The sequence below is a fragment of the Hibiscus syriacus genome, unplaced genomic scaffold (genome assembly GCF_006381635.1).
Source record: "Hibiscus syriacus cultivar Baekdansim isolate YM2019G1 unplaced genomic scaffold, ASM638163v2 tig00001478_pilon, whole genome shotgun sequence".
NCBI lineage: Eukaryota > Viridiplantae > Streptophyta > Magnoliopsida > Malvales > Malvaceae > Hibiscus > Hibiscus syriacus.
The window spans coordinates 1,771,568-1,915,746 of record NW_024061874.1 but is presented as its reverse complement, the minus strand read 5'-3'; the positions used below and the strand labels follow the sequence as shown (position 1 = coordinate 1,915,746).

Below are 144,179 nucleotides of genomic sequence, written 5' to 3'. Positions count from 1 at the left end.
TAGCAGTAAGGTTAGCAGAAATAATCACCGGTAAAGTCTCATCGCTACCTAAGTAAACATATTTAAGATGCCCTGGCAAAGTCTTAAGCTCTAGATTGGGTGCATGCAATAATGAAAGCTTAGGAGAAATGAATTCATCAAAATTCAGAGGTTCAAAATTCATACCTGATCTAACTTGTACTAAGCTAGATTGCTCCTCCAAAATTGGAAAGTCGTCGGACTCCACTAAGCTTTCATCATCCACCCAATATTCATTTTCTACTAGCTGAATGAAGTTGTTCTGGCAAAGATGTTCAGTCTCTTCTTCAATCACTGAGTTCAATTCAGAAATGCCTTGGCATTCTTCAGTGTCATCAACATATTTGAGCGTTCTAAAAACATTGACAGTCACACAGTGATCAGCCACTCTCATGGTGAGTTCACCTTTTTCACAGTCTATCAAGATACGTCCAGTGGCTAGGAAAGGTCTTCCCAGAATGATTGGTGCCTTGGCATCAACTTCGCAGTCAAAAATTAAGAAGTTGACTGGAAACACAAACTTGTCCACCCTTACTATGACATCCTCGACTCTCCCTTCAGGTTTAACATGGGATTTGTCGGCAAGTTATAAAATAACTGAGGTGGGTCTTGCATCTCCTCTGCCAAGCTTCAAGAATATCGATTTCGGCATTAAGTTTACACTTGAACCAAGATCACATAAAGCCTTTCCAACGAAATTAGCTCCAATTGAACAAGGAATAATGAAGCTTCCCAGATCATTTCTCTTTAGTGGCAACTTACTCAATGAAGAACAAAATTATGTTGCCGTGGCAACAGTCTCTACTTTCCTCTTCTTGGTACAAATGTCCTTCAGAAATTTGGCATACATCGGCATCTGTTCAACAGCTTCCAAGAGAGGTATATTGATATGGAGCTGATCAAGAATGTCTACGAACTTCTTGAACTGAACTTCATCATTGTGCTTCTTCAATCTTTGCGGGAAGGGTGGGGGAGGTCTAGCTTCCTTAGCTGTAGGAATAGAATTTTCTTTTGCCTTGGCATCAGAATCTGGTACCTTGGTAGAATCCTCCTCCTTGTCCTTCTCAGAAACTCTATCATCTTGTAATTCAGCTTCAGTAGTGGGATTAAAATCATCATGCTGTGGCCCGCTATCATTGACTTGTCGATTGATTTGTGTTCCACTCCTAAGAGTTAACACATTGTAATGCTCTTTTCCAGGCCCTTTAATGACTTCAGTATCACTTGGAAAACGTCATTGTTGACACTCTTGTAATGTCGTAGTAATCTGACCAACTTGACCTTCCAAAGCTCTCAGAGCTGAGCTATGTCTTTGAAGTAAGGCGCCTTGACTATGAAGTAAAGCTCCTTGATTCTTAATTGAAGTAGAATGGTCTTGCAGCATTGTCTTCGTAGTAGATATGAATTCTTGAATTGTAGCTTCTAAGGAACTTATGCTCGCTGAAGATGAAGCTCCTTTGTTAGCATTATGCCATGGCATAGCATTTTGGTAACTTTGAGGCTCATTGTGATTCTGTTGCCTAGTAGGTTGATTAGCATTGTGGGCTCCTTGATTTCCCCATGAGAAATTGGGATGTTGACGCCATCCAGCATTATAAGTGTTTGAGTAAGGATTGTTGCTGCCTCGATTGTAATTACCAACAAAGTTGATGGACTCCTAGTTGGTTGGGCATTCGCTCTCGTGATGATTGCCTTGGCATAACAGACATGCCAGATTAGTTGTTTTCACTTCCTTCATATCAGTGGAACATTGTAAGTTCTTCAACATATTAGTAATAGCGGAGAGTTGAGCGGACACCGAATCTTTGGCTTTTAACTCGAATGCTCCAGGTGCTCTCCTCCCACTCCCAAGTCTTGAGGAAGGAAATTGATAATCATTGTTAGCAATTCTGTCCAAGATAGAAAACGCCTCCGTAGGTGATTTGTCCAGCAATGTCCCATTTGCCGAGGCATCCAGTAACATCCTCGTGGGTGCATTGACTCCATTATAGAACATGACTACTTGAGTCCAATCATAAAAACCATGATTTGAACACTTTCGAATTAAAACTCTTGTAACGATCCCAACACTCATACATGGATTCATCGTCGCCCTGGCGAAAAGATGATATTTTATTCCTTAGCTGCGTATTCATGTTTGGTGGGTTGTACCTCAATAAGAAACTCTTGCAAAGATCGGCCCATGATTCCATCTAACCGACTGGTACACCACTCAACCAAGCTCTTGCCCGGGCACGCAATGAATACGGAAAAAGCTTTAATTTCAGAAAATCCTCATGCACTCCTTCTTGGCGGAAAGAATCACAAACTTCCAGAAAATTGCGAATGTGCTGTCTGGCATCTTCAGTTGGCATACCCCCAAACTGATCAATGGAATTCAACATGTTGAACATGACTGGTTTCAGCTCGAAATGTGTAGCTTGAATTTCGGGTGCCACAATCCCAAGATTCAGATCATCCAGCATCGGATTTAAATGATCTCGAATAACACGAGGCCTGATAGCAGGTTCAGCATTGTTTAATGCCGCGGCATTCTGATTTCCGTCATCTTGACCAATGCCTTGGTTTCCAATCTGATACATATTTCCTTGAGCACGTCTTCTTCTTCTAAAGAGTCTTTCAATCTCAGGTTCTATTGGTTCCAAAGGCTCTTCAGAATTTCTTCTAGGCATACACTAAATAAACCTGAAAAATAAAACAAAAATATCAAGTAAACTATACAAAAAATAAAAATGCAAAACAAAATAAAATGCTCTGGCAAAACTAAATAACTTCAGGCTGCCAATCCCCGGCAACGGCGCCAAAAACTTGTTCGCGTGTTGTGAGTACTATAAAATATACGCAAATAATGTGCAAGTATACACAATCACTCAAGTAATATAATGATGAGTGAGTATTGTCTCCATAGGGATTTGGTGAAATTACGAAAGTCTAACCAAAGCAATGCACTAAATTATCTAAGTATAGTTAGTCTTGATATATACAAATGTCATGGCAATGGATATGTGTATGCTGGTGGATGCGGATTGATGGTGTGATGGTGTAGCAAATGGAAATGCAGTGGCAATGATGGATGTTTAATGTTGAGTATGGTGAAATGTTGAGGCAATGAGAAATGGTAAAGACAATAAATAAAAATAAATAAATAAAATAAGAAGAAAATAATCCTCACGTGACAAGCTTCCAATGAAATGAATGGTAAGGATTGGTCTAAGGTTGCTAAACTTATTTCTCAAGTATATTTAAGCTATCTTGTCTTTACTTACTCGACAGGGCTTTCCTAAGGTGTTCAAAAGAACCTAACAGAATAGGATGCCAACGCATCTACTCTCACTCAACGATGTTGGACAGCCTACCTTATTGATAAAGACACCCTTTTTAGTCGTTGAAATCCTATCCTAGTCTCTTCCGAGATCTAAGGGATTAAGTTATAATATTCCTAAGCGGTTCAAAGCCCCTTGAAAATACCATAACCCATTGCTTATGAGGATCTTATCTTGCGTTTCTTCCGAATACTTACAAGTATTTTTAGCTTAGGATTCTTCCGAATACCTAACCTTCATCTAAGAGATGGACATTTCCATGCCTCTTACAAGCCTATATGGTGAAGCATTCATAAGCAAAGCAAATAAAGAACCCAAAATAAAATTAAATATACCCTACAAAATAAAGTTTAAACAATCGTTCAACCAACCACCACCAAATAAGTTAGTTCATGGTGGGGTTCGAAATATCCAAACACAAAGTCATGAAAATATTCGTTCTAACAACCCATAAATTAATAGAAAAATAACAGCAAAAAGAGAAGTGAGAAGAAGCCTTCGACGCGCCACCGGAGGTCTCTTCTCGGCCACCACGAACCACCTAGCTCGCTAGCTCCTTCCGGTGCCTAGCTTGCCACTCCTTGGAGCTTTATCAATGGAGGAATATCCCAAGGAAGAAGAAAGGAAAAGAGAAAATAAAAATGTGATTTTTTTCTGCTCTATGCGTGTGCTCTCTGTCCCCCCTCTTTTTTTTCTCTCCCATGAGGTGTCATATATAATAAAAATATCTAGGGGTAATGATGAGGTTGTTGGGTGAAAAATACCCCTCATACCCCTAGAATCACATGTTGTGCATGAACCTTATCCTCCAAGTGGCAGTGATCCTTTGGCAGCTCTGGCAGGCGGTTACAGCAGTCTTTCACGTGCAGAGACAGCTGTCCAGTGCCAGCTGTCCTTATGCAGAAATATCTTTTTGTCTTTTTCTGCACCAGAAATGCCAAGGCATTTCAATATGCTTTAGCAACGTGTGATGCCGAGGCATTACTTCCCAAAGAATCCTTTTCCTTGCTATTCCCTGCACACCATAGACAAACTGCACCTTTCCCTCAAACAGCACCATTAAGAAATAAAATAGCACAACCACCACAAATGCAACTATATGCAACCACATGATCCTAAAATGACTAAAATGAGCTTTTAAACAAACAATAACTTAAGTGAAAAAGGCTTTAAAAGTAGCCTTTTTAGGAAGTTAACAGTATCCTGATCTTATTTAGTCAATATGTCTTCTGGATATACGACCGTCTGTCTTTTATCTTTCCAACGGTTCTTGAATCGCATCAATCCGATATCAAGAACTCAAACTATGGCTATTTTACTGAAGACGGTGCATGCAGAAAATCCTATACGGGATTAATACGGGATTTTGTAAATATTACGAATTTTCAATATTTTTATTGATTATTTGTAATATAACTTAATATAGGATGATGCATTATCTTTTAGGATTAGATTTATTATTTTATTAGGAATTAAGGTTGGGTTAAAAATATTATCTTTAGTTATTATTATTTTATTAGGAATTAGAGTTAAGATATGTTTAGTTTATTATTATTTTATTCATTAGTTATTTATGACCTTTAGAACTCAACCCCTATATAAAGGAGGCTTCATTAAACTTTGTAATTCAATATTTCTTTGATTAATAATATAAAGAGAGTTCGTTTTTGCAAGTGTTGATTATCTTGTGCCTTCAAAGCTTCTTCTCCTTGAGTTCTTTCAAGTTCTTGTGAGGGAGATTAATCTTCACACTCCAATTTGCCTTTTCATCGCGACTAGGAGGGTTGGTTAGAGTCATATTACCGTGTTTGCCTTTTCATTGCGACTAGGAGGGCTCGATAGGACATTATCCATCGATTTTCCACATATCCAGCCACGCCATCAATCATCTTTACCGTTCACCTTTATAAGGGAGATCTTTTGATTTCTTGGTTATCTTATTTTATTTGCAATTCCTTTATCTTTTCTCTATCTTGTTTTAATCTTGTTTCTTACCTTGTTTCCAGCACCTAAAAGAAACTCTAAGAACCCTACTTGCTACCTCCACCTTCCCTTATTCGTTCCCCATTGTTCTTCATTGAGTCTAGAGCTTTCTAGGTTTGATTCTACAACAAGAGCAACGTTCATCAATCCGCCACCGCTTCCCTATCACATACCTGATTGTTTTTTCAGGAGCTTTTCTAAACTCTTCAATACCATCAAAAAAGTTTTTTGATATCTGAATATGTGATTTTTACCTAACCACCGACGATGTCCCATGTAAGAGAATTTGTTTCCATTATACAACCACTTTGAACATGTCTGCGCAATACAACAAGGATAAGCATAACGACCTTTCGTACTCCAACCAGATAGATTTGCATAAGCAGGGAAATTATAAATAGTCCACAATAAAGTTGCACGTAAATTAAAGTTCTCATTCTTCAACACATCATATGTTTTGACACCCACTGTAACATCCACAATACCGGGTTAGTGACTAAATTGAAAAGTTTCAGAATTGGTTGACTAAAGTAGAAGAATGAAATAATTCAATGATTATTGGAAATATATGATGAAGGTTATTTAGTAATTATTAAAGGAAATAAAGGGTAAAATGGTCATTCGACCAGAAAGATTTTTATCTTTCTTTTAAGGTTATAAAAACGTGGAAAGAGTGAGAAGAAAAGAAAGATCTGGAGCTTGGGTTATCTCCTTCCTCCTCTCTTCCCGTAAGCTCCATGGCAAAGGTAAGTTTAATTTCAGTTGGTTAATTCTTGAGTTTTAAGCTTAGTTTTGATTCTTGGGGTGCTAAGAAAGATTATTTAGAGATTAAAGTAGGTTGAAACTTCAAAATGGATGAGTCATGAAGGATTAAATGTGAAGAGTTTTTAAGTGAATTAGTGAAATAGAAGAAGTTAATAGATTTTGAAGTTGAATTTGACTTGTCATATGGAAGAGTAAGAACTTATAAGTGTTAGAATTAATTTTGGATAACATGGAAAAATTGGTATGATTCTTGAATGCTATGTGAAAGAGTGAATTTTTAAGTTGAAGAGATATTAAATGAAAATTTATTGGTTTAAGTATGTGTATGAAAGTTAGGAATATTAAAGGGAGTGAAGTATGAAGTGTTGAACTGAAAATGAAGTGATTTTTGAGCTCAAAATGTGATTTCTGGGCAAGGGGAATCGGTACCCATTCAAGGGGAATCGATACCCCCCCAAACGAACCAGAATTTACAGAATGTCAAGGGGGAACCGATTCCCCCCAAAAGGAAAATTATAAATATTGGTTTAATAATTTCGTTTAAGTTGCTAGTATCAAATTACAAGGTGTAGGTATCTAATAATTGTCTTAAAATGTATAATTATGTATATTCAGAGCCTAAACGAGTTCCGGAATCATTGACAAGTAAGATCGATAAAAAGGGAAAATAAGAGATTGGAATGGACTAGTGAGGCCAGGTGAGTGCATATTAGTATTATATGATGTTAAATGGAAATAATACTTGCGACAAGTCTATTTTCCATAGTAAAATGCATGAATTCATAAATAGAAGTATATATGTGTATGATTTATATGTGTTGACATGTTATTGTATATATGTATTATATGGTTGATGTGAATATGTGATATGTTATGATGATATAAACCATATGATATGATAATAAATTATATGAATATAAAAGATAAGTTATGTGATAAGATCTTTGATATATACATATATATAAATGAAATATTACTACGTGAATACATGTTATGAGATAATTTAAGTAATAATATGAGAATATGGTAAAAGTGAGTTTATGAGAAAGGATATGAACTAAGTAAGCAAAAGTTACATAAATAATATATTAACTAGGAGACTTGAACTTCAGTGATACTATGAGCATATAAGATAAGATAGAGGAGAAAGATTCATATGCTTAAATAAAATTATGATACATTAGTTGTATAATAGAAGCTATGGAGTGATATGAAATGATTATAGGAGTTGTACGGAATTGAATTAAGTAAATAGAATAAATTGTATATAAAAGAAATAATAGAAGTAATATATTCAGGTTTATAAGTATAATGTAGGTTAGGTAATGTAAGTGCATACTAAGAAATACATAATAAGGTAGATGATAAGATGTAAATTATATTATGAATTAGTGATCTAGGAATGAGATATAAATATGCAATAAAACTTATGTGTTATATGATAAATATGAACATATGAGAATAAGAGATTAGATAAGTGACTTGGTGATAGAAGCTATATGACCATGGATTAGGTAAATATGAATAATTTAAGTGATATGTAACTATGAGTATTTGAGTATGTATCCATGTGAGTTGATTCATGAGGTTATATGAAATATTATACTATATGACTATGTGAATATATGAAAAAGAATATAGGTACATGCAAGTTATATCGAAAGGAGTTGTGTAACCATGCCTGATATGTATTACATGTATGGGAATATAAGAGAATAAAACATAAACTATATGAAAAGATATGATTCATGTGATGTGAACCATGTGAACATATGAGAAAGTGTATAAGTTATATGTATTACATGATATATGTGATTTTACAAGAAATGACATGAGCTATGTGATTACATGATTATAAGAGATCAGACATGTGATAAAAGATAATTAATATGCATGTGTGAATATGAAATGATATAAATGACAATGCCCATGTTGTGTGTCATGAGAGCTAGGGGTATAGTTGGCATGCCAAGAGTCGAGGGTCTACGCGGTCCTTCGGGATATATATATATTCTTTGGAACATGTGTGAAGTCTTGTGAGACACATACTTGATCCCTAGTATATGTATATGATTCTTAAGGAATGATATGTGGTCCTTATGGACATTATTATATGGCACTACGGTGCAATTCTATGCGGCACTACGGTGCAATTCTACGTGGCACTTCGGTGCAATTCTACGTGGCACTTCAGTGCATTTATATGAGATGTGGTGACAGCATTAGTGCACAACCTCCATAGACTCACATATCTATAGTTCTCACATATGTACATGGGCAAATCAAGAGATATAAACAAATATATGTTAGTGATATGATAAATGTTATAGAAATGATATGATATTGTGTGTGTATAGTGTTTGATTGAAAAGGTTAAGCATAAAAGTATGTGATTACATGATAAACTGTTAATGATGAGTTATGTGTATGTATGTATTTACTGTAATTAATCTGATATGATTTTACATGATATGAGGAAATCATGTAATTTGGTATAGCATGATAGAACAGAACATGCATGTATTGATATATGTTATAAAGTGCATTATAAGTTTTTATGCCTTACTAAGTCATAGACTTAGCGTGTGATTGTTTCACACGTAGGTTACAGAAGCTAGAAAAGAAACGAAGAAGAGTAAGACAGGTCAGCACCTCCCTTACAAAATTTCAGATCAGAAAATAGAGAATTTAAATATTTTTGGTTATTTTGAGTATAGTTGGCATGTACTAATTGGTTGAATTAGTTATGCTCTGATTGATTTTGGGTATTGTGGTCAATTTATATAACTAAACCGCTTTTACTTTAATGAAAGATTTAAATTTTCTTTGAATTTTATCAAGAGTCAAAGTTTGAAAAGTCAATGTGACACCTCAGACTCGTATCCGGGTCGGGTACGGGTTGGGGGTGTTACACCCACCCATAATTGTTTCAACTCTTCAATAAGAGGCTGCAAATTGTTTTCAATATCATTTATGGGACCTTTCTCACCAGGGATTATCATTGATAATATAAAGGTTGATTGTTTCATGCAAATCCACTGAGGCAAATTATAGGGAACAAGCATAACAGGCCAAGTACTATACGATGTACTCATGATTTTAAAAGGATTAAACCCATCAGATGCAAGATCGAGCCTGACATTTCTGGGATCTCTTGCAAAACTTGGAAATTTTTGGTCAAATGACTTCCAAGCTAAGCAATCTGCAGGATGCCTTAACAATCAATCATCAGTTCACCCATCATGATGCCACCTGATAGACTCTGCAGTCTTTGAAGACATAAATAGTCTTTGTAGCCTAGGTATTAGAGGAAAATATCATAGAATTTTTACTAGCTTCTTTCTTGATTGTGCTTCAACTCTGTCCTTACTCATATTTTCTACGTCCCCATTCATCCACTGAGATTTTTCGCATACATGACAAGACTCCTGATTTTTTAGATCACCCCAATACAATATACAATCATTCGGACAACTATGAATTTTCTCATAACCAAGACCCAAATCTCTTACCATTCTCTTTATATCTTTGCAAAAGAAAACATGTCTCTCAAAAACTCTAATAACAGTGTAAAAAAGTTACTGGTCCACCCTCCCAAGCATTTTATGTGGAAAAGACGAATTCCAAAGGAGAGTTTTGAATATTTTGATCCCTCATAAAGTTGTTCATTCATTTCATTAAGCAACTTATAAAACTTTGCCGCTTCTCCATTTGGCTCTTCATCATATCCATTTCTTCCCATATCAGTTAAATCATTACCACAAAAATCACAATCATCTTCTCTAACAGGTTGGTGATGACTGTGCATATTAAATTCATCTTACAACATACCCTACATGTCATCTTATGTAGCAGATCTATGATGAGAATTAGAAGGATAAGCAGAATTACTCACAGAATAAGATCTACGAGCTGTACACCCTCCATGGAATATCCAGTTTTATAGCCCCAAACAAAGCCAAAAACAATTAGATGCTCGTAGATAATTTCACGAATGTGCCAATTAATGTTAGCACACTTCTTACACATGCAAAGAATCCTATTCTCCTGGCTTGCATTTTCAAAAGCTAAATTTAGAAAAGTTTTTACTCCATTTCGATAGCTATCAGTTACCCTTGAAAAATCCATTCAACTCTTATCCATTTCATATTTATGAAATATCCATTTCAAATGTAAGTAACTAAAAGATACATTTTTCGAGTCTATCATAGTAGCAGCAGCAAATAGTTAAAATTTTAACAATTGTTAGGTCTTCTGTTAACATAGCTACTATTAGATTAAAATTATATCTTTAGAACTAAAGAAAATAAATATTTATGTTATTTTATTATATTCCTTCATATCATTATCAAATGGTGTATGTCAACCAAACAAACATTGTACTTCAGTTATACCTAAAGAAGTATAATTTCACAACCAAAAGACTTGATGATAAATAAAAATGAAGAAAAATACTTAGACAAATTTCTATTGCATTTTTCAATATCCATGTAAAGAGTTAGAAGTCATGATTAAGAATACTTAGACATTTGAGCAGAAGCTAAACAAATACTGTCTAAGGTACAAAGAAAGAGGAGGACGAGAAGAACAAGACCAAATTCTCACTTTCTGAATTTGTATATATCTTATAGTATATAAAATGAAAATGAGAATTGAAATGGAAAGCCTGCAAATGAAATGAAATGGCCTAATCAACAAGGTATCTTCTTGCTTCGATGTGCAAATGTGAATTGTGTTGGGTTTTGTCTGATTTTAAAGTTTACATACACCTTCTTCAACTTCATCTACTATTTATTTTAATTTTATATTATTCCTTCTTTCTTAAAGAAACTTACACTGTAGATGACTCGATCTTAATAGTAAAGTTTGATAACCTATAAAATATGTCTTAAAGATGCAATGATTAAAGTCATGGGAGAGGTTTACTTATTGAGTGACGAGGCCTTCGAAATTGATGTTCCTAAAGTTATACAACCATTATTGCATTATTAGAAGAGTTCTAACAAGTCTTTGATGAACCTAAAGTGTTGCCTCCTAAGAGAACTCATGATAATGCTTCAAATAATTCAAGTAGTCAATAATTGAATACTCTAAAAACATATACTCATACACTTGAAGCAATAGGTACCATAACGGCAGCAAAAATGGATCTCTTTAGATTTATGGTCTTTTTCATTTTTCCCTTTGAACGGAATATAGATGGTTTAAAGGTAAAAACTGTAAACAAATGGAAAAATGATAGCATATGAGAGTAATCACCATTTGTTAGTTTATTTGAGAGTAATGGAGAGTGAAGTAATTGAATTTAAGTCATTATCATTGCAACTTAAAGATAGTTATTTTGATAAAGGGGTAAAATGGAAATCATCAAGCAAAATAATGTCCTCTAAAATCCTTCAGACTGGAGGGGATTAGAAAATGAAGTTCATGGGGATGGTTCACCTTCAAACCATCCCCCAATATCGCACATTACTTCTTTCATAAAAAACGCACACAAATGCACATCTAAAAAGGATAGAGTTACCACTAACTCTCTTCGTTATAGTCGGCTGAATGATCGCCACCCAAAAAATGGAAACAATGATCGGTTCATAAAACTCAGCTAATATTCAACATGTTGAACGTCATATTAAATATCAATATAAGGAATACCTTCCTACCAGCAGCATGCCATGATTGAAAACCAATTAAAGGTCTCCTGTGAATGATATCCAACATATTTGAAAAAGAACAAAAAAAAAAGAAAATGGCCATAAACAAGAAAATTAAGGATTCAAGAAATAACTCGCGTAGATCTGATTATGCCCAAAAGTTGAGTCACTACAAAGCTTTTGTTTCTGCTAGGTTGGATCCTAAACAAGTAACAACGTTTTGCTGCTCTTTCACAATTGACATAGAACACGAAAATGAGTTCAAAGAACGTTGAAGGAGAGCCCCGACAACCGGTTTCTATTATCGTTCGCAAACGCCGATGAGCTGCTTAAGATCCAAAACTAACATTCTTTTCCACCGCTTCTATGGTTGTGATAGATTCAATGGTAGATTTGGGCTTCAGCGAGGAACGACTGCAACAGAGCAACATTCAATGGTAGATTCAATGGCAGTATTAGGGATCGAGCAGGAGAAACGGGGAATATATTTATCCTTTCGCGATGTTTACCAGAAAAAATGCCACTAATGGACATAATTTTGCGACGTTTTTATAACAAACGCCACTATAGATGAACCCTATTACGACATTTTTTATAAAAACGATGCTAACATACTACTATGTTGCGGCATTTATTGGAAAATGCCACTATAGATGAACACTATTGCGGCGTTTGTATAAAAACGCCGAAACGTATTAATTTATTGTGGCGTTTGTTGAAAAAAGCCACTATAAATTAACCCTACTACGGCATTTTTATGAAAACACTATTATATTACTTCTCCATTGCGGCATTTGTTTAGAAAATACCACTATAGATTAACCTTATTGCAGCGTTTGTATAAAAATATTGCTAAAGTTACCATTTTGTGGCGTTTAGTATGTAACGCCGCTATATGTTTAAAGTTAGTGGCGTTTACCCTCAAAATGCCGCTAAAAATGTCGTTGTATAACAGTTTTGTTGTAGTGTTTGGTGGAAAAAGCTCATATTTTTGTCACCATATCAAATCCACTTGTTTCTAGCACGTTGGAGCCAAAGTAACTCCTCCTGCCTGAGCGTTTCTTCTAATTCAGTTATCAAGTCCTTCTGAAGATTAATTAAGAATTTTGAATACTTGTTTCTCAAAGCTTTATCAATACCTTTTAGCCTCACAAGAATTCTCTTTTTCCCAGCGCCTATAAATCCAAAGGTCTTTTGGTTCCAATCTACAACTTTATGCTTGAAATTTTCCATATTGGCCGCTGTGTTCTCATTTCTTTTTCCATGTTTCTCTAAGAAAATCTTTAAAGTTTGGGTGGTCAAGCCAGGCAGCCAGCATATGAAATGGTCTCTCTTTATTACGAATAACACCCCATTATTTTGGATAAGAATAACACCCCATTATTTTGGATAAGAATAAAGCCAGTCGAGTCTCTGCCACAAGTTACCTCTCCTCCAGGAGAAGTTTTGCCCCTGGTGAAGTATGACGCTCAAGCTATTATCAAAGATGAAATCTCTAAACATCTTGTTGCCATCATTATTCGTACCACAACCCCCAAGTTTATCTTCCATTTTGAGATAGCAGTTGAAGTCGCCCCTAATAATCCAGGCTTTGTCATTACCCAGGTTAATACTTGATAATTAGTTCCTTAGGTGTTTCCTTTGGTGATATCCACACTAGCGTAAATAGTCGTTATAAAATTATAATCATTTGAATTTCGATCTTTAAATCTACCATGATTATATAGGTTAGAGACTTGGATAATTTTCATTTCTATAGAGTTTTCGCAAAGCACCCAGATATCTCTATTAAACCCCTGAGCCTCTATACGAAATGAATTGATGAACCCCAGTGATTTTGTAACTTTATCAGCTTTAATCCCACTTAATCTTGTCTCAAACAAGGCAACGATTTTCGGCTTATGATTTCTCATCAACTCCTTAAAGTGCCTCCGAAATGACGGACTCACAACTCCATGTGCATTCCAAAATAAGATATTAGCCATAGAAAAAACTATTTTTGGGTTATACTTACCTCTGTACCATTCTGAATTTCCACATCAACTAAGTTTTTGAGGGTCCTAGTTATGTGGTATTCAATGTTGTCTTCTTTTTGTAGACCTGGGTTGCCCTCAATGCTCCAGTTCTCCATTTTTTGTTGCCCTCTTCTTGTAGGGATAATCCTTATATCCAGTCATTTCATAACGGGGTGTTAGGTATTTTATGGTTCCCTGGTTTTTTAACTTTCAGAGCCTCCTTTTCCCTAGCTTACATTAAGATGGATTCTTCTGGTTGTCTCCTTTTTTATTCTCTCTCTGATGGATAAAACCATATGATTTCCTTCCTTTATACTAGGATCATGTTTAATGTTTAGTGATGAAGGCTCGCTACTTGGCTATCACTTGGTATTACTTAGGTGCTTAGGTTTCACGAGATGTCCCTTCAAGATTTGGTTCATCTATCTGAATAGGCTTTTCCACCAAGCTTGACTCTGCTCCCATGTTATTGGTAATTATGGTTACGCTATCGTATGAAAACCCTTGATCCAAAAGATTATATGCTTGTTTCCCTTTGTTCTTCAGACCAATATATTTCCCTCTAGTCTTTGATTTATTCCCCATGATAGTCCATGTGCATTCCAAAATAAGATATTAGCCATAGAAAAAACTATTTTGGGATTATACTTACCTCTGTACCATCCTGAATTTCCACATCAACTAAGCTTTCGAGGGTCCTAGTTTTGTGATATTCAATGTTATCTTCTTTTTGTAGACCTGGGTTACCCTCAATGTTCCAGTTCTCCACTTTTTGTTGCCCTCTTCTTGTAGGGATAATCCTTATATCCAGTCATTTAATAATGGGGTGTCATGTATTTTATGGTTCCTTGTTTTTTAACTTTCAGAGCCTCATTTTCCCTAGCTTACATTAAGATGGATTCGTCTGGTTGTCTCCTTTTTTATTCTCTCTCTGATGGATAAAGCCATATGGTTTCCTTCCTGTATACTAGGATCATGTTTAGTGATGAAGGCTCATTCCTTGGATATCACTTGGTATTTCTTAGGTGCTTAGGTTTCATGAGATTTCCCTTCAAGATTTGGTCCATCTATCTGAATAGGATTTTCCACCCAGCTTGACTCTTCTCCCATGTTATTGGTAATTTTGGTTACGCTATCGTATGAAAACCGTTGATCCAAAGGATTATACGCTTGCTTCATTTTGTTCTTCAGACCAATATGTTTCTCTCTAGTCTTTGATCTATTCCCCATGATAGTCCCATTGTTCATTGTATTTCTTATCTTTAGAAAATCTTTGTTGTAATCCTTGATGCTTGAATATTACTACCATATTCTACCTCCAAGTTTTGTAGAGCAACAAATTTGGATTCATTCATCCCCAAATCTTCTTTTCTTGAGGTATTTCTGTTTTGTTGTCTCAGCTTTCTTGATCTCTGTGAAGAAACCATCCATGCTCCAAAGAACTCCTCATCACTTTTTAGTTTGTTTCATGGGTCCAACAGTTATTGTCATTGTAAGAGTTGAGTATCTTTTCCTTCTTGAATTTCCTCACATCTGTCCTTGTTGTGTCTGTATTTACCGCAATTAAAACAAATCAATTGAAGACCATCATATTCAACCTTTTGGACAAAGCCATTGATACCTAAGAATGGGATAAGGTTTTTTTTAGGTTAACTACGACAGCTACACGGGCAAATCTACCTCATCTTCCATCATTAGTATTGTATTCGATTCTCAAAAATCTTCCTATCTCAAAAATCTTCCTATTAGCTTCGGTATTGTTTTTATCAGTATTTTCAATTAATATCAATATTAAAGTCCCGAGAAGTCGGATCCAAGCTATAACTTTTGACGGATAGTTCTCTATCGTTGTGAGTTCTCTACTCCACGGTTGCGATGAGATAGATTCCAAATATCATCCAAGGCCCCTCGGTGAGCACCTTTTCGTGTTCTTCTTCTCTTTAAAATTTGACAAGAAAATAGTCATTATCAAGATCAATTATATTAAAATTACCATCTGGTTTCCACAGTTCGTAAATCTTGTTAGAAGAGACTCTAAACCCAACCTTTTTCCCAAGAAGTCGAACAAGGATTGTGAGTTACATATTTTGGTCAATTGTATCATATACCCTCTCGGAAAAAAAAGCCTTTTGGTTAAGGGCCACTTCTGTCGATAATGACATCACCATCTTGGAGTTTAATTTCTTCCTCAAAATATTTGAATGGTTCTTTGCTGCCTCCACCAACTCTGCTGGCCACAATTGTTGCATAGGACGATCTTTCTCCATCTTTTCGAATGATAGTATTTTCCTCTGATGTTTCCATCAGCCTTCTGTTAGCGTCCTGCATGCATGCATCATAAGCATACAAGCTCTTTTCTTGCATTGCCATGTTTTCTCGGTTACCACCATCGTCCTCATTCTTATTTTTAACTTTCTTTGTTCCCCTTTGTTACACCAATACATTCGGGGATCCTGCGCTTTCCTTGGAAGGTTAGAGGTGAGGTACCTCCCCTAACGGTTGATCCATGCAGTAGGAAAAACTCAAGGTTTTTTTCTTACTTTCTTAGAGAAACACGAAAGTCCATTTTGATCAATTTTTGATACAGTGAACTTTACTTAGTTTCCTTTCTTACTATTAGTATTATTTTATATAATATTATTAATCTAATTATCATTTACTATTCAGTTGATACTATTGTCACGCCCTCAGAACCTTCAAGCCCAAACTGTCACAGTATCAGAGTTAAATTCTGACGGGACGTGCAGCTTTAGACGTTTCTTGACACTTCTGGGTCTTCTCTGCGACTAAGTAAGCCTTACTCAAGCCTAGTGAGCATGCAAACTCACAAAGTTTGGAACCAATCCCTCAAGGTTTCTAGGATGAGGAAACTTTAACACCAACGTGACTATTTCAAGCAACCAAGGTTGGACTATGGTGTGGAAGTGCAAACACAAGTGTGGCTACCCCAAGCCACCATGAGAGGAAACAAGCAACAAGAGAATAAACAACAAAGAATACAATAACTAGAATAAATGCCTCAAAGCTTTATTACTCTCCGAAGAGAATGAATGGAATGAGATGTTACAAATGATGAGGGGAGGCTCTCTATTTATACTTGAGCTCCCTCTAAATCAATGGCCTAGATCTATTTACATTGATGGTTAAGATGATCCCTACTAATTATAAATCCTTGTATCTAAGGAAACTCCATCAATCAAATCCCTATTTAAGGGAAGACACCCAAACCACCATTCCATCACATCAATTAGTCTGATTCTTTCCTTTGATGGTTGATCACACTTGATATGGTAAGATTCCCCCATAATCTCTTCTAATTTGTTGTCTCTTGTCGTATTTACGCTACCTATGTGGACACAATCTGATAATGTACCACTTTCCTTGTTTGCACGGCCAGTGTGAACGGGCTAGATTTGCCTCTACTTAGACTCCCTTATCCTTTTGGCGAAGGCTTGGAATTATCCCTTAAACCTTTGGCCTCTCCACATGGATGGTTAGGTTTCTCCATACCTATACTCAACAAAGATGACAAATCATACTCAGAAAACTAGAATTGTGTTCAAGATGTACCTCTATTTATGTTGCATTACTCTAAAATGTGTCAACCCTTCTTTCTCTAAAATGTCTGACACTCCATGCATCGATCCTTCCTTTATGAAGTTCGGTGCTCCCTTATTACCCTGACTCTTCTTCCTTGAAGTCTTTTTCCTCTTATTGCGCTAGCACTTCTTACTCGAAGTCCTTCGCTCTTTTCCCACCTTGTACATCGGTGGTCCCACGGTTATCTTGTCCCTCCTTAGCTTAGCTTCCTTCGACCCTTCTCCATTTATGGTCTTTGAATCCCTGCTCTTCTCCGCTTGAACATGCACGATGAGCTCTCCAGCCTCCTTGGACAAGCTATCCCTTTCTGCACTTGGCTACCAATAGTCTTGGCAGAAATAAACCTTATCTTACCAAGTCTTGCAGGTTCATTATCTGTGGCCTAGTTCTTCCCCCTGGACTGCTTGGATCGATTTGGGCACCTCAACACCTTGTAAAGCCCCTTAAACTGGTAGCACTTTAACTCCTCCCTCTGTGCACCACATCTTACTACTCGCTCTCCAGACTCGTCTATCCCTTTGACGATGACAGCTAGTTGATTCTTCTTGGGACATCCCCTTATTACATGGGGTCCATCATAGAAGTAACACTTGATCTCCTTTTTTTAGCCTTCTTCTCCATCACAGACTCAACCTTGTCAATCCCCCTTGATGGCTTCTCTTGGCTAAGAACAGTCGATGGCCCACCTTGGCTATTCGAAGAGCTTTCTCCACCATCTTTGTGCTGCACCTTTCTCTGGTCTCCCCCACCATTTTTGCACCTCGGTGTGGGTTTGGATGACTCTATGTTGGTTGGCTTGCCACCCACAAGCTCTATAGCTATGGCCTCAGAAAGTCTCTAGGCATTACCTTGCTCCACCGCTAGCTTTGCCCCTAGTCTAAGTCCTTTCAATAAGGTCTTGAGTGCACCTCATTCATTCATTGCACCCTTGCATATGAGCAGCCCACCTTTGAGCTCATCCATCTAATTTCTCAAAGACATCACCTTGGCTTCATGGGCATTACTCCCTCAAACCATCTCTAACTCGTTGAGAACTCAGTGTGTCTTATCCTTGAACCTGTCTTCCATGGACTCCAATTTATCAAGGCAGAACTCCATAACACCTTGGGTTTCCTTGGCCTCTTCCTCGGCTTTTCAAGTCTTATGACCCGTTTCTCCAACCAAGTTAAGATTTCTATCCTGTTGTCTAACATATCCATCACATGATCAAAAATTTCTCCACTGAACTTGTCGAGTAGCTTATGCACCTCTTTCTGGGTCTGACTATCTATGTCCTCTAACCTGGTAACCCTTTCCTCTACAAAAGCTATCGACTCCATTAAAGTTACACTCTTCATTATGCCATCTCGAACTCCTTTTTTACAAACTAGCGCAATCACCCCTGACTAGCTCTGTAATACCCCAAACATCGGGTCATTAACTAAAATATAAGGATTTAAAATTTAGCGATTAATTTTTATAGATTGAAAAGTTTAAGGACTAATTTGGAAATTTTTGTCTAGGACTTATTATTAAAGATTGAAGAATGAAAGGTCATATTGGTCTTTTTACATGAAATGAATTTAAAATTTATTTCTAAACCCATTTAGGCATGTGAGGAAATAGAAAAGGGAAAGAAACATTTGGAACTCTTGGTTATTTTCTCTTCTTCTTCCTTTTGCCCGTGAACCTCCATTTCCAAGGTGAGTTACTTTCAAGATGGCTATTTCTTAAATTTTTAAGTTTTTTTAGTCCTTGAGTGATGTAAAAGCTTAAGGAAAGCTTAAAGATGATTAGAAACTAAGAGATTGAGAAATTATGGTGAATTAGGAAAAGGGGTTTTTAAGGAAATTTATGAAATATGGTTAGTAATTGGATTTTAAATACATATTTGACTTGTCAAAGGTCTAATTAAGGTGTTTGAAGTCTTATAAATGATTGAAAACATGTTTGAATATTTGGGGTGATTTTTAGTTTTAAGTGTTCTTTGGAGAAATTCGGATATTATAAGGGGATTAATGGATGTAAGTTAGTTGGGATAAGTGATAATGAGTTTGATGGCATGATTGGATATAAGAGTAAGAGATTTAGGTGAAATTTGGGTAAAATTTGAAGTGAAATAAGTAAAATTTGGGTAAGGGTATCAGTACTAGAAGAACAATATCGATACTATAACGTTAAATTGAAGGAAAAAGTATGAATACGATGAACAATATCGATATTGATTGAAGTAGTATCGATACTGATGTGGAGGTATCGATACCATGAGTAAGGTATCGATATTATTATTAAAGATGGATTCCGGAATGCAAAAAAGGTAACAGTACTGATGTAGGTATTTTTTAATCGTTAATCGAGATTCTGTATTTATCTTGAATACATTGATGTGTAGATTTGGATCGAAATCTTACTTAACGAAGCGATGTAATACGAGATTGAACGAAAGGAAAATTATTTTCGTTTAGGACTTACGTGAGGCAAATGTGAGTGCAATTTATTATTTTACATTAGATATGAGGATGACTTGCGATAAGTCAACCTCGAAGGTTTTCGATCGAAAACTGTTTTATTTATTTTATTTATTTTATGAATTATTTTTATGATGCTTTATATAAAGTGTATTTTCAAAGTATTGTTTTGATTTTATTGGTATATGAAAATGTTATATGTGAATATGTTTTATATGAAAATGTTCTAAGTTAAAATGTTCTACGTGAAAATACCTTATTTGAATGTACTCTATGCGAATAAAACACACTTTGAATAATGAAATGAAAAATAATTATATGGTTATAGCCCAAAGTATATTTATGAGAATTAGATGTATAGTTGGAATGCCAAGAGTCGAGGGTTCTACGCGGTCCTTCGGGACATTTCTACGTGGTTATTCGGGACAAATTCTAAGCGGCCCTTCGGGATATATCTATGTGGCACTTCGGTGCATATTTTACGTGGCAATTCGGTGCAAATTATATAAATAGTGGTGTCTACATTAGTGCATAACCTCAATGTACTAAGATATCTTCAGTTCTCAATAATATGCGTTAAACAAGTTGATATGAACTGAACAGTATATAAGATTATAAGTATGTGTATAAAATGTATATTGGTTTCTATAGGAACAATTTTTCAGTGAAATGTATAAGCAAGTGTTTTTAAATGTTTAATTACACTCATTATTGCCTCACTAAGCCAATGACTTAGTGTGTGAGTATTTCACACGTAGGTTTGAAGAGATCAGAGAAGTAAAATTAGGAAGGGACAACATACATTTGAAGAAGATCATATCAAAACTATTTGAATGTAGATTTCTTGTTATTTTGTAATTTTGTTGGCATGTATGATAAAAGATTAAATCGAAATGCTCTGATCAGTTTTGTAAATATACTATTTTAAGTTTATGAATATATATATCAAGTATTTATTTTTATTGTGAGTTATGAGTTTTTGATATTTACTTTTTGTATGAGGGTTTCACCACTAAAATCAAAATAAAAGTTTAAATTTTTCACGGACTTTTAAAGAGTCAAAGTTTTGAAAAGTCAATGTGATATCTCAGATTTGTATCCGGGTCTGGTACGGGTTTAGGTGTTACATTTATTGGTATCAGAGCTATGGTTTAACTGATTTTAAGTTCAAAACGAAGCAAATTGTGATTTAAAAGGTGTACATGCCAACGAAAGGTTAAATTTTTCAAATATGATCGGGTAAATTGTGTGTTGTCTTGGCTAATAGAGTAGGTGATTGTATCTTAATAGATGTCAGACTACGAGGGCTCTAGAAGTGTAGTTAATTCACCTTCCCCAGCTAGGCAGAGTGAAGAAGAAGCACCTCTGGAGTGTTTGTGTAAGATAATGGAGTCTTTTTCAGGACGTTGGATGCGATTCTGACGATTTTCCATCTGTCTGCTCCCTCAGTTCCTAGGATGAATATGGAAAAGGAGCTTAGGAGCTTAATAGCCTAAGAGCACCAGAATTTAGAGGAGAAGTTGAGGAAGGTCTCGTTGGTGAGAATCTTTAGTTAAACGAAGTTAAGATTATGTTGGAGGGTCTCTATTATTCTGAAATGGAGTAGTCTCATTACTACGAGGACAAGCGCGAATATGGTGGACTAATATGACGATGAGAGCTACTAGGGACCAGGTGACATGGTCGTTGTTTTTAGAAGAGTTCAAGAACAAGTATATCTGTGATCAGTTCATCCACCAAATGAAACAAGAATTCATAAATTTGAAGCAAGGAAATCGCACTGTGTATGAGTGCAAGTTTAATAATTTCAGCAGATTTGCAACTAAATTGGTCCCGACGGAAAAAGACTCAAGTGATTGGTTCGTAGAGGGTTTGTGCCCCAGACTAAAGGAGTTGCTATTAGCGTTGAACCTTTCTATATTTCAAGATGTGGTAAACCGTGCTAAAGCCTTAGAGCGAGCTCAGAATGAAAGATATAAGGAGCAGAAGATCCAGTGGAATAAGAGAGCGGGTGCCTCGTCGAGTGCATCGTAATCGAAAAAAAGCTGAAGTTCAGGTTTTCGACCTCAATATAGATATGAATCAGATGCATCCTTAGGTAGAGGATCAAATCCGGTGAAAGTTAAGTAGACCAAATCTACTGAATCAGGAGCTGGAAAGCCAAGTCAATGTCAGCATAGTGGAAAACATCATAGTGGCATTTTTCGAATTGTCTCCGGAGCATGATTCAGATGTGGGGACACGGGACATTTTATCCAAGATTGCCCATTGATAACCAGAGAGCCTGCACAGTTTGAGAGATTTGCTACTGTACCTCAAAGAGTTAAAGGATGAGGCATAGGAAGAAATCAATCTGAGTCGACCACTCAACCTGAAATTTTTTCAATTACTCGGGTCTATAATCTTAAGACTAATGAAGATCACAATGATCTGGAGATCATTGCAGGTACTTTTCAGTTAGTTGACAAAACTGTTTTAGTTTTGATTGACCCGTAATCAACTTATTCTTATATTAGTAGTAAATTGGTGAGAGATTTGAAAATTCAATTAGAATATATAAGTAATGAAGTGATTGTGACTAACCCTTTAGGGTATAGTGCTCGGGTGAATCAAATTTGTTGAGGGTGTTCTATAAGGATTCAGGGAATTGAATTCTCTGCTAATGTAATGGAATTACCCTTTGATGAGTTTAAGATTATTTTGGGAATGGATTGGTTGTATCATTACCATGCCAATGTTGACTGTCGATTGAATAAGGTAGTGTTGAGAAGTTCTGATGGAATGAAAGTAATTGTGGTCACTGAGAGAATTAATCCATTAACTAATGTGATATCGGTAATTTCGGCTAAGAAGTTATTGTTACAAGAATGTCAAGCTTTCATTGCCAATGTGAACGATACTCGAGCCAAGGAGAGGAGATTGGAAGACATTCCGACAGTCCGAGAGTTTCTAGAACTATTTCCAGAGGAATTAATGGGATTACCTCCAGATAGAGAGGTGGAGTTTCAAATTGAGGTTATGTCGGGAACAACACCCAATTCGATGACTCTTTATCGAATGGCTCCAAAGGAACTGAGTGAGTTAAAGGCTCAGTTGCAAGAGCTATTTGATAAAGAATTCATCAGATCCAGTGTATCACCTTGGGGTGCTCCAGTGCTATTTGTAAAGAAGAAAGATGGTTTGATGTGTCTCTGTATTGATTATCGATAACTCAACAAGGTGACAATAAAGAATAAGTATCCTCTTCCCAGAATTGACGATTTGTTCGATCAACTCAAAGGAGCTTCGGTGTTCTCCAAGATTGATTTATGCTCTGGCTACCACCAGCTGAAGATACAAGAAAAGGATATTCCAAAAATGGTTTTTAAGACTAGGTATGGCCATTATGAATTCATAGTTATGTCGTTTGGATTAACCAATGCACCTGCAGTGTTTATGGATCTCATAAATAGGGTTTTTCAACCCTATCTCAATCAGTTCATGGTCATCTTCATTGATGACATCTTGGTTTATTCCAAGACAAATGAGGATCATAATGCCCATCTTCGAGTGATTCTTCAAACACTTCGAGATAAAAAGCTTTATGTTAAGTTGTCTAAGTGTGAATTTTGGTTACATGAAGTAGCATTTCTTGGACATGTGGTATCTGTAGAGGGGATTCGGGTAGATCCTCAGAAGATTAAAGCTATAGTAGATTGGGAAGCTCCAAGAAATATTTCTGAAGTGTAGAGTTTCTTGGGTTTGGCTGGAAATTATCGAAGGTTCGTAAAGGAATTTTCGATGATTTCCTCCCCTTTGACAAAGTTATTAAGGAAAGATGTGTCATTCATTTAGACGGACAAATGTCAATAGAGTTTTGAATCCTTAAAGAATGTGCTAACGGAAGCTCCAAAACTAGTACAACCAGAATCGAGCAAGGACTATACAATTTATAGTGATGCTTCCCATGATGGTCTAGGATGTGTCTTAATACAAGATGGAAAAATAGTACCCTATGCTTTGAGACAACTTAAGCCACATGAGAAGAATTATCTGACACACGATCTTGAGTTAGCAGCAGTGGTGTTTGCATTGAAGATTTGGCGCCACTATTTATATGGTGAATGATGTTATATTTACACAGATCATAAAAGTTTAAAGTACTTGCTGACTCAAAAAGAGCTAAACCTTAGACAAAGGAGATGGATTGAGCTACTTAAAGACTACGATGCAATCATAGACTATTACCCTGGGAAGATTAATGTGGAAGCTGATGCACTTAGCCGAAAGACTTTTATAGCTCTACGTATGTTATATGGCCGGCTTTCATTAAAGCACAATGGTTATTTGATGGTTGAATTAAAGTTAAAACCGCTATTGTTGGAGCGAATAAAATAGTCACAAAGGAGGGATGATAAGTGTTTAGTAAGAATATAACAAGTGCGAAAAGTTGGAATCAAGGACTTTGAAGTAAAGTCAAATGGATACTTATACTATAGAGACCGATTTTGTGTTCCAAATGATGAAGAATTGAAAAGAGCTATTACAGAGTTTGTTGCAAAGTGTTTAACTTGCCAACAAATGAAAGCTGAACACCAAGTGCCTTCGGGACTTTTGTAACCGATATTTATTCCTCAATGATAATGGCAAAGAGTTACGATGGATTTCGTAATGGGTTTATCTTTGACACTCAATAAAAAGGATTTAATCTGAGTAATTATCGACAGATTAACAAAGACCACACATTTCATTAATGTTTGAACTGATTTTTCAATGGATAAGTATGCGGAACTATACATCAAGGAAATAGTTCAACTAAATGGAGTGCCAGTTTAAATAGTATCTGATAGGGATCCAAGGTTCACTTCGACATTTTGAAAGTCTTTACATGGAGCTTTGGGTACCTGATTAAACTTTAGCACGACTTTTCCCACAAACCAATGGTCAATCAGAGCGGACAATTCAGGTTATGGAAGATATGTTAAGAACATATGTTATTGATTTCCATTGATCGTGGGAGAAGTATATGCCGCTCACAGAGTTTCCTTATAACAATAGTTATCAATCGAGTATCAAGATGTCACCCTGCGAAGCTTTATATGGAAGGAAGTGTCGAAAACCATTAAATTGGTTTAAATTAAAAGATAGAGACTTAGTGAAGCTAGATATGATCAAATAAGTCGAAGAAAAGTGAAGATTATTCAATATAATCTTAAGATAGCTCCTGATCGACAGAAGTCCTATGCGGATTTGAAGATAAAAGAAATAGAATACCAAGTAGGTGATAAAGTGCTTCTCAAAGTCTCGCATTGGAAGAAGATTATCCGTTTCGAACGCAAAGGAAAGCTCATTCCTAGATTCATTAGACCTTATGAGATCTTAAAAGGAGTTGGACTAGTGGCATATCAGTTAGCATTGCTACCAGAAATAGAGAAGATTCACAATGTTTTTCATGTGTCGATGCTCAGGAGATATCGATCGGATCCTTCGCACATCATAGCATCGGAAGAAATAGAAGCTCAATCAGACCTAACCTATGAGGAAGAACCAGTGCAGATTTTAGCACATGAAGTCAAACAACTAAGGAACAGGACGATTCCATTAGTTAAAGTTCTCTGGAGAAATCACAAACTGGAAGAGGCGACATGGAAACGTGAAGAGGATATGAGAAGACAGTTTCCTCATCTATTTGTTCAGTGAAAATTCGAGGACGAATTTTCTTAAGGGGGAGAATTGTAATATCCCAAACATCGGCTTAGTAACTAAAATGTAAGGATTTAAAATTTAGCGATTAATTTTGATATATTGAAAAGTTCAAGGACTAATTTGGAAATTTTTCTCCAGGACTTATTATTAAAGATTGAAGAATGGAAGGGCATATTGGTCTTTTTTTAGGAAATGAATTTAAAATTCATTTCTAAACCCATTTAAGCATGTGAGGAAATAGAAAAGGGAAATAAAAGTCTGTAACTCTTGGTTATTTTCTCATTTTTAAGTTGGTTTTTAGTCCTTGAGTGATATAAAAGCTTAAAGAAAGCTTAAAGACGGTTAAAAGTTAAGAGATTGAGAAATTATGGTGAATTAGGAAAAAGGGGTTTTTAAGGGAATTTATGAAATATGGTTAGAAATTGGATTCTAAATGCATATTTGACTTGTCAAATGTCTAATTAAGGTATTTTAAGTCATAGAAATGATTCAAAACATGTTTGAATATATGGGGTGATTTTTAGTTTTAAGTGTTCTTTAGAGAAATTTGGATGTTATAAGGGGATTAATGTATAAAAGTTAGTTGGGACAAGTGATAGTAAGTTTGATGGCATGATTGGAGATAAGAGTAAGAGATTTAGGTGAAATTTAGGCAAAATTCAAAGTGAAATAAGTAAAATTTGGGTAAAGGTATCGGTACTAGAAGAACAGTACCGATACTGTAAGGTTAAATTAGAGGAAAGAGTATCTAGTGTGAAGGTATCGATACCATAAGTAAGTTATCAATGTTGTTATTAAAGATGGATTCTAGAATGCCAAAAAGGTATTGGTACAGATGTTGGTATCGATACCATATAAGAGAAGTATCGATACTGTAAGAGGAGTACTGATACTATTTAGTCTGAAATTTAAATTGGATGGTATATTTTGCTTATGTAAATGCGAATTTGTTAATCATTAATCGAAATTCGGTATTTATCTTGACTACGTTGATGTGTAGATTTGGATCGAAAGCTTACTTAACGAAGCGATATAGTACGAGATTGAACGAAAGGATAAGGATTTTCATTTAGGACTTATTTGAGGCAAAGGTGAGTGCAATTTATTGTTTTACATTAGATATGAGGACTGTTTGCGATAAGTCAACCTCGAAGGTTTTTGATCGAAAACTTTTTTATTTTATGAATTATTTTTATGATGTTTTATATAAAGTGTATTTTCAAAGTATTTTTTTGATTTTATTTGTATATGAAAATGTTATATGTGAATATGTTTTATATGAAAATGTTCTATGTGAAAATGTGCTAAATGAAAATGTTCTACGTGAAAATACCCTATGTAAATGTACTCAATGTGAATAAAACACACTTTGAATAATGAAATGAAAAATAATTATATGGTTAAATCCCAAAGTATATGCATGAGAATTAGAGGTATAGTTAGCATGCCAAGAGTCGAGGGTGCTACGCGGTACTTCGGGACATTTATATGTGGTCCTTCGGGACATATCTCTATGGTCCTTCGGGACATATTCTACGTGGCACTTCGGTGAAAATTATATGAGCAGTGGTGACTGCATTAGTGCACAACCTCAATGTACTCAGATACCTTGAATTCTCAATAATATGTGTTGGGCTCTTTAAACAAATTGATATGAACTGAACAGTATATAAGATTATAAGTATGTGTATGAAATGTATATTGGTTTCTATAGGAACTGCTTTTCAGTGAAATGTATAAGAAAGTGTTTTTAAATGTTTTATTACACTCATTATTGCCTCACTAGGTCAATGACTTAGTGTGTGAGTGTTTCACACGTAGGTTTGAAGAGATCAAAGAAGTAAAATTAGGAAGGGACAACATACATTTGAAGAAGATCATATCAAAACTATTTGAATGTAGGTTTCTTGTTATTTTGTAATTATGTTGGCATGTATGATAAAAGTTTAAATCGAAATGCTCTTATCAGTTTTGTAAATATACTATTTTAAGTTTATGAATATATATATAAATTATTTATTTTTATTGTGAGTTATGAGTTTTTGATATTTTCTTTTTGTTTGAGGGTTTCACCACTGAAATCAAAATGTTTGTAATTTCTTAATATAGTTAGTATTAAATATAATTAATAGTATGAATATATATTACAATATTAAGATATGCTTAAATAAAATTAATTTGGGTTTTAAATAAATGTGGTGGACAGTCGTATCTATTTTATGAAACAAAACATAAATGTCTATCACTGCTTGAACTGGTTTTGAATTGGTAACCAACAATATTATATTACAATTTTTCTTTGAATAATTATTTTATAATAATTGTGCAAGTTACGAAACTTGAGATGTTTGAATGAAACAAAAATTTACTTAGTTCAATTAAAGAAATGTTTTGAATTTCTGATGTGATATTTGTAACTCGTATTGGTTCGCGTATACGGGATATGGGTGTTACATAAAAAAACTAAAAGAAACTAAAAAAACAACAACATAAAAAAACATAAATAAAATTTATTCTAAAAGAAAACATGTAAAACACTTTAGGGATTAAATCAAAACCATAAAAAATAAAATCTGGGTAAGGGTATCGGTACTAGAAGAACAGTACTGATACTATAAGGTTAAATTAGAGGAAAGAGTATGAATACGATGAACAATATCGATACTGATTGAAGTAGTATCAATACTAGTGTGAAGGTCTCGATACCATGAGTAAGGTATCGATACTGTTATTAAAGATGGATTCTAGAATGCCAAAAAGGTATTGGTACTGATGTAGGTATCGATACCATATAAGAGAAGTATCGATACTGTAAGATGAGTACTGATACTATTTAGTCTGAAATTTAAATTGGATGGTTTATTTTGCGTACGTAAATGTGAAATTATTGATCATTAATCGAGATTCGGTATTTATCTTGAATATGTTGATGTGTAGATTTGGATCGAAAGCTTACTTAACGAAGCAATATAGTACGATATTGAATGAAAGGAAGGTTTCCGTTTAGGACTTATTTGAGGCAAAGGTGAGTGCAATTTATTGTTTTACATTAGATATGAGGACGGTTTGCGATAAGTCAACCTCAAAGGTTTTCGATCGAAAACTTTTTATTTTATGAATTATTTTTATGATGTTTTATATAAAGTGTATTTTCAAAGTATTGTTTTGATTTTATTGGTATATGAAAATGTTATATGTGAATATGTTTTATATGAAAATGTTCTATGTGAAAATGTGCTAAGTGAAAATGTTCTACGTGAAAATACCCTATGTGAATGTATTCAATGTGAATAAAACACACTTTGAATAATGAAATGAAAAATAATTATATGGTTAAATCTCAAAGTATATGCATGAGAATTAGAGGTATAGTTGGCATGCCAAGAGTCGAGGGTTCTACGTGGTACTTCAGGACATTTCTATGTGGTCCTTCGGGACATATCTCTGTGGTCCTTCGGGACATATTCTACGTGGCACTTCGGTGCAAATTATATGAGCAGTGGTGACTGCATTAGTGCACAACCTCAATGTACTCAGATACCTTGAATTCTCAATAATATGTGTTGGGCTCTTTAAACAAATTGATATGAACTGAATAATATATAAGATTATAAGTATGTGTATGAAATGTATATTGGTTTCTATAGGAATTGTTTTTCAGTGAAATGTATAAGAAAGTGTTTTTAAATATTTTATTACACTCATTATTGCCTCACTAAGTCAATGACATAGTGTGTGAGTGTTTTCACACGTAGGTTTGAAGAGATCAGAGAAGTAAAATTAGGAAGAGACAACATACATTTGAAGAAGATCATATCAAAACTATTTGAATATAGGTTTCTTGTTATTTTGTAATTTTGTTGGCATGTGTGATAAAAGTTTAAATCGAAATGCTCTTATCAGTTTTGTAAATATACTATTTTAAGTTTGTGAATATATATATCAATTATTTATTTTTATTGTGAGTTATGAGTTTTTGATATTTTCTTTTTGTTTGAGGGTTTCACCACTGAAATCAAAATGTTTTTAATTTCTTAATATAGTTAGTATTAAATATAATTAATAGTATGAATATATATTACAATATTAAGATATGCTTAAATAAAATTAATTTGGGTTTTAAATTAAACGTGGTGGACAGTCGTATCTAATTTATGAAAAAAAATAGAAATGTCTATCACTGCTTGAACTGGTTTTGAATTGGTAACCAAGAATATTATATTACGATTTTTCTTTGAATAATTATTTTATAATAATTGTGCAAGTTATGAAACTTGAGATGTTTGAATGAAACAAAAATTTACTCAGTTCAATTAAAGAAATGTTTTGAATTTCTGATGTGATATTTGTAACTCGTATTGGTTCGCGTATACGGGTTATGGATGTTACATAAAAAACTAAAAGAAACTAAAAAACAACAACATAAAAAACATAAATAAAATTTATTCTAAAAGAAAACTTGTAAAACACTTTAGGGATTAAATCGAAACCACAAAAAATTACGGGGAGTTAACGAGATATTTAACGTTAATATTTCACTTTAAATACAAACTTAAGCATTTAACAAACAACAGGACTAAAATAAAACAAATCTCGAACTAATGGGTAAAATCTATAATTAACTCGTAAATATATAAATGATGTAAAAAGACTAAAATTAGGTCCTGTTTAAATTAACCGAGCAAATCTGAAATTAAACCATATGTTATAACTATGGAATAATGGCCAAAATATAAATATGGAAACATTTGACTATTAAAAACAATATTTTACGATACATTTAGTGACTATGACGAAAGATTACAAAGATAGAGTGACCAAAATCGTAGTTTACCCAAAGGTTAAGAAAAATTGGAGAGGGAAGGGGATTAAACGATCGTTTTTCTCCCTTTAAATACCCTATTATAAACCCAACTAACCTAATATTCTCCCCATTCCTTTCGGCTGCTCCCCTCCTTTTACCTTTTCCTATTTTCTCTCACTTGTATCTACGCGGTCGAGAGATTAAAAATCTCTCTCCGACCACCGCCTAATCGGCGCCAGTGAAGGTCTTGTTAGCTAGTTATTTATTGAATTTAAGTTTGGTTTATGTTCTTTGGGCAATACTTAAGCTTAAGGAAAGCTTAAGTTGTCTTAAAATCAAAAGATGAAGGAGTTAGGAAGGATTAAAGATAAGAGGGGGATAAGTGAAATTTTGGAAGAGAGTTAATAAATAAAGTTTGAGACTAGAATTGACTTGTCATCAACTTAATTAAGAAGTATAAAGTGTTAGAATTGAAATTATAACATGTTGGAAATTTGGTAGGATACTTAAATTCAAGATATAGGAAGAGATTTTGAAGATAAATATTGTTAGATGAATATAAATTGGTTTGAGTATGTGTACTTAAGTTAAAACTATAAAAGGGAATACGACATGAAGGATTTAAGCTAATATGGGTTAATTTTCGGGCTTCAAAGGTAAAATCTAGGCTATGAGTATCGAAATTATTTCGTCCAGTATCGATACTTCAAGAGTAAAAGAGTGATATTTGGTATAGGGGTATCGATACTAGTTGAACAGTATCGATACCATAAGCCTGAATTTAATAAGACATACATGAAGTATCGATACCTAAAGGATGGTATCGATACGAGGGGTACCGATACCATAAGGTCAGTATTGGCACTATTTTTGAAACAAAGATTCCAGAATACAAATTGGGTATCGATACCCAAGCTCGGTATCGATACCACAGCTAGGGAAGTATCGATACCCTACAGGGGTACCGATACTACTCCAAATAGAAAATGGAATTATGCCTTTCTTTTAGTTTAGAAAATTAAGGATCGAATCATGATTGTTGATATGTATATAAATGTATGATTCTGTAGATATCGAGCATAAGCAAGTTCTGGAACAATCGAAGAATTAGAAATGGTCGAGAGAGATAAAGTTCTAGAATTGATTCGAATCAAGTGAGGCTAAGGTGAGTGCATACCATAGTAAGTATAGATATTGTTTTATGGAAATAAGACTTTTGATAAGTCTATTTCCTATATTTGATTTCATGATTTCATATTCATGTACATGCATATGTTATGATTATAATGAGTATGTGTATAACTCATACATGCTTTAATATGATATAATATGTGATGTATGCGACCATAAGAGAACAAATCCAAGTTATGTATAATAAGACAAGTGATCATATGTGTGCATGTGAAGTAAGTGATGTGTTTATATGAGAGATGTTAGAAGAGATATAAAAATGTGAAATGTATCCATATTTAAGCCCATGATATATGATATGAGAGCTGTAGGTATAATTAGCATGCCAAGAGTCGAGGGTTTTATGTGGTCCTTCATGATATATATGTAATCCTTTGGAACATATATGCGGTTCTTCAGAACACATATTTGGTCCTTTGGAATATATATGTGATCCTTAAGGAGTGGTCCTTCTGGACAATTATGTGGTCCTTAGGAACATATATGTGTGGTCTTTCGGGACAAGTTTTAGTGCCCCTAGTGGGAATTTACATGAGCTATGGTGACAGCATATGTGCACATCCTCAGTGTACTCAAGTACCTCATATTCTCAGTAATGTACATGGGCATCCCAAAAGATAAACTGAATTAAAAACCTCATAAGATGATATGTTTCATTTGTGCATTTCGTGATTTTTGCATGATATAGTTGAGGAAATATATGTAAATGGTAATGTTATTATGGAATTTATAGAATTACATGTTTCATGAATTCATTGTTGTATGTTATATTATGCCTCACTAAGTCTGTGACTCAGCGTGTAAGTGGTTTACACGTAGGTACTAAGAAACAGGAAGACAAAAGTTAAAGTTTAGGAAGGTAGCATCTCCTTTGAAGCGATCAGATCAGAACTGATTTAAAACAGTATGTCATTTTGTTGTAATAATTATGTTGGCATGTAATTACAGTTTAAATCATATATGCTAGCGATTTTGTAATTATTTTGATGGTATTTATGTAAATTAATGCACTGTTGATTCAATAAAAGTTTTAAATTTTATGAGATTTTGTAAAAGTAAACGTTTTGAAAAGTCAATGTGACACCTCATATTCGAATCTGGGTCGGATATTGGGGGTGTTACAAATATTGAATTATAAACGTAACACAACTTACACTCCCCCGCTGGGGAGTAAATATTATAAAGGCCCAGCTTGGATATGATTTGACAAAAGTAATCCTTGGAAGTGCCTTGGTTAAGACATCAGCTAGATGATTTTTCAAGATACATAACTTAGTTTCATTGTTCCGCCATTCACTTGTGTTTGTCGATCTCCACATGTTTTTGTTATGTCGTGATATACTAGATTCCTAACAATACTTACCACTTACTTACTGTCACTCTGAAGTTCAAAGTAGTTGCTATCACACATTTATAGTTCAGTTAAGAGCCTTTGTATCCAAACACCTTTATAGATCCCGAGTGTCATCTCCCGATATTCTGCTTCTACACTACTCCTGAAAACTTCTATCAATTAATTCTCTAGCCCAACTTGAATCTAACAAAATATTTATTGTTCTATCTTCATGTTTTTTGAAAATAAACCCATGTCTCGGTATCATCTTTAAATACCTCAAAATTTGATTTACAACCTCCAAATGTTCTTCTCTATGATCATTAATGTATTGGCTCACAATACAAACGAAGAATGTTATGTATGGCCTAGTTAGGGATAGATAGATGAGTTTACCAACTAACCTTTGATAATGCTATATGTTTATCGGATTCCCATCTTTCTTTAACTTCAGATTCACTTCCATGGGAATTTCCGATGGCTTGAAACCAGTCATCCCAGTCTTACATGGTAAGTCTAGAATGTACTTTCTTTAGTTTATGACAATCCCTTCTTTGGATCTCGCCACTTCCATGCCTAGAAAATATTTTAAGGCCCGTAAATCTTTAGTTTCGAATTCTTTTGCTAGTAAAGCTTTCAATTTCTCGATTCTATTAAGTCATCACCTGTGATGATGATATCATCAACGTAGACAATCAAGTTTGTTTTTTACTTGTCTGGAGCAATCTTTACAAATAAAATGTGATCAGATTGACATTGTTTATAACTATCTGTCATGATAAAGAACCAAAAAGGAGGCCATGAGAAGAGTTTACCACTGGTAGAAATTGAGAAGAAGAGATTGAAGAAGACAAGCAAGAATTGAAGAAGATGAAACTTGAAGATCAATGATGGATCGAGCTAAAATAATCGACCATGGATGAAGAACTAAGGATGAAAAGAGATTATGAAATTAAGGAGAAGACGACAAAGTAGCACCAAGAAAACGAGGGAATTTGGGAGAAAATTTTCGACCAAGAAGAGAGAAAAATGAGAGAAAATACAAAGTGTTTGGATGAATGAAATGAAAGATTAAAGTTAGTTTAAACTATTTGTTTAAAAGAAATTAATACGAATAAAATGAGAGATACGATATATTTATATGATTTTTACTTGTTGGACTTGAAATATGCATTTTTGGTTTATTTTTGTTCATGTTTATATCCCCGAAGATTTTTTTTGATAGAATGCGACTAACAAAATTTAACCGTGAGATCTGGAAGTTTAAGAGGTTACAATCAACATAAAAAAATACATACGAACAAGTGCCAAGCTAAGCCTTGACATTTTTTTTGAGTCGTTACCCATTTTGGGCATTTGCGTCATCATTCCCCGTGGATTTTGAACAAATAATGTGATATTTACCATGAGAAGCTTTCTATAAAGAGAATTGAATTTCATTAATACTGAGGCAGAGTAATCATCCCATATTATCCAAAAACCATTTTCTTTGAATGTCATTTAAGCAAAATTTGTAGCACTCAGCTGGTGCTCATTCGCTTCAACATCTCACTCCCAAAATAAGCTGTTGTTGCTGCCGCCAAAAGTTGGTCTCGTGGGACTAGATACCTGTTGTGAAGACCAGGTGGAACCCACTTCCTTTGCATTCACTTCAACTGCATTGCTTTCGCTTACTGGTGAATAAGGTTTAGTCACTTTCTTCTTCACCAGTTCCTGATTCATTCAAACAAGATTTCATTACCAAAAAACCTTAAATCTTAACAGGGATGACCCAAGGCCATGCTTAGATATACTCCCACCTATGTTGTACCCATTTAAAGTTTTCAACATCTATGTCTATATTATATTATGTTTCAAACTCTGAAAGCATTACTTGAAAATAGAAAAACAATGTCACATTATGAAAAATACAGTGTGACGGCCTATGGTCTATATAATCCTGATAGATAAATAAAATCATCTTGAAACCAACCTTTGAAGAGTTCTGTCCATATGTAATCATTGCTCTTTCGATTGAAGAGTAAACTTGAAGAGCCTGATCAGTATCTCGGGTGCACTTTATGATACGAACTTGTTCTTTTGCATCTGTTGGTCCAGTCTTTAGATAGAGTATGAGTTGTGAAGGTGGAGCTTTGAAGTGGTCTTTCTTTCCCTGAGTCAACTCCATTGTTGCCAGATCATCCCACGGTACATCCCACAATACTGAACACGGATCCCTCATCGGGTTGAATTTCCTCTGAGTTATACTAGAGTTTTGCTGAAAAAGACAAGATAGAGTGTTATCCGTTAGTTTGATCTACAAAGAAACAATAACAATAAAAAGGCACCAGACAACCACAAAATATTTCCAACGTTATTCAACCTACTTGCAACAATATCACTCTTCGATGAGTAACTATAGTAATTTTTCCCTTTGGTAGCATGAAATGATCTTCATATGCATCTGATAATGCAAATTTTCCCCGTACTTTGAATAGATCAACCTGGCCCAAGAAAGAAGTTGACTGCGCCAATTGCAATATTACCTTCAAGATGAACCAGCAAGTTAAAAGAGTTGTACTCAACATAAGCAGGTTAAGTACAAAACTGCAACAGAAAATGTGTGGCCAACATAGACTAGAAAATGGGTCCTTTTCCACTTAATGTACTTAGAGCCAACCATTCCCCTCAGATGAGGATACAAAAACTAAAGTACCTGTCCTCGTGCTTTATACTCATCATATGGTTCAAGCAAATTATCACCACCAACTACACGAGGCAACCTCCTGCGGAGGAGTTGGTCATCTGAAGCTATAGCAGATGCTATCTTCATTCTCATAGCATTTGCACCTTCAGTAGTTTTTGACAAAAGATCCAGAACCCCACTCACAGGCTGTGCAGCTACACCTATTATGCCTTTTCCAACACCCTGAACGAAGCCTTCAACGCCCGCAGATTTTGCACCTTCAATAGGCTTTGTTAATATTCCAGTAACTCCTCTAAACAGGCCTTTTGCTAGTGCTCCACCCCCTTCTCTGATGACACCACCTAAGTCATCTACACCCTTGCTCTCCTGCCAGAAAAAATCAAATTGAAAAGAAAAAGTGAATATTCCTGGATGGTTAGCTCATAAGTCATACCTGCACAGAACCAGACAAGTATTACCCAAGAAGTGGCCCATCTGATAAGTATCGACTTTAATGCACAGTAGTATAACATGTATGCAACAGCACTACAGCAGCATGGGTAGGAAGAGGAAAAAAAAACAGATTTAACACTTAGCCGATTAGATGATCATATTGCTTTAGGGAGAAATCTACAAGAGGGTGTTACCCCATTCAGAATTCACTTGTTCGCCTTGAATCAAAGCATATTAGCAAGATATAGTATAATCTCTTTTGACAGTTATTATACAGGTTGTGCGCATCTTTCAGGGTTAAGGGTTATTACACACACCTTCATGTAGATCAAGCACCAAAGAAGCAAACAAGGAACATAATAACTTTATACAGTTATTTGCAGACACATGATAAACATAAACGAGCAAGAGAATATTCTGCAAATAATTACAGCAGAACAGACAAAGAGTACAAGCTTGAAAAATGAATGCTTAGTAATCCAAATTTGGGTTTGTGACATACCTGTCTCTGTCGGCCTTCAATGAATTTCTTATCCATTGATAAAGCAGCCACTCCTTTACTCATATGACCAAGAGCACTACTTGCATTGCCCAATACATCAAGGCCTGAGAGCAACTGAAGTGGTTGACCAAGAAGATCCTTTTTGATGTTTGCAATTGCATTACTAATCATAGTACTCTGCCTCATGCACACATTCTCATGAAATCTTTGATTTATCTTGACCTGTTTATTCAACAGTTGGTATCACAATGAGCATAACCAACCATGAATAGCTCATGAAAATTTAGAAAATCTTGAGACATGCATGGCTCAAAGAGTTGCCAGATACTTCATCCATAGAATGGTACTTAACTAACTGGAACACATTTATTAATAGTCACAGTTCAGTCTTACACAGCCAAACACTTGCATTTACCAAAACAAGTTCCATCAACCTATTAACTGCAACTTCGAGATAAGCATTTGGAGGTCATGATACAGCATGTAATTTTTTAGCTTCCATATACCAACATAAGTGGCTTTTCAGAACCATCCAGAGAATTGAAGGTCAAACTATTGAAAGATCTACAAATGAGGAAAAATAAGAAGGGGATTAAATGTAAAACTTACAGTCATATTCTCTGTGTTCCCTAGTGCAGTCATTAGGGATTCCCAGAAACCAAGTACTCCCCTAGGCCGTTGACTAGGCGACATAGTCATTGACACTTTTAGTCGAACTTCTGAGATGTTGAGAACCCTGCATTTCCAGTAAAATACAGGTGATAAGTACCAAGCAATCAAATTCCGAGAAAAGCACATTATTTAATATATAAATTGTAGAAAACTTCACATACCCAATTTGAATGATTGGATCAACTGACACGGCTGTAGCTTGTGTATCCTTTAATCTACCAAAATTGACTTGCTGTATCATCTCATGTATGCGCCATATTATAGGTTCATGAATGTTTATAAAAAATGCAGAATTATCAGGCCCCTGGTCATAAGCCAATCAAAATTAATGACTATAGAAGTGACTGATATGGGAAAAAGATAATAAACTCTGCTCATGATGTTGAGATTTACCATGTTCACATCGAAACCGATATATGGATAGACACATAGATCCAGTGATCCATTTGTCTGCAGAGTCACAGAAATTTTCATGACATAATCAGTCTCCTGCCCAATTTTCTGTGGCCTGAAGAGAACTGGTGTTGGAGTTAATGGCAATTGGTTATCCATTTGAATACCTCTCATTCTTAATTTGAACCTGAAATATCCACACAACAATCACAAATAATTAGACAACAAAGGTATGGAGACTGATTATATCATGAACTAAGTTTTTGACTAAAAAATTCAGAGCCTTCTTTGAGGTGCGAAAGGACAAAAAAAGGTATGGAACCCCCCTATTATCATTTAATATACAAGAGCGAGTTTAGAACTTTTTACACTCTACTTGCAAATACAAAGAATTTATGCATAAGAAAGACAACTGTATAACATATACACAAGTTTACTTGCAATAAGCAAACATATATCAACTGAACTTAACAAGGAAAATCCATAATGAGTTGATACATACAATTTATAACTTGAAATATAACTCCCAACAAAAGCAGGGCATCATTAAATAAATGGTACACGCTAATCGAATGAATAAAACTAAGGTTAAATTTTTACATATGACATGCATGAATGGCTCAAACAAAACATTTACAGTTATTTATTTATTTATTTTCTGGGAGCAATTTTTTGTGGGGCAAGAAAATTTTTATAGTGTCAACATAAATCTTGCTGTATTGTGGCATTGCAGAACCTATTAAAGCAGACATACCTGCTACAACCAGATCCCAAGCCAGTTGAATATGCCAAATGAAGATTTTGCACTGACAGGTATAATAACTCCTCAGGTGTATGATCAACAATGGACACACCAAGCTCAGCAAGCTCGAAAATGAAATGGAACTCACATTCTGATGTAGAATGCAGTTCATGAGACCCCTTTCTAGAGAAATCTGATAACGAGGCCGGAATCCTTCGGTCAGTGATTGCTGAAGGCTCACTTTCAGGCATCCAATCACTGATCTTAACAACATTTATTTTTTCTTCTTTTAGGATGGTAACCCGTAAAGCTCTAGCAGTGCCTGTAACATCAACTGGCAGATGGTCGGAAATCTCATCAATGTTGTAATTTTTTGAACTTGATGGGTCAGTCCCGTCTGCAAGGATTTCCAACAAATGCTGTCGACCAAGATCTTCCCATAAGAAAGAAACAGCAGTGTTGGGAAGAAGAAAGTGCCATGAATCACTGGTACCATCCACTTGCCGGCAGCGAATTGGTAAAAAGATGGAACGGTTTTCAACCCTGTTCCCAGACAATAATATTAGAAATGAACATAAGAAAAACACAAAAGAGAATTGGAGAAAGAGGATTATGTGTGTTGAACACAAAAAATCTGACCCGAGCTCTGATCCAACCCCATTTGACTCTAATAGTCAAGACCTAAACTTGAACAAAATATGTTAGAGGTGAATGTACCTAAATAATCCAGAACTTCAATTGACCTTAACTTTTATTCTTTTCTCTTTTTAAACAAGAACTTAAGAAGTAATATACGTAAAGTGGGTTATTCCACATTTATTTAGTCTTGGGTTGCTTGTGATCTTATATTCAAGTTGATCATCTTCACTTATTGTTAATTGGTTTTAAGTTGAATATTTAACAAGATATCAGAGCCAAAGTGTTCCGTTCTTACTACCTATTACCTCATGTGAGGTCATCCACATGTATGGCATTGTTAAACTACATGTGACGGGGGTGTTAAATAGTGTTATCCCACATCTATTAACTCTTGAGATTTCTATTAACCCATCTGTGGTTCACGTGTAGCCCTAAGACTACACATAAGGGGAAGTGCTAAGGTGGTGTGATGCCACCAGTGACCAGCCACATCTGTAAAGTAATAGGGTTCTTGTGGTCGTATATTAAAGTTTGGCACACCTGTTGATTCTAGGTTGAGATGCTTAACATAATTATCTTAAAAGGTTTACAACACAAAACTAGGCAATGTGTCAAAAATGACCATAAATCAAGATGACAATACCATAAACAAATCTCAAAATGACTTAACTTGAACTACAACCAACCAGAACCCAACTCGACCACAAAATTGTCACCCTTGTATGCTTGGAAAACAAGAAGTAAATGAAAGAGAAGAAAAGGAAAAACAATCCCCCCTAGTCCATCAACTATTCAGTAAGTATTCAAGAAGTTTTAAATGTATATATAGCATATGTGTATCATGTAACCTGTAAGGACTTGATGAGGAATTAGGGCGAAAGATAACTTCGTATCGTGAGCTTTTTGTTCCACTTCTAACTTCAACCTTAAAAAATAACTGATCCCTGCCATTGTCCTTTTTCAAAGAGATACGCATCAAACCTTCACTGGAGACACTAAAAGGTGTGCTCCAGTTGTATCCATCGACACGCAACTGGAAAAAAAAAAGGTCTTCCATTTAGTTAGATAATAATAACAAATATATGCAGGAATATACTGAAACATTGGTATGACTGATTTACACCAACCTTCAATAACTCAAGCTTAGAACTCCACCATTGAAAGGGTTTTGGAGAATCAGTGGGATGGATCCATTCCACAGTATGACAATCACACTGCTGCAGGCAAAGGCTTAAACCAATCCTGTTGACAAACAGCATGTATGGCTGAATATGAATGACCTGAACATAAGCCATTTTTAGTAGTTATTCAACAAAGAAAATATCTATAAATAAATATTGATAAACTATTTTCCAAGCTGTTTCAAAACCTAAATCATTATAACATCTTTTATACACTGATTCAATACTAGTAGTACCAAAAATTTATTCTGATCAGTTGTCAAATATATTCTGATTTGTCAGTTTGTGTTCAGTTAGTTATTCAGAGCTTGTAATGATTAATTATGAATTTATGATATATTTGGATAGTAATAGCTAATATAGTTGTAAGTTGTAACTTCAGGAGGGAAACAGCGTAGATCAGGCCAACTAATGATGTCTTACAAAACATATATTACTAAGATGATCAACAGTTAAGAACACAGTTTGAACCAGATTTGTCATGTCAGAAATTGCCAACACAAGGACAAATCAGCAATACATAAGGAAAGAACTGTTTCTGAGATCAAGGTTGCAATGATCTTAATGCATACTGGCAGTTATATCTATGCCAGAAGAGGGAAAATTAAAGTATAGCCTATGAAATTTCAACTAAGCGTGAAACAAAGTGAAGGTCAAAGTTTATTTTTTATTTTTTGATAGAAGTTGGAAGTCTCATTAAAAACTCCCTTCGTATTCGTTCACATACTAAGAAGTATGTTAACGAACATTGGAAGGAAGAAAAGAGTACCTCAAAGTTTATTAATAATAATACCCAATACAAAAGATAACACGGAATAACCTCCTATGGTGATATTCACCATTACAACAAACACCTTAAGCTCATAAAACCTCATCCAAAGTCACAATCGAATCACCTTATTTCTAAATACACCTCCAGCAATAGAATTAAAACAACGCAACAGAACATAATACAAAAGGGACGCAACACCTGCAACCATATAAACTAAATCAAAACACAATTAGAGAGACGAGATCTAATGAGATTCGTCTACTTCAGGAGTCCAAGAGTTTTGCTTGAAAGAAGGCTCTATCTCATGCACCATGATCTTGAAGGTCAAAGTTTATAAGAATCGTTACATTTTCCACAAGAAGAAACACTATTACTGGAGTAATTGGTAGAGAGAGAGAAGAAGAAGAATAAGCCCAATGATGAAAACAATGTGTAAGAAACAACAGAACAAAACTACGAGGCTTATTACCAGATGATGGAACCACAATAAAACATCTTTTATCAACAATCTTTTAAAGAATAGTTTTCTACCTTCGTTCTGTCTGAAGTCATGTTCACTAGAGCTGAAAGCTTATAGTACGACTCATCTGAACTGTTGCTTGAAAGAAGGCTCTATCTCATGCACCATGATCTTGAAGGTCAAAGTTTATAAGAATCGTTACATTTTCCACAAGAAGAACACTATTATGGAGTAATTGGTAGAGAGAGAGAAGAAGAAGAATAAGCCCAATGATGAAAACAATGTGTAAAAAACAACAGAACAAAACTACGAGGCTTATTACCAGATGATGGAACCACAATAAAACATCTTTTATCAACAATCTTTTAAAGAATAGTTTTCTACCTTCGTTCTGTCTGAAGTCATGTTCACTAGAGCTGAAAGCTTATAGTACGACTCATCTGAACTGAATGCTTTTACAGCAACACGTTCCTGGAATAGAAGTTACATGTCAGTTAGCAACCAAATGTCTGAAACACCACCAAACAGTAAATCAGAAGCATTTTACCTCTCCACCAAACATTATACCACAAAAGAGAAAATGGAAACAAGTCATATGTATGCACTTGGCCTACCTCCTTTTCAAGCTCAAGAAGAGAAATGCCAGGACTGTAAATTTCAGAATCATGAATAGCCACAGAAATGCCAACCCGTTGGGACACACATGTATCCTTTTGTGATGGAAACAGCATAACACCACTACGACCAGCCGAGTCTTGTGGGGAAAGCATACTAGCTACTGGACTGGTTGTCCTCGATAGCTTCAAGAACTTGGATGTTTCTCTTCAGACCAGAGTTTCTCCTTTCCATTGAGTGAGAAGTGGTCCGCAAAACCGTTCTTGCAGATTTAACTGCTCTAGAGAGTGAGCGTGAATCAGTGTCTGCAGTATCTGAACCTTCAATTTCTACCACTTGATAAGCTAGAGGCAGAGATGAATCATTGATGATCCAATATGGAACAAAAAACCTTAATGTTTTTGGTGCAGCATTGGTTCCCCCCATATCACTTTCAATACTCACACGCAATCTCCTGTAAAACCATGTGATAAGATCATGGAATGCATAAGCCAGAGTTTTGGTTTTTTTTTAAACACAAAAAAAACCCTTAAAAGAATGACAATCTAGTACCAATTATCCCTTTATTGTGAAAGTCTCATCAAAGTTACTTTTCTCAGCAAATAAATTCGAGCATATATGATCAAGAATCATGTACTATTTCCTTTCATGAATCCTATGCATCATTTCTGTTAAAAGATATAGAGAACAGTTTAATCAACTTTGCACTATTCACTAGGTTTCTGTACACTTTGAACTAACCATTATCAAGGAGCCACATGAGAGAAAAAATGTATAGTTTCTTTCCATTTCTTTTCTAAGTAACAAACGCAGAAAAAAAAACAATTTGTGCAGTATCCTCCCATACTGACAAATCAATAAGAGATGAAGGAAAAGTTTTAGATGTGGCCACCCATGAAGAGGGGAAAAAAAAGGGGAGGGGAAGAAGCCACAACCTTTTACTTCGCTGGTGGAACATCCAGAAAGATGAAATGTGAGCACCAGAAGAAAGATCCAGAACAAGAACTGGGTCCTGCAAGTATTAGTGCATTCACCACAAAGCTTTAATTGGCTCATAGATGAGGGGAATAAATACACTATCAGATTAAAGTAAAACTCGTTACCTTTTCCAAAATCCAACCACCCTGTACACGAAATGTAAGATATACAGGTCTTCGAATGTCCACTGAATATATATGAGCACTACTGCGTGAAAATATCATACCGTGATCTCGCTCAATATAGTTCCCTTCTTTTTCTTTTTCCCATACTGTGAATGCAGCAGGACAGGACAGTCGATTTTCCAACTTCAAAGGAGAATTAACAGATATCTTCCAATCATAAACAGGTTGATTGAGCTCTGTCTGAAGGACCGATGCATCTGCACCTACACTGAGCCATATTTGTCTACTAACTACAGTAGGAGAACAACAAAGAAGTACATCCTTCTTCTCAAGTAGACTTAAGTTAAGAGCAAAATTGGCCATTTTACTTCCATGCGGAAAAGAGTTTTGTCTATATAGTGAACTCTGATCTAAGAAAGGCTGGTCCTTCTCACCAACAAAACTAGAATTGACAGCAGCAAAAATGGCACGGCCCCATGTGTATGTGGGCTGTGGATAATCAACATAAGGACGAATACGTAAACACTGATCAGATCCTTTAGATGTACTTCCCCATGGTAAAACAGTAGAAGACCCCGGGCTTATGATAAAGAAGTCACTCTTTGTGCAACTTTTTCCTTGCTCAGCAATTTGTTGTCTTTTTCGGATCCAACGCCTCCTGCGCACACCATGACCAGATTTAACATGCGACTTTGAAGAAGTTAGGGGCCATCTCAGACTTTGATAATCAGGACCATAAGCCCAGCCATCTTCATCAAAAAACGGGATTATAATCAGGACCATAAGCCCAGCCATCTTCATCAACAAAACGGGATTTATCGAGAGTCCATGTTGATATCCATTGCCAACCATTGGGGAGAGGAGGTTCAAAAAAGTCCTTCAAGATAAAGGTGAGATGAGAATATACATAATGTCAAAGCAGAATGGATAGGGATAGAAGGGACAATACAATTTGGAAGTTATGCAAGAAATAAATCCCAAGAATATGGAAACTATTAGTACACAGAATTACTAACCTTCGATGAATATGAGAAGTCTTTGGTGCTCCAGTGCGGATGATCATTGCCTTGAAAACTAGACCATTTACTACCCCAACCAGCATTTGGTTGATAGCGCTGATTCTCAAAGATTTCTTCTACCACTATGGTATGACTGATTGATCCTGAATCCTGAATCTTTGATTCATGACAAACTGAAACATCCAAATTAACATCAGAATCATTTACAACTGTTGCAAGACCCCTGAAAATAGCATGCTTCCTTCCATTTTTCATCATAACTTCCATTGCAATAAATTCTCTTTGTAATGATTTGGGAACTACCGACAATGAAAGCAATGAACGAATGCTCTCCCATGAACCGTCTTTCCCTAACCTAATCCAGAAACCAACATCCTTATGAGAAGCATCCTTGCTTTCTGCATCTCTTTGAAAATTTGCAGTTGTGCTCCTCTCGCTGAAGATACCTTCTTTAAAGTACTTGCACCACGTCCAACAGGTAAAGAAAGTGCACCAACAACTTCACCTGCTTTATTAAATTACAAGATGAAGAGACTACAGCGAACATGTAAATATTCAAGTTTGAGGAAGGAGAATGACCGAATATTTTGTATATAAAAATAAAATAATAAAACAACAATATAATAACCGTCAGAGATTAGTTTCCTTAATTGAATGATTTGTAAATATTTTATTTAATTAGGATTTGTAAATATAATAATTGTTCTTGTTGGATAGTATTTTTTGATCTTTTTTCCTCTTGAGAGAGTATGGTCGATACGAATGATTCAAGCAGTACTGAAACTGCTTAAGAAGACACCATGAATGAAAAGAGTCACTCCAATTTGATGAGTGACTTACAAAACATACAAGCCTCCTATAGGTTGAATGGTAAGAATTACCTTAAGTGGTTCCAATTGGTTCGAACTTTCCTCAAAGGAAGGGGTAAACTCAGTCATCTTCTTGGAACTGATCCTCAGGAAGGAGATCCCAAATTTGAAGCTTGGGATGAAAAAGATTCCTTAGTCATGACTTGGTTGTGGAATTCAATGGTGCCCGAAATCAGTGACACTTGCATGTTCCTCAGTACAGTCAAAGAGATATGGGAGGTTGTAAAACAAACCTAATCAAAAGTTAGAGATGCTGCCCAGATTTATGAAATCAGGAACAAGATTTCGGCCACCAAACAAGGAAGCAAATCCATTACAGAATATTCTAACCTACTGTAGAATCTCTGGCAGGAAATGGATCACTACCAATGCATTCAGATGAAATGCAATGAGGATGCAGCAACTCTAAAGAGGTTTGTCGAAAAATATAGAATTTATGATTTTCTTGCTGGACTGAATATAGAATTTGATGCAGTGAGAGTCCAAATTTTGGGGAAGGAAGATCTGCCCTCATTAAATGAAGTTTTTACTACCATTCGTGCTAAAGAAGGAAGAAGAGGAGTGATGGTGGTCGAAAACAACCAAGTTGAGAGCTCATCCTTGGTTACCAGAACTGTCTCTGAGAGGTCAACATGTTTGGAAAATATTGAAGATAGACCTGAAAAAACAAGGACAGTAAACAATACTTATTGCTAAAAGCCTCGTCACACCAAAGAGAAATGTTGGAGGCTACATGGGAAGCCTCCTTCAACGAATAGAAATTTCACGGAAAAAGAAGGCTCAACAAGGGGACAAAACAGAGCTTTTGCAACCAGACAAGTGGCTAAACAGTCAGATGAACAATCTGTTGAGTTCAACCGAGAAGAAGTAGAAAAGTTGAAAAATCTTCTGGAAGAGAAACCCTCCTCTACAGGTATATCCTCTTCCTCTTCTTAGAATTCTAATGCCTCCACCCACATATCTACCCTAAAGTCCTGGGTAATAGACTCAGGAGCCACTAATCATATGACCAATTCTTCTCTAAATTTCATCACCTATACACTCTGTCCTAGCAACAAGAAAATTACAGTTGCAAATGGTACTATGGTAACAGTTGCTGGCCAAGAAGATATTGCCATTAGTAAAACTCTTCTACTTAAAAATGTTCTACATGTGCCAAAGTTGTTTACTAGCCTTATCTCTATACCAAAACTTGTTAAAGATACTAACTGCAGTGTTCGGTTTCATCCAACACAATGTATTTTTTAGGAGCAAGAAACAAAGAGAACGATTGGGTGTGCTAGGGAAATAAAAGGCCTATACTACCTTGAGGTCCTTGGTGGATCAACTAGTGTTTTGAATACTCAGCCTTTTTCTTTTTTATCTAATTCTACAGCCAATAAAGACCAGATATGGCTACGTTATTTTCGCCTTGGTCACCCACCTTTTAGACTTCTAAAAACTATGTTTCCTTCTTTATGTAAAACCATAAATATTGATGAATTTCATTGTGAAGTTTGTGAACTTGCAAAGCATAAACGTTCCTCTTTTCTAGCAAGTAATAAAAGAACCAGTCATCCCTTCAATCTTATTCATAGTGATGTGGGGGGCCCTCTGCCACTCCAAACATAATTGGGGCTAGGTGGTTTGTATCTTTTATAGACGATTGCAACAGAGTTACTTGGATTTATCTTCTGAAACAAAAGTCAGATGATACCTCTACCTTTAAAACTTTTTACACTATGATTAAGACTCAGTTTGGGGCTGAAATTAATAAAGTCAGATCTGACAATGCTAGAGATTACTTTAATCAATTCCTATCTCTTTAATTCTTAGACAAATGTATTATACATGAGTCATCTTGTGTAAATACTCTACAACAAAATGGGGTAGAAGAAAGAAAGAATGGACACCTCCTTGCTATAACTAGAGCCCTTTTGTTTCAAACCAATGTCCCTAAAAAATATTGGGGGGTAGCTGCATTGATTGCTACTTCTCCGATAAACAAAATATCCTCTAAAATCCTTTAATCAAAAATTCCTCTTCAAATCATTGTCAAATTCTTTCCCAACTTCAGTCCATCTCTTCATCTACAACCAAGAGAATTCAGGTGTGTTGCTTTTGTTCACATCCACTCTCAAAACCGAGGTAAACTTGACCCAAGGGCTTTGAAATGCATATTCATTGGTTATTCCTCCTCTCAAAAAGGCTACAAGTGTTATCACCCACCAACCAGAAAATTTTATACTTCTATTGATGTTACTTTTTTTGAAAAGGATAATTATTTTATTGTTCCTTATCTTCAGGGGGGGATATCTTTTAGGGAAGATAAGGAAGCAGAAGCATACCTTTTTTTACAGTCCCTTCTTGATCAGCCTCTTATTACTCCTCCTACGGCAGAAATACATTCTGGTCAGCCATCTTCCCCTATTCCTACTTCATCTTCTCCTCAAACTCCTCAACCAGTCATTAACATATCACAACCCAATATTCAAGATACTACTTGTCCCCTAAGGACCTATTCAAGGAGGAAGACACCTATACAGATTCAATCATTCCCTTCTCCTGCTCCTACTCATATTCCTATACAGCTTGAGGTACATCCTGAAACTTCTTTTGAACATAATGATAAATGACAATGTCATATTTGCTTCTGAACATAATGACACTGCTTCTGATTTTGAATTTCCCATTGCCATTAGAAAAGGAAAAAGAACTTGCACCACTAAACATCCCTCCTATTTGTTTATGAGTTACAAAACCTTTCACCCATCCACAGAGCATTCCTTACTAGCCTGAATGATATCACTATTCCTAAAACAGCATTGGAGGCATTAGAAAATGAGAACTGGAAAAAGGCTATGAAAGAAAAAATCGAGGCACTAGAAAAAAAACTTGGGACTTAGTAAAGCTGCCAGAAGGAAAGAAAACAGTGGGATGCAAGTGAGTCATTACTGTAAAATACAAGTCAGATGGCTCTTTGGAAAGGTACAAAGCAAGATTGGTGGCAAATGGGCACTCTCAAACCTATGGGATTAACTATCTTGAAACATTTGCACTCGTTGCAAACATGAACACAATGAGAGTCCTACTTTCTTTATCAGCTATCCAGGTATGGAATCTGCAAAAGTGTACATGGATATTCCACCTGGATTTGCTTTGACTACTAGACAGAATGTTTGCAGATTAAGGAAAGCCCTATATGAACTAAAACAGTCCCCAAGAGCTTGGTTTGGGAGATTTACCAAAGTAATGTTGGGACAAGGCTTCAAACAGAGCCAAGGTGATCATACTTTGTTTGTGAAACACTCTTCTTCAGGGGGAGTAACTATACTATTGGTGTATATAGATGATATTATTGTTACAGTTAATGATTCAGAAAGAATTTATAACTTAAAGTGCCTTGTAAAAGAGTTTGAAGTGAAAGAACTTGAAAGGTTAAATTACTTTCTTGGTATTGAGGTGGCACACTCACAACAAGGGGTTTTTATATCTCAACAGAAGTATACTTCGGATTTGTTGAAGGAAACTGGAAAACTAGGATGTAAACCAACAACAACACCCATAGAAATCAATCACAAGCTTGGAGACTCAAAGGAGGGTGATATGGAAGAAATTCATTTCAGAGACTGGTGGGAAGACTCATCTATTTGTCACACACCAGACCAAACTTAGCATATGCTTTTGGGGTTGTGTGTTGATTCATCATGCACAACCCTAAGGAATCACACCTAAGGGTTGTAGTTCAAATCTTACAGTACTTGAAGGGCACACCAGGCAAAGGAATTATGTTCAAAAGAGAGGAGAAATTGACTCTAGAAGCATACAGAGATGCAGACTATGCAGGATCAATAGTTGATAGAAGATCAACCTCAGGCTACTGCACCTTTCATGGAGGACAGAATGTGGTGACTAGATCCAGTGCAGAAGTTGAGTTTCGAGCCATGGAACTGGGAATTTGTGAATTATTATGGCTGAAAATTATTTTAGAAGACTTAAAAGTGAAATGGGATAGACCAATGAAGCTATATTGTGATAACAAGTCTGCAATCAACATAGCTCGTAATCCAGTTCAACATGACAGAACAAAACATGTTGAAGTGGATAGACATTTCATAAAAGAGAAACTTGACAGTGGTTTAATCTGTACTCCCTATGTAACCACTGGAAATCAAGTTGCAGACATACTTACCAAGGGACTACCTGGTAAAGACTTTCAGAAGTTAACAGGCAAGCTGAGGATGGAAGACATCCATGCCCCAGCTAGGGAGGAGTGTCAGAGATTAGTTTCTTTAACTGAAGGATTTGTAAATATTTTATTTGATTAGGATCCCTTACTCTAAGAGTTTGTATTCTGTTACTAGAAGTTGTTTATTACCTAGTTTAGAAGTTACCTAAGATAGGCCCTAGGTTTGTGTATTTATTTGTAAGTTTTTTCACTGTCGAATAATAAGAAAAATAGTCTTTTCGACAATAACTCTAGAAGAATATTAGTCACTTAGAAAGATTTCGAGACAAAACTAAATTTGAAAATAACATATTAATACATAGAAGAAAACAAACAAAGAGTAGAAACAAGTGAGCCACACTGTAATGAATAGAAAAACAAAATCATACAAATTAATATGCCTACGTAAATAGTGTTCTTGTTACCAAAAGATGCATGAAATTAAAAGCAACGAACATCAACTCATAAAAATATTAGATGCACACAGATTTAGCATCTTAAGCAACAAAAAACAGGTGGAAAAAACCCTTTAAAATATCTAGTTTTTTTTACGTGAATTCCCACTTTAAATCAAGTGGATGCACCAATAAAACATACCTTTGCCAGCTTTTGCTGAAAGATTTGTTACCTCCACCTCCAATTTAGCAACTCCCTGTGACAGTAGATGCAGAAATACCTTAGCAATTGGGAAATTAACAGATACTGCTTACTCGCCCTTGCATTACAGAACAACTTCACAGATTTAACTTAATTGTGTTTATTATAATATGATATTTTATTATAATGGAATATTGTACTACACTTAATTAACTTGCACCTTAATTCCAGAGAAATAAGAATAGATTAACAATTTTTACTGATCCACAAAGAAAACCATGCCTCCTTTTAACAGTAAAGAAGTAAAAACTAAAGATATAGAAGAATAAAATTGAAAAAAAAAAAATTGTTGAATACACAACAGACCCTATGAGGAACATCAAATATGAATATTTCATTCCACTTAGCAAAGCCTTTGTTTTGGTTCTCGATGTCTGAAACTAAGGGCTTCACACATTTTGTCCGTGCACTCTGAGGGAATAACTTTTGCTGATCTGTTGCTTGACTATCAATGACAAGCCGCAAAGCACAAAAGAAGTTATGGCTATTACCATCATTGATTAAAGTTAAATCCTGCCAAATAATACCAAGTCATATTTCTGTTTGGAAGATATTAGAATGCAAAGAATAAAAGAAGGGAACATATGTAGCAAAAGCTTCAATCGTAATAGAACCTTAGCAAAAAGAATCTTCACAGCAACAGAATAGCGCGGTTCCCTAGATTCCTCTGCAACATTTAACCTGTCCGAGAACCTTGGAGGTGGAACCCAAACCGAAGCAGTGTCACCATGATGAAGTTGATCAACCACATTTGAATCTTGCTCAATCTTTTTCAGGAACAGATCATCCCCAAGCTTATTCTCTACTGTCAAAGTTTGTAAGTCCTCTTCATCCAGGGCAGAAAAGGCTAGATCTTCATGTCCAGAATGAGCACAAGCCTCCTGAGAAAGAAACTAGTCAGATGTTTGAAAGAACATACAGAAGTATAGAAATCAGCTCAGCATCTTCTTAACCAAAATCTAGGTGCAAATTCCAGTTGACCTCAATCAGTTTGTTTGTTTTTTGTTCAAGCTCTAACTGTCGTCTCCATGAAAGAATGGTCCCCACTAAAGTTTCAAGATTTGCTGCACTGATATTTATATTCACAATATTGGTGGCAGCAATCCGCATCCACTTCCCAAGTCTTGATGTCACATTGGTATCATATGTTTCAAACCTTGAAAAAGAAACGATTAATAATAACTACACTGGACATCAGACTCATTAAAAGCTTGTGCACTTTTCCCGCTCTCTTTTCTCAGTAGGACAATAATAACTAAAATGAGGTAGAAACTAACTTGAATATGCCATCAAATGGCTCCACCAAGGGCTCCCATGCTTCCAGCTGCGTATTAAAGGTTGAAGCAGCAATAGATGCAATGAGAACTGCATTCATAGCCTCCAGTCGGCCTTGTGTTGCCAACTTGATATTAGCAATAGCAATGTCAAACAACGGTGTCATCTGAAAAGGTACAAATTTATCATAAACAGAAGGCAATATCTTTTTTTAATGTAAAAATAGCAGAGGGAATTCATTAGAAAGGCAATCACAACAAAGATTACGACACAGAAGGCAATATCATGTCAAGAGGACCAGGTCATTATTTTAGAGAACATACCATTCCATGTAGGTTGTCTAAAACAGTTAGAGAGAAGTATTTTAGTTTAATCTCAGCAGTAACATTTTCCCGTGTCATTGGCTTCACAAAATCACCAATAGTGTAAGCCAACTGTGTTGGCTTCTTTGTATCAGAGCAAGCAAGAAAAGTACAAGCCTGCAGAGAAACAGGAAGCGAAAAATATATTATTTTCCTTTTTCCTTCCAATAAAAACTCAGACAACAGAGAACCATAGACTAAGATTCCATCAGATCATACTTTTTAATCGACATTGTTTCATATTTAAAAAAATGATCGTATCTTAGAGAACTAAAACCAAATGTAATAATCATGGACCGAGTTTATTGAGCATTCTATTAACCTGATTTTCAACTTTCCAAATGCTCCAGCACTGGTGTGCCTTTGAGCTTGAAGATCTTAAAATTGGCACTTCAAGGATGTTGGCAGGGTTAACAAGATCCATCCTTGGGCAACGCAAAGAATCCACACACGGGGTTTCATCTGTTCTGGAAACAACACACCCCAAAGAAGCATAACCGGGGGGAGCAATTGGGTACCAGAAGAAAACTTCATCAAGATTTTTCCCTCTAATTTGGGCTATTTTTACAAATTTCACTGGCTTTGAAGAGATTTCTGGATCATCAGACTTAAAAATGATACTCTGAGCAGGTGGTTCTAAGCTGGAAAGGGAAAAATACAATACAGAATGTTAACAGAAAATCATAAAAAGATCAAACGATACCTAAGAGTTTGAAAGAAAAAAACATTCCAAGACAAAAAGAACCAACCCTTCAACAATGCAATCACCCACTATGGCATAACCACAATGCGAAACAGGCCGCCAAATTGATAGCGGCCTACGAAGTTCATTGCCTATGTCCCACCACATTCTCTCAAAGTGAGGGGTTGACACGTAACAACTACTTGCTTTTGAAATTGACCTGAGAATGTTCCAACCAGATGAACTAGCACTCTGGTCACATGTTTGCTGACTAGCATGATTATTACCCACAGCTAACCCAGGAACATATTCCTTGAGAGACGCATAGGACCAAAATGAATTCCATAGTAGAAGATGACTCAGGTCAGAACTTATTTTTTTGGAAGGGCATGTGGTTGAAGAATCGGCATAAAATGATCCAATAACATTGTCCAAACGCCAAATGCTAAATCCAGAAGCAAAATGCTGATTGGATGGTGCAATCAGCATGCATTCTGAATAAGTTGCAGATGTTACAAGGTCAGAGCGCAGGCAATATACAGCATCGTTTGGGGGCGGATGCTTCCCTATATTTGCTACACAACCCATTGAAGTATAACCCGGGGGTGGGATGGGAATCCAAAGGAAACAGTCACTGTCAACATCAGAAATGTTATCTGCTACTGATCCAAAGACGAGAGAAAGAGAGCCAATAAGATCAAAACCCACTGGCTTCCGCACACGGCCATATGTATTACTTACTGCTAGTACTGCCTGTGAAGGAGGAATTGGCCTGGAGAACAACAGAACGAAAAGCATGTTAATAGTAAAAGATTGAGATATTGATTAACGAAAAAAAGTAAATATTGCAGATACAGAAATAATCACATGAAAACACCAATTGCATTTAGAAAAAGGTAGAAAATATTTGGAACAAAGTGCACAAGTAAAAAAGACTCAAAGACTAAATTAGTAAAAAAAAAATTAAAAAGAAAAAGAGTCATCGGAAACTGACGAGCATTTTCATCTTAAAATATCAAAAGAATAATAAATACTCTCTTCAAAGACACCTTCCTAGTTTCACTTCCTAGTCAGAACCTATCTTGGCCAAAAACCGTTTCCCTAGGTCCAGAAATGAACAAAAAAAACCACAAAGACAGATATTCAGCCTAAAAACAAACTGAAAAAGTCCATTAAAACCCAACTCATACTCAGAAAAATGCCCATACATCAGTCCCACAAAGATAGGAATCAACAGCATAAGACCAGGACTCTATTTTAATTTAAATATATGCCATTGATGATAACCAAGATTACTATCTGAAAGAGATTCTAGTTTGGAAGAAAAAAGAGACGGAGAACCATAAACCTCAGATTCTCTGACCATAAATGTAACATGGAAAATCAACTTTTACCTAGATGTCACACTATCTCCCAATATAACATAGTTTGTTGGAGCTCGTGGCCTCCAACAAACTTTTACTATCTGAAAGAGATTCTAGTTTGGAAGAAAAGAGAGACGGGGAACCATAAATGTAACATGGAAAATCAACTTTTACCTAGATGTCACACAATCTCCCAATATAACATAGTCTGTTGGAGCTCGTGGCCTCCAAATAGTAAGATTGTTATGAGATCCATTTTCTGCAGACAGAATAAAACAAGGTGGAAAGAAAACCCAAAAAATTAAAATAAAATAAAAAAGAGAAAGAGAAAGCATCATACTTCTTCAAATGAATTGGAAAAACAAAACAAAACCTTTAGGTGACACCCAAATTCTGTCAAAATTGATGCAGGGAGCCAGAGGAATAGCATTTCCAAACTGTAATGCTGCAGTTGCTTGGTTCAATAGGTTAAGTATAAGAGAAATTGCACCACCTAATGAAAGATGAATACAAATATCGGTTAACATCAGAGACATGTTCGTTTTGTCTTTAATGGAAGTATATCCCCCATAAATATCCAGTGGATCCAGAATGGTAAGGCCAGAACCAGCCTCCACAGTAAGATCCTTCACTAGAGCACGGATCCAGGTATCCTTTTCCTTTGATGCAAACCTGTTCATAAGATAAATACACAAAAGAAAATACATTTGTATTATTCTCACCAAAACCTTGATTTACATTAAAATACCAAAAGGATATTATTCAAAAACCATATATGATAAAAAAAACATGAACATTTGGAAAATGTAAAGGGGAAAAAAGAAAAGAGGGGACAGTGTGAGAGAATGCTGACTAAAATAGAGACAACAAAAAGTAATACATAGAAGTTTCAAAACATTCACGTCAATAACACCTATCATTGGTCAGGTATATGAATAGTTTTTGCACAAGGTATTATTCACAACTGGAAATGTTAAGTTCTGTAAAGAAAAAAGTTCTAGTGTAGTACTGTTAGTTATAGTTACTTTTCTTTCAAGTTAGCATAGACTCAAACTGAAAGCAGGGTCTTCTTAGCTTAATAAATATGCTATTTATGTGCAACAAACTATACTTGCCAAAAAATATCAATGAAAAGAGTGAAAACATCAATTCGTACTGGTTTGTTTCACATATTAATATTCCTTGAAAGGAAATTGATACATAGTACATACTGTCAGAAAAATTCGTGTAGTAATAGTAGTAATCCTATTTTGTTTAGAAGTCTTTTAGGATAAGAAAGATAAGTAATAGGAGTATTCATAATCTAGATAGAAGTTTATATTTATTAGAAAAGTCCTATAGAAGTAAGATTCACAATCAATATAGAAGTTTATATCTATTAGAAAAGTCCTATTAGAAGTAGGCAACTCAATCTATTTAAACTATGGTAATCTCCTACTTCAATTATCAGATTTTTTGTTATTGCATTAAGTCTTTATTCTTCCTTTCTCTCTCGATCTATTCTCTTAGATTTTTTTTTTTTTGATAGGAATAGAAGGCCTCATTAAAAACCTCCCTCATAGATAGCCCTTTCCTAACAGAAAGGATCCACTTTTGGAGGGAGGAAAAGAGTGCCTCGTTTTATTGTTGAACCAAAATTACATAAAACTTAACAATTACACCAGAAATCCTGACATAATACTTAATAACTCCACCAACTTGAAAAACCTACTAACTGTGAAGGAAAATAACAAGCATCTATAGTCTTACAATCAACCAATCCCCATCTTTGCTAAACTATCTGCCTCCACATTACAAGCCCTTGGAATCAACCTAATTAACACCACCTTTTCAGAGAAGAGTGAGAATTTCTTTAACTAGAGGCAATAAGAACACAGGTGCCAAAGCCGAAAAGTGAACCCACTCCACTGCTGACTTGCAATCACTCTCAACAATCAATCTAGAGACAGAAAACCATCGTGATGCCAAAAAGATTTCAATTCCATAAGAATACCTCCAACCGAGTCACTTAACCTTACAGCTCCATCAATGTTCATCTTCAAAAAATCAACAGGGGGTGGTAGCCAGCAAAGCACAGAGCTATCCTTTGATTCAGAAACCGAAATTCCATCTGCAAGTGAAGGATCCCCAATGAGCAGATCCTCCTGTATAGGAATTTTGGGATACTTGGCTTTAAACCACTTAGATAACCTAAATCTTACAATGAAAAACAGAGAAAGCCTATCAAGAGATAATCCTTCAAACACAATCTCATTTCTTGCTTTCCAAATAGACCAAAAAATGACTCCCGGGATAAACTTCCAAATCAATGAATTCACCCTCAAATTCCCCCACGAGATAAGTAAAGAAGGAGGGTCCTTTGGTAAAACTACATATAAATCCCAAAAACTTACTACTTTATTCCATAATTCCCAAACTACATTACATGTAATAAACAAAAGTTGCACTGATTCCTCATGCTTCTTACAAAATGTACAAATGATATCTTCCCCTAGGGACATTCCTCTGTTAACCAACTCCACTTTTACTGTCACTTTCTAATGGGCTAACTGCCAAAGAAAGGCTTCAACCCTTGGTGGGGACAGTCCCAACCACACCCCCGTTAACCACAGATCATTGTTCCCAACTTCCTTCCCGAGCGCATTCCTGCAAGATTTGATCGAGAATAATCCATCCCCACTAGCTGACCACGAGAGACTATCCTCTACAGAATCTGAAATTTTTATATCCTTAGATTTCAGCACATACAAACATAAGATAAATTAGATTGCATGGATCCACACAAGGGTAAGTCAAGACATGCATACATATATAATGGTATAGTCATATACACACCCTTACCTACCAATCTGATGTCGTAGACACACATATGTTAAGAGAAAGAGAGAAAAGCAAATCTTCTGTGATTTAGATCATTTTGCAACAATATACCAAATCTTCACTACAAACATCTTTAATGTAAATTTTCTTTCAAATTCAGACCAAATAAAATGGGCGCTACAGCTTTATCTTTCTTCTACCAGTTTTTCATACTTAACAGCAGGAAAAAAAATTCCTTTTGAGAAACCATCTATTGCTTCTTATCACACACCAGCAAAATGAAAATAACTATGAGAAGATACCAATTATATAGAAGCAAGATTTAATGATACTCTTACATGAAGTTCAAATCCATTTTTGCACGCAAAAGCTTTTCACCATAAGATGAATCATCCAAGTAAGACTTGGTACCATCAAAGAACATAAACTCCGAAGAAACAACCTAACCACAAAGTAATGTTAATCAGATATCGTCATATCAGAAAAATGAAATTTCAGAAATGATGAGGATGGATCACAATTAACCAAGTAATGTAATCAGATCAAAAACATCATCAAAGAAAAACATACAATTCAACTATAAATGTATTCCAAAATGTCGAACCAACGAATCAACACTTGTACATATGTATTTGTCAACTAATTGATCATACTTAAGCAAACATAATGCACGAATCATTCTGTTGAGAACTCTAGCAACAAGGAGAATTAAGAAAGTTATTAGATAAAGCTCAAAGTGAAGGCTAGCTACACAACTAGTCCGTACCTAAGTTACTCAAACTCGGCTAGAGTGTCGGACACGGGTATGATGAGATTTTCTAAGTTTTTCTATATATTTTGAGGACCTTTGGAGGTCATATCCCCTTATTCAAGTGTCAGACACAAGTAATTGATGAGAATGTAGAGTCTGAGCAACATAGGTCCATACTGCCACTCTGCCATAAACGGATACTTCCAGAAATAGAAACACGTTGACATTTGGTAAACTCAGTTCCATAAACAAAAGCAGGCAAGGAGCTCTCTGTAAACCACTGCTACTTTTTTGAGGAAGTGCGGTGTACAACATTGTTAAGATTAGCACATTCACACTCTGAAGCAACAGCTAAAGAAGTTCAAGATTAGCACAAACAAGGAAGTTCAAGATTAGCACAAACAATCATATGTTGATACTTTTATGTGCGTACTTTCGAAATGCGTGCGATAGGTAGAGAGAGAATTAGAGAAAATTCGAAAAAGTCCATTGCTTCCGTTGAGGAATGGATTGTGTTCATTGATAATCTTAGTAAGAGAGCTTCAAGACGTGTGTTAAGGGATTATTTTAGTCCTTTTGGTCAAATTCTGAGAATTTTTATTCTACGATTTTTAGAGAAATCAAATTATAAGTCCTCGACGTTTGCTTTTGTTCAATTTGTTGATGAGGAAAGTAGGAAGAAAGCAATCCAGTTTGTGAATGGGAAGTGGTTTGATGGGAGAAGAATTTCTGTAGGGGTTGCTAAGTATCAGAAAGATAAGAGAAGGGAAGAGGATGTGGGGAAGAGGGTGGTGGAGATCAAGTCAGGGGGAAGGGATACTTCAATAATTGGGAGGAAGGTTGTGTCTTTGAGAAGCTTGAGAGATGGAAGATCATATAAGGAGGTTGTAAATTCTAAATTTATTATGAGAAGAGATCCAAGGTCAGGGGGTAACTTGGAGGGTATTAAACAGAATGCTCCTAGTATGAGAAACATCTGGGATATGCATATTCCATCAGACAACTGGGATTGGGTGAAACGATCATTAACAGGGATAATGAAACCTCCTTTTGACCATGTTTCATTAAAGGAAGCTTTGGAGATGGAGGGGGTGGAGGTTCAGGTTACGAGATGGGGTTACGTATAGAATGCATGCATCATTACTTTCAATTCAGTTGAGGAGTTTTCTAGTGTATGGATGAATAAGAAGAAAGAGTTGTTCTTATGCTTAGACTGGTTGGCACCAGTATTGAACAAAGATGGAGTTTCGGCGGCCCTTTGTCAGATAGAGTTGAATGGATTGCCTCTATTATGTTGGAATGAGTCATTCTTGAAAAAACTCTCTGGGAAGTGGGGTGAGTTTTTAAGTTTTGATGAGGAATCAAGGACAAGATCAGACATGTCGTCGGCGACAGTTCTCCTCAGGGTGGAAAGTCCTTATGATATCCCTGATAAGGTGATGATTGGCTCGTATGGTAGATCCTTCAAAGTTATGATTTCAATGGGTTCTGTTTTGAATAAACCAAAAGAAACGGGGAGGAAGAAGGGGGAGAAAAATTCAAAAAAACAGAACACTGGTTATGTCTTGTCTAAGGAGGAGGTTGGTAGATGCCATACTATGGCAACAGATGGTGAAGAATTCTCAGATGATGGGAGGCTTAAAGTCCTATCTTGGTTAAATAATGGGCAGAACAGTGGAGTTAATGGAGTCTGCGGGGGACAAGTCTAATTGAGTAAGTCAACAACGGGTAACTCTAATTATGGGCTGCCAGGTTTCTTGGAAAACAGGACTAACCAGATGGGAAGTCATGTGGGCTTGGGATTGAGGGAAACAAGTGACCAGGTTGACTTTGTTCAATCAGAGGATAATGAGGTAGTTGTTTCACCAATTAGGAATTTGATTCCTAGTGGGCCTGCATATAATATAAAATGGGTTGGCGATAAGTTTATTTTACAGCCCAATCTCTTCTCTAAAAATTCTATGCTTGTTGCTGTCAAGGGGGAGACTGGGGTGGTCAAGGATAATACTCACGGGGAGATGGAAGTGGTTCTAAGGAAACAGGGTGTTGAATTGGAAAAAGTTCAGTCTGCTGGCTCGAGAAGTCTGGTGGGGGATCATGTATGCAGTTTTCATAATCATAATTCTGCAGAGGGGCAAATTATTAAATGATCAATCGGATGGATTAAAGAAGATGAAGATGGTTATGGAGGATGACCAGAGTTGTCATAATGAGGGAAGCTTCTCAAGTATGAGTGTAAGAATCATGAGTAATATGAATCAAGAGGGAATTATTGTAGAAATCAGAGTAATTCTCTGTAATTTCTTATACTTTTCAATATGACAGATTACATATTTATATACAAAAGCTCTCTCTAAAGTAGAAAACTCTAAGAAAGGAAAAATAATAATCCTAGGATATGAACCCTTAAAATAAGGGATTGTAGAAATAATTTACAATATCATATCTCTATAGGAATGGTAACAAATCATATCTCTATAGGAATGGTAACAAATCATCTCTATAGGAATGGTAACAAATCATCTCTATAATTCCTACACTCCCCCTCAAGCTGGAGAATATACATTGTATAATCCCAGCTTTAATAGGAATTTATTGAAAACAGGCTTTGGCAAAGCCTTAGTAAGAATGTCTGCAACTTGTTCTTGTGAAGGAATGTATGAAAGTGTGGCTGCCTTTTTGTTAACTTAATCAGCAATAAAATGCCTATCAATCTCAACATGCTTTGTCCGATCATGTTGAACTGGGTTCTTGGCAATTTGAATAGCAGATTGATTATCACACAAAACTTCAAAGTGATCCTCTTGATTAGTGACAAGTTCTTTCAGTAGTTTAAGTAGCCAAATTCCTTCGCATATTCCCAATGCTAGTGCTCTAAATTCAGCTTCAGCGCTACTTGAAACGACAGATTATTTCTTACTTCTCCAAGTTGTAAGGTTTCCCCAAACAAAGGTGAGTAGCCACTAGTGGATCTCCTTTCAGTAAGGTCTACGGCCCAACTAGAATCTGTAAAGATCTTAACAGTTCTGTCTTGTGTCTTCTTAAACATTAAACCGTGTCCTGGAATTTTCTTCAAGTACTTGAGAATTCTATTTGCTGCTGCCATATGCTCTTCAGTAGGATTAGTCATGTGTTGACTTATCACATTTACAGGAAATGCTATATCTGGCCTTGTCAAGGATAAATAAATTAGTTTCCCAACTAATCTTTGAAATTTCTCTTTGTCTACCAAGGACCCATCTTCTTTGTTAAATTTCAAGCTTGCCTCTATTGGTGTATCAACAAGAAAACCAGTTTCTTTGAGTAAATCAAGTACATATTTTCTTTGGTTGATCACAAGTCCTTCTTTTGACCTTGCCACCTCCATTCCTAGGAAATACCTTAGCTTTCCCAAGTCCTTGGTTTCGAATTCCTTATTTAACAACTTCTTCAAATTGCAAATCTCTTCTTCATCATCTCCGGTGAGAATTATGTCGTCCACGTACACAATAAGGATAGCTTTTTTATTTGTAGAAGTTACCTTGATGAAAAGAGTATGATCGACGAGGGATTGCTTGTAGCCGTTTTTTAGGATGACTTTAGTGAACCTCTCGAACCAAGCTCTGGGTGATTGTTTTAACCCGTATAGAGACTTGTTGAGCTTGCACACCTTGTTACTTCCTTCAACAGACTTTAAGCCAGGTGGCAACTTCATATAGACTTCTTCTTCTAGCTTGCCATTAAGAAAAGCGTTTTTTACATCAAGTTGGTGTAATTTCCAATCGCAATTTACAGCCAAACTTAGGAGTACTCGAACAGTATTCAGCTTCACCACAGGTGCAAAAGTTTCTGTGAAATCTATCCCATATGTTTGTGTAAAGCCTCTGGCCACTAGTCTCGCTTTGTATCGTTGGATGCTACCATTTGAGTTATACTTTACAGTAAAGATCCATTTACAGCCAACAGCCTTTTTTCCTTGAGGAAGGTCTGTAACAATCCAAGTAGCATTTTTCTCCAGTGCATAAATTTCCTCTTCAACAGCCCTTTTCCATTTTGAATCCTTTAGAGCTTCAGCTATGCTTGTGGGAACCTGTTCTTTATCCAAGTTTGTTGTAAATGCTTGAAAAGACGACATCAATGAATTATAACAGCAAATTTTTCAATAGGATGCTTGGTGCACTGTCTAACCCCTTTTCTAATAGCAATAAGAAAGTCATCTAGAGTAGGGGAAGTGGACTTATTGATTTCTTCTTCTATTTCGGCAGCTGGACCCAAATCCAATTCTCGGCAAGCATCAGATTGCAAAACAGCCTCAGGAATATGTTTTCTTTTCCTTGTATAAAAACGGAGCTGTTTGATTGGTGTTGTTTGTGGAATATTTTGAATGGGAGTAGGTGTATTTTCAGGAAGGGTATTTAAAGTGGGTATGGGTGAAGTAGTGATAGGTACTACCGGTGGATCAATGGGAGTAGTTACATGTGACAAATCTGTAGGTAAGGACAAAATGGTGGCAATTTTGAAGGTTGAGAATGAAGAGTAGGAGGAGATAGCTGATGTGGCTGAAAATCCTTCCATGTAGAGTAGGAGGAGATAGCTGATGTGGCTGAAAATCCTTCCATGTCTCCCCTGAATTTCAACCTGAGTGAAATAAGGATCCTGCTCATAAAATATTATATCCATAGTGGTAAAAAATCGTTTTGAAGGAGGATGATAGCATTTATAACCCTTCTTAAGTGAAGAATACCCAACCAGTATACACTTTAATGATTTGGGATCTAACTTGGACTTATTAGGAGCAATGTTTTGGATAAAAACAGTACAACCAAATATTTTAAGTGGAAGAATGGATGAGATAGGTTTAAAATGGGGAAAGTATTGCAAAAATATAGATTGAGGTGTTTGAAATTGTAAAACCTTACTAGGCATTCGATTTATTAAATATGTGACAGTTAATAAGGCTTCCCCCCACAAATATTTTGGAACATTAGTGGTAAATAGAAGAGAACGAGTAACTTCAAGGAGGTGTCTATTTTTTCTTTCGGCAATACCGTTTTGTTGTGGGGTGTCAATACAAGAACTAATCTGAACTATGCCTTTTTCCCTGAAAAATGCACCCAAAGACTTAGCAAAAAAATCACTGACATTATCAGATTTAAAGAGCTGAATTTTAGACCTAAATTGAGTGAGAACCATGTTATAAAATTGGGTAAAAACACCTGCAGTTTCAGATTTATCTTTTAGCAAATAAGTCCAAGTTATCCTACTGTGATCATCAATGAAAGTGATAAACCACTTACAATTATCAGCATTCTTCACCCGAGGACCCCAAATATCACTGTGGATCAAAGCAGAAGGGTGAGAAGGCTTATATGTAGAAGGAGAATAAGTTGATTTAGTGTGTTTGGTAAGAGAGCAAACTTTGCAAGAAAAAGAATTTGGCCTTTTATGAATGAATAGAGCAGGAAAAACTTTTGCAAGATAGTGAAAACTAGGATGACCTAAATGATAGTGCCATAACATAACATTATCAACTATTTCTAAAGCGATGAAAGATTTTGAGATTTCGGTTTTAGTAAAGGCGGGAAGAATGTAGGGACCATTCTGCAAGCTGGCCTTACCAATCATCTTCTTCGAGTTCAGTGCCTGCAAAGTACAATCAATATCATTAAAAATTGCAGAGCAGTGCAAGTCGGTGGAAAGTTTACTAACGGAAACGAGATTGCAAGCCAGATTTGGTACGAAGAGGACATTTTTAAGTACAATCTGGTCATTGAGAATAACAGTGTCATGTCCTTCTATTTTGCACAGAGAACCATCAGCCGTTTTGACAGCTTTACCAAAGTTTGGAAAAAAATTGCAAAACAAATCCTTATTACCAGTCATATGATCCGTAGCACCAGAATCGAGGATCCAATTAGGGGACGACTAGGAGGAGAAAAAAACTGTAGCATGAGGTTTACCTTCTGGTTCTTTCATGGCCAGATTACCTTCTGATTGAGCAGCAGAACCAGAAAAATTTTATGGATTTTAAGTGATCTCCGGAGTAGGAGAAGTTGTGGACATCATCTAGGTTGGAAAGAAACCGTAACCTAAGCTGATACCATGTAGAAATCAGAGTAATTCTCTGTAATTTCTTATACTTTTCAATATGACAGATTACATATTTATATACAAAAGCTCTCTCTCAAGTAGGAAACTCTAAGAAAGGAAAAATAATAATCCTAGGATATGATCCCTTAAAATAAGAGATTGTAGAAATCTATTTACAAAATCATCTCTCTCTATAGGAATGGTAACAAATCATATCTCTATAGGAATGGTAACAAATCATCTCTATAATTCCTATAATTACATCATGTCTTATTAGGGAAGGTCAGATTATAGCAAAGAAAGATCACCTGGTTCTAACTAACAATCAGGTTAAGTGCATTTCTCGATCAAAAAGTCTTGATAATCAGAGAATGCTGAGAATTGCTCCACATCGTTCAAGAAGTGTGTGCTCGGATAGTGAAGTGGTTGTCAATTTTTTTGATAGAGTTTATAGAAGGGTTGTTAGAAGCATGGTAAGGGATTCGTTGGAACAAGTTAGGGAGACTTCACAATCTTCCCAATCTTCTGTTAAAGCTAAGAAGGGAAACAATTTTTATGTGCATTATGTCATAACTATGAGGAAACAATTCAACATATTTTTATTGGTTGCTCGGCTGCAGCGGAGTTGTGGAATAGATTCTTAAGGGTTTTGGAATATTTCTTCAGTTATGCCCCAAGACCCTTCTTCCCTACTTTGTTCTTGGTCTTATCTTAGGGAGTACTCTACCATCTGGAAATTTATCCCTGGTGTAGTTCTCTGGTCTTTATGGAAAGCTAGGAATTCGGTAGTGTTTGAAAAATGGAAATTTGACAGTTCTTCTCTGTTCTTCATTTCCAGATTTAGGCTCACTAAATGGTTTTTAGCTAAATTTCCCTATGCTAATATTCAGGCTGATTTACTAATAGGTGATCCATCGCTTGCAGACAGAATCACTACTAAATTGTTTAAGAAGAAGAAGGTTAATTGTTGGTCTCCGCCCCCTTATGATTTTTTTAAATTCAATGTTGATGGAGCAGTGACAGGTGATGGGATGAAGGGTGGAATTGGGGGAGTTTTGAAAGATTCGAATAGCTCTACTTTAACCACTTTCTCTAATGCCGTGGGACCTGGTCCTCCTATGTTTGCTGAGCTAAAAGCTATTAAACAAGGAATTGATATATTACTTTCATCGGATTGGGCATTGAAGGGTAGACTTATCATGGAGAGTGATTGTAAAAAGTTGTGGATTGGATTTTGATGCCTTTTTCTGCCCCAAAGTTTTTTAGTTCTTTGGTTGAGGAAATTGGGGCCTTTGTATCTGCTAGAGGTATTATCATTAATTGGATTCCTAGGAGTTGTAATTGGGAAGCAGACAAACTAGCTAAGGAAGGGATTGGTTGAAGTATACAGGGGTATTGTTGTATTGTTATGTAGTTTATTAAGGGATGTTTATTATGTAAGTTGTATCTTATGTAATTATGGTTTATTAATAAGATGAGGCACCCTTTTCCTCCTTCCGCTAGTTGCCTCTTTTATGAGGCTTTTAATGAGGGAGGTTTTTAATGAGGCTTCCTATTCCTATCAAAAAAAAAAATCATATGCTGATACATTACAAAAAGTTTAAGATCAAGGCTCATTTATTTAATTATTGAATTTAAAGAAAAGAAAACTGGTATAAAACTAAAAAAAAAGGATCATAGAATACATTGTTTTAAAAGAGGGGCACGGGTGGTAAGGACATGCTTGCAGCAGAGTGGAACTAGAGTTCTGATCAGGAAAACATGAATGCTAACAATATAGGATTTAATGTGAGAAGCCAACAACTATAGGTTTTTCCTTTAACACTCCATCAAGGATTATTTAAAATACACAGATTTTTAAGGAATTACACTGACCTGAGCTTCAAAAGTGAAACTCTGCACAGCATTCTGGTTATCTTGTAAATCTGAAGAAGCTTTTGAAGTGTTTATTAAATCCATATTTTCTGCTTTCTTCTTGTCTCCATCGGAACTTATATTATCCATCAACAATATGTCAACATCATCTTCTGGTGAGACTGAATAGCTGCTATCATTGCTCAAGTATGTATGCTTTCTCAAAAGCGAACCATTCTGATGAAGAAGTTTTCAAAAATAGAAAGGTAAAATGGTGAAAAAGATATCATTTACAATCAAGATGCTGTTAAACTACAGATAATTCTAAAGAAAATTGCATATGACAGCAAGTCTCAATCATGACCATCAAGTACCCAAGTAGAAGAAACATCACGTATAAATATAGAGTATGACAGCATTCAATAAATAACGCAACCATAAGACAAAAGAAATAAGAATCTCTATTTATATGGGGAATATTGTTCTACATTACAACAATTCAAGAACAGCATGTTCTTGAAGTCAAACCATATTTCCAGAATGTAAAATTCATCAATTTCATACTTTAGAGGCATATCAAGCAAATAAGAAAATGAGAAATGATGGCAAAGACCACTTTGTCAATGCCCATAAATATTCTGATCTAACAGGATTAGAACATAAAATGGAACTATTACTACTCTAGTGTGATCATTTAGGATTAGTTGTGAAATGCAAAGAACTTTATTCATAATCATTATGTGGTTGCTTATTTTCTATGATGATAACAAAAGCAATACAAAGCAGACAAACAAACAAACACTTACACCCAGAAATATTTCCAGTTAATGTCTCTAACAATTCTCATTAGCATCTTATTTATGCAAAGCAGCTAAATGACATCTAATTAAAACATAAAAGATTAGAAGCACAAATACCTCGATTTTCACGTTGACAAATCGCAACCTCTTACCACATCCAATAATCACAATAGGACGAAAACTTGTAGAATGAGACTCCTTTGCATCATTCTCTTCACTTAAAATGATTGTTTTTCCACAACCATCATATGTATACTCATCAATACCAAGGGTATCCGCAACCAGCTGTCTACTGGGTGACAAGTGCACAACATCTTCATCCTGTTTATAAATACTATCATAAAGCACGATGCTATCGGTCTTATTTATCGGATCATTCTTTGGGTCCAGTGTTTCTTCCCTTCCAGTTATTGCCCCCAGTGTCGGCACAAAAAACTCACCCAAAGCAAGAAGGAAATCTGGCACAACAAGGGTATCCGCAACCAGCTGTCTACTGGTGACAAGTGCACAACATCTTCATCCTGTTTTATAAATACTATCATAAAGCACGATGCTATCGGTCTTATTTATCGGATCATTCTTTGGGTCCAGTGTTTCTTCCCTTCCAGTTATTGCCCCCAGTGTCGGCACAAAAAACTCACCCAAAGCAAGAAGGAAATCTGGCACAACAAGTACTCGAGGCTGCTGAACTCGAAGAACAATTGATTGGGAGGACAATCGTGATCTGTAATCCATCAAGAACATTGTTGAAATTGATACATCATCAAACCAGCTTCAGAATTCACTCTGCTAGTGCTCTCTTGTTCAGAAGTGTGGAAAGGTCCCAATGGAAGCTTGTTTGGAAGTATCAGCAGAAGATCCAAGCATGAGTCGCATTTCAGGCTTCGTATTAGAGCAGATATCCAGAACAGAAAAAGTAGGTATTGTCACATACAAATCTGTTTCTGATAATGAAGTCATTCGGTATGATACCCAAAGGCCTTCTAGCTAGAAAAAAGAAAGATTACTCGTAAGTGAATTAAAATATCCAATTAAGGCTATTGGTTTTTTCCTTGATTACAAACAATACATGCTTAGCCAAGAGCACAACACAAGAAAACAAAATATCTAGCCTCAAAAAGAAACAATAACAATAATTAGTAAATATTAATACTCACAGCTATACGAGCTAAAGGTGATTCCTCATGAATGCCGTTACACAACTCTAACAATGCATAATCAACTTCAACTGCCACAATAGTTACACTACGTGATAGAATCATTTGACTATTCATGTTGACCTTTTCAACCAGTAGCTGCAGTGTATCTTCAGAACCAGATTTGCCGCCACGGAAACTTGGAGGGAGGCTTGGGGCTTCATTCAAATTCATAGTTGTACAATTCAGAACAACATCATATTCTTTATCAGACATTACACCGTGCAAGAAACCCACCTGCAAAGAATAACATCAAAAGGAATTAACAGAAGAATTATACTGTAAAAAGGAATCACTAGCAAGGTACTCCAATCCAATAAACTAGGATTCATCAAACGAGATCAACATACAGTATGAACTTAAGAAATTAATCTAAATAATATAAAGAGTTTAAAATCAAGAAAAAGAGAGCAAGGGAAATACACCCTGATATATGACAAGATATAATGCAAAAACATTTTGGCATAATGTAGCCTCCATTAGTTCAAAGCTGGCTGCCAGATATGGTCATCACAGTTTTCAGTGTGAAAGAGAAATTAACCCGTATGCACACAATATTACCAAGTACATCAATCTAACAAAATGAAGTAGCCACTAAAATACTTTGACAATTGTAGAACACCAAAGAATTCAAGTTCAACGATTACCTTAACTTCCAAAGAAAATGTTGGGACTTTTCTAAAGACATCCCTCAAACTCCGTCTAACATAAACATTGAGTCCTCTACCTTCACGAATCAAAGGTTTACCAATACAACCATCAATTCCTACATACATGTTTACCCCAAGAATCTGCACATTTAACACAAATTTAACCGTAGCTTAATACTCAAACCTGTGACACTGTATAAACATAAGGAATATACCTCAGCATGAAGAAATATCAAGATGAACAGCTGAAGGGTCTTCTTCAGGATATCCATGCCAAGTTATTTCATTTGTGACCTTTAACAAACCCACATCAAGTTGAATGAAGCTGCAAGCAGAAAATATATCACTAATATTCACACTATTAAGAAATAAAAAAGCTTGGAAAGTTCATTTTCTAAATAAAAATAGTCTTCTATTCAAGTGTTAGCTTAGAAGTCCTATATGTACATTCTTAGGCATAAAACTAAATTAAGGCTACATAGGATGGAAGCAAGGCAGTCGGTTTTCAGAATATTCAGGCTCGGTGTGTTGCTTATCATTTTACTTATCCCAAATAAAAAGTTTCTGAAGAATAAGTAGAGAGAAAAGGAACACATGAAAGGTCTGATGACATTAAAACTTAGACTAAAAAAGAAATAGAAACAAAAAAACTTTCAAAGAGATTTCCTTTTTTCTATTCTTTTTCTTTTCTTTTTTTTTTTTTTTGTGTGCCGGGGGGACTGCATAGGAATGCAAACCAAGAAATGTGCTGATTATGCTACAGTGCCACCTGAAAGTTACAGTTCAAGAAAAACATCCATTATATTGACAGGTAAATAGTTAATTATATATCCCATGTAAATTTATGCCCATATGAATTGCCATAAAGTAAACAGATCAGAGGAAAGCAGTTCTCAAACTTCCAATTTTTTTACCATACAGAGTTGAAAAGTTTAAAGGCAAACTTTTAGAGAAATTGGTCAACCGAATGAGTACTAAATAACAAGAGCTAATGGAAAACTGACTCTTTGCTCATTGAATTCCTTGGAACTATAATTATAGGATTGTCAAGTGTGAGATCCAGCTTCAAAGCAGCAGTCCCATCAATTTCTGATTTTTGAATTAACCACTCAAAATCACCAACTTTATCAACTAATTTTATTGCTTCTTCAGTATGTGGGGTGGCAAGCTCCATGAAATAAACTGTTATCTGCGTAATCAAGTTTCCAGTTATTTATATGCAAAGGATATCGAACATTAGGAATATGTTATGAAAAAGTGAACATCTAGGCTTAGTGCAATTCAAAAATATTAAATTGCTATTTGTGAATAAGCAAACTTCAAATGTTAAAATGTTAAACATAATAAATTATGCAAATGCTAAAACTGTATACAATTCAAACTGTATCCCAGCATACCTCCTGAACAAACCTATATAGGAAAACAATTCGAACAGCAGAAAGTCGCCCAAACAAGCTGTAATCATACCCTTCATAATCATCGTCTCCAGCACCAAAAGAAATAAATTTGAACTGGAAAAAGGAAAAGTGTGAAATAAAACATGTATGCAATTGGAAGTTATAAAACATATATTAGCGTACACAACAACACACCTTTATAAAGGATTCAATCCCTGGATTACGTATATCACACAAACAACCTAAGAAGTTATCCGCTCCAAGTGACATATCACGAAGTCTCAAATTTCCCAATGTGCCTTCAATAGAAAGGGATGTTGGATAGACCTGAACAGGGAAAGTTTTAAAAACTTGACAGAAAATAGAAAATTGTGCAAACAAAACTTAAGTCACCCGTCAAGCTACAGATGTAGTTTGAAGGTTATGAAGGGGGTTTTTAACGAGGCCTCCCATATTTTTATAAATGTAACAAAATCAAAATAAATATGAGAATCAAATTTCTATTGCAACAGAGAAACCAGAAGAGACAAAGCATTATTGGGATATTAACAAGATGCTTCACTTCACCTTAAGATCTAACAGGAAACTTTCTTGCACAAACATTGCCAGCTGAGATCCATCCTCCTTGTTAAGAAACACAGTGACACTATCAACATTTATGTTCAAATAGAATATAACACGAGTTTTACCATGGCCTAGTAACCCATCAACACGACCACTTTCTTCAGCCTTTTCTTTATTCATCAAAGATTCATCATCCAAAGCTTCATTTACATCTGTATCACTTGCTGCAGAACTCATAGCCTAATCTAAGCCAAAACCAATCAAGCACCAGAGTGGTCTGTTGCAAAAAAACTCCATCTTGGACAGGCGAATACTCATCTGATGATTTCAACTGAACCAATTAGTTGTGTAATTCACTCAAGTGAAGGATATTCAACTAAATATCAATGATGCAAATTTTAAATACCTGTGTGTCTATGCCTTCATAAAATGGTGAACCAGAACCCCTTTTTGAGAAAGTAACAGTTACAAAATCCAATTCTTCATCACTTTGAGCTTCATAAAATATCTCTCCAGAAAGTCCCTTTCCTTGAAACAAATTGTTTTCATCAAATTCAGGGAGAGCATCCTTGAAAATATCATCATCATCTGGGTGCAACCCAGACATCTGATTTCCAAGCGAACCGCAAGTTTGATGGAATTGAAGTAAATTGTCATTTTTCAGCACAGAGTATGCTATGTACTGTGTATCGCCCGACAGACAACCTTGAAACTCATCCTTTATTTTCAAAGAATGCAGCTTTGTCCTCAACATTAGGTCACTCCCCAAACTAATCATTGTCACCTGTTAAAAGATATTGATGAATAGGTAATAGCAACAAGTATACCAAAAGAAAATTCAAAGGAACCAAATATGGCTACCTATAACTGAAAAAAGAAATAAAAGAACTTCAATGCTCTAATTAGAGAAAACAATATAAAGTAGCAAAAAATTGCAATAAGAGAGAAAATGATATACAGTAGTAAAATCATATAGAAAGCACCGGCACAATATCTTCTATTTGTTTGAGAACAAAGAAATATAATTTTTACATCATAAAAGAAACACACAAGTATATTTATTTGAGAATGTTGAAAGAAACAACCAGCCACCTGATGCCCAGACCAGGTCTATTTTTGGAGCAAACAGAAAGCTTACTCCCTACATGGAGATTACTTGTGTTTCATATACTGAAAACAGCTAGTTTTATTGCCTAGTGCTTTCTGACAAAAATAGATTTTTATACAAGTAATCATATGAAATATCTCCTAATCCCATGTGGAATTTGACAATGCATATAAGCACCTCATTTATGAAAATATTCAAAATCACATTTGTTATTGCTTCTTCGCATTCAATCATCAAGGGGAAGACTAACACTGTTAGTGTGACCGAACCAGCAAGTCCAATTTGATAAATACCACAAGAAAGGAGATGTCATTCAACTCTCGGATGATTGGATGGGACAGAATTTACAATAACATGCTTAATACACAAGATAAATATCCCTAAAAGAGAACCAGAAGAGCATATTCTGAATTCGAAATTGGTAACGAGAAAGTGATAGATCCCCTTTTCAAAGCCTTTGGAATAAGCTTCCAGTATGATGGCAAGCTATAAATCACCATTCACCAATGAGGCCTACAAAATATCTACATCAGAGCTTAAAGTGAATAAACTGGTCCCACCGCAATTCTTCCATGGTTCAATAAGAGTAGCAATACGACTGAGATTCTAAGAGCAATAGGGTTCACATGTCATCTGCACCTCCTATGCCAGTAAGAGTTAAAAGCACGATAGCAGGATGTTTACTGCTACTTTTCCAGCTTTACATCAGCAAAAAGAGAGGTATCCTCCAGATTATTATAAATAATTTGCAGCATATTTTACTCCATGAAGTTCTATCCTTATCATACCAGACGGTAATATTAGGTATAGGATGGGTTCTTCAATCATCAGTACGTTCAAAGATGTAGCACCCTATATGACAATAGAACAAACCTAACTTTCTCAGATATTTTGATGCTAAACATTCATGCCATAATGAACCTCACCAATTTATCGCATTAGCAATTCCAAATTGGTTTACATTATACCACCACAAGATAATGCCAAATAGTAACAGAAAGTCGCAAACCTTTCCACCACTAGCAAGAACCTCAAGAATCAGTTGCTCTTCTTGTTTCTCCGCAACATCCTCGCTTGTCTACAAAACGGTGTAAAATTTGATTTCTCAATAAGTGAACATTGTACCAGAAACTAAAACAAAAATATTCATTAAATGCCTAAAGTTCTAGCACAAATCCATCATGTTGTTTAGAATCATATAACTACTAACCTTTCCATAAAGGCAAAATTTGGTCTCCAAAACAGCCCCATTAATAACAAGGTCGGCAGCTTTCGAATCACTTGTTTGAGGATCATCAGATTCACTGATACCAGCACTTGTTTCTCCAAGTATATCAACAGATGGAGGAGCCTACATGAATACAAAGTAATAAAAACCTAGAAAAATAAATAAATACAAGGAATGAGAAAGAAATTTTATATCATCATCATACAGAAGCTTGATATGTGGCTTGTATAAGTCCCCTCAACCAAGTTGTCTTCTCATCCTCCCCTCGAAACTCCATAACCCAGGTACCTGAAGACTCTAAAGCCTGGAGAAGACATTCATGTCAGAAATAAGGAAAGAACAATTATTCAAGACCATGAAAAAGCAAAAGAACATAAAGCACAGGTATAACAGTGTGGTAGATATAAAATCAAGCAAGGTAATGATTTTGTTTTACCTACTCAAAATTAAGAAAATGCAAGTTAGGCTTTTCCATATAGATAACTAAACACCAATTCAAATTGGCTTGTAAAAGCATTACAGCTAATAAGCTCATCATGGATGATGAGTAAATAATTTAATCTTATAATCCAACATTCAATATAAGAATCCACATTAATAATGAGAGAAACAAGCTGCCACACACGGTCTCCTTTTATGAAGCACACAATAAACGCATAGTAATCTTATGACATATGCTAGTTCTTCCTCTGGTTTTGATTGTTTATTTTTCTTCAAGATCTATTTTTTGTAAATACTGCTTATAAATTAATCTTAACCACCCAAATACGTTATAGTTATTGAGAAAACAATTTCGTGATAGCCAAAAAGAAAAGCAAATGGACCACAAATCCTTAATGCCGTATGAAGACAACATACAATGAACCTTTTTAAGAAATATTGGTAGAATTAAACTCTATCCTCCTTTACTTGTTTATAACATTTCCAATCTAATTTGATCACTCATTCTGAACTAGTTCTTGATACAAAATTCGTTAATCATTGCCGATTCTAGCTATCAGGTTAAATACTTAAGGTTTAAGAAAAAATATAAGGTAGTAAGAACCATTATATTAAAACTTTTGAACTTCATTGAAACTGATAAATGGAAGGGAGATAACTTGCAATTTGAAAAATATTTTCAAAGCAAACACAATTCACAACCCAACCTTGGTTTTAAAAGGAACAAGGCGCACCTAGGCGCAAAAGGTCCTTGAAGCCTAGGCACAGGCGCGCCTTTTGTAGGTGAGGCGCACTTTTTTTTTTTTTGATAGAAGTTGGAGGTCTCATTAAAAACTCCCTTCGTATTCGTTCACATACTAAAAGTATGTTAACGAACATTGGAAGGAAGAAAAGAGTACCTCAGATTTTATTAATATAATACCCGATACAAAAGACACCACGGAATATCTTCTCATGGTGATGTACACTATTACAACAAAAACCTTAACCTCATAAAACCTCATCCAAAGCCACAGTCAAATCACCTTACTACTAATTACACCACCAACAGTAGTAATAAAACAACGCGACAGAACATAATACAAAATGAAAGCAACACCTACAACCATATAGACTAAAATAAAACCACAAATGAAGAGACGAGATCTAATGAGACTTGTATTCTTCAGGAGCCCAAGAGTTTGGTTTGAATGAAGGTTCTATCTCATGCACCATGACCTTGAAGAAATTGTCACCAACCTTCAATTCAACCATCGAATCAATTCTCGCATCAGCCTTTGTTAGGACTTGAATTTTAGCCCGATCAAAGGATGATGGAGATTGACAACTTTCGTCGATAGCCAATAAAAGACCCCACTTATCAGCAATGTTCTTGAAAGTATTCCAATTCCATGCGTGAAAAGGAACACCCTCGCAAACTAGCCATACTCGACGACACTCCATTACCAAACTCTCTGACCAAGCTTCGACTATGGAGAACCACTCTGCGAGAATCTTTGATTTGTCGTTCTTTACACTTCTCAATGAAGCATTGTCTTCGAAAATCATTAAAATCGCATTACCAGCAGCTCTCATTAATGTGAAGCCAGTGAGACCCTTCGATTGCATTGTCTAGCGAGATGACCAATTTAACAAAGTTCTTGCACCACCCCACTAGACAATTGCTCAACACCTAGAGTTTTTCTTCATCTATAACACCTTCAACTTTATAATGATTCTTACTCGAAACATCTTCCATCCCAGACTTGCGAAGAATACTTCGATGACTTTCTCCAATATGAATGACGAGGTTTGAATTTAGCGAAAGAAACACTAATTTGCTGCCGTCGATACGAGAGCCATTCATTTTAGAGATCGTTCTCCTTGCTTCTTCGAATGATGCGAAGCGAATAAAACCAAACGAACTCCTTTGAATTCCTTTTATTTGAATAAAGCATCAAGTACCCGCCCATGAGAGCAAAATAAAGATCCAAACCTCTTCCAATGGATCTTCTCTAAATTATCAATAAATACGTGAAGCATCCAGACTTGTCATTGATGCATCCTTTGGTGACTCCCCGGATCCATCTTGGACAGCACTGCGGTAGACTTTTCAACATAACACCCAGATTTATCATGCACATGAATACTTGGAGACTCCAGGAGCTGGATTTGGCACAGGCAAACCGAAGGAACAGGATGACAACTATGATGTCCACTGCAACAGAATCAATACCCATTCCTTTTTTAACAACCAGATTTTTCTTTGCCATCTCAATGTGCAAAAGAGACTTCACTTGGCATCAAAACCATCTCCTGAAGGGTATCTTTGGCAGCAACAGCAAATTTTGCAGTAGAGAATAGAGCAAAACCCTTGGGCTCTTTTCCCTTGAAGCTCACTTGCGAGGCTTCAAACCTGGAAGCCATCTCAACAAGTTTTGCAGCTCTCTCTTTGAATCTGTAGGCAGACCCGAAATGAAGATGGTACGAACCTTGTCATGATGAGAATGATGATTAGGCGAAGAAGGCGAGGCTGCAGGGAGGAGCTATGACCAGAGGTCTCTTCTGGTTACACGGGAGGATTCCTTCACCCGACATTAGAGGAAATCTCATGACTTAACGTAAAATCCCTGTCGCGCGCCCGCGATGGAGAATGTTTGACTGGCCGGCGAAGAAGAGAAGGATGGTAGGGATAAGAGAGTTGGACAGGAAGGTCCTGAGCCTTCGAAAAGGAGGAACAACGTAAACTTCCTTCTACCAAACCCTCAGACTTAAACGGGATCGTGAAAATCAGATACTGCCTTCAACACTCTCAGACGTGGATGATCGAGGAATCGCTTAGCAAAACCTTGGCTTGTTCTGATAATCGAACCGGTCAAAGGCAGACTCACGGGGAATGGCAGCAAGACTGAACACTAGGACAGAAAGGAAAAGATCGCAAGTGAAAGACCCCGAAGGTCATACAACTGACGACGGCCGACGGCAAAAACGGTAAATAACGTCGTCTGATCTATGCCGAAAGAAAGACTTTCTCGAAAATCCAAACTCAAAAAGAAAACAGAGTGAGGAGACATCTTCCTGATGAAAAATGGCGGCGAACGGATGACGGAAAGTGGCGGCGGACGGCGGATGTCGGACGGCAGACGGCGGACGTCGGACGGCAGACGCGGATGTCGGACGGCAGACGGCGGACGGCGGATGTCGGACGGCAGACGGGCCGGCTTGGAATCTTCTCTCAAAGATGCATTCCCTAAACTTTTTGTCCTTTCCACAAATCAGAATGGTAAGTTAGTAGAACTAGGCGAAATTCGTAAGCGATTAGGAATTGGATCAGTGGATAGAATTGTTGACAATCATTAATAGAACTACTCTTTCGGAAAGTTCGAGGGATGGTTTGATTTGGAAAGGTAATGGGAAGGGTATTTATACTGTCAGCTCTTGTGTGAAGCATTGTTCTTTTAGCTCGGAAGCTGATCCCTTTTGGAAGAGTATCCTTTGGAGGGGGCTGGTGCCTCCTAGGGTGGAGACTTTTTTGTGGCAGATTGTTCATCAGAAATTGGTTGTAAAGGCAGAATTATCGAAGAGGGGGTTCAAGGAATAGTGGACATTTCTTGTCCATTATGTAAGCAAGAGTTGGAATCTTCAGCTCACATTTTCTTCTCCTGTTTAGTTTCGTGGAATCTTTGGAATCGGTTTCTCAATCTGTGGAATGTTTCTTCTGTTTTTCACGAAAATGCTAAAATGTTTCTTTTAGCTTAGGAAAATTTGGTTTCTCATTCCACAATTTGGTCCTTCATTCCAGGTGCTATTCTTTGGACAATTTGGAAATTTAGAAATGCTATTGTTTTTTATAGAGGGATGTTAGATCAAAATGAATTATTTTTCACTGCTAGGTTCAGGCTAGCTTTTTGGTTCCTAGCAAAGAATAATGATGTTTCTATTTCCAAAGACCTTCTCATTAGTGATCCTTCTCTAGGGGATGTCTACTCGAATTCTAAAAATATATTAGCTGAACAAATTCCTTGGTCCCCTCCTCCCAAAGGTTTTCTTAAGCTGAATGTGGATGCAGCCGTCAGTAGTGATTGGAAGACTAGTGGACTGGGTGGGATTTTGAGAGATGAAAGTTGGTTTGGTGCTTGGCTCTTTCAAAGAGGCAGCTGGTCCGGGTCCTCCTTCCTTAATGGAGCTAAAGGCAATTAAGCAGGGTTTAATTTTCTATAATTCCTTTCGATGGTGCTATAAGAAACGGTTAATTATTGAAAGTGATAGCAAGATGTCTGTGGAGTGGGTTAAGAATATAGATAAATGTCCACTTCTGTTTGTTACTATTGTTAAGGATATTGTTGATAGGTTAAGAGTTCAGGAGAGTCTTATTTGTTGGGTAGCTAGGACGACTAATATAAAGGCTGATGGTTTAGCTAAATTTGGTATTGGCTAAGTTAGGGAGTTATAATTTGGGTGGTTCTTTCTCTTTGTTTTTCGAGATTTCAGTTGTAAGGGAGATTATTCTTGGAAGTAGTCTACTCTTTGTAATACTTTTTAATCAATAATATTTGAGGCACTCTTTTTCTCCTTCCGCTGATTAAGGAATTCCACTAGGCGTTCCGTTAATCATGAAGGGGGTTTTTAACGAGGCCTCCTCTTCTTATAAAAAAAATATTATAAACATATCTATGCTAAAAAGTTTTTAATATTTAAAACTATTATTTTATTTATTTTTATAAACATATTTTAATCCCCTTTCACCAAAATCTACACTGTCATTGATTTATACTTAATGTTTTTAATATTTAAAACTATTATTTCATTTATTTTTAAATGATACAAATTTAATTTATTATCAATTTAAAATTTGTAATTATTATAAAAAATTAATTTTATATTTAATAAAATGTATTAAATAATTAATATTTAATTTAAGTTATTTTAAAAATTAAAATTAATTATTTATTATTAAATAACTAAATTTCTAAAAAAAGTATATACTTTGGGTTAAAAGCAGACAAAGGGTGGAAGAAGTTATAATGGTTTGTTATAAATAAATAAACATTAGAGTTGGACCATAAATTTGGGCTATAGGGTTGGGCTTGTTAATATGTCAAATATTATGGTTAAGAAATGAGAAAATGTGATAAAAGAATGAGTTTTCTAGTCTTCTTCAGCCGTCTTCTTCCTTTCTTACTACTGCAATTCTTTTTTTATCTTCTTTAATCTGTTCTACTTCCTATTAATATCTTTAAAAAAATCCGAAAGGCGCTGCTACGCCCGGCGCCTAAAGCCTAGAGGCGGGCGCCATCTTCAGTGCATGACTGCGCCTCGCACTTTTAAAACCAAGAACCCAACATGAATGTGTTAATTAAAAATCTTCAAGAATTAGAAAGGAGAAAATAAACCGCACACACAGAGTACTTTCAGACAACCAGCTATAACAGAGAGGTAGGGATTATTCTGGTTAGGTTTAATGAATATCTTGCAAAAAAACATTACTTGTCGTTAGCTACAAGGTTAAATCTCCCACCTTCTTAGTGCCATTCCTCTTGGACCCATAGCAATACAAAATGGGGAGCCACCAATATTTTCAGATGGAACCTCATGCACTTGTCTTCCAGCCATGCTGCAGGATTCCAAAAGTAACATTTAGATTAGAGTTCCTAAAAATAGCATTGGGGATATCAAAGAAAAAAAGGATATCAGTGTAAATTCAAGAAAATTGAGGCTGCAAAACTACCATCCTACAGATTAACACCAATTAACCAAGTCAAAGAGAAAAGGAAAGCCCCACACCTCAAGTACCGTTGATAGTTCTGAGATTTTTCAGATTCCAATACATAAAGATAGAATCCAGATAATACAACAAAACAGGGTTGCCATGAAGCAACAGAGTTTCCAATACCCTGAACCAACAAAGTTAATTATGGTTAAAATCAGGTGCATACAGTCAAGTACCAGTATAGATCTAGCTTTTACAATGGAGTCAAAAGCAAACCCGCCAAACTAGGATTTTAGCATCAGTAGCAAGATCTGCAACACTCCAAGGAGTCAGCCCAGCTTGCAAATCAACACCAGCAGACTGAACACAGGGGTCCATAGCAACATATAATAAGTCCAACAGTTCTATAAGTTTGCAGTATCTTGCTGGTGAGAAGTGAATGCCAAGATTTGGTACTTGGACAGAAACAAGCGTTGACGGGTAACCTAGGCGAGGAACTTTAATCTGCAATACCAATACACAAGTAGAAATGATGAGAGTTCAAGAATTTCAAAATGAAAACCCTCTAGTGATATTGTTACTTGTTGCATAAGAACTAAAAATAAATAAATCATACCTGATCAACAACTACCTCCATTCCACATTTATCAACAAGAGAATAGAAATTGCCAGCCTTCTCCAATCCAGGAGACATCAAGATTGATTGATTACTAGAACTTGGTTCACCAGAAGTGTAGTTCTGGCAATCAGAATCAGAATCTGTAAAAAAAGCAGAAATATCCCTTCCAGATATGTACACACGAGAATAGATATTCTGCCTCTGTTCATCAGACTGACTCTCCTGCCATAATGATTAATTGTTTAAGCAAATAAATTTTAATTAATGGCAATTTGAGAGGTCAATAGTTAATACACATACCATGGTATGCAATGTAAAATGACCAAAATCCAAAAGAAAATAGCTCTGACATTTGGAAGACGCGTGTGTCCTCAGAGGAATCCTAACTTTAGGAGCATCAAGATCAATATCCAGAGAAAATCTGAGAAACGAAGCAAAAAAGTAAATAACCATTAAAAAATAACCATGTTTTTCTCTTTGCTGAAACTAGGAAATAGAAGCAAAAATAAAATACAGCATAGAAATAGTTACTCAAAGCTATTTCCCAAGTTAACAATTTGAATTCTACAATATTGATTTTTTTCTGCACCACGTAACCCTCGCTTAACATCATGAAAACAAGACATAACAAACTAAAAATGTCCGAGTTGTGTCTGAAACATAACCTCAATTATTTACCCATCATGACAATAAATAATAAAAAAAACTAAGAATCATCCTACATCTGAAGGTTTCCAAGGAAAAGATATCAAAAGACATGGAGATACTCCTTATTCTTCACTTGACCCAAAAAACACAAGCCTCAAACCTAAATGAACCGGACCAAAAACAACCAAAATCCAAAAGCGAACTGAATCACTATGACAGAAAATCCCAATTGACCTGATTGACAAGTCTAATCAAGATTATATACCGGCATAGCAATCCCCAACAGCAACATGATCTGTACCGACATGAATTACATAAAAATGCAAACCCTTTAAAACAATGGTTTCATAGACAAGCCTTTTCACCAGAATGCATCACCTTGCCTAATGCCCATTGGAAATCTTCCAATTGGTATATTGAATGAGATATAAAGCATAAAACATAATATCAAGTAAAAAAGAAACTAATAAAATGATCAAACAACTGATAAATGATGGGCACAATAGATAGTAGAAACAATCATTTAACCTGCTTTGTTCCTCTAACACTGTTTGAAACTGCTCCTGTGCTTTTTGCGTCACTTTTTCTATCCTTGTCTACCAATGGTTTAAAATAATTAGCAGCACAAAGTGGAAATAGTTTCTAAGATCATTATTCTACAAAGTGACTAACTGAGTTTGGTGAGTGACACCAACTCAGTGAATTGACACAAAATTCAAATTATATCATACTAAATATATATAATAAAATATATAATATTAATCTTAAACATTTTTTTATTAATTTGTTTTGAAATTACAACCCCTTACTTTTATAGTTAATATAAATTTAATATGAAAGAGTGGACCAATGTTTGGGCTTCAATGCTTGCATAAAAATTCCTTTCCTTAACCTAGTTTTTATCATTTATTTAACTTTTTTCACCCATGCAGTGGGTGTGTCAGATAGTACTAATGCCATTACCTGCAATGCACTGGCAGTTTCCAAAGCAACAGTTGGACTAACTGCCTTACTTCTCTTCACAAACTCAAAAAAGCGATCACAACTTTCCTTCAAAACCTGCAAAAAACCATAAGAAGTTATCAAGTTTCATCTGCTAAGAGATGACACAACGAACTACAAGATGGCAGAGAAAGTAAATAAAGGACCACTTGCCAAATGCACTCACAACTAAAGTGCTAATAATGGACTATCTCAAAAGAAAAGATACTACAGTATATAATAAAACATCAGGCCAATGGGGTGCAAAAAAGTTGACAATAAATTTTGCCACCCCAGGCTTGTACCTTAGATCAGGAACCAGGTGCTTTCAACCAGAATTAGAATGATATTGGCATGCTAGGAAACTTAGGGCCTCCAGGGAAGGCCTCAAAAGGGGATACCCAGTTTGCTCCATTACCTCCAACGAGATTTGAACATAAACTATTTCACACCTCAACCAAGTTTTCATTAATTTGTCTTTCCTTGAACCAAGATGAGAAATTTTATAGATCTATGGGATTATTACTACCTCATACTAGTTGTTTCCCCCCTCAATGAAAAATCTTGGAGCCAATTTTGGGCATCATTAAAAGGGCATTATTATGGTTACTGATCAGCAAGATACAATCAAAGGTGCAAGACAGAAAAAACAAGTCAGGATGAATCCCCATTTGTAAATTGATGCAGACCCAGTCATCCCTTATCCTTCTAGGATCAATGAAATTACCATAACATAGCAGGGGGAAATTGTAGCTGACAACCTCCAATCAACATTCTCTCCAACCGGTGAGTGGACAAAACTAGCAGTTAATGCATTCACCTTTTGCTCACTGCAGACACTCTGCAGAAAAAATCCGACATAAGGCAATACACATATTATATGTATGTATGTATGTATGTATGTATGGACCATGCAATCTGGCAATAACATACAGTTTGAATCTATTAAAGATATCTTAAAAATTAAAAAAGAAGGTTGATATACGTATAAACTCCATGGTATTCATTTTAGTTCGAAGCCTTTAGTTATCATCAACAAAGGACATTTCAGAAAGAAACAGCTCAAACATGCTACTCAAACAAACCTGAGCAAGGGAACCTTCAGGGGCCGACACACCATAGAATCTTAACCTTACATCACAATGGGTATTGCGGTGTTTAAACTTAGCAGACACATGAAGTTGTTCAAATCTACCGCAAAGTATCTCTGTCTGGTTTTTATCGATAATCGTCGCAGCAGCTTGACTTATAGACACAGTTACCATAAAGCGGATCATGCTTTGCAATTCCTTCCCTGAATGTGACATCAAATCCTCATCAGGCTGGTAACTGAGTAACTTATTGATCGCCTGCCACTCTTCTTTACTCAACGCTTCCTCTGTTAACTGTGATTCACCCAAAACATCCCCATCAGACACATCTTCAGATTGTGTACGCCTGAGATTAAAGGTGAATAGAATTAGCAAAAGTTAAAATTTGGGGGGAAAGCTGAAAACAAGATCATAAAAAAAACTAACGTATAACCTTCTCATATTTATTTCAACATACCAAATCGATGAAAACCAACTTTTCTTCTGAAGCCTTCTCTGTTCAGCTGCTTCCTTAGACTTTACAGATTCAACCTTCGCATGTGCAAGTAACCTAATTGGTCCAAGTAGAAATAAAAAATGTTGTAACATTTGACCAGTGAAGAAAAAAATTGTTTAACTATGAATTGTACATTAATATCCTTGACCACTTTTAATAACAGATTTGCATATATACCTGGTTTGAATAAAAATTTATCATACAAATGGAACATATGGTAATTCAACAATTCCAATCCTCCAAGTATTGAACATAAAGAAAAATTATGGCCAATTGAAAACACTCATAATTGTGCATCGCTCTCCCTTTGGTAAACCATGGCAGGTTCTGTAGCTTGACTGGCCATACCTGTCCCTGGTCTAAAATCATTTTTTAACAACTTTCCTGGTGTATCCGGAGGCATCCAACACATGTCCACCCATTTCAAATGTATTCCTATTATAGTAGGACATGTATTGAAACATGATGGGTGTCGTTATGTCAACTTTCACTGCAGAAGTTAACATGAGTGAGAAAAGTAGAGAGAGAAAAAGAGCGAGTTTGTTTGGTAGTTCGTCCTCTGGTGAGGAATGGACTGTCTTTGTTGACAATCTTAGTACGAGAGTTACTAGATTTGAGTTAAGAGAGATTTTTAACCATTATGGAAAAATAGTGAGGGTTTATATTCCAAGTTTTTTATGTCTAAACCAAATTATAAGTCATCCACGTTTGCCTTTGTGCAATTTGCGAAGGAGGTAGGTTGCAGAAAAGCAGTTCATAATGTAAACGGTACGCTGATTGATGGGAAGAGAGTCTTAGTGGGGATTGCAAAGTACAAGAGGGGCAGAAAAAGAGAAGCATAGGTAAAAAGAAATCAGTTGCATGGTTTTAAGCTGGGTAGAGAGGTTAATGGTGAATTGCAGGCTGAGTTGGAGAAACCGAGAAGTTTGAGAGATGAAAGATCGTATAAGGAGGTTGTGAATGTGGTCAACAGTAGGAGCGTGGATCCAGAGAAACCGAGAAGTTGAGAGATGAAAGATCGATAAGGAGTTGTGAATGTGGTCAACAGTAGGAGCGTGGATCCAGGTCATATGGTGAATAAGGGAGGTCAGAAGAATGCAAATGGAATAAGAAATGTTGGGATATGCATATCCCATCAGATGATTTTTGCTGGGTGAAAAACTCCTTAACAGGGGTTATCAAAGATCCCTTTCAGCCTGATATGGTGAAGAGAGCTTTGGCAAAGGAGGGATTCCAGGTTAAGATAATAGGTGGGGATATCAGGAACGCCGCATTATTATGTTCAACACAAATGAAGAGTTTTTAGAGGCATGGTCGAGTCTCCGAGAGAAACTATACTGTTGGTTTGATTGGGTAGATCCGTTGTTGAGTGAAGATGGAGTTCCTTTGGCTTATTGCTTGGTCGAGTTGGTTGGTTTACCGCTTCTTAGTTGGAGTGTTCCTTTTTTGGAGAAGCTTGGTGAAAAATGGGGAAAGGTTGTGAGTATCCTGGAGGAAACAAGAAATAGAGATGATCTTTCTTCGGCTAGAATGCTGTTAAGGGTTGCAAGCCTTTTTGATGTACAAGAATCGGTTATTGTGGGTTCTTATGGCAGATCCTTTAAAGTTAAAATTAATGTGGGTACCAGGTGTAATCCTATCTCTGAAGATTTTGGAGTCGTGAGGCAGAATTTTTCACATAACAGTTGCAATAACGATGTGTCAAAGGGGGACGATGGTAGAAACTTAGAGAAGGAAGAAGACAACAGGGAAAATTTAGAAGAAGGATTTCGGTCAAAGGTAGACATGTGGCTTCAGACCAGTCTAGAAAGGAGGATGTCAGAAGATGGGGAACATTATTTGAAAAAGAAGTCTGTCACTCTGCCCAATGATAATGGGTGTCAGACAAATTTGAATTTGATTTTAACTATTGTGGGACTATGCAGGAATTGGGCTGCGAGAGGCTGTGGACCAGAGTATCCAAGCCCCCATTCTGATTCAAATGGGGAGTATCTTTCTCCTATAACAAAAATTTTCCCACGGGCCCTGCTGTGAAGTTGAATTGGGCCAGGGCAGTAAATAAAAAAAATGATCAGCCTTTGTCTGATTTTCAAGAGCAAGATACAGATGTAGTGAGGGATGAAGCTATAGATAACAATAAAACTGTTCAAAGAAGTTGAGATGGTTAAGGATGTCAATCAAGTGATTCTCAATGCGGGTAGTGATTCTTCTTTTTGTGAAAGAAGAGAAATTCAGTGAATTTCGAGGAATGTGAAGAAATTGAGCCTTTAAATCCTAATTTAATGCAGTCAGCTCCTAATCAGGAATCCTCACAGTTTTCTTCAAGAGGCAGAACGTTGATTCAGCATAGAAGATTTCTTTCTTCTAAAAGTGTGCCAATAGAGAGGAGGAGAATGGCCAGCTATAGAAGATTTTATAGTAGATCGAGGTGAGAAATCACTGGTTTGGAAATGAACAGAAGAACTCTTGTCTAGAAAAGACTTTCAGCAGTTTTCTTCAGATAAAATGGGAAGTGGGTTGGAAAAGGCTATTAATTCTACTAATAATCAGAATTCTTCTGTGGTACCATTTATTAGGAATAGCTCCTCAGAGGTTGTGGAAGCAGGTATTATTCCTGCTACAGGGACAGAAAGAACTAAAAGAAGGGCGAAAAGAGTTTTAACTAGGGAAGCAGTGGATCTGGTTAATTCACCTATTGTCTTTTCACCTCAATTCTCGAAGGTGGTGGAGGAAGCAATGCTTACTTGGGAAGTTTGTCAGGTGTTAGGCCTTTCGTTCAAGGAAGTAAGAAGACTTTCATAGAAACATTTTAAGCCTGGAAGATGGGTCTGACTCAGCAAGGGATGGATGATTTGCAGAGTCTCACTTTTTTGTTGTTTGGAGAGTTGGTTTTTGGTTGTGGGAGTGTTGTTTTTTGATGAATAGATTAAACATTTTATCTTGGAACATTAGAGGGTTAGGGAGGAGAGAAATATATTGCTGTTGCAAGGCTAGTAAAGAAGGTTAGACCAGTTCTGCTTTTTATCCAAGAATCAAAGTTAGAAAAATGTCATGTATCGATTACTAGGAAGATTGGAGGAAATTTCCTAAAGGAGGTGATGGTGTCTCCAGCACAGGGGTCAAAGGGTGGTTTGATTTCTATGTGGAATGAAAATGTGTTCAAAGTTACAAATAAGCATGTGCACAATAGGTTCTTGGCACTGGTGGGAAATTATATGATGACCAAGAGGAATTCGCTTTTATTAATGTCTATGGTCCTGTTATTGAATCTGAAAAAGATGAATTTTATGGGGATTGTTAGATTTTGTTCGTTTGTTGATCTACCGTTTGTATAGGGGGTGATTTTAATGCGTATCTTGATCCGCAAGAAAAAAATGGAAATCACAGAATTGGCATAATTGATATTTTCAGATCTTTTGTGCAACAGGCAATCTTATTGATTTGCCGATGTCAGGAGGGACTTTCACATGGTAGCAATAGAGAAGATTCTACATGGGTTAGACTAGACCGCTTCCTAATTAGTGGTAGTTTCCTAACAATTTTCCTAAGATCTCACAGTCCCTTCTATCAAATTCTATTCTGATCACAATCCAGTTTTGTTGGAAGATGTTAGTATCATTGGGGCCCTAAACCTTTTAGATTTTTAATTACCTTTTAGAGGAAAAAGGTTTTGATGGATGGGTAGAAGACTTGGTGTTTGTTGAGAAGAAGAAGAGGAATAATGGGGGGGATTTTTAGGATGCTACAGGCTGCTAAAAAACAGATTAAAAGATGGCCTGGAGGTAATCAATTTGGGTTGTCAGATTCAATTTCGATGCTTGAAGGGAAGATAAATGAATTGGAAAGAAGTCAATGTCGAATCTTATCTAAGGGTGAATGGGATCAGTGGGTTGACTGCAAAAATGCTGTGGAGGTTGTTTAGGATCAAGGAGAGCATTTGGTATCAAAAGTCCAGAAGTAGGTGGATTAAGGGTGGAGACAAAAATACTAGGTTCTTTCATCTAAGTGCTATGAGAAATAGAGTAACTCCATTCATTCATTGAATTGATGGAGTTTTATTTTCGGATGCGGGAAAATAAAAGAAAGTGTATAATTTTTTCAAGTCTGCATACAACTCCAATTCGGCCTTGGAGGCAGAGGACTTGAATTTGGATTTTGCACAGTTAACAACATCTCAATGCGCATATTTGGAGGAATTTTCGGAACAAGAAATATGGCAAGCAATTTCTTCTTCGGATAGTACTAAAGCTCCTGGACCGGATGGTTTTACCATGGGTTTTTACAAGAAATACTGGAAAATTCTTAAGAATCAGATCATGGAGTTTTTCTCAGATTTCTATAAAGGAAAGAAGTGGGTTCATGGAGTTAATCATGCATTTACCTTGATTCCTAAGAAAGGTAATCCTGAGTGTATTGAAGACTATAGACCTATTAGTCTTGTGGGCAGCCTGTACAAAATTCTGTCAAAAGTTCTTTCCAAGAGACTAATATCGTGTATCGATGATATTATTAGTCTGTCACAGTTTGCTTTTATTCCTGGAAGGCAATTGTTAGATTGTGCATGTTTGGCTAACGAAGGTATTGATTCTTGGAGGAAGCAAGGACTTAAAGGGGTTGTATTTAAAGTGGATTTTAGCAGAGCCTACGACACTGTGGAGTGGCAGATTCTGCAAAAGTTAATGATAAAGATGGGATTCGGCGAGAGGTGGTGTTCTTGGATCAAACAGTGCATTTCAACGTCTTCTATCTCGGTTCTAGTGAATGGTTCTCCTACTGAAGAGTTCCCTATTGCTAAAGGTTTGAGGCAAGGTTGCAGCCTTTCTCCTCTTTTGTTTAACATGGTTGGGGAATTACTACATTTGATGCTGTCGAAAGCAGTGGACTTGGGTCTTTTTCAGGGGTTTTCTTTTGGAAACAGTCAAAACTCTTTTACTTTGTCTCACCTACAGTTTGCATATGATTTAATTATTTTTTGTTGAGATTCAATTACTCAGATAAAGAATGTTAGAAGAGTTTTGAGGATTTTCGATTTATTGACGGGGCTCCAACTGAATTTAGCAAAAAGCAAGCTGTATGGGAATGTGGAGAGTGACATCCTTGATGTTTGGGCTAGGGATATTGGCTGCTCTGTTGATTCATTCCTGACTGTTTACTTAGGTCTACCTTTAGGGGAGAAAAAGAACTCGGCAAAGCTTTGGGAACCTGTCATTGAAAATTTCAGCAAGAAATTGGCAGGCTGGAAAGCTAATTCTCTATCTATGGCCGGTAGGCTAGTACTTATCAACTCGGTTTTATCTTCCCTACCTACTTTTTACCTATCCATTTTTAAGATGCCTTCTACTATTTCTCACCGGTTAAATTCCATGATGTCGAATTTTTTATGGGGTGGAGGGGATGGAAAGAAGAAAATTCACTGGGTGAGTTGGGATAAAATTTGCAAACCGTTGAGTGGTGGTGGTTTAGGCGTTGATTTGAATGTTTCAAACCGAGCTTTGTTGGGTAAGTGGATTTGGAAATTTGCAAATGACAAAATTCGATGTTAAAGAGATTCTTATGTTGTAAACACAATGTCAACTGTCAAACCATGGATATTAACAAGGTTATTTCTCAAAATGACTCTTGGATGTGGAGGGGAATTGTTAATAACTTCATGAAGGATGATACCATCGGAGGTTGTCTTAGATCTCATGCAAAGATACAAATTGGGAATGGGAAATCTATATCCTTTTGGTGTGATACATGGCTTGGGGAGTTTCCTTTGAAATTTCTTTTTCCAAGAATTTTTGCCCTTTCTACTAATAAACGGGTAATGTTGCAGACTTTGGGAGTTTTGATTCAACCGGATGGGAATGTGTGAAGACTAGGAGAATCTGTGATTGGGAGGTGGAGCAGCTGGTAGAGCTGTTGGATAGGCTGAAAAATGTTAAACTTATTGAGTCATTGGATGATGGGTTGTTGTGGAATGGGTTGAATGTCGGACTGTTTTCTGTTAAAGCTTGCAGGAAAGCTCTTTATAATTTTAATGATGAATCATTATTTTGGAGTATCCAGCAGAGCTGAAGGCTATCAAAAAAAGGAATTGATCTATTTGTTTCATCACAATGGGCTTCGAAGGGCAGACTAATTATTGAAAGCGATTCAAAGATAGCAGTGGATTGGATTAAAGACCAAGCTCTTGCACCTGCTTTTCTGTCAAACTTTGTCAAGGAAATTGTGTCTATTATATATGCTATTCAGGCTCTTGTTAGGTGGATTCCTAGATGGTGAAACTGTGAGGCCGATAAGTTAGCAAAGGAAGGAATAGGGTAATTTTTGTCCTTGCTTAGGTAGTTGTGTAAGCCTTAAGAGCAAAGTACCCTCAGGACTGTTTTTAAGTTTTATGTAGTTTGCAAGACTGTTTTTAAGCCTTATGTATCTGTTTATTATCAATAAATGATGCACTCTTTTCCTCCTTCCGCTAGTTGGTCTTACCTTAGGACAGAGGACCACTATGAGGGAGGTTTTTAATGAGGCATCCTATTCCTATCAAAAAAAAAAAACTTTCACTGCAGAAAACAAGACTGATGGTTTCACTATCATCTAATTTTAAGCCATAAGAACTTGAGGATATTTCAACATTGATAGTGGCAGTTACTAGTTACGTCATACAACGAATATAGGACTTCAAAAACTAATTTAACTAAAAAAACAAGTTTTTTTTAATAAGAATAGGAGGTCTCATTAAAAACCCCTTCATAATTGCCAGAAACCGAATAGGTTTCGCGGCAAAAAGCTGAAGGGAAAAAAGAGTACCTCAATTATTATTAATGAAGAGGTTTTTTTTTTTTGATAGGAATGGTAGGCCTCATTAAAAACTCCTTCATGATTAATGGATCACAAGGTGCTCCTTAATCAGCGAAAGGAGTAAAAGAGTGCCTCAATAATTCATTGATAACCCCAAGATACAAAAACTTAAAAACAACCATACAATTCTCTTGCAGATAACCGACCCAAAACCCAAACAATAACTGCTTATCTAACCAATACCAGCCTTGGCTAAACTATCAGCCTCAACATTGGCTGACCTAGCAACCCATCTAATACTACCATTCAACCCCCTAAACTTCTCAGCAATATCTGTCACAATGTCTAAGCAAACATTGGACAGCGGTCGATATTCTTGACCCATTCCACTGCTAGTTTACTGTCTGATTCAACAATTAACATGTCCTTAAAACACTGTTGAAACGAAACAAAGAAAGATAAGCCTTTCTTAATTGCCTTAAGTTCGATCCAAACAGGAGGACCTGGACCAGCAGCCTCTTGAAAGGTACCCAGCACCGAACCATCGTGAGCTCTTAAGATGCCCCCAACTCCACTCTTCCTCCAGTCTTCCGTCACTGCCGCATCCACATTCAACTTAATAAAGCCCTTTGGAGGGTGAGACCAAGACACAAATTTGACAATAGAATTGCTTGAGAAAGAGCAACAATCCCCAAGAGAAGGGTCACAAATGAGAGAATCCTTAGGAATAGATGCACCCTTGTAGTAAGCTAAGAACCAAGCAGCCAACCTGCATCTTGCCATAAAGAATAGATCAATCTGATCTACCCTCCCCCCCTCGAAAACAACAACATTCCTACATTTCCAAATTGTCCAAAGAACCACCCTGGGGATGAAGGACCAAATTTTAGATTTAGGAACCAATTCATCCCAAGCAACCATAAAACTTTGAGCATTGGTTTGTAAAACTGAAGTAACTCCCCAATAGCTTAGAAATTTGTTCCATAATGACCACGCCACCAAGCAAGAAAAAAATAAGTGTGTAGAGGTTTCATCCGCCTTATCACAAAAAGGGCAAGCAACATCAACAATAGATGAAACTCCTCTCCTCTTTAACTCTAGTTTTACTGGCAGTCTCTGGAGCACCACCTGCCACAAAAAAACCTCCACTTTGGGAGGCACTAAACCCCTCCAAATGTATTTATTCCAAAAAGGATCTGTTGTAACAGTAGGACAACAAAGACTTAACACACGAGCTGACAGTATAGACTCCTTCCCCATTCCCACACCAAACCAAACCATATGATAATTCTTGAGAAAGATTGATATTATGGATCAAAGCCATTAAGTCAGCATACTGAAACAGTTCCCACTCACTCAAATTCCTTCTCATATGAACATGCCAAGACCAAATTGATGACCAAAACTCCCCAAATTCATTAAGCTTCCCATTCTTGTTTATAGACAACACAAACATTCTGGGAAAAACAACTTTAAGGGGTGATTCATGCGCCCAACAATCGAGCCAAAATCTGATGCTTCCTCCGTCTCCCACTCGGGCTTTAAACCTACTTCGAAACTTAGATCCAAACTGATCTTATTTGAAATGGTTATTGATCACCGACTTCCAAATCCAAGAAGCATATGCAGGTTGTTTCTCGTTAAACATTAGAAAACTAGGGTCTATATTATATTGCAACAGATTACTTTCTTCCACATTGACTCTTTGTCATTAGCAAACCTCCAAGACCATCTCCCTAATAGTGCTCTATTCATATTAGAAATGTCAAAATCACCAAGACCACCAACACTTTTTCCAGAACACACTTTTGACCAATTAACCCAATGGATTTTTTTGGCCTCAACTCCTCCCCATAGAAATCTAGCCATGATTGAATTTAGCTTATCAATCACTGATGAGGGCATCTTGAACATGGACATGAAATAAATAGAGAGTGAACCCAAAACTGCCTTCAGTAAAACCAGCCTCCCTGCCATTGATAAAATCTTTGCCTTCCATCCGGCTAGCTTCAATTGAAATTTTTGAACTACCGAATCCCACAACAACATAGAATTTCTCTTAGCACCAAGAGGCAACCCCAAGTACTCCGCAGGAAATTGTCCTACTGAACAGCCAATAGCATTAGCCCACTGAAAAACCTCTTCCTCATTAGTATTAATACCAAATAATTTGCTCTTAGACAGATTTAGCTTCAGACCAGTCATAACTTCGAACACACGAAGAGTTCTCTTAACATTAACAATCTGAGCCTTCGAAGCACTGCAGAAAATGATAAGATCGTCTGCAAATTGCAAATGAGATAAATTGAGTGAGGCCTCATCTTTACCAACCACCAGACCACTAAACAAACCCGAAGATACTGCTTTCCTTAGCATCAAATGAAGCAGTTCTCCAACAAGATTAAACAGCAAAGGGGACAAAGAACATCCCTGTCTAAGGCCTCTCGCCATAGGAAATTCAATAGATGGAACCCCATTTACCAAAACTGATACCGAAGCAGTTGAAACACACATTCGGATCCGCTACACCATTTTAAACTGAACCCCATCTTAGTCATAACTTTAAATAGAATGTCCCAATCAACCAAATCATAAGCCTTCTTGAAGTCTACCTTAAAAACACAACCCTTCAAACCTTTCTTCCTCCATAAATCAATTCCTTCATTAGCAATAAAAGAACAATCCAAAATCTGTCTCCCAGGAATAAAAGCAAATTGAGTTTCACTGATAATATCATTGATGCAACATCTCAACCTTCTCGAAAGACACTTAGAAAGAATCTTATACATCCCACCTACAAGGGAAATAGGTCTGAAATCATCTATGCTTCCAACATTAGAACCTTTCGGAATGAGAGTTAAGAAAGAATGGTTAATGACGTGCTCCCACTCCTTTTCCAAATAAAAATTTTGGAAAAACTTCAATATATCAGCTTTCAAAATAGCCCAGAATTTCTTAAAAAAACCCATGTTCAGCCCATCCGGCCCAGGAGCTTTATCACTATCGCAAGAATTAATGGTCTCCCAAATCTCATCTTCTGTAAACTCCTTTTCTAATAAAAGATTCTGCTGCACAGAGACTCTTGAAAAGTCCAACTTTATATCCTCCACTTCCAATGTTGAACAGCAATTAAAAGCTTGAAAGAAGTGCTCCCTGACACTAGACTTAATAATACTTGGATCTTTGATAATGACACCATCAACATTGAGAGCAACCAGAGAATTCTGACTCCTCCTAATGGATGCGCAAGTGTGAAAGAACTTAGAGTTACGATCTCCACCATTAACCCACTTCTCTCTAGAGTTTTGAACCCAAATTTGCTCCTCGATTCTGAGTAATCTCCAAAGTTCACTTCTCAAGAGACTCAACTCTTTCGAAGTGACATCATCACTGGGAGACGGATTCTGTTGCATCCTCATCTCAATCTGGTGAATTTTTTCTTGTAACACATAAATGTCCATTCGAGGAAACTGATTTCTCTCCCCAGACCAACTCTTAATAGCAATCTTTGTATTCCTGAGAATGCTAAAAATTCCAGCTCTTGACTTCACTTCTTTGAACCCCTTAATAGACTCAACAACCATCTTCTCAAAACCCTCCTCAGACAATAAATAACTAAACAACCTAAAAGGTCTCTTACCCCAATTAGCTTCCCCAATCTCCAGAATGATTGCATTATGATCGGAGATAGATTTAGGCAATAAAATCTGGTTTAAACCGGGAAATTCTGTTGAGAAGCTAGAATTCACCAGAAACCTATCTAATTTTACAAAAGTCGAAAGATCCCGATGACTACTCCATGTAAAATTCCCCCCAACAAGTGGCAGATCAATAAGCCCCGTTTGCTGAATAAAATGACGAAAAATTTCCATTGAATTCCTGTTCTGAGCTCTACCTAACTTCTCCTCTTCATATAAATAGGCATTGAAGTCCCCACACACACACACAAAGGGATACTGATCTCGTTTAAAAACAGTCCCAGTTCATCAAAAAAACCAAAACAAACCAAACAGTTAACCAAAGAAAAATAAATACAACCACAAGCTTCCCTAGAATTAACCAATCCCCTTTCATAAGGGTTACCTTATGGTTCTTTCATGACCAGATTACCCTTACAAGGCCCCAGAAACTTTCCAAACAGTTTTTGAAGTTCAGCAATTTGTTCTTTAGTGAAGCTAGTGACAGATGTGGCAACAACTATGCTTGATTTATTATCGCGAGAGTTCTTGGACTTCCAGTTCTTGGAGTGGCTGGGCTTTTTGCAATGATCACACCAAGGTCTCCCCCGTTTGGAAGTGGGAGATGATTAATGGGTGAGTAAGGCAAATCCTTCAGGAGGGGAATGTGGTTCATCAGGCAGCATCACACACCTTCGACTTTCTTCTTTCTTAACAATAGAGAAAGCCTCTCGAAGGGAGGGAAGAGGAGAAATAGTCAAGACCCTGCCGCGAACCTGGTCCACGTCCTTTTTTAAGGCTTGGAGAAATTGAAAAAGCCTTTGCTGAGTGACAATTTGCTGGTAAAGGGCGGTAAGGTTATTGTAGTAGAGAGTGACAGACATGGTTCCCTGCTTTAGGGTGGCTACCTGATCTTCAATATGATATAATTCGAAAATGTTATCAGTTTTGGGGTAGGTTTCGCGGACCGCACTCCAGATTTCAACGGCTGTGGTGTACAGAAGAAAGTTTCTGCTTATACTCGAGGTCATGGAATTAAGGAGCCAAGTCATAACCTGACCATTGTCACGCATCCACTTAACAAAAACAATGTCAGTCGTAGCAGGCTTCTTGATTTTACCAATAACGTAGACCAATCTTTCTCTTCCTAAGAGAAAAATCTTAACCGATTGGGACCATTCAAGAAAGTTGTCATTCAATCGATGGCAGGTGACAGTCAGACCAGATGAATCTGATTAAGCAACAGAACCATAAAGATTTTATGGATTTGAAGTGATCTCCGGAGTAGGAGATGTAAGAGAAGAAGTTGCAGGCATGGTCTAGGTTGGAAAGAAACCGTAACCTAATCTGATACCATGTAGAAATTAGAGTAATTCTCTGTATTTTCTTATTTATTCAATAGGACATATTGCATCTTTATATATACAAAATATATCTCTAAATTAGGAAACTCTAAGTTAGGAAAGATACTAATCCTAAGAGATATGATCCCTTAAAAATAATGGATTGTAAAAAAAGAATATTTACAGAATCCCTTAACTGAAGGGATGGTAACAACTCATATATTTCTATAATTCCTACAATAATAAATTGGCAAGGCTGTCAATACAGATTTTAAAAGCACTAATCTTCCAGCCAGTGATAAAGTGGCAGCCTTCCATTTAGCAAGCTTTTTGTAAAATTTTTGAATTACAAGCCCCCCCAAAGCCTTCAAATTTCTATTGGTCTCGAGAGGCAAGACTAGGTACTTAGAAGGAAAATGACCCATCGAAACGTCTACAGCTAAACCTCACTCTTTAAGGACTTCTTCATCGACATTGATCCCAACCAGCCTACTTTTAGAACAATTCAATTGGAGACCCAATCAGCTCAAACACTCGCAATACTCTTATAACGTTCATGATTTGGCCTCTCGAGGCATTGTAGAAGATGGTTAAATCATCTACAAATTGGTGGATTAACAAAAAGGGATTTTCCAATCTGCTCATTAGAAAGTCGTTGAATAAACCTACGTTGACTGCCTTTGCCAACATCAGATTCAACACCTCTCTTACCAAGTTGAAAAGCAAAAGAGAAAGGGAGCAGCCTTGACGAAGACCTCTAGCCATCGAAAACTCCTCCGTAGGCAATCCATTAACAAGAACTGAAATAGAGGCTGATGAGATACATATTTTTTTTTTTTTGATAAGAAAAACCCCCTTCGTAATTAATGGAGCTTGGGGAAAGCTCCTTAATCATAAGGAGGAAAAGAGTGCCTTAGGAATTTATTCAACATAAAATACAAAAGAAACAACTAGGACAACACCCCCATCTAACTCAGAGAAACCTACAACACCAATACCCAAAACAATCCAAAAACCAATACAGTAACTTAATCTACAACAACAAAGCAGAACCCTAGATCAGAGGATGAGTCTTGTTTACCACACTACCAAAACTATTACAAGGATTAAGCCAATACAAAACCCAAAGGAAAAACACAAAACCGTACAACAATAAGCCTGCAACACTCAACTGATCCCCTGCTTAGCTAACCTGTCAGCCTCCAAATTACAACTCCTAGGAATCCATCTAAGAACGACGCCCATAGCAGTAACAAGAGCTCCAATTTTCTCTACCAAATCACTGAAAAAAGTAGGGGCAGGTTGCAGCTTTAAAATCCAATCCACTGCACATTTGCAATCACTCTCAATAATAAGTCTTCCCTTCTTAGCCCAATCGGAAGAATAGAAAAAACACATTCCTTCCTTAATAGCTTTCAGTTCAGTCAAAGTAGGAAGACCAGGCCCTACTGCAGAAGAGAAAGATGCTAAAGAGCAGCTGAAAGAGTCTCTCAAAACACCACCAATACCACCTTGCATCCCATCTCCAGTCACTGCCCCTTCAACATTGAGTTTGAACATATCCGATGGTGGAGGAGACCAACCAATAACCTTCTTAGTACTAGTACTTATGTGAAATTGATCAGCCCGCGTAGGGTCCCTTACTAGAAGGTCTGTCTGAATCCGAACCGAAGGGTGTTTAGCTAAGAACCATTTCGCTAATCTAAATCTAGTGATAAAGTACAGAACAATACTGTCACACTTTCCATTTTAAAAAACAACCAGATTCCTTGCCTTCCAAATTGACCAGAAAATGACAGTCGGAATGAATCTCCAAATAATAGAATTATGCTTAAGATTCGATCACGAGCATCTCTTTCATGGTTCGGATTTGGATTGGTCATTCAATGGAGTCATAAGCCCTCTTGAAATCAACTTTCAACACTAAACCTTACAAACCTTTCCTCCTCCAATAGTCAATCTCTTCATTCGATACAAAGGAACAGTCAAGGATTTGTCTACCCGGGATAAAAGCAAATTGTGTGGGGCATATAATAGAATTAATGCATGATCTCAATCTCGTAGACAACACCTTTGATAAGATCTTATAAAGGCCTCTCACCAAGCTAATTGGTATGTAATCCTCCAACCCATCCGGATTTTTATTTTTTTTTTGGAATCAAGGTGATGAAAGCATGGTTGATCCCAGACTCTCACCTCTTGCTCAAGAAGAAATCCTTGAAAACTTTCAGAATAAGATCCATGAGATTTGGCTAGAATTTCTTGAAGAAACCCATATTAAGCCCATCCGGTCTAGGGGCTTTATTGCTATCAGAAGAAGAAATGGCTTCCCAAATCTCCTCTTTCGAGAATTGCTTTTCTAGGGAGGCAGCCTGCTCGATAAACAACTTGGAGAAATTAAGATTCATCTCCTCGGCCTCAAGGGAGGAAATCCTGTTTTAGGCATTCTTAAAAAAATCATAGATACAACATCCAGGTAGATCTACTAATAGGAGATCCAAGGCTGGCAGATGGTTTAGCAGTCAATTTTCAGAAGAAGAAGAAGGATCTGTGCTGGTACTCACCTCCACCTGATTTTTATAAATTCAATGTGGATGGGGCAGTTAGAAGTGATGGTTTGCAGGGTGGAATCGGAGGTCTGTTGAGAGATTCGAATGGCTCTACCGTGATCTATTTCTCTAAGCCTGTCGGACCTGGTCCTCCTCTGTTTGCTGAGTTAAAAGCCATTAAAGAAGGAATTGATCTATTTCTACATTCGGACTGGGCGTCGAAGGGAAGACTTATTCTCGAAAGTGATTGTAAGACTGCAGTGGATTGGATTTTCAGGCCTACTGAGGCTCCTTCGTTCTTCAGTTCTTTGGTTCGGGAAATTGGGGATGTAATTTCGGGTAGGGATATTATGGTTAGGTTGATTCCTAGGGCTTGTAATTGGGAGGCGGACAAGTTAGCTAAGGAGGGGATAGGCTGAATGTCCTTACTGTTAGCGGTTATGTTTGGTATTTTAATTCGGGTGATTTTGTAAGTTATAGTTTTATGTAATTCGGGTTTACTAATATATTGAGGTACTCTTTTCCTCCTTCCGCTAGTTGCATCTTATCAAGAGGCAACTATGAGGGAGGTTTTTAATGAGACCTCCTACTCCTATCAAAAAAAAATAGATACAACTTCTAATCAACTTAGGATCTGAGATTCTCTTCCCATCGATTCTCGGAGATTTAATGGAGTTTATCCTTTTCCTGTTCGACGCACAAATGTGAAAATACCTCAAGTTCCGATCACCATCCTGACCCATTTAGCCCTTGAATTCTGATGCTAGATACTTTCTTCTATTCGGTACAAATCCCGGTCTTAGAGGCTGATAACTTGTTTTAAGTTTTTACCTAAAGCAAGTTATCAAGCTCCAAGACTAATAGCTTCATGCAATAATTACTTAGATAATGCACTGCTAGGAATTTTTGCTTGGGGACTAAGAATTTTTTTGGGGGTGGGCAAAGGTAAAAATAATTTGATTTAAAATGTCTTCAATTGAATTATTAATTCTTGATAGGGGGCTATAATACTTACACCATACACCGAATATAAGACTACAAAAATTAATTTACCTAAAACAAACCTAAAGTTATCAGCCTCCAAGACTAATAACTTTATGCAATAATTATTTAAATAATGCACAGGGGCAAAACTAGGAACTTTTCTTAGGGACTAAGAATTTTTTTTTGTGGTGGGCAGAGGTAAAAAAATTGATTTAAAATGTCTTCAATTGAATTATTAATTCTTGAGAGGGACCAAAAATGAAACTTCCCATTAATTGAAGGGCTAATATGGACTAAATTGAACTAATTAAATTTTGAAGTGACTATAATTGTATTTTACCATTATTAATTAATTTCTCGAAGGCCTTCCTCCCCCCCCAAAAAAAATCCTGGAGGATTTGCCATTGATAATGCATGATCATGATCGCTCGCAATAAGAAACCCTGTCTAGTTGCCACTTGCCACTTGAGCTTAGATAAGTTTTTGTAATAATTACGATACAATACAACAACTCAACTAAACCATGCTTTTTTTTCAAAACTAGAGAAAGATTAGGGCGTCCAGCATGCAGATCATTGTACCAGTAATGACCAAATTTTACTTTATTTCAAAGAGAGAAAGCAAAGTTTAGGCAAAGCTAAGCATTCTTACCTCCATAGAAGAATTACTTTTGAGTCAAGATCTTTCTCAATGTCTCTAACTTCTGACTTGTCAACACTTGATGACTGTTGCAGCAAACTGGCATACAAGTGAACATAACGCCGACGAAGCTTGCACATGAGCGAAATTCGATCCCAAGAGAACCGATAGCTGAAATAAATAAACATTTTAATGGGGGAAAATATTTACTCTAACAGCAGATGAGAAAGAGAAGCAACAGATAAGAAAGATTATCAAAAGACATATTTATAAAAAGAGATACTCCTAGAATAATTATTAAATGCAAATATTTATAAAAGGATTACTCTGTAATCTATACCACATTTTCCTCTGTTGCAGTGTAGCCTGAGCTGCATAACGCCACCATAAGAAATAAGACTCCTTCGAAACTGGCATCACGGGTCTTAAATGGGAAATTTCAATATATGTCTTATATCTTGAAATAACTTCTAAAAGTTTTATCCAATCATGATATTGTGCCTGTAAAAGGGGGAGAAGCTCAATTTCAAGACTCGAGTAGAAGAATCCTTTCCCTTTCTCATTATTTCTTGATTGACAATGCAAAGGAGACAAATTTAAATCTATCTTATTCAAGAAATAGAAATTAAATATATATACGGGGAAAAGTTAAGTATAGGACCTCAGTGATAGTTAAGGAAACATCACTTAGGACAAGAGAAGCCTTCTCAAAAGGAATATCTGAATCATTTCTTTCTTGATTTCCAAGCCGATGATACTTGAGTATTCCATTGATTGGTGACACCAAGTAATTACGATTCATTGCCCACTTAGACACCACTGCACAATCAGCAGCTGGTTCATTTATACCATCTTCAAATACCTGGATAAACAACAATTTAGCAAGAAGATGAGACATGTAAAATTTAGTGTGAAGTTTCAGTTAAACTTCATCATGTTACCACAATGAAAATTATGGAACTATGGAAGTGAATGAGATTATGATGCCACACAAGAGCCAAACCTCAATCCATTCTTTGGGACTAAGATCCTCCCATTTCATATCCAAATTCCAAGGCAGCTTATCTGAATCATGATACACAGCTAGCCTCTCCAGTTGCAAAGCCTGAGCATAAACTTCACAAGCATTAGTGAATCATGTTTTTCTTGTCATTCAAAAACAAAAAAGCATCAGCAGCAGCAGTTATGACAAACCAGCAAAGGGTAAACCTAAAAGCCAAAGCATAAAAAAACTTAAGAATTCAAAAGGAGTATGGTCCCAAGTCCCAACATTTTCTCTCATTCAATTAAATGTGACGACATTTTTAAGATAATCTTCAGTTTGGCGTGCAAGTATTTGTTCCCATCATCTCCAAATAATCCTCTCCAAATATAGTATGGCCTCCAAAATAATAATCAAGGTTATGAATTGAGTTGCAAGAATTCTAAAGAGAAGAAAAATAAGTTCCCATCATCTCATGTTTGTCCAACCCCATAATTTACTGATGAAATTCAATTACGATCATGGTTAACTAAAGTCTACATTCAAAAAGAAACATATCGTCCTCATTGAGGAGCATAGATCATATATTAATCGATTCATATATTTGTTGCGACGCATTTGAATTCGAGGCAATGTCCTAATCATGCAAGCAACCTCTCCAAATATAGTATGGCCTCCAAAATAATAATCAAGGTTATGAATTGAGTTGCAAGAATTCTAAAGAGAAGAAAATAAGTTCCCATCATCTCATGTTTGTCCAACCCCATAATTTACTGAGGAAATTCAATTACGATCATGGTTAACTAAAGTCTACATTCAAAAAGAACATATCGTCCTCTTGAGGAGCATAGATCATATATTAATCGATTCATATATTTGTTGCGACGCATTTGAATTCGAGGCAATGTCTTAATCATGCAAGCAACACAAATGTAGAAACATCAAAAATTGAAACTTATACCATCATGACTTGAAAAGTAGATCACCCTTTAACAAACTGGAATGAAGTTTATTCAAACATGTTTCTCTCTTGAGAAATTCTGAGAATAAATCAGAACTTCAAAACAAGGAGAAACAATTCAACCAGTTACCAGACATAATAATCACCATTCCCAAAGTTTGGGATGCAACTTCAAGCCACACTATTTGGATTCAATACCTCTATTTCAAGAAACAACCATAGTGTTTTACCATTGACTTGTTTTATAAAATTATTTATACCCTTCTCAAATGTTTCTAAGGACAGTAGAACATGTTAATAGGGCAGGCAAATAAAAATGAGCTAACCTTACGCAATTTATCTAAAGCACCACTGGTATCAAAGGTCTCATTTCCTTGCTCATCCATTGTAACAGCAGCAAGCTTAGCCAGTGTAACACCAGAAGAAAATGGATGGCCAGGATTGCTACAATGTTACAGCCCATTTATACAAAAGCAAACTAATCAGTAAAGAAAGAAAAATATGCATATGAGTGTTAGAAGGAAGCACTATCTTAGCTTACAAAGGTTATGAAAACTACAAATCCAAAAACAGACAAATTAAACCAAAAAAAATGAACATGATCCCCACCTGATGCAATCCTCATATCTAATATGTACATTGCTAATAGTTATCTTCAAGTTTCCAATAATTGTAGCAATCAAAGAACCAAGCCACGAATTTCCAGCAGGCTGCGAACACAACTCAAACAGGAAGGGGAAAGAAAGAGCTAACAATAAGTGACTAAAATTTGCAAAAAGCAACAATTTCTCCAATATACATAAGCTGGTAGAAGAAACAGAACATAATCAAATTAGTCAAACTAGCATAAACAAATGAAGGATATACAAGTATGACAATTAACATATCAAGAGCCATCCAGCAAGATTTTAGCAAGAACATAAAGGTACATATTAGCAATACAAAAGGTTGGCAATAGCCTCAAATGTATTTTAGAGACACTCTGTTTGGAGGAATTTTATTTGTAGCAAATACAACATTGATTCTTCAAGGTTACTGTTTGATAGCAAGGTTTCTCCTCAATCTTCTTGGCTTTGGAGATCGGTGATTAACAATCATTACAAACAAGACTCCTTTGGCTCTAAGTTTCGAAGTTTGTGTAGTTTTTATGTTGGAAATGGTAAGCTTATTCGTTTTTGACAAGATAGTTGGGCTGCAGATTATCCGCTTCAGTTTCTTTTTCCTAGATTGTTTTCGGTTTCTTCTAATAGATCTGGTAAACTTTGTGAGTTTGGGGAATTCCTTCCATCTGGCTGGGTTTGGGATGTTCATGTTAGAAGAAATTTAAATGATTGGGAGGTTGAACAATGGTGTAACTTGGTGAGCTTCATCTCTCCCTATTCTTTGTCTAAAGATTCCAGTGATATTTTACTTTGGAAAGGCAGTGGGGATGGTGTTTTTTCAGTCAGTTCTAGTATTAAAAGTTGAGCTTCAGGATCAGATGATGTTTGCTTCTGGAATAACATTATTTGGAGAGGTTTGGTACCCCCTAGAGTTGAATCTTTAATGTGGCAGGTTGTGCTTTGCAAGCTAGCTGTTAAATCCGAACTGATTAAAAGAGGTGTTCAAGGTATTGAGGATGATTTATGCCCTCTTTGTAAATTGGTTGAGGAAACTTCCACGCACTTATTCTTTACATGTTCGGTTGCATGGGCTTTGTGGTACAAATTTTATAATTTTTGGAGATTTAGTTCTGTGTTTCCTACTGATGCAAGAACCTTTCTTATTGCTTGGGATGAGTTGAAATCAAATTCTTCTATTTGGACTTTCATTCCTGGGGCTATTATTTGAACCATTTGGAAGGCCAGAAAATTTATTGTCTTCGAAGGGGTAAAGCTTGATCAGTTAGAGTTATTTTTCTTATCACGAGTTAGGTTGGCTTCTTGGTTTCTAGCTAAGCACAAGGACGTTTCTATTCATAAGGATTCCTTGATTATGGATCCTTCATTAGCATATTCCTACTCGCCCTTCAGTTTTATGAAGTCTTCTTCATTCCCTTGGGTACCTCCCCCTTCTGGTTTTTTTAAATTGAATGTGGACGCAGCCGTTAGTAGTGACTGGAAGAAATCGGGTATAGGAGGTATTTGAAGGGATCATTCAGGTTCAGTCCTAGGTTCTTTTCAAGCGTCAGCTGGTCCGGGACCTCCGACTATGATCGAACTTAAAGCTATTTAGAGGGGTATTTCATTATATGCTTCTGCTCAAGGGAGGGTTAAAGATAGGCTGATTGTTGAGAGTGATAGCAGGGTTGCAGTAGACTGGATCAACAATGTCAATTCATGCCCAGTTGTTTATGCATTCGTTGTTAGTGATATAGTTGACAATCTTAGATTTTTGGGGGGGTTATAAATTGGGTTGCAAGGTCAGCTAATATGGACGCCGATGCTTTAGCAAAGGCTGGAATAGGCTAATTTTTATGTTGTTTGTTGTTTCAGTTTAGCATTTGATTCCTGTTCGGGTGGGATTTATAGACTGTTGTAAGGGTTATTTCGAAGAGTCTATCGAGGTTGTAATCTTATTTTCTTTAATGAAAATCTAAGGCGCTCTTTTCCTCCTTCCATTGATTAAGGAGCTTCTTTTCAAACTCCATTAATCAAGAAGGAGGTTTTTAATGAGGCCTTCTAATCTTATCAAAAAAAAAAGAGAAAGTAAAACATTTTTAGCATCCATAGCCATACATTTCCCTCCGTTGACCCAGATATTGCTTCAAGAGTTGCAGATTCTGTCTCCTGCAGGCAATAGAATAAGTGTTAAATATTATATACTCATGCATCATAGAGGGTTGATTCTTGTAATGGTGTATCTTTTATGATCTGGTTGTATCTTTGAAGGTTGATTTAAACCCTTTTTCTAATAATACTTGAGGTACTCTTTTCCTCCTGCTTTTTGTCAGTTTACCTCTATGGTATATCGACAATTATGAAGGGGGGTTTTAATGAGACCTCCAATTTTTATCAAAAAAATATACTCATGCATCATGCATGACTAAAAATCAAAATATATAGCATGCCAACAAATTACAAAAATGCTTGTGAGATATAACATTTTAAGCACACAACTCTACATGATTGCACAACAACCATGCAGGCTTACAATAATTAGTTCAGGGATGTCTAATCTGCTACAAATAAGGGAAACATCACAAAACCATGAATGTTTTAAGCATTTGATAGAAACAACCACTACAATAATGATTCTTGCTGAGGAAAAATGTTTAGAATCACAAACTTGGCATCGAAAGAATTGTCATTTCCCTATCAGTACATTTTCAACAAGAATATACTCAAAGGAATCAAAATAACACTATGCACACATGCTATAAGTTGAAGAGCATATTTGATAGAATGCTAAAGGTTTACCTCAATTTGTTGAATTTTAGCTTCAAGAAGTTTTTCCCTATCATCCTCCTATACAAAATTGAAATAAGATCCCAAATCAAAGTAGAAGGAAATTAAAAAGAAATTCCCTCTCTTCAAATAGAATATCATCCTACCTTGAGAGTCCGGCCATCAAGAACTGGGTGAGCAAGAACAAATACACGATCAATAAGAACAATTACAGGTTCTTTACCTAATCTTTTCCAAGGAACCTGCAACATAAAATTCCAAAAGAAGAATATGAACATAAATAATCAGAACAAAACACACATTTCAAAAGAGAGAAAAAAAACATTATTTGTCCAAGTACAATTAAAAACTATCATATCAAAAAAGGAATTATTTTTCCAAGTTGTCCAATGGAAGAAGTGACAGAAATAAACCTAATAGAAAATAAAACATACACTATCGAAAACATAGTCACCTTTAGGGTTATGGTGCCCACAAAACCAGCTTTGACAGTAACTGGAAGATTTAAAGAGTTTAGGGCCTCTGCCTTCAAATTTAAATTTTTGAGGACAACGTCACCTGTAAAAAGAAGAAAATTTGTAAAAAGAATGTGACAGCATGTTCATGTCCCAAGCTGCTTTCATAAGAAAACGTCATTTAACAATCGTAGCTCAAACAGATGATAAAAAAGATCAGTAAGAAAACAAAACAAAATCAAATAATATTGCAGAAAAAACCTTTCCAAACACTGATCTTTAAAGTCTCTAATGAGAGACCATGAACATATTCCCCCAAGTATCTTCGAAGCAAATGCAGAACCTATAAACATAGAACAATATGAACAAATTCAGAAGCCCCAAAAGAAATGGGTAAACACAGGGTACTTGCAGAAAGGATTAAATGTCAAGAAGAACGATTATAAGTAATAAAACAAAAATATAAGCTCAAAGGCTCAACAGTTGCAAAAATAAATAAATATCTCGAGGAAATATGATGATTGAATGAAAGAACCCAGACATCAAATACAAACCAAAAACCCACATATCTTTAATCAAGTTACTTAAATCGGATACATTGATATCATTTAGAAACAAACATTCCGACTGAAAACTTTTTAAATTTATGCCTAATTTAAGTCTGTTTCGTTACTCTTCTCTTATCATGTACACTGCTATTATAACGCCCTGCGTGATGATAACCTCGCAACCCACATATCACTGTGAAAACCATTTTTATTAAGAGAAACCCCATAAATTAGATTCCTCCGATCTAAATCATTAACTTACATACTCACAAACCTATAAAAATTTGATTGCTGACAAAATTTATTGGCTTCCAAAAACTTATGAAGCTATAAAAACACAGTAAACGAATCACTAATTCACTTGAGAAAGAAATGTAATCAAAAGGAAAATAAAAATAATAGAAGCTTACGTGAGCTTCAAACATGGCGATGATCGAAAGAGTGTCTCACTCCAGCCTGATTATTCGATCCGGTACCTAACAAAAACCATATTTCAGGGTATTGATTTGGGAGAATGGTGGGGAATTAGGGTTTTCGAGGAAAAGCCAAAACTTTGACCGATTGCAGTACGCATACAGCAGGAGAAGCGGACGTTTTTTCCGAAGATAGACAATGGAGAAATGTGAAAACAGAAACTGTTTGTATAAAAAAACATATAATAATGGCGCAAATAGCGTAATAAAAGGAAATTAAAATTACATTTTTTAGTATATATGAGTTAATTGCACTTTACGTACTCAAATTATGGTTTCTATTTTAAATTGATTTTTAAATTTTTAAATATTTTAATTTCATCCATAAACTATAATTATTATTTTAAATTAATCCTTAAACTTTTAAATATTTCATTTACATCCCTAAACTATGTCCTTCATTCTAAAATGATCCCCAAACATTTTCAACATTTCAATTTCATCCCAAATTATATATACATACTAATCACATTCCACGTTAATAAAATCATTAGGTCAAGTTATATTATTTTATTTTTGAAAAAAAATAAAGTTTAGGTTTTAATATGGTTAAAATTAATTACATATTTGGATTAATTTGGGGATGAAATTGTAAGGTTTAAAAGTCTATGGACCAATTTAGAATAGGGTCATTGTTTGGGATGAAATTGGAATATTTAAAATTTTAAAGACTAATTTCGAATGAGTATCAAAGATTGAAGATAAAATTAAAATATTCAAAAGCTTAGAGATCAACTTAGAATGAGAGTCGTAATCTAGAGACATGTGATCCAATTAACTATTAGGATATCATGAAAATTATCTATAATAATGTTTTCTACACATTCTTCGATATTTACTTTATGAATATCAAAACAAAATAAAAACATAATAAAAACTTAAATTTAGTGATAATTTTACAAATTTCAAAATAAATCGAATAAAATTGGATGAATATCAAAACAAAATAAAAACAAATTAATACGGGATAAGTATAAGGAATAACAATAACTCGTTTATCACTGAGGTCGATCGATTCGTGCCATTCTTTTAGTAAAACATATTATACTAAATATTTTATTTATAAATAATAAAAAATATTTTTAATAATAGTATTGATATAAATAATGTTAACTAATTATTATGATATTTTAAAAATAATACTCTTAAGGTTTTATAATAAATATTATTTATTGTATTTAGTATTTGTAATAAATAGAAAAATATAGTGAAACAACTAAAAATATGTATATTATTATGAGTATTTAGGATGTCTATTATTATTAGAATATTATGTATTAAATAAGATTTTGATGTACTTTATTATTGTGACTTTAATATATATTAGGATTAAAGTTTTATACGATTGATAACTCCCCAAAAAGAGTTATATTATAGCATTTTTATATTTAGAAATTTGCTAAAACTTAGGTTATTTTTAGTGAAAATACTTAGGATTTATACAACTAGGGATGAACCTAGGAGGGGAGGGTGGGGGCGGTCGTATCCTTGAAATTTTAGAATTATCATATATTTTATATTTTTAATGTATTTTCTATTGAAAATATGTTTTTTGTCCCCTATAATTTTATAAATTCAAGTTCGTCACACAACATTTCATAATACATCACACTTCATCCAATAAAGTGATTTTCACATGTTTCTTTCTATTTTGCTTTGGTAAATTGTCGCGATAGAACTATGTAATTTGTACACTCATTATCGCATGAGTAAAGACTCTATCGCCACAACGATGTAAGTGTATTTTGAAGAGCTATATAAGTGGAAGCTCACATATTTGGTATGGGAATTGCGATTCATTGGGAGCTTATCTCTATTATACATTTTCTTCTTTTCTTTTCCATTAAGATTCAAGAGTTAATTGAAATTTTCACATACTCTTTTATTTATTTGCTCTCACAAATGTCAATGCAATACTCTTCTATTTGTTAAAACAAACTTAACCTGATAGATTTATTTTGCATGTAACCCAGTCCTTGTGGATTCAACATCTGACAATCTTTGTGTCCATTTAAACGACTTGTGTATGATTATACATAATATTGTTAAATTAATCGATACATCATCCGACACATCAAATTATTGCACTAGTGTCGGGGTTTAGTTTTGGTTGTTTCTTATTTCTAGTGCCATTAACTCTTTTAGCTTTAGTTTTAACTTTAACGTTTTAGTTTAATCTTATCTGATTATATTTTCTTTTGTGATGATACATGTTTGTAGATATAGTACCTCTTTCGATGCATGACTCGAAGCACTGACAACGAAGTGTTTTCTACTAATCATGAGATGGACAAAACTTTTAGGAGATTATTACGTAAGAAACAAAGAGAGATATAACGTGAACAATCCAACTTTAGTTGATGGTCAAATTGTTGGCCAGGGTAATGACGGTGTACAACAAAGAATACATCCAATATTATTACCACGATATCCTTTAGAAGTTTGGAATCAATCGATTCAAGGTCATGTGGTGTCGATTCTCGATGACCTTAATCTAGGCATGGTCAAACATGCTATTCAAGTTACATATTTTAAGCTTAAACTCGTTATATTTCAAATCCTTCAATGAGATACTTTAATGGTTCAATGAGATACTTTAATGGTTTATCTGCAGAAGAACCGATGGCATTTACGATTATTTTTAAAGTTGAAAGTATTACTTTATTCTTTAAAAAAAATTTATTCTTTAAAAGACAGAGCAAAGGTATGGATGAACTCATTGCCTTCTGGTTCCATTGCGATATGGAATACACTTGCACAAAAGTTTCTTTTATGATTCAATCTGCCCACATCAAATGTAATGATATACATTATTCCACCAATTTGGATTATGAAAACTTATATGAGACGTGGGAAATATTTAAAAAGTTATTTTTGAAATGTATATTGCATGATTTTAAAGATTTTACGCAAATTAAAATGTTATATAAAGGATTGAATGATCACATTAGAATGATTGTCTACACATCTGTCAACGAAACATTGTTAGATCATTCTGAAGCAATTGACATTTTAGAGATGACAACTAACAATGACTATCAATACCTTACTGTAAGAATTATTCTCATAAAAAGAAGGAATGTTGGAGCCATTAAAGTAGATGCAATCACAACATTGATAGCCCAAATGTCGTCACTAGCAAATATTGTTAAATCAACGAAACAACCACCCAATTTTCATGTGGTTAAAGTTGTTGCACTGAATTATGTATATTGTGGAGACAACCAACATTGAGGACATGATAAGCATGTCATAGCACCGCCAAGCGATACTAAGGTTGTACAAGCCTATGGGAAGGAACACTACAAAGAGCGTTGCAAGATTATAATATTACGTAGTGGTACGGAGTTGGCTAATGTGGAGAAAGAAAATGTTAAGAAAGTCGAACTAACTAGTGAGGAGCAATCACTAATGAAAAGGAAAAATTCAAGGATAATGATAAATGTAACTAAATGAGTTTGACATACCAAAAGACTAAATTAAATTTTTTATAAAATTAATATTTTTATTCGGTTCAAGAATTTTCAAATTTGTAAAAATAATTTTTAAGGATCAAAATATAAAACTAAATTTAAATATGTGTTTGAAATTTATAAAGTCTTAAAATATTTTTGCAATATGAAACAAGGCTAATTTTAAAAGTTTTTTTAGTCTAGTTTCGAAACCTCTTAGGTGGTTTCAAAACCCCTGTGGTAGTAGCTAAAATTGGCCTTAAGGTTTCGAAACCCCCTTATTGATTTTGAAACCCCCTACTCGATGGTCAAAATTTTTAACGGAGAGTTTTGAAATCCCCTAGTTGGTTCGAAACCTCTATGCATATTTGCATTTAATGTGCGAATGTAATGCTTCAAATGGCTCCAAACTCCCTCCAACACCCACAAACGGATAGAAATAAATGAGGGCATATAAATTATTCAAATAGCCAAGAAGAGACAAGAAAGCTATTCCAACAATCAAAGAACAAATAGAGCCAAATTCATATTCAGTTTGTGTATTTCTTTCATTGAACACTAATCCATTCATTGTAATTTTATTCTAGTATTCTTGGAGCGTGTGAGAGATTCATTTTGCAAATAATCTACCTTTGTGAGGATATTCAAAGTTTGTTCAATTTGTAATTACTTCTTGGGAAGGGGTTAAACACTCAAGACTTTAGGGTATAAGTCTTAGTGTTGTGTAAGGTTACACCTTATCCTAAAAGGTTAGAATAAATTATTGAATTTGTTGAAATCCTTAGTTAGGAAGCTAAGGCAGTGGATGTAGACTTCATTAAGAAAGTTGAATCACTCTAAAATCCTTTGTGTCAATTTTTTTTCTTGATTAAGCTTCCAACAAATTTTTATTGCCAAGATCATCCCCTCTTGGCCATTTTCCTTGATCGATTGACTCAACAATTAGTATTAGATATAGACTCATTGAAAGGTTTTACCACCTCTTGAGAAGATCCTCGAAGAGTCAAGTCATCAATCTAGTCATCCATGGCAACTACACCAAGTTTTGACGTTGTCAATGATTCTCAACCTATCAATAAGTCTCCTTACTTAAATGGAGTAAACAATGTCTATTGGAGGAATATAATGATGTTTTTCATTCAAGCAAATGATTTGAGAGCTTGAAGCATCATGATAAGAAAACATTCTACTCCAACTAGAGAAATGGAGGAGTAGAGTAAAGAAGAAAAGAAATTGTTCTAGTTCAATACAAAGGCACACATTCTATTTTGTGCACCTAGCCCTGATGAATATGGAAGGGTTTCATCTTATTTCAATGCCAAGGAGATTTGGGAAAAAACTTGAAGTTACTCATGAAGGAACTAATGATGTAAGAAAAATTAAGATTAGCCTTATTAATCATAATTATGAAAACTTCAAGATGAGACCGGATGGGGATATTAAAAGCATGATCGATCGATTTTCGGTTATTGTCAATGGTCTCAAAGGCTTTGGAGAAGTCATTCCTAATGAGATGCTTGTTAGGAAAATGATATATAGTCTTCCCAAGTCATGGCAATCCAAGAAGGCCACCATATTTAAAGCAAAGAATCTAAAGACTCTTAATATAGATGAGCTTACTGGGTCTTTGCTTACTCATGAGGTGATGGTGAAGGAGGAAGAAGAATAAGAGAAGAAAGATGAGGAAAAAAAGGAAAAGGAAAAGGAAAAAAGATTGGTTTTGCTCTCAATTCTAAAAAATAAAAGAGTGACTCAAATGAAGATGATAAAGATGACGAAATGACAAAGTTTACCAAAAGATTCAAGAGGTTTGTGAGGTCCAACAAAGGAAGAAGATGCCAAAGAAATGAGGACTTTAAAAATGAATTCAAGGAGAATGATCATATTATTTGCTATGAGTGCAAAAAAACCGAGCATGTCAAGTTTGAATGCCCACACTTGAAGAAGAAGGGATCCTCGAAGAAAAAACACAAGACACATGTAACTATATAGAATGATGATGAGTCCTCCAATGAAGATGAGGAAGAAGTAGATGATTTGTGTCTCATGGCCATAGAGGATGATTCTAAGGTAACCTTTGATTCATCTATTTCAAAGGATTATTCATTTGATGAATTACAAGAGGCTTATGATGAATTAGCCTTAGAATTTGAGATCATGATTTCTAAAAATAAGAAAACATTTCCAAATTGAAAAATGAAAACGATCTCCTTTCTAAGACTAATCTTGAGCTTGAAAGTCAAGTCAAAGTTATGTAAGTTAAACTTGAAGAGTTTGAAAAATCAAGATTTGCATAATTTGCTTTCAAAAGAAGCTTAATGATCTTAAAGCTTCTTTTAACCATGTTGAGACAAAAAGATTTGAAAAGAGTGAACATTCAAAACCCATCTATGTTAAAAATAGATTTAATTATTACAAACATAGAGGTCCCCAAAGAACCTCATATAAAAAAATTATTAGAAGCATATAGGTCCTCAGAGGATTCATTGCTACTAATGATAAGGATATCCTTGAAAAATGGATACCCAAGGGGACAAGATTATTGGGAACTAATGTTAATGGACCAAAAGAATTTAGGTATCAAAAATTATAACTTAATCTATGTTTGTAGGTGGAGCATTGCTACAAGGTAAAAAGAAAAAGTTCAAATTCATAGTACCTTGATTGTGGATGCTCAAGACACATAACCAGTGATAAGAGCCGATTCTTGGAGCTTAAAGCTAAAAGTGGAGGAGTGATAACCTTTGGTGATAACTCAAAAGGCCACAATGAAAGAATTGGTTCTATTGGTAACAACTAAGGGATGTGCAAAAATATCTGGTCCGATTGATCTGATCCGTCGATCCGATCTGATTTTTAATTTTCTGATAATTCAGATTGGATATCAAACTTTCTAATTGAAAAAGATTTTTCTAAAGGGAAGGTTGATACTACACTTTTCATTAAAAGAAAATAGAATTACATATTAGTGGTACAAATTTTTGTTGATGATATTATATTTGGTGCTACTAATGATATTCTTTGCCAAGAATTCTCTAAGTTGATGCAAGGTAAATTTGAGATTAGCATGATGGAGAGCTCTCATTTTTCTTGGGACTCCAAGTCAAGCAAATAAAGGATGACATCTTCATCAATCAAGCTAAATACATAAGTGATATGCTCAAGAAGTTTGGCTTGGAGAATGTCAAACCTCAAAGCCACTCCCATGAGCACTTCAACAAAGCTTGACAAATATGAGGAAGGTAAATATGTAGATGTTAAATTATATAGGTCAATGATTGGTTCTTTCCTTTATCACACCACAAGTAGACCGAATATTATATTTAGTGTTTGCTTGTGTGTTAGATATCAATCTTGTCCTAAGGAATCTCATTTACATGTCATTAAGAGAATCTTTAAATACCTTAGAGACACTCCTAGTTTATTACTTTGATATCTTAGAGACTCACATTTTAGCTTGCATGCTATTTCGGATGTGGATTTTGGAGGTTGCAAATTGGATAGAAAAAGCACCCTCGATAAATGTCAATTCCTAGAAAATATGCTAATTTGATGGTTTTCTAAGAATCAAAATAGTGTTGCATTATCAACTGTAATGACGACTTTTTTCGCTCGGCGGGAATTTGAGAATTGTGTATTTGACAGAAAATAAAACATTGGAAAAGGTTATAGTCACCATCGACCATTGGGATTAGGTAGGCTGAATACCCTAAAAATCGTCTCTTTAAATAATTTTAATAAAAAAATTAAAAGGACGTGAGTGGTCTACGTTTTAAGAGATTTTGGGTCCAATAGTCGATTACGCCTAGAGAAGGATTAGCACCCCGCAGTGCCCGAAATCGGTACCGTCAATTATATTGGTGTCCATATTATTAAATATTAAAGATTTTGAATTTATAATCCTTTTATTCTCAAAATATTTTAAAAGAAATTTTAGGAAAAATGTTATTATTATTTATTTCCGATTGAAGAAGAAAGTAACTCCCTAGTTATGTTAAAAGAATTATTTCTTGTGTTTTAATCATAATATTAGAAGATTATTCGGTTTATAATAAATTTGAAAAGAAAAAAACTAAAAATGTCGATTATTATTCCTAATTAATGAAGAAAATAACTTCCTAGTTATATTAAGGGAATTATTTCTTATGTTTTAATTGAAATAATATTGGTATTTTCTATATTTTTAAAAAAATTAAGGAAAAATGTGACACAATTTATTTATTTTTAATTAACGAAGAAAGTGACTCACTAGTTATGTTAAGGGCACCATTTCTTATGATTTAATTAAAAATGTTTTAAAGGATGACATTTGAAAGATTTTTTTTTCTAAAAAAGAAAGCAAATAATAAAGACCTAAAAAACTAGGGATTAAATAATTAATCACGTTATTGAGGAAGGATGAGCTGATATTTATTCATTCATTAATGAGACTTAATTTAATTTTAAGCGACTACTTTAATTTTTTTATTTATTTACTAATATTAAAATTGAACGTCCAATTAATTTAGGAGCGCTCTTTTTAATATTAGAAAACGAACAAAATTATTAATTAATCTCAATTATATGCTTATCATGAGTTTCTAAATTTTTTAAAAGTATTTAGACTTAATTAAAAGTAATTAAACTTAGAAGGATCGAATTTATTCTAAATTGGTGATTAATACTAAAGAACCTAATCTTAAGGTCTTTGATCTAATCTATAAATTTAATTTAATGATCTAATTAATGAAGTTCTAAACCTATAGTTTAATTATAAGCTTAAGTTAAAGTTAAGAACTAAATTAAAAAAAATCTAAAATTCAAAGGACCTAATTAAAAGTCAAGTTCAAAAGGCTGACTAAATCTAATAATCTTAAAATCTAAGGGTTTTAATGACTAATTCTAATTAGTAACTAATCTAAAAGAAAATAAAATCTAAAGGATCTATTTAAAAGTTTAATCGTTGACTAAAATAAAGAATTTTAAAGTTAGCAATCATATCTAATAATTAAACACATTTAATTAAAATTAAGACAAATGGAATTGAAATCCGGACTGAATTGCATTGATTGAAAATTCAGGGAAACATTTTTTACATGCGGTGACCAAATTAAATGAAATAAAAGATAAGTGACATAAATTTAAATTCAGAAATTATCAAGCACCCTTGTGATGAGTAATCCAAATATTTTATGAAAGCTCAAAGAATCCTAATTTCCCGTGTGAACCTTGCCCCTCTCCCCATTTTGCCAACGCCACTTGTTTTCACTATTTCCTTCGCTTCTTTCATTCTTTTCACAAACACAAACACAAAACATTTCAAACCTCAATTTCTTGTCCTATTTTCGAATTAAGCTTCTTTTTTACACAAAAAATTTATTTTTCAACTATGAATTTCATTTTTGATCCACTATAACACCAAATACTCATTCTTGTTTCTTTACCTTTCCAAATCCAAATAAAATAAATTCTTCAGGCAACAAACCAAGAAAAAGTGAAGAACCTCACATTTTATGGACAACCAAGCAAATCAAATTAAACCTCGACGACGGTGTACAAGACGGCTCCGATAAATAGTGGTGAAAATTCTGACGATAAAATGGTGAGAACTCCTTTCTTCTCTAACTTTCACAAGTAATGGCTTTGATTTATTGTATTGATGATGGACGATGAGAAAGTGGGGATGATTCTCTGTGGATATTGGTTATTGTTTCTTTGCTACTGATTTTCGAGAAAATCCTCCTCTATTGTTACTGATTTTTGCTTTGGATTTATACTGATGAGAAAGGCCTCCCATTGTTACTTTACCGCCTATTTCGGTTATAACTAAATCTGTTATTGATTTTCATTGCTAGAAAGTTCGAATCTGATTTTTCCTTTTTTTTACATTTTCATATTTCTAACAATTTTTGGTATTTTTTGTATTTTCTGGTAAAAAAAATATTGTACGACGGATGGAGGTAACGGTGAACAGGATCGGAAGAGCAAAACGGTCGAAGTGTGAATTACACGCGCCGGTGAGGACATCAATGCGTCGGTCACACACCGGTGAGGCCTCCAACAATTCCGATGATGATGTGGCATCTTCTTAGCCTTTGGATCCGATCTTCATCAACGGTTCTCATTAATTTGTGTTTCTTTGGATTGTCAAGTTGGCATTAGGCCTGTAAATGAACCGAACACACACGAATAAATGTATGTTCATGTTTGTTCATTTAATAAATAGACGAACATAAATGAATAAAATATTTTTTGTTCATGTTCGTTCATTAAGGAATTTAGCTTGTTCATATTCGTTCTTGTTCGTTCATTTAAATGATAAACGAATATAAACGAATACAAACAAATAAACATAAACGAACATAATAAATTAACATAAACGAGCATAAACAAACACAATAAACGAACATAAACAAACAACACAAACACAACAAATGAATGTAAAAAAAGTAAACAACAAGAATAACAACTTAAAATTCATTAATATAACTTGTAACTTTAGAGTTAATTTTTTCGAATACAACAAAAACATACATAAATCATAAATAAGCTATATGAACATAATAAAGTCTTAAAGTTAATTTGTTCAACAAAACAATCTTCTTGAAATCCAAACAACTTCAATAATCTTCGTAACATATTTAACTTGCCCTTTGTTCAAACATAAATGAACATAAATGAACGAACATAAACGAATATATAATCGAACGTTCACAAACGTAAATGAACGAACGAATCTTTTGTTCTTGTTCGTTCATTTAATTAAACGAACACAAAATCTTGTTCATGTTCTTTCATTTAATAAATAAATGAATTTTCCGCCGCACTGTTCATGAACGGTTCGTTGAACGTTCAGTTCATTTACAAGCTCAGTTGACACCATTAATAGCTTTTCTCAAAAGCAACACCACCACATTTGTCATAAACAAAGAAAAAGTCAAAGATTCTTACTCAAGAATAGTAATGGGCAGTATAACAAGGGATTTAGAGTCTAATTTTTTTTTGAAAATTTTGAAACATAAATTGGGCTTATATTTTTAAACGGGCTAAGTTTTATTATTGGGCTTACATATATTTTTTGTAATAAGACTTATTATTTAATATGGACTTAAAATATTGGGCTTTATATGTAATATAAATGGGCCTTTAAAAGTTGACTTTACTATTTATACTAATATGTATTTATTTATTTAAACACCATACTAACAAAGTATCTATATATTTAATATCCTCAAATCATATTAAAAGCCATATACTAGCAAATTTAAAAAAACTAATAGTAACATGTTAAAAACATAATGACACTAGCAGTTTAAAAACATACTAATATTATGAAACCATATGCACTAATATTATATTCACAAAACCACCCATTATATATTAATACTAATATTTTATTTATTAAAACTATAGATTAGATTTACACCATGAAAACTATACTAATATTATTTATAAAAACTACTATATTTAATAATAGCCCAGTAATAACATCACCACCCGAATAAAATGGGTGATGACATCAACCATCGAGGCAAAATACATTTCAGTATACAGTTGTTGTGCACAAGTATTATGGATGAAACAAAAACTTTTAGATTATGCAATTGATGTTGGTACCATTACAATTAAGTGTGACAATACTAGTGTAATTTGTCTCATTAAGAATCCTATCCAACACTCTAGAACCAAACACATTGAAATTAGACATCATTTCATTAGAAATCATATCCTTAAGGAAGATGTAGTTCTAGAATATGTTGATACTTTGCATCAAATAGTTGATATTTTTACCAAGCCTTTAGATAAAGAAAGATTTTGTACACTTAGGAGACAGTTAGAACTTTCTAGCATTCAATAAGCCTTAATTTAAAATTTTGAATTTTTGTTCTTTTACATAAATTTTTGGCTTAGAATTGATTATTAGAAGTTGCTTGAGTGATTATATTTGGTAATCCAATGCAAAAATTGAGAGGGAGATATGCATGTTACTTCATGAACTTTTGGACTAATTTTGAACATATTAAAATTGATTAAGTATGCCAAAATAATTTTTCATAATAATATCTTTAGAAAAGTTTCTTGAAATCTTATCATACTTCTTTAATCATATATTAACATGATTCTAAAGTCTTTATAATCATCATGCATGATGATTTTCTTGCTCAAAATTTGTCAATTTTATTTTTCAAGAGCAAATGTTTCGAAACTACCTCCTTGAGGTTTCAAAACCAGTCAGGTAGTATGTTTTTCTCTTGCTTAAGGTTTTGAAACCCTCTATATCAGGTTTCAAAACACGCTTTAAATTATCAGGGTTTTTGTGCTTAAATCTCAAAACTTTTATTTTTTTTTCACTCCACTCAGTCGTTTGTCTCTTCTCTCTAAAACCTAAATCCCTTCGCCCAAATCATTCATCTGCCATCGTGGTTCTCTGATTTCGACCATCTTATTCACTCTAGTCATCACCCTTTGCCTCTTTATGCTACTTATTTGTTCTTTTAACGATACATTTCTCACAAACCTTGATGCCAGTTTTTACAAATCATTTAATTTTGCTTATTTTAACCTTGATGGCAAGTTAGTTTCTCTTGATTAAATATTTTCCCCATATGTTCTCATACATATTTCTTGTTTATTTTCAAAAATCTTGAAAAACTATATGAGTTAGAGTTTTGAGTTTTTTTTTTATTTTATACAAAAATTCTTGAAAATTGATGCAATTGAGTTTATATTTAGAATCATATAAATATGTGTATGTGTTTTTATGCAGAAAGTTTACCCTTTATCCATTTTCGTCCACCAAATGTTTGTAAAAAGTCCAAGCATTTTTTTAAAACACTTGTTTTTATCTCTTCCAATTGCACCTAAACTTCCTACTAAACGTTCTAGGACCAATCAAACTTCAAATCCTTTAACTTTTGAAAACTTATGCTTTCATAATCCCGAAGCTCTTTCATGTTACCTCGATCACTATATCACTCGTCCTATTCGTCTCGAACATAATTTTGATTTCAATTTTCGTAGCTCAGGTGAATATGGATTGAGTTTTTATCATACCCTTCTTGATTGGAATTGGATTCCATCTATCTTGATTGCACATTCAATTCATCCTCAACTTGTTCAAGCATTTTTTTAATGCCTCACTTTGTAGGGAAATTTCTTCTGATAGGATTTTTTTCCATTTCGTCTTTTCTTATGGGTGTCGAACTTGAACTTACTCCTAAATCCATTGCGAAAGATTTAACAATTCTGTTTGATGGCCCTTTTCATAAGGAAGACTCTGTTCCATTTGATGGTGTTCTTAATGATAATCTCACCTTTCTTCCATTTGAGGAACGTCCTTTACAACATTTCATCACTTGGTTCCTTCGCCCTTTGGGTGGTCGTACCACTTGTATGCGTAACTTGGACTATTGGTGGCTTCATTACTTTCGCACCAAGGAATGTCTGAACATTGCCAAAAATATCTTCCTTGACTTAGTGAACAATATAACTAAATGACCAAATTTTACCGTCTCATTGCCTTGCGTCTATGTCATGAGTTATATTGTAACATCCCCAAAATAAGGCTAGTGACTAAAATATAAGTTTTTGAAATTTTGTTATAAAGTTAGGAAAAATGGGAAAGTTCAAGGCCTTAATTAGGAATTTATTTAGGAGAATTGATTAGTAAAGATGAAAAGGTTAAAGGGCATATGTGTCATTTAATAGAAAATGAATTTAAAATTCATTTCATGGGTATTATATTTACACGTGGAAGATAAGAAGAGGAAATTAAATCCAAAATATTCTCTTCATCTTTCTTCTTCTCCTCGACACCGTGACTCCATAGCTAAAGATAAGAAATCTTTCAGTTGGTTATTTCTTGTAAATCATGTTTGGTTTTGATTCTTGGGTTGTTAAGAAAGCTTATGGAAGCTTAAAAAGTAATAGGAACCTAAAAGAATAGAAATTTATGGGGATTGAATATAAGGGGTTTTTAAGTGAATTATTGGGAGAGAGTTTGTAAATGGATTTTGAAGTTATAATTGACTTGTCAAGGGTGTAATTAAGAAGATAGAAGTAAAAGTGGATTAAGAACATGTTGAATAATTGGTATGATTTTTGGTTCTAAGTGTTCTATGGAATTTTGGATGGTAAAGTGTATTAGAGTGAAGTTAGTTTGAGAGTATATAGTTAAGTTTAAATGCTTTAAAAAAGAGTAAAATGAGAAAGATAAAAAGTTTTGGTAATTTTCGGGTTAAAGAAGTATAAATTGGGTTAGTAGTATCGGTACGGAATGAGTAAGTACCGATACTACAAGGAAAAAATATGTGATAATTATGTGTGGGTATCGATACTGCATGAACAGTATTCGATAACATAAGGAAAAACTTGGTAAAATATTTGTGGGGTATCGATACTGAAGTGATAGTATCGGTACCATGGGTATCGATACCAAGATGGAAGTATCGGTACCATTCTTGCAATGAAATTACAAAATCAAGAATAGGTATCGATACCGTGGAAGGGTATCGATACTACAAGCATAGAGGTATCGGTATTGTACTTGTAGTACCTATACTATTTAAGTTGGAATTTAGAAATTAGTGCTTTGTTTAGTTTGCATTGGTAAGAATCTTTTCGAGTAATTCGAATTCCGATATTTATATGGATTGTATATTCGTGTAGATATCGATCGAAAGCAAAGTCCAGATAAGTCAACAGAGTAAGATTTATCGAGAAAGAGATAAGAGATTGGTATTGACTAGTGATACCCAGGTGAGTATGTGATATTAAGTATAAGTTATTTATGGAATTAAGACTTGCGATGAGTCTAATTCTGATATTATATTACATGAGTACACGAATACAAGCATGTAGTTCTATGATGCTTATGTGTACATGAGTATATGCATATGTCTAGATGTTAAGTGTATCTTTATATATGATCTATGTGAATGCATGTGTATGTGATAAACCATGTGAACTAATATAATTGACTTATGTAATTAAAGGGAGAAATGAAATAAGGTATGTGACTATAAGATATGTGATAATAAGTTATATGATTATATGATCATAAAATATAAGACATGTGACAAGAGATGTGTGATTACATGAAAGTATGATATAAGCTATGTGAAAGTGATCTATATGACTATTTGTCTATGTGAATACATATATATGTGATATGATATATATGATAATGAGATATGAGACTCTACGAGAATATTACACAATCTACGTGACAATAAGCTATGAGATTATATGCCTATTTGATACGAATGTGTGAATATGTGACAAACATAAATGATAATGGCCATGTTATGTGATATGAGAGCTAGGGGTATAGTTGGCATGCCAAGAGTCGAGGGTTCTACATGGTCTTTCGGGACATATATATAATTCTTTGGAACATATATGTGGTACTTTGGTACACATAGTTGGTCCATTGAAATATATATGTGGTCCATAAGTAGAAATCTATGTGGTCCTTCGGGACATATATGTGGTCTTTCAGGACATTTCTACGCAGTCCTTCGGGACAATTTTATATGCCACTCAGTGAAAATGTATACGAGCTGTGGTGATAGCATTTGTGCATAACCTCAATGTACTCGCATATCTTTAGTTCTCAGAAGTATACATGGGCTAATAAAGAGATAAAAACAAATACACTGCATGTGATGTATATGATTTGTTATGTGAAATGTATTACTGGATTTATGTAATGTGGTGTGTATTGTTTGGTTAAATGAGTTATATGATGATTACTAATGTTAGACATAAGAGTATATGATTATAAGAATTAATGATAAGAATGTTAATAATGATAATGATGGTGTGTGTGCATATAAGCATTGTGTGGTAGGAAATATACATGCATTGTTAAGTAGTTACAATTTCCATTATTCGTTTTTATGTCTCACTAAGCCTGTGACTTAGCGTGTGAGTGTTTCACGTATATGATCTAAGAAGTTTGAAAGAGAAGATTGGAAGCAGAGACATTATAACATCATCGGAGATCAAATCAGAAGAAATTTAACAGTATGTTTCTTTGTTGTAATATATATATCATTGGCATGTACCTAAAGGATGAAATTGTATAAGCTCTGATCAGTTTTTGTAAACTTTTTGATTTAAAGTATGTAAATTATTCAGTATGTTTAAATTAAGTATGAATTTTTCCTCTACTTTATATAAGTAAATGATTTGAAAGGTCAATGTGACATCTCGGACTCGTATCCGGGTTGGGGTGTTACACACATATTTTATACCCATTCCATTAATACCTCTTTTGATTCTACCGTGACCCTTTTCAACAAGCTTTATTATACCTAAGTTAAGAAAATGGGGTTTAAATTTGAAAATGAAAATTAGGTCAAAAATCACGATGGCGCTCCTTCGGTTGATGATCCTGCTACTCATGGAGTCGATGCACCTACTGATGTCGTTCCTCCTCGCCCTTCTGTCACCTTAAACTCTATTTATAATTACATTGACACTCATTTTGATGAGGTACTTCATCATGTCGATAGTCGTTTTGATGCCATGAGAGCTCGTATTGATACTTTGGAGGATAACTTTCCAGGCTCGTTTCCTCATTCAGGTCATTCATCTTCTCATCCGGATATTGAGGATTGATCATTTTCATAGTTTATTGCATTTTAGTATGCTTTTATATTTTCTGATGGATATTTCTTTTATGATTGACACTATTTTGGATATATTTATTGGATATTTTTGTTGGATGTTTTGTTAGACAATTTGTTGGATATTTTTGTTGGATGTTTTGTTAGACAACTTGTTGGATATTTTTGTTGAATGTTTTTTTGGATACTTTGATGGATATTTTCTAGTATAATTACTTAAGATATTTTCTAGCTAAATGATTTTGATTTAACAAAAAGTGGGAGAAAATTCTAGTCAAAATTTATTTTGTTATTTTTTTTCATTATTGCATGCTTTTTAATCATATATTCTTAAATTCTTTTTCAAAGGGGGAGAAAAATGAAAAACTCACTTGTAAAAACAATTTTGACATTTTCAAAATTTATTTTTGACAAATTTTTACAAAATGGTTTTGTTATATCAAAAAGGGGGAGATTGATAAATGTAATTAAATGATTTTGATATAACAAATGACTAAATTGAAAATTTTATAAAATTAATATTTTATTCGATTAAAGAATTTTCAAGTTTGCAAAAATAATTTTAAAGATCAAAATGTAAAATATAAATTTAAAAAATGTTTTTGAAATTTATAGTCTTAAAATATTTTTGCAATATGAAACAATGCTAATTTAAAAAAAATTAGCCTATTTTCGAAATCCCCTTAAGGTTGTTTTGAAACCCATAAGACAATAGTTAAAATTGGCCTTAAGGTTTCAAAATCCCCCTCATGGTCAATTTTTTAAAGGAGAGTTTCTAAACCCCCTAAGTGGTTTCAAAACCTCTGTGGAAATTTGCATTGAATGCTCGAATTTAATACTTCAAATGACTCCAAACTCCTTTAAACAACCATAAATGGATAGAAATCAATGAAGACATATAAAAGGGGTCTTGAAACAACCAAGAACAAGAAAGCTATTCCAACAATCAAAGAGCAATTAGAGCCAAATTCATATTCATTTTGTGTTTTTCTTTCATTAAACACTATTCCATTCATTGTAATTTTATTCTAGTGTTCTTGGGTGTGTGTAAGAGATTCATTTTGCAAATAATCTATCTTTGTGAGCATATTCAAAGTTTACTCAATTTGTAATTACTTCTTGGGAAGGGTTGAACACTTAATACTTTGGGGTATAAGTCTTAGTGTTGTGTAAAGCTACACCTTGTCCTAAAAGAATAGAATAAATTAGTGAATTTTTTGAAATTCTTAGTTAGGAAGCTAAGGTAGTGGACGTAGACTTCATTAAGGAAGTTGAACCACTCAAATATCCCTTTTGTCAATTTCTTTTTTTCTTACTTAAGCTTCCAACAAATTTTTATTGCCAATTCACCCCCTCTTTTCCACTTTCATTGATTGATAGACTTAAAAGATAACTCTATCGTGACAAAGTCCAAGGTAGAAAAGGATGAATCAAGTGTTGTAAAGTTATTCTCACCGTAATTGACGCAACAATGTGCCATGCCACCGCCTCTATTTCCATAACATGTTTATAATACAAAGTAAGACCAATAATATAAGAGATTTCTTGATGCTCTTAAAAACTCCACATAAATATTCTAACTAAACGAAACTTTAGAGAAAATACTCAACTACACTAAGTTCATAAAAGACATGCTATTTAAGAAGCGTAGATTGGGAGAATATGAGACCATACACTCACTAAAGAGTGTAGTGTTATATTGTCAAATCGATTGCCATTGAAAATAAAAGACCCAAAGAGTTTTACTATTCCTTGCACTATTGACAATTTATGCATAAACAAAGCATTTTGTGACTTAGGTAATAGTATTAACCTTACTTCAATGTTAGTTTTCAGAAAAACTTGGAATTAGAGAAGCGCAACCTATCACTATTACATTATAACTTACATATTGCTCAATAACCCACATGTAACACCCAAATCCCATAGATTCAAGTGTCACACAGAATCACCAAAGTGACTAACCATTTTTTTAAAATCATACTCGACTTTTAAAACATTTATACCAAGTATGAAAACATAACACTTTATAAAAGTGACAACCCAATTTATGAAAAATCGATAATTAAATAAATGAATGAAATATTACAAGCTAACTCATTTTCAAATCATAACTCTACATGCCCACTAAGTCATCATCATATACTCTGGTACTCTGTTGAAACTCCTTCGATGATATCATTATCCCATCGTATTCCATGAAACATGAAACCTATGAATAGAAACATATTTCTGAACACTGAGCTCACAAGCCTCGTGTAACATAATTCCTCTACTATACTCCATATATTCATCATATAAGTATGGTAGCAGGTATAGTCATGAAACAACGAAATGCATCAAGCATACAATCACAAAAAAATCACGTTGTAGATCAGGATTACATACCATTACTACATTCTTAACTAGCATCTAAAGTGACTTAGCACTGAAATAAAGTGCATTGGCACTAATCTAAAGAGCCTTAGCACTAGTTTGGGTATATCTAAATATTTCTCATATAAATTAAATTTTCGCCATACATACAAGGGCACACATAGGCCACACACATCAATCAATGCCAGACAAGGCAAATCAAGGTAGCTTGGCAACTCACTATCATAACTCATCACAATCAGGTGAGGCAATCCACTCACTCGTCATTATATTGCCCATTCTCTCATCTAGACGATATGAAAGGGTTTAGTCTTTTACATCTATTAGTTCATTAGACCACTCTATTCTAGTCAATTAATACCCAAGGGGATTTTGGTTATTTCTACCTCTAAGGAGGTCTTTCAAAGTTTTATGTTCTTACGATAATTAATGTTATTGTTACTCATTCGATATATATTATTACTAGCTTAACACTTAACTTTGATTGATTATTTGATAGCGGCTCTCTAGTTGCTATCATCACATTTTCCATCAATTCCTCATTTAACTAAAGGAAAGAGTTTCACATCATCATCTTACACAAGTAACTCGGGTATCCTCGTTTTTTTTATCAAACAAATGTATAAGTCTTATGGAATCTTACCTCATAAGGTTCTTATGATTATCCCATATATAACATTATTATCTCGTTATATTATCAATTTCAATATTTCTAGACTCCTCAGTCGGTTATCAAGTCATTATTTAGTCACCTAGTAATTCAAACTCTTACTAGCATATGCTATTTCATTCGCTTAGGCCCATAATGGAAATTTAGTAAATACATCCCCTTAAGGGCATTCTAGTAATTTACCTCTCACAAGTATATCTCATGTTTAAGACTTATATAAAAAGCACTCAATTAATTGTCAAATTCTTAAACTTTTTTTTGTGTGCTCTCAGGCTTTTCGTATTAGTTATTATGACTAAGGGCATTTTGGTTATTTTACCCATCCGAGGGTATTTCAGGTTTCCTATCACGGTTAACAAGAAATCAATAATTTCTTCCATTATTTCTTAGAGTCTTATGCTTTCAAAAGGTATTTTCATATCCTAATAAGACACTACTCACAACTAGGGGCGATTAGGTAATTTTAGCCTTATAAGGGCATTTTAGTAATTTTCAATATTCAAGCTAGATGATTGATCTTAATTACTATTGAAATCCTTAATATTAAGTTTATTCGACATCTTGAATTCAACAAAATGATCATCACCGATGGTATCGATGCCTTTATTTGGGTATCGATACTTACCCTAGGGTATCGATACTCTCCCTGAGTATCGGTACCAAAAAGAACCCCAAAGATCCCCAAACATACCCTTAGTATCGTTACCATACATATAGTATTGATACTCCCTAGAGTATAAATATCAAATTTAGATTTGAAATGGCCTAAAAATTACCCTTTGTATTTTTCAAATGAGTAATATCGATACTCCTCTATGCAATATTGGCACTACCCTTATTAAATAGTCTAATTTCACCTAACATATGAATATTATCGATACTTTATGAATAATATTGATATTACAACTCATAAATACAACGTTTCATATGGGAAACACCCCAAAATACTTGTATTAAGGCTTAAGTTGATTATTAAAGCTTATAAAAATCATTAGGGGTCATCATACATCATTTTCACACCAAACTAACGTCCAAAATGTCAAACATAATCATCACACATCCACAACCCCAACATGCTTCACCATCTCATACAAGTAAGCATACTTATATAGATGAAATACAAGTAGTAAGGAAGAGTTAGAGTGTGTTACCTTATCTCCTGGCAACCCAAAAACCTCTCTAGCTTACCCAAGAACTAACCTTTCCTTGACTTTGCTCTATAGGGGGTTTCTTGCACCACTCTTCCTTTAACCAAAAGCCATAAATTGATTCCAACATGAAAGTGAATGACACTAGTTGCTATAAAAAAATATAACACAATAAAATTGTATGAAAACATTGGAGGAAGCTCATGGAACTTAAATCCTCCTTTGAACCTTCATGAAGCTCAAAACCACTATTGGAGGAGATTATGAGCTTTTTATGAAGCCAAAGAACTCAAGGTTATGAGTCTTAACTTTAGTTTTCAAATGAATGAAGAAGATGAAGAATAAAGAAGCCTTTCTCTAGCCATTGCTTGAAAGATGAAAATATGAGAAGAAGAATGATAGAAGAAAAGAAGAATAAGCCTTAGGGACACAGAAGAAAAGTCCATTCAAGAACTCCAAAAACCCACGTGAAAATCATCTAGAAATCCTCCCAAATTAGCCATGGTTTTCTTTAATGGTGAAATTATACTCTAGGTCCCTCTTCTTTCACCCCAAGTTTAAAAGTCCCTTTGTTCTCTATGGTATGGCTAATTTATTATCCGATTAATCCCAAATTTGAACCGATGAATCTCAATGCTATAATAAACCTATTAAATAAATTATCATATCATCACTCAGATGTTTATTCAGAAATTTAGGTTGTTATGCCACCCTGAAGGTAATATAGGGAACATCTTGGTGAAGGTTGACACGTTTATCTTTCCTGTTGATTTCATTATGCTAGAATATGAGGAAAATAAAAAGGTGTCCATTATCTTAGGTTGTCCATTCTTAGACATAAGAAGAACTTTGATAAATGTTTAATAGAGAAAACTTACAATGCACCTATATTATCATCAAATCACATTTTAAGCGGTGGAACCTTTAAAATGCGTTGACATTGAAGATTGTGATACGATAGATAATAATGACTAATTGGTTAGTTAATAATTTGAAGAATGTCAGAACAATGAAGATCCTGACTTTGTCACGACATCAAAAGATGTAATTCTAAGGGAAGTTAAAGATATTACAGAGACAAACCAGGTTGATGCAAGGCAATTTCAAAAATTTTGAGTTACTCGAGCTAGGTGATTGAGTGATGAAACCTCCAACACCTTAACTTGAAGAGCCTCATACACTGGAATTAAAGTCATTTCCTAAACAACTAAAATATGTGTTCTTAAGAGAAGATAAAACTTTGTTTGTCATTATCTCGACAAGGTTAGACGCATCTCATGAAGAGAAAGTATTGCAAGTCCTAAAGTAATACAAGAAGGTTATATGTTGAATTATTGCCGATATCAAAAAGATAAGCCATGCCTTTTGCATGCATACGATCTGATTAGAAGATGCTTGCAACAGTTCGATTGAACAAAAAAGATGATATAACCCTATTATGAAAGAAGTTGTAAAAAAATAGATTATCAAGCGATTAGATGCTAATTTATTTACCCAATCTCTAAAAATAACTGGTGAGTCTGGTACAGTGCATACCAAAGAAATGAGGAATCACTAATGAAAAATGTGAGAGCATATCGACACACATTAGCTCGTGCTGGCTTGTTTGCATAGATTATAGAAACTTGAACTTGATGGTATCGCTAGTAAACCTCATGGCACAAAGGAAAAATTAATCTGGTGATCTCCTCTAGAGATCCAAGTACGAAGAATGAATTAGGGTGAATAAAATGAGAAACTACCTATTAAAATTTGGAAAACTTCAATCTAAAACTACTATGTTGTTTCGTGAATCTAATTACATGTACACAATGTTAATTCCAAGCTGATATGAAAGTGTCTCGACCTCTACGTAGTGCACCTGACTTTTAAAAATCTTTTTCAACTTAAATTATACTTTATCATATATATATATATATATCATTTTAAACTGAATATTATATTTTAAAGGATAAACTACACAAAGTCACTAATATTTAAGTAAGTTTTTGTTTTCTTCATCAAAGTTTCAAAAGTAACATATTAGTCACTAATGTTATCGATTTGTTACAAAATGGTCATTCCACCGCTATCCCTGTTAAATTAATAACATGTCAACGTTAATATTTAGTTTTACCCCTAAACTACTACTAAAACATCAAGTAGGTCCTTAAACAGTAATTTTATATCCAATTTACCCAAAAAAAAATTTCAATTTTTTTCAAATATCTACCAACACCACCACCACCATATTCATCCCCTCCCCGCCTCTCCCACCTCATCATCTCCCAAATCCAAATGTAATCAATTCGACTTGCCCTCTCCCACTCCCTTCTTTCTATGAAAGCTTTCTTTGTAGAAAATTTCGACCAAAATCTTGATTATAGGCAACATAATAACAATTACAATAATCGATACAAAAGATGATGAACAAAATATTGCCATATTATAACATTCATAATCATAAACTACGTAATACTTTGCTTCCCCAAGCTCGAATTCTTTTGCCTCCCTTGAAATTACCTTAAAATCATTGTTGATGATCATTCCAATGATGGGAAAGGCTCATATTTTTTAGTCTCACTCAATCAAATGACCCAAAATATTATATTATTACTCACTCTATTTGAGTAAATAAGTTGAAATGAACAATTTGATGTGAATTCAGGTAAGTAAATATTGTAAAAATTATAAAATTAATACCTAATATATGTGAAATTTGACTCTTTACATTAACAACAAACCCTATATTGATTAGATATCAACTTACATAAATATGATATTCTTATTTTAAAGTATTTATTCTATTAAATGATTACAATTAAAGTCACACAAATGTTATCGTCATTGTTATCCAATTTTATTTTCTTTCATTTTGATCTCTTTTGATATTAGAAGTCGTCAATATCTTTACACGATTTTACTATAGACGTGATTAAGTATATTGTATTTAATTTTAGGGTAAATTATACAAATGATCACCAATGTTTGAATAAGTCTTCATTTTTCTACTAAAGTTTCAAAAGTAACAAATTAGTCACTAACATTATCCATTTATAACAATTTGGTCACTAATGTTATCGATTCACTTACGTTAATATAAGTAAAAAAAGCTAAACTGGACCATTAAGCGCTTATCTGGCCCTTAATCATCATCTTCTTCCTTACTCTCTCGCTTCTCTGGATCATTCTAAGCAAAAACTCCAAATCCCAGAAATTATCAACCACGTTCGATGCTTTGCCCAAGCATTACCTGATAATTGGTTCCCTTTTTTCCGTCATATCAAATCAAAGCAACTGGGTGTAATGGATGACGCAAATCCTCCAAAATCGCCCCTTTGCAACTTACATTCTCCACCTGGTTTTCGGTTACCGTCAGATCTTAACTGCCAACACCAACAACGTCCAACATGTTCTCAAGACCCACTTCAACAACTATCCCAAAGGTTATTTCTTCATTAACGTTTTCTTTGATTTTCTCAGTAATAAAATCTTCAATGTCGATGGGGAGTTTGATTCCAATGCTCTTCAACGTAAAAGTTAAATAGAAGAAAAAAACCTAACATTCAAATATTGATGCCCAACTTGATAAAGCTCGTGTGCTACTCTCACTAGAACAAAAGTTGGAACTTCTGTCACCTGCACTTTTCCTCTAAGAGTTACCTTGGTGCTCACATACAGAAACATACAACAATATTCTAGTAGTCGCCAAAACACAAAGAAAAAAGAGAGGCTAGCTTCTTAGGGCATTCGTACCAGAAGCACTTCTGTGGACAACAACATGTATGCAGATTTACAAAACTGAGAATAGACCCTTTTTGTGGAGATGTTGAGGCAAAAGAGGTGAAGGAAGGGAAGAGAAGGTGAAGGAGGAAGAAGAAAGAAACGATGTCGCTTCCATGGTAGGTTGGTTTAGTATAGGGAAAGTTGGTAATGGGTGAATAATGGGGTAGTGGAGATTATGTTCCTGATTCCAACTTTTAAAGGGTGGATTGATTGCTGATTGGTGAATATTTTGATGTGAAAAAAAGTAGAATCAACGCTACAAAAGCTTGACAGTTGAGTGATCAGTTAAAATGGTTGTTGATAAAGATAGGAATCGAAAGAGGGTGGTGGCATTGACCGACCTTATATGCTTTGGAATCGGGGAGTTCATGTTGTCTGCTGCACATTCTCAATGTCTGGTGGAGCTTTTGTAACCAAATAAACTTGAATCCAACCATTCCTAGTTCAAGTTCCCAACACCGACCCCTATTCTAATTACTTCTTCACTTCCCCCCACAAAGCTGAAATTTGTTTATTTCTGACTTAACTATTGGATACTTTTTTTATCATTTCCCTCTTAACATATTATTAATATAATTATAGACGTTGAAGATATCGAGCTTCACGACTGCTTGATTCCGATCTCTTTGGCGCTGCTCTGGGAAAATCATGCTCGACTTGCAGGGTGTTCTTTAAAGAATCGCGTTTGACAATGTTTTCCATATCGCTTTCAGCATAACCCAGCTGCCTTTCACCTTCTTTTCCGCAAACCAGTTTGCAGTTGCATTTGAAGATGTGAATCATTTAAGTAGCCAAAGGTTCTGAAGTCTTTTTTTTATAATATAGAGAATGAAATGATTTTTCAACGGCTTTATGTTGAAGAGTTAACTGGTCAACGGGACATAAGCGGTTAACAATCCAACTCAGCTTTCTATCACCCACGTTAACGATAGGTAATGTCGAGTTATCAATTTGTTTTAAATCAATAATTTTAATAATTACTTTGTTACAAAACGACAACATTAATTATTAATTTGTTATTTTTGAAATTTCAATAGAAAAAATAAAAATTTTCTCAAACATTTGGGAATTTATCTTTCATTTTAATTTAATTTTTATATAATTATTTAATACCCTTATTTCTCTATTTTTTATTATTTTCCCAATAAAAAACTGGTGTTGTGCTTTTCAACAAAAGAAAATAAAAACAAAAAAGAAGGAAGTTACATGCAAGCAGACGTGGAAGAAGAATAGAGATTTGCAATTGAACAGCATGCCACGTATTCTTCATGCACAAACCTTGACTTTCTATAAAGAGAACCCCCTTCTTCCCTTCACACCATTAATCTCACAAAATGCCAGGCCTCACCATTGGAGACACCGTGCCCAACCTTGAAGTCGAAACCACCCACGGCAAATTCAAGCTCCATGATTACTTCAACAATGGCTGGACCATCATCTTCTCTCATTCTTATATACATTTTTATTATCTTTCTTTCTTTGTATTTTTGTTGCAGATTATTAATATTTTTGCATGCAGCTGATTTCACACCTGTGTGCACCACGGAGCTTGGCAAGATGGCGGCTTACCTGCCGGAGTTCGAAAAACGAGGGGTTAAGCTTCTCGGTTTCTCTTGTGACGATGTGCAATCTCACAAGTAGTGAATCAAAGACGTTGAAGCTTATAGTGTAACTACCTTTCTTGAGTTCCCTTTTTAAAAAATCTTTTGAAAATTTGTTTTGACCATTATGGCGTGATTTATTTATTTCTAAAAGTAACTATGTTTTTATGCTGCGGATGTAAATTACGGTGCCGTGGTGATCTTGAAAACTGTTTCGATTTTGGTTTTGAGATGGTTGTTTCTTTGGGCAGCCTGGGTGCAAGGTGACATACCCCATCGTGGCAGATGCAAGCAGAGAGATCATCAAGCAACTTAACATGGTGGATCCCAATGAAAAAGACTCGTCGGAGAACCAGCTCCCTTCTCGAGCTATGGATATTATGGGATCCGACAACAAGGTCACAGTGTTTTTTTTACCATGTATAATATCATGGGTAAACTACATATTTACTACTCAATTATCTTTTTAAGTGGCCAAAAAAAATCTAAAATGAAACTAAAAATGTGTCATTAGATATAATTTTGAAACAAAAAATAGTTGAGTGACCAAACTAGAATAGAAATGATAGTTGCTACTAAACGTGTAGTTTACCCTAATATTTTTACCGACTCAAAATCAAAATGAAGCCATATTGAAAACATTTTAATGTTGATGTGCAGATCAAGCTGAGCTTTCTGTATCCAGCAAGGACGGGGAGGAACATGGATGAAGTGTTGAGGGCTGTGGACTCGCTACTAATTAAGGCATCCAAGTACAAGGTCGCGACACCGGCGAACTGGAAACAAGGTGATCTGGTGGTGATTTCGCCCGATGTAAGCAATGAGGAAGCGAAACTAATGTTCCCTAATGGTTTCGAGCATGGTTTTCAGAACCGATGGTTTTCAGAACCGGACCGGTTAACGAACCGGTCATGCTACCGGTTTACTGGTTCAACCGGTTGAACCGGTCCGACCGGTCGGAAGAACTGGACGACGTCATAATTATTTAAAAAGTTAAATAAAAATACAAAAAATATTTAATAAAAAATAATTTTTTATATCACAAGTCATATTCAAAGCAAGTCATAACATATATAAATTAAAAATCATAAAATCAAGTGAAACAAAATGATTCAAATTAACTACAACATAATATTTAAGGTAAAACATATTAAATAATAAATATAATTATATAACTATAATTAAAAAATAAATTTAGGGCTAAAAAAATCATAACAAAAATGGTATTGTTTGGTTTAATTTTTTTTAAAACAATCTCACATGGCTAAGAAACATAGAAGAGCATCCCAAAAGTCTAAAGAGTAAAAATATGAGAATAAAACAATCTCACATTGCTAAGAAACATAGAAGAGCATCACAACTAACTTCTATAAATAATAAAGGTAATTTGGCATTCAAAATCATGGAGCCTTTTGGTTAGCATTGAGTGAACTATTCTTTCACTTCAATCAAGCTTGAATTTTAGGCTTCTAATTTTTTTTTTTAGTTCAAGCCTTTTCGAGTTCAAGTTTCAATATTATATTTCGAGTTCGAGTTGAACTTGATAATTTTTAACTTGTGAGTTTGAGTGGAGTTGAGCTTACTTTTAAAGTTTTTAAGTTCGAGTTGAGTTTAGCAATACTCGAGTTCGCTCGTTTAACAAACGACATTTGGTTTAATTTTTTTTAAAAAAAAACAAAATTTCCCGTTTTTTCCTGTTTTCAGCCGGTCCGGTTCGAACGGTTCAACGGTTCTGGCCGGTTCACTAGTAGCGGTTCAACCGATTTAGATTGAACCGGATTAGGCAACGGTTCCCGATTGAACTGGCCGGTCTGATCCGATTTTCAAAACAATGGTTTCGAGACGAAAACGCTTCCATCGGGGAAGGAATACCTGCGTTTCACTAATGTCTGAGTCCCAAGTTCAAGCCATAAACAATTTGTATATCACAATACTACTGCTTTTGTATGTGGTTGTGGGCTGTTGCTAAAACTTTTGCTGTAGCAGACTATATATATAAGTTTTTAGGATCTACGCACTGCCAAAGCTTACGGTGGTTTAAATAAAAGTTGTTGTTCGGTAAATTTTGAATGGTAAGAAAGTTACAAATTTTTCCTTTTACTGGTTGTCAAAAAAAATAATAATAAAATATAAGCATTTGCTTGGAGTCGAACCTTAGTCTGTTTTTTGGTAGGCAGTTATCCTAACCGTTGAACAAAAAACTCACAAGGTGATGGAAGAAGATAGTTACCAATATTCATTACTAAGATCTAGGAGTAATAGTTGATCTTATGTCTCATTCATTGAATTTTTTGGGGTTGTTTTCCCGGATGCTGATTAATCCGGATCAATTCGATTCGGGCACCTAATTTTGGGTGATTCAGATCGATTTGGGTTGCACACCTAATTTTGGCGGATGAGTCTCTTAATAGAGAAGCTGAGTATTAGACGCAAGATTTACTTAAATGATATCATACTCAAGCTGCTTATTACGGATCGATTTGGGAACTAGGTGGGTAGTTTCTTAATAGGGACTCAAACTCGAGACTTATTTAAATAATATCAAGCTGCTTATTACTGAATCAATTCCAACCTCGAAAATGAAGAGATATTTTCTGCATACATAAGGACTTGAACTCAAACTTACTTAAATGATATCAAGTTATTTAAACTCGAGACTTATTTAAATGATATCAAGCTGCTTATTATTGAATCAATTCTAACCTCGAAAATGAAGAGAGATTTTCTGCATACATAAAGACTTGAACTCAAGACTTATTTAAATGATATTAATTTATTTATTACTTGAATGATATCAAGTTATTTATTACTGAACCAACCTCAACTCAAAAATAAAATAATTAGCAAAAATGTAACAAACCAACCCCAACCCAAACCCAAAAATGAAATAATTAGTGAAAATGTAATAAACCAACCCCAACCCCGAAAATGAAATAATTAGTGAAAATGTAACATAGCAATTAAGCTCTAATTAAAAATAGTGAGCCTTCACTATATTACAAAACCATTCCCACATTAAACTTTCTGCATGCTCTTAAACATTCTTCTCATGGTTTATATAGCATATATTAGAAATGCAGAGTCCACCAAGCACCAAACTTCCATCTTTGCACCACAGTTCTCGGCCTGGGGACAGGAACAATACCAATTGTTGGGGGTTCAACCATTTGCCTGCAGGGACAATTTTTTTTTGCTTAATTCAATGAGTTGTATTGCATTTTGCCCTTGGTGCTTGGAAAGCAAACCAAAAGGAAACAGCACTTTGAAAAGTAGTTCTAGAGCTGAGTAGAGGAAACGGAATGCTGCATCTAGAATTGGAGAGGAATATTTGGTTTGCATTCAAGAAAACTTCATCAGAAACTCCACTCAACAAATGCTGGCATTGCAGAACAATGGTGCATGAAATGTAGCTTGGACTTTTTCTTCTTTGTATTTCTCATACCAAACTCGAATCTTTATCTTTGTCATTGTAACAATTCGTTGTTGAGTTTGGCTCGGTGGTAAGAAAAATATAAACGTAAAAAAGAATAAAATAGTCAAAGTTTTTTTTTTCTTTGCTTTACTTAGAAGTAACAGACATCAGTAATTGACTATTGTCATTTATAAGATGAAGTGCAACAGCAGCCTGTGCTAATGCTAATGCTAATGCTACTGCATTGCTGCTATAATTGCTTCTTCTGTCACTACTAATTCAGCCACAAACCTTAAACCCCTTCAGATTATTACAACAAAAGCTCAAAATTGCACCTTTGACTCTCCAATTCTTGTAGTTAGCCTCATGTACTGCTCACGAGCTTTCTGATCGTGAGCCATGGACTTCACTCTTGCTAGAGCTTTTTCGATTCCATCAATTTTCTGTTGTTGACCGACTCTTAAAAATCCGTATTCATCACCTGCGTTTGTATCTGATGCTGCATTTTCAACGACAGCTTGCACCCGGAATCCTCGTAGACCAGAACCTTTACGCCTCCATCGCAAGATTATCTTTTCAACTATACCAACAGACCAAAGGAGCTTTCTGTACTGTTTACGAACCTGATGCCCCCTAACATGAGCCTGAAATAAATGATAAGCAGAATGAACAGGTAATTCATACTACAAATCAAGAGACCAAAACAGAAAACACAAAAAGCAACTTTGGTCTGTTGGTATAGTCGAAAAGATAATCAAGAGACATCAATGGCAGTAAGTAAGAATTAAGATTCTCTTTTGAAACCTTCCATAATCCTGCCTCATATGAAAGCAAACAAGAAAAAGGTTATTGATGTAATCGTAAAGAACCTGAATTTTCACAATTCGATTTCTTATCTTAAAAAACTCATTCCTTCCTTTCCAGCCACGATGCTTATGTTGGATCTTCGAAGCCGCAGTGTGCAAATAGTCTCCAAAATGATTCTTTTGATGCCTATTCCAAGACCCAAGAATACCAAGATCAAGTGATACTCCAGACATATCATCATTGCCTTTAGTTGATTGTAAATGGGATAAGCGAGCTCGAAATGCATCTTGAATTAGAGCAGCTGCATGAGCTGATTTTCTAACAGCAGCAAGGGAACCTTTCAATGCACAATTCTCATCTAATGCCCCATTAGACGGAGCAACTTGTGAAGCAGTCTGAACGGCCTCTTGTGTTGCCATAGTGGCAGCATCATTATCTACCGCATTTTGGTTAACAGTCAATGAAGAAAGACGGGTGATCAAATCAGCTTCAGCTAGGTATCCAGCTATTCCTTTGTGACCTCTACTTGATGCTAAGTCAGCTGCGGTTCTTCCACCAGGGAAATTTGGTGTGGGATCATCAACAGCACCAGGAGATGCGCCTAGTTTAATAAGTGCAATTACTGTTTCTTCTCTGGAAAAAGAAAACGACCATCAATACAAAACCATCAAAATTGACATACAGATACTTAACACGAACTAGATATATGAAGAAATTGTGCAAAGACTTGACCTTCCAAAGTATGATGCCCAGTGAAGAGCCGATCTACCTCGTGCATCTCTAAAATTAGGACTTATCCCTGCAGCAACTATAGGATCCATTGCCCATTCATAACCAAGAAAAGCAGCCAAGTGTATAACTCCTTGACCTTTGTCATCTAGAATATGTGGAACTTTTCCATCTTCATGAACTTTGTTTATCAGCCACTCACGGAGTTTTTGTTTTAGCAAATTCAGAATCAATCCCTCTTTAGATTGTATACAACCATTAGCACTGGCTATTCCCGTTGAACATATGTTATTTTTCAACAAACATTTATCACAATCCTCAACAGCACAAACCAACCTCTTCCTCCTGTGGCCAACATGCAATGATTTTGCCAAACGAACTTGCAAGTGCATTTCCTCTTGTGCTGTGCTTTTAACAGCTGTAATAAATGAAAATCCAGGTGGCTTTTGACGATATTCAAACTCCCTTATCTCACTGCATGCCAATCTGTTGCTGCAGGTGATATAAAATGGAACACGTCCAGGAGCATGAGAAGGAACTTGACAACGAATGACATTGTTGGTCAAAACCTCGGCAGAAACTTCAATTTCACCAAACATACAGCCCCATTTGGCAGCGCCAGAAAGCTCTTTGTTTCGCAAAAAAATTCCAACAAGTAAAACCTAAAACGCAAGAAGCACTCATGGTTAAGTATGATTTCATGAAAAACAAATGACGCGCTTACAAAACATTACACACAAATCATATTTCTGTACCTTTGTTTCAACACCTGAATAAGCCCAGTCGGGTGAGAAATCAACAATGCTAAATAACTGTTCCTGAGAAAGAGAAGGACCCAAGGAATCGATATCCAACTGCATATGGCGGGATAAACTGGATACTTCCTTGTCATCAGTCTCAGTGTTAAGTGTATTCCAATAATTGGCAGAGTCAGAAGCCATCAAAGAATCATCAAAATCTCCACCAATTTCTTTATCCATCCATCTTCCAAAGCTATCAAGTTTTTTCAGCTCTCCTGGTTTGTCATTATGTACACCAATGTCTATGGAATCATACTGCTGTAGCTCCTGCAGGAGATCAACTATCAATCGATAAATTTTCAACATACCTGGAAAAAACATACAAGGGAAATGGAGTGATTCTAGGACATCACAAAAGTTTCATAGGTTACAAAGCGATGGCTTAAGTTAATGGAAAAGGAAGAACAACATTATATTAGTCATTTGTGTTTACTTTAGAACTGAAGCTGTTAAATGATGCAAAGAGAAATGAATTACACTCATATGCTATACAACTTAAGGAACAGATTGCATACTTATCCAAAGCATACGCCAGATATAGCTCTAAGTTCTAAGCCCCAATGCTATTAAGAACTATGCGAAATACAAAATGCATGTGTCTTGTTATGACAGACCTGGATTAGCTTCCCTGGATATTCTCCAGCTGCTTGGACACCTACATTGTTGATTAACTTGTCTCCACATGTTTCAGTATCTGAGGTATCATGCACTCTCAACTGTGCTTCCCTATGAGTTATATAGTCAGCTGTCGCAGGCTGTTCAACATAGAGCTTTTGATCTGGAATGCTAACGGTATCTGTGGCCAAGTTATGGATGCCAGGCCAGAAACATGGCCCAGACACAGTGCCATGATTAAAGTTAGATTCTGGAAAACCTGAAAAATGGAGGATGATCAGAGCATAGATCTTAGAAATATATTAAAAGTTGCTAAAATAAAGTATTAATGGCCTGACCGAGTTTTAGGGTAATGGTTATTTTTTCTATTTCATGTTCTCAATTATTATTTTGAAGGTGATAACGACACATTGAGGATTCCAATGTAATTACCCTCACCAGCAACTTCAGGTTCAATTGAAGCAGTACAAGATATGGAACCATATACAGGTTGGTCAGGAGAATTGGCACTTGGATAATCCCTAGAGTCAGCATCCTCAAATTCAGGACATAATGTTTTCCCATTCCAATCAACATCAACTCTACTCGCCGATGCAAGAGATATCTCAATTGTAGCTGCAGGTGAATTTTCCTGTGCTAGGGAAGAAGCTGAAGCAGTTTGCAGGCTAACACTCTGTAATCCTGGGTCCGGTAGTAAACGGGAGGTTCCAGAACTGCACACCTGCATAGAATGAATGCATTGAATTGCATAGAATGGACACATGCAATTTAAAAAAGTCAAACCAAAGACAATTAAAGTCTACGAGTTAAAGCATGGATCCTCCGAGATATTTGCAACCTAAAGAGCATTTCTAGTTGACACAGGACATAGAATATTTTGCAATGTCTTTATCTTAACTTAATTCCTAAGAAGAGGGAGAGAGAGAGAGAGAGAGAGAGATGATACCTTGTTTACATCTCTGTAATGAACAAAAACAATATGTTCGAACTCCCTGAAAACAGAATTATAACATGAAAATACAAAACATTGAAGAATAGACTAAACAATTTCTGATAAAGAAGGATTATCAGATATATTTTCTAAAGGAATAAATTGAAATGGTGTCACAGTGTATATAGCCAGAAAACCACTCACTCATCAAGCATCCAGTAGCAACGTCGCTGAAAATTCTCATTAAACTGACCATGTGCATAGTAACAATGAAGAACATCCACACTTTCAACCTACAAAAGTGAATTAGAAAACAAGTTAAAAAAAGTACATGAACAAGTTTCACCGAAATATACAGAAATCGAGTTTGATATGATAGATTCCTTTAGAAAGTAATGTGCTCAATGAAAGAATGTGGGCTCAGGGAAGTGAAGACTCAATTTAACCAAATTTTTAGGTTTTTCGTAGAAGTTGATTACCTCATAAATCCATAGAGGTTAAAGAGTTGGTGCTCGTAAAATCTCTTTCATTTTGGAGTCGGTAAGAGCACTAAACTATATCTATAAGCTATAAAACATAACAGAAGATGTTCACACACAGGACTGATGGAACACAAATTAACAATTTATCAAAAGCTGAGCTTTTTATAACATTAATTATTCAAAGTCAAATCAATGGCAAACAATTAACTAGTGACATTGGGGAATTTTCATTCACAAGTTAAAAGGTTTGAGTAATGGATGGGAATTAGACGATCCAAAGGTTTCTTATTGCATTTAATGTTTAAAATTAGAGAAATTAGACTCAGATTCTTTTTTCATTCTTCACATTCATCTAGTTTCAGCCACCGCAAACGCAACCAAATTGTTACAAACCTGACCGTCTTTGCATTCTAAAAGCATTGCTTAGGAACAAACCGTGAAAACCAAAAGCTGAGCTTTTTATAACATTAATTATTCAAAGTCAAATCAATGGCAAACAATTAACTAGTGACATTGGGGAATTTTCATTCACAAGTTAAAAGGTTTGAGTAATGGATGGGAATTAGACGATCCAAAGGTTTCTTATTGCATTTAATGTTTAAAATTAGAGAAATTAGACTCAGATTCTTTTTTCATTCTTCACATTCATCTAGTTTCAGCCACCGCAAACGCAACCAAATTGTTACAAACCTGACCGTCTTTGCATTCTAACAGCATTGCTTAGGAACAAACCGTGAAAACCAAAAACTTACCTTCAACTTTTCATGAGCTTCTCTGACAGTTTTTCCATTCTTCTTCTTCCTCCACTCGTGACCGTCTTTACGAAAGTATCGAATTGTTTTCCGGTTGAACAGGTACAGAGATCCAGCTGAAAACGATTTCTCAGTTGCTACTTTCATGTGGCATCAAAATTCATGGGGAAATGGAGGTACTTTAACTAGGGATAGTTTCTAAGTATGGCAGAGAAAGCTAGTTAAGACCTTACCAGGAGGCTTGGAGGGCGGCTTGTCCGATAAGCCAAACTTGGGGTAGTTTCTAAGTATTTCACAAACTTCAACGGGATGAAGCCAACGATGCCGTGCATCTTGCAATATCTGCTGATGATCTGCCACAAATAAATTATTAAATTCCATCTAAAAATTGCAAACAATCGTATAAAGCAATCCATCTAAAGCAAATACAGAAAACATTAGAAACATTCAACTGGAATGAATGAAGATTCTTTCAACCTTTTTAGAAACCAATTGAAAAGGAGAAAGCATGTAAAGCGCAAAGAACATAGATGATGAAGATTCTTTCAACCTTGAATGATTAAAATGGTATAGTAAAACACAAGAGGTTCACAAAGTAAACTCAGGCAACTGGATTGCTTGCAGTCAAAAGAAGCTTTCTTTAAGGTAAAGAAGGAACTTGAATGATCAAAATGGCATAGTAAAACACATATTTGTAATGAGAAACTGGGAAAAAATATACCTAATAGCTCATTATGGAGGTATCTTCTGCCTTGGGCCATTGTTATTCAGCTAACAAAACTCTGCAAATAAACCCAGATTTCATCGACCATAATATACCCAAGAAAACAAGGGAAAAGAAAAAGAAAAAGAAGGGTTCTTCAAGAATTTTCAACAAGAACCCAAAGCCAAGAGGGGATAGATTTATTAGCAAAACAAATAAAAGACAGAAATTTTCAACAATAAAATCGAAAATGGAGAGCCTTTTATGTTATGGAGTTTAATGAGAACAGCAGAAATGGAAAAATGAGGAAGCAGAAGAGAAAGACAGGCGCGTGAATGCACCGATGATAAAAAAGCGTAAAAGAGGATTGTCAATGTCAATGTCAATGAACAAGTTCGGTTTTATTCGTTTATAACCATTTAAATAAATAAACTATTCTTAAACTATTTCAGGGTTCGTTCTTGAACAAACGACTCCTTCATGTGCTTCCATTTCCATACGTTTTCTCTTGAGTTTCTTGGATCTGAATTTCGTTCTCAAATTTTTAGATGTCGTTTCCGATCCCCTTCAAAATTTGGGAAATTTTTTAGATTTTTAGGGTTCTTAATTATAAGTTACTTTTTTTAAGATTCTGGCAATTTGCATGTTGTTAATTCATTTGGTAGAACTGGCATTTTTGAATCTTTTGATTGTTTAGTGATAAATATTTGATTAGAATAACTGGGGATTTCTTCTTGGTTATGGATATGGGATCGTATTGGTAATAGCTGCTAAAAAGTTTAAGTATTGTTCAGCCTTTCTTTTTATATACATCCCAACAATTTTAGTTGTTTTTCCCCTTACTATTTTGTTAACGTGTGATAGTAAACTCGGGTTCTTGGTTTTGAATAATAGGATTCTATGTTATTCTAGTGAGATCTGCCTGTTAGAGTTAGCATTTGATTGATTTCTTTTGACTTATATTTTTAGTCTGATTATGGTATCTATAGATATATTAAATCCAATCTGTTGATGTTTTAAAAGTATTAAATCTTGGGTGTTAAATAAGTTAAATCTGTTTGACATGTTCAGATTTGGATACAAAGATAAAAATAACCTCTGTATCTAACTTTTACATATTTAAGTAAGATATAAATCCAATCATTGGTTTCTAGCTGTTGGCCTAAGTTAAGTAAGATAATGTTAATTTGTCTTAAAATCCTATTAAGTAACCAACTAGGCTTCTTAGTACCCCTTAATTCTCTAGCGTTTTATTGGTACATCTTTTGTCTTATTTGGATTCATTTTCATAGTTCCTCATAGCTTCGGCTACAAATGATTACTTGAGGTCATGTCCTTCTTCTAGATCCCATAGGGCGTATAGGGGGAGGGCTCGACAGAGTGGTGTCAAAGAGACTAGACTTAGAGTTTGTTCGTTGAATGTAGGCACATTAAATGCTAGGCTGCTGGAGCTGACCGACGTGCTTAATAATAGGAAAATAGATTTTGTATGTATTCAGGAGACTAGGTGGAAAGGGGCACGCGCCAGAGAGTGTAATTGGTACAAGTTGTGGTATTCAGGCATAGATAACGCTAGAAATGGGTGGGTATCTTGGTATCCTCTAGGCTCAAGGAAAATGTAGTTGAAGTTTGTAGATACCGGGATAGGATCGTGATGATTAAGGTTATTATAGAAGCGGAAGTGGTGAATGTCCTTTCAGTGTACGCCCCACACGTTGGCCTAGGGGAGGGGGAGAAACGTTGCTTCTGGGATCAGTTAGATGACGTACTTAGGAGCTTTCCAGAGGACCGAAGAGTTTTCATAGGGGGAGACTTCAATGGCCATATAGGTAGTGCATCCGACGGGTATGGCAGTGTTCATGGGGGTTTCGGTTTTGGTAGTAGGAATGAGGAGGGGCGTAAGTTGCTTGATTTTGCTACTGCACATGATATGGTGGTCACAAACTCCTTCTTTAACAAAAGAGATGTGAACTTGATTACGTTCCATAGCGGGAGGACATTGTACCCAAATCGACTATATCCTGGTTCGAAATCGGGATCGATGGGCTTGTATTGACTGTAAGGTATTCCCTGAAGAGGCATGTGCATCACAACACAAATTGTTTGTTTTGGTGTTTCGCGTTCACCACGGGCGAAGCACTCATAGGAGGGCTAAACTTGGTAAACCAAGGATCTTTTGGAAGAACTTACATGGAGAGACAACTGATGACTTTAGGAGTAAGGTTTTGTCTAATACAGGTTTTGGAACTACAAACTCAAATAATACAGATATGTTATGGAAAAATATGGCAAATTCCATCAGAGAGGTGGGCAAAAACACCATTGGGTTGTCGACAGGGAAGGTCAAGGAACATAATGAATCGTGGTGGTGGAACGAAGAAGTCCAAACTAAAGTGAAGACAAATTAAACTTGCTTCAAGGAGTTTCTACAATGTAATGACGACGAAGAAAGATTGAGAGCTAAATAAAAATACACGGAGGCAAAGAAGGAAGCCAAGAAAATGGTGGCTAAAGCAAATGATAAGGCATACAAAGAAATGTACAAGAAATTAGACACCAAGGAAGGATAAAACGACATCTTCAGGCTTGCAAAATCCAGAGAGAATAGGAAAAATGATCTAGGTAGCATTAGGTTTATAAAGGACAACAATGGTGTTCTTTTAGTGAAAGATCATGATATTAAGAGGGTTTGGGGTAGTTACTTCTTTGGATTATTTAATGACGGTGCCTCTCCCTGTACAGATAGTACCGTTGATGGGCCATTCGATCATCTTACTGCGACCAATGACTGCCCTACAAGTAGGATTGGGTTTGAGGAAGTCAAAATAGCTCTTAGAAAGATGGGGAGGGATAAAGCTGTTGGTCCAGATCAAATTCCTATCACTGTGTGGTTGGCCCTAGGAGAAGAGGGAGTTAAGTGGTTAACCAACATCTTTAATATTATTTTAGAGACTGCCAAGATGCCAGAGGAATGGAGAGAGTCTACGGTGATATCAATCTATAAGAATAAAAGAGATCCCCAACGTTGTGGCAACTACAGAGGTATTAAACTACTCAGCCATACCATGAAGCTATGGGAAAGGGTGATAGAGGCTAAGTTGAGACAAGTTACTAGGGTTTCGGAAAACCAATTTGGCTTTATGCCAGATAGGTCTACTACAGAGGCGATTCATCTACTGCGACGGCTTATGGAGAAATATAGGGAAAAAAATAGAGATCTTCACATGGCGTTCATTGACCTTGAAAAGGCGTATGATAACGTTCCCCGAGATACGATCTGGAAGACATTAGAAACGAGACGGATCCCAATTACTTATATCCGGGCGATTTGTGATATGTACTGTAGATCTACTACATACGTCAGGACTACAATTGGCGACACCGAAGCATTCCCGATGGAAATCGGACTCCACCAGGGGTCAAATCTTAGCCCTTACATCTTCGCCTTGATTATGGACGACATCTATTGTGCGGCACCAGACGGTGTTCCATGGTGTATGCTTTTCGCTGACGACATTGTCCTAGTTGCTGAAACAAAAACAGAGCTGAATAGTAGACTGGCTACCTGGAAGACTGCTTTGGAAGAAAAAGGTCTAAAAGTCAATATTGAAAAGACAGAGTATTTATGTTCAAACTTCAGTGGGAACCAAAACGATGAAGATGTAGAATTATGCATATAATGGCACGTTCTCCCCTCAAAGGATTGTTTCAAGTACCTAGGGTCTATGATACATAAAGATGGGGGTGTAAATGATGACGTTACACACCGTATAAAGGCGGGATGACTAAAGTGGAGGGCTACTACTGGAGTTTTGTGTAACAAGAAGGTGCCTCTAAAACTTAAGCGAAAATTTTATAGAATGGCAATAAGACCAGCGCTGCTGTATGGATCAGAATGTTGGGCAATCAAGAAGAATCACGTAAGGAGGATGGAGGCAACAGAAATGAGAATGCTCCGATGGGCATGTGGTAGGACTCTGTGGGACATGACACCAAACTCTGCTATTAGGATGTCCTTGGGGGTGGTGCCTGTACCCGAAAAATTGAGGGAGGGAAGACTACGGTGGTTTGGGCATATCCTTAGGAGACAACATTCGGAAGCGGTTAGGAGGGTAGAGTCGATTACAGTCGACGGTCCCAAAAGGAGAGGACGACCAAGGCGGAAGTGGGAAGACTGCTTGAGATCTGATTTGAAGGATTTAACCCTTACCGAGGACATGACCTCTGATAGGAAAGTATGGAGACTTAAGACCAGAGTAGCCGAGTAGTGCAGGTCACATCCATAGGGTGTATCATCTCCGTCTTCTTTTAATGCCTTTGTAGTAATTTCCATGACTTCTACTTCTTATATGTTTATGTCATTGGAATTTATGAAGACTTAGAACTAGGATAGCGGAGTAGTATGCCTTAGTCTAGGTTTTAACCCATTTTGACTTTATTCCTTCTCGTAGCTGGCTATCGTTGACTTCTGTGTATCCTTCTCTTCTTGTTTCCTCTTTTTAAATTTAGTCGGGTCTTACGTTTCTGTCTATATGCAGAAATTTTTACGCAGGGATTTATTTGCAGGGATTACTTCCCATTACAGACGCGCATATGAAGACTGTTCAACTATGTATTTATTTATTCATTTATTTATTTATACATGCATAGCATTTTATCCTTATTTTTAATTTTTTGACTGCCAGAGGTCTTCCAC

At 35.4% G+C, this 144,179-nt stretch overlaps 3 protein-coding genes across 3 annotated transcripts; 1 reads left to right on the top strand and 2 right to left on the bottom strand.

The window, feature by feature from the left end:
* Nucleotides 1–34,260: 34,260 nt before the first annotated feature.
* LOC120127296 lies at nt 34,261–104,779 on the bottom strand. Its single transcript, XM_039145234.1, is given in 67 exon segments — nt 34,261–34,528; nt 34,788–35,072; nt 35,182–35,340; nt 35,511–35,867; nt 36,436–36,657; nt 37,045–37,171; nt 37,269–37,411; nt 37,510–37,687; nt 38,255–38,785; nt 39,730–39,914; nt 40,009–40,161; nt 41,679–41,765; nt 41,909–42,082; nt 42,084–42,363; nt 42,845–42,921; nt 43,013–43,761; nt 43,808–43,889; nt 44,029–44,462; nt 44,465–44,536; nt 49,705–49,759; nt 50,071–50,277; nt 50,379–50,645; nt 50,746–50,920; nt 51,042–51,205; nt 51,363–51,518; nt 51,724–52,042; nt 52,151–52,855; nt 53,622–53,706; nt 53,821–54,119; nt 56,606–56,709; nt 64,963–65,178; nt 65,859–66,176; nt 66,372–66,728; nt 66,899–67,174; nt 67,585–67,728; nt 67,803–67,814; nt 67,816–67,912; nt 68,592–68,776; nt 68,985–69,098; nt 69,180–69,311; nt 69,552–69,866; nt 69,955–70,332; nt 71,666–71,734; nt 71,867–72,007; nt 72,090–72,191; nt 77,825–77,918; nt 78,089–78,198; nt 78,291–78,518; nt 78,631–78,855; nt 78,934–79,054; nt 79,810–79,877; nt 80,245–80,340; nt 80,990–81,103; nt 81,348–81,699; nt 81,811–81,903; nt 97,837–97,995; nt 98,165–98,325; nt 98,486–98,686; nt 98,828–98,929; nt 100,094–100,211; nt 100,377–100,477; nt 102,485–102,535; nt 103,166–103,213; nt 103,300–103,395; nt 103,608–103,711; nt 103,870–103,951; nt 104,567–104,779. Coding segments are annotated over 67 exon segments (12,591 nt in total). The 5' UTR covers nt 104,582–104,779; the 3' UTR covers nt 34,261–34,363.
* Nucleotides 104,780–129,985: 25,206 nt separating this feature from the next.
* Nucleotides 129,986–132,145, top strand: LOC120127286 (1-Cys peroxiredoxin-like). The gene is given in 5 exon segments (XM_039145228.1): nt 129,986–130,095; nt 130,163–130,319; nt 130,504–130,650; nt 130,913–131,097; nt 132,082–132,145. Coding segments are annotated over 5 exon segments (663 nt in total).
* A 1,703-nt stretch (nt 132,146–133,848) lies between these two features.
* On the bottom strand, nt 133,849–139,834 carry LOC120127275 (calmodulin-binding transcription activator 1-like). The gene is made up of 11 exons (XM_039145222.1): nt 139,502–139,834; nt 139,014–139,133; nt 138,781–138,896; nt 137,751–137,839; nt 137,562–137,607; nt 137,054–137,336; nt 136,615–136,874; nt 135,956–136,267; nt 135,204–135,862; nt 134,534–135,104; nt 133,849–134,308 (listed from the first exon to the last, which is right to left on the bottom strand). Exons 1-11 carry the CDS (start codon nt 139,539–139,541, stop codon nt 133,988–133,990), a joined length of 2,817 nt encoding a protein of 938 aa, XP_039001153.1. The 5' UTR covers nt 139,542–139,834; the 3' UTR covers nt 133,849–133,987.
* Nucleotides 139,835–144,179: the final 4,345 nt, after the last annotated feature.

Coding starts and splice junctions, on each gene's coding strand:
- LOC120127275 (XM_039145222.1), bottom strand. CDS start 139,541: ATGGCCCAAGGCAGAAGATACCTCCATAATGAGCTATTAG. Junction 138,897..139,013: donor GCCGCCCTCCAAGCCTCCTG/GTAAGGTCTTAA, acceptor AATCGTTTTCAG/CTGGATCTCTGTACCTGTTC. Junction 137,337..137,561: donor ATTACAGAGATGTAAACAAG/GTATCATCTCTC, acceptor CATTCTATGCAG/GTGTGCAGTTCTGGAACCTC.